Below are 137,636 nucleotides of genomic sequence, written 5' to 3'. Positions count from 1 at the left end.
TCAATTATTTCAGTTGAAATGTCCACATTTTTTGTTTTCTCCAGGGCACTAGTGGTTTCTCTCCTGATGTGGGTAAACTTTTGCTATTTACGCACAAACAAAAGCTTTTCTTTGATAGGTTTCCCACCGGCTCTTTGAAATAAAACAATTACTGCACTCTTTGTGCAATAATTGTCAATCATCCACATGAAATTGATAAGCTTTAAATGGACACAATAATAGCTCAAATTGTTTTACAATGGAACAGCTAAGCAGGATGATTTGCTTTTGCTGACATGCCCGCGGCTTTACCAGCTCCAAATAATACCATAGGTTAATGCATAAATAAGCAAATCAAATCCATGCGTTACCCCAATTCAATTCATTTAATTCCTCTTTAATAAAGAAGCGGTCCCACCCCCCTGTCCCTGCCATTTACCTCGGATTTGTGCGATGAATGCTATAAATGTAAATCAATCTAGATGAGAAAGAATCCCATTGAAAGAGCAGAGAAATTTCATCTGGGAAAAGGAGACAAACGAAGGAGGGGCCCGCTCATAAAAAGCAGCTGTTTCACAGTAATCTTTTTTCGTGCCCTGTCACTCACCTTGCCTTTTCACTATCTCTGCTGCTCAAAAAAAAAAAAAAAAAAAACTCTCTTCTATTGTATTTAGTTGCCACATCTTCTTTCCCATTACATCGCCATAGTCCATATTCGTCCAGAGAAAGAGAGAGCACCACTTGCGCTTTTTTTTTTTTTTTTCGGACAATCCCCTTGTAGTTGCTGGAGTGAAAAGACGAGTGCATGGATGTCAAATTGCCCTCAAAACACCATGAAAGATTGATTTGCAGCACTTTTCAGGGCCCTGACATTACTTGGAGGGGATCTGAATAGGAAACCTGTGAGCCGGGGATGGAATAAAGATGTCCTCTCTGCTGGAAAAGAAGCAAAACTGCCCATTTAGCCCCAGTCCATCAAGCCCGAAAAATAGGCAAGAGAGGAAAGAACACAGAGCACTGTGACTATGGAGAAGAAAGAGCCGTATATACTCATCTAAACGTTGCCACAATGCCGAGGGGGCTCCGAACAACAATGAATATTAAACCGCTTACCTCAACAAGGGCTTGAAAAAGTGAACCACGTCAAAACAGCTTTGCATTTTTTGCATGTGAACAATGATGCAAGAAAAAAAAATCCACTTCGACCTTGTTTCCATTCTTGTTATTCCCGCGCTAACTCCTCACAAAAAAATGAATATTACCAGCGCATGAATACGAAATGCCTGAGAAAAAAATGGGCGAGCAACTCCCAGAGGCGAGGAGCCACTTCTGCGACCCGAAAACTTCTCACTTAAACTCACAGCGACGTTTTTAACAGTTTCTGCCTGCTCTTACAGTCTGGCCTCCTGTTGCTTTATTTTTTTCTCTCTTACGCACTCTGGATCATGCGTAATTTTAGACAAGAAAACAACTCTGTTAAATCACATTCAGATGGAATAGACCACAGTTCACAGCCTAGTCATGAGGTTATAATAATAATACAATTTGTAGCGTTGTAGCGTTTTACGCATCCACTTTCTATTTCTATCTTTAAAATGTGTTTATTTATTGTTACTTTGGAGAATCAGCAAGAATCTGTAGCTTCGCACAGTAAAGTTACGTTAATACCCTGAGAAGTGCAGGTAATCAAGTTTTGGCCGCTCTCTCTCTCTCTCTCTCTCTCTCTCTCTCTCTCTCTCTCTCTCTCTCTCTCTCTCTCTCTCTCTCTCTCCCTCCCCTCTCTCCCTCCCTCCCTCCCTCCTGTGAGTCTTACTGTCTGCTGGTGCGTCGCGGTGCAGCAGGCAGGTCCACATGGTGAGGGGTGTGTCATTAATAAGTAATTAGACAGGGGTCACACTGGCCACTTCTATAAAAAGAGACAGCCAGCAGCAGCAGCGCAGCTTTACGCACGGTCTGGGAGCAGAGCGACGGACTGAGGCGCAGCTCAGACTGTCCACTTCTTTTTCTTCGCTCTTCTCGCAGCTTCATCGCTCTTAATCATTTCAGGGTTTGTTTTATTTTCCCCGACGATATGGGCTCCGTGCTACCCGCTGACGCATTGGCTCTCAAGTCTGGATTTAAGTGTCCCAGTCGCTCGCTGTCGGACGTGATCACCTCAGACATCCTGCACAGTTTCCTGTACGGCAGGTGGAGGAACGTGCTGGGCGAACACCTGACGGAGGAGCGACAGAGCGGCAGCCCCAAGACCGCCTTCACCGCCGAGGTGCTGGCTCAGTCCTTCGCTGGAGGTAAGCTGGTCTGCTGATCACTTCGGGACTTTTTTTATTTGCTTTTAGCTTTGACTGTTTGGAAGTTTGGCACAGTCTTATTTTGTAGCTGTTTCCTTAAGCTTAACGTGTCTAAAGTGCAACTTTAAGCCAATAAAATCAAGACTTGATTGCGTTTTAATAAAAATGGCGCATAGAGCAGATTATATGGAGTTTATTTCTTATAAATATGTGGCCCAGAAATCCAGGATGAAATGTTTCATTTTTCCAGTGACAGCTACAGTTTCAGCATTTTCGAGAAAAGCCAAGAAGATAAAAGGCCTTTCTCAAACGTTTTCTTTCCCAAAGGTTCTCTCTGTCACATGTTTTCCGTATTTCCCCTCATTTCTGCTGCTTTTATTTCGACCCATTTAACGCATTAACCCGTTCAGAGCTTCGAGACCTCGCGTTTAGCGGCTTGTTAGGCGTGTAACTGCCTCTGATTGAAAGACGCAGGGCATTAAATTCATTTGGTTAACTTTGTGCTTGACCTGGGAAAGTTTCCACTTAAGAGAGAGAGAAAGGTTTCCTTTCTTTGAGATGTCCCGGGTTTTTATCCCGTATTCATCAATCTCCGGACAGTCTCTTTTCCTCTCTTGGCAGCTATGGGGCTCCTGAGCTTTTCTCTTTCTCTCCTCTTAAAAGATTTGCTGTTCCTCGCATAATGCACCGTGAAGGCTAAATCTAATGCTATTCATTGCATGTCAACCATCTAATCGCCTTTCCATTTTTTTGTTGCAGAAATTCCTGAGTCTTTTAAACAAGCCCTCGTTTCATTCAGCGCAAATTTATTGCTACAAAGTTCTTAAAAGGATAATGAATTTGGAATTAGCCGTTTCTTTTCCAGTAAACTTTAATGAATATCACATCTGAAGCATGACAAATTGCTGGACCCTGGGCAATAAAGGGCCATTTAACACTTATATGGCCGAGCCTTTTTTTCTTTTTTTTTGCAGCCACGAATTAAAAAAAAAAAATCTTTGATTTTGACATTAAAGAAGCGCACGACTTTTTGTTCTTTTTTTTTTCTCTTACTGATGCGGATGAAAACTCTTTCCACGGGGGTTTCTCTGCGCAACAAAACGTTCAATTCAGCCAGTTAATCGAATTAAACGGAGGATAATGTGTAGCTTAATATTTCGTGACTAAAATAATCAGTTTTTGGTTTCAGGACTTCTGTCTTTGGCAGCCACTCGCGCTGCTCTGAAAGACTTTGACCACAAAATTTCGATTCTCTGCTTCATCTGAATTCACGTGGAGTTTTTCACATTTAACATTCATTTTTTTAAAATCAATCTGGAGACTTGGATTTTATTTTAGTCTCCACTTGCCAAGCTCACATTTCTTCCTTGTGTTTGCAGAGGTGCAGAAGCTGTCCAGCCTGGTGCTGCCCAGTGAAGTTATCATCGCCCAGAGCTCGATCCCTGGAGAAGGTCTGGGCATCTTTTCAAAGACCTGGATCAAAGCAGGAACCGAGATGGGCCCTTTCACAGGGAGAGTCCTGTCCCCTGAACACGTGGATCTGCTCAAGAATAACAACCTGATGTGGGAGGTGAGTCCAGACCCAAATTCTTCTGCTGCAGTCTAGTCTTCATTTACTCCTACAGGCTCCAGCAAAGGCCCGTGTGTTGGTACTATCCAGACGCATAGACTTCTCTAGTTTACCTAATGTGGTTTTCCTTGCTGTGTGCGCTCAGGTGTTCAATGAAGACGGGACGGTGCGTTATTTCATCGATGCCAGTCAGGAGGATCAGCGCAGCTGGATGACTTATATAAAGTGCGCCCGGAATGAGCAGGAGCAAAACCTGGAGGTGGTGCAGATCGGCAGCAGCATCTTCTACAAGGCCGTGGAGGTGAGGATTTCATTCTGGAGGCACAAAAAATGTAAATTTCCTTTTAAACAGCGCCGCCTGTTGACCAGATCACCAATCATGCGCGTAACAACAGTTTCCTTCTGGTTCCTCTCTCAGACCATCCCACCAGACCAGGAGCTTCTTGTCTGGTATGGAAACACCCACAACACATTCCTGGGAATCCCTGGAGTCCCTGGAACAGATGAAGAGCACCAGAAGAAAAGTAGGAATGGTGAGGAAGTTTACGGAAAGCAGCTGGCGGTTATTTAATTCAGTGTAGGATTTATTGAAATAGTGTCATAATACAGGCCTACTCATCTGGGATGCTTGAGACAAACGTACACTAAGAAAGTTTTAACTCGTGTCCCTCCTTCTTTTTACCAGATGACTCCCACTCCTGTGACGGACCTGCCTCGTGTTCGCCCTCCTCCTCCTCATCCTCCTCATCCACCACCGCCGGTCGCATGCGCTGCGTCATCTGCCACCGCGGATTCAACTCCCGCAGCAACCTGCGCTCCCACATGCGCATCCACACCCTGGACAAGCCATTCGTCTGCCGCTTCTGCAACCGCCGCTTCAGCCAGTCGTCCACGCTCCGCAACCACGTCCGCCTGCACACCGGCGAGCGGCCCTACAAGTGCCACGTCTGTCAGAGCGCGTACTCCCAGCTGGCGGGCTTGAGGGCGCACCAGAAGAGCGCAAGACACAAACCGGTGACGTCCGGCGCCGACGTGCCCTCCCAAGTGTCCCCGCCTCCCCCACAGATTACGACCATGCCTCACCAGCACCAGATGCCCCTGGTGCACCACATCCCCACCATGGTGCTATGATGACAGAAACAGAGACAGTTGCGCAGAAAGAACAACGTTGCACTTTAGATTAGAGCTGTAGTGGAGAAATAAAGGGAGCTCCTGCATGAGGAGGCCCCTCAGTGGGTTGGTATGATAGTAAAGCATCTCACAAAGACATTTAAATCTGTTGCCTTGTTTGCATAGGCTATTGCTTTTTTCATTGGTTATGTGATCAAACCTCCAGCAGAAGAATGTTTTTATATCTTTTATTTTGGAAGCTGAAATATACTGAAACATCACCTCTGTTCCAAGACCTCCAGTGTGTAATCTTAGGAACTGAAAAAGTGTCATATATCAATAGAAAGACAGATGTTTTCTACTTTTAAATCAAGTTGATTTTACATCACATCCTCACCAGCTCAGGTGAAAATACCTTCAGTCAGATTTGTACCGTCAGTACAAACTCAGCAGCGTCAGGCCACCAGTGTATGTCAGCTCCACACTGTCAACTCAAATTGTCACTTTATCCTTGTAAAGACTATACACTTTGCATATTTGTGTAATTGTAAAATTGTACTGTATCCTACTGTACATGTGAATGTAAATACACTCATGCTTTCTTCTATTCTAAATAAATGATATGATGTGATCTATTACATAGAGTTTCATTTAAAGTATTAGGGGTCGGAGTGAAAGCATGTTCATTTCCTGCTCTTGTGAATTAGATTTGTAGAAGTCTGCTTTTGTTAAAAGATATTATTCATTATAACTTTTAGAGTAAAAAACAGACCAGAGAGCAGACTTAGCTTCATGTTCATGTCTTTGTTATTTTTAATCACTTCATCTAGTCTAGTTTACTTAACTGTGGCTTTAACCAGAAAGAAAAAATCTGAAAATTTGTTGTTCAAATAGAAGATACTGAATTTGAAGTGACATAGGAAAACCTGTCACTTAAAGACTTAAGTTTTACTAACACATAATGACATTACTTATAACTTAATGGCTTGTTTTTGTTAGTGCAGTCAGTGCTGAGAATATTATATTGAAGATGCTTTTACAGTCTTTATAAAACATTCATTTATCATCCATTATATCCATATATCTTTCTGTCTGTTTGGTTCAGTGTCATTGGGCCTTGTGAGTTCAGAAGGATTTTACCCCTGGCCACTCCAGTCTCCAGGTTGGAGACTGTGAATGTGTTTGTCTGTCTCTGTGTTAGCGCTGCTCATGAATTGATTATTGAACTGGTCTACTAGACCAGAGAGGTCCATAAGGCTTGAAGCTAGAATCTCTGTTTTAAGTGACCATTAATACTTCCCATTGATAAGTCAAATTAGCACAAACAGATGTAAAACAACCACAAAGAGATGCAAAACTAATACCAAATGACCAATGACAGAACTAAAAGAGCCAGTGGTTAATGGTTTGACAGTGGACTGGGAACTTGTTCAGGACGTGACTATATTAAGGTGAATCCTACCTCTGTAAATGACTTATTTCTCTCATGTTATTTCTGACTTGATTTACTCAGGTGATTTGCTCTTGCAGTTCTGCTTTCTTCCACATGATGACGACAGATACTGAGGAGTCTCACAAGAGAAACCTAAAAACTCCTGGGGTATTCTTATAAGAGCAGTTGGATGACACAGTTTATAAAGTGATCTTAACAATTTTTTATTTATCCTATGTCACCTCTGAGTTACTGCTGCACTTCTCAGACGTCAGACATTATCCAACAAGGAGTTTTCAGATAAGTCATCATTATAACAAATGCAGAGCAACACAGACTGACATGTTGCATGTACATCAGCTTCATAAAAGATCAGGTGGAGTGATGGGGGCTTCTCCTCTGTCCATCCTGCTGGGTGGTGGTTCATCACTACAGACTGTCCACACCTTCTGTCCTGCACAGTGAAGAAAACAAGGCATTTGAGCTATAAAAACTACACTCATTATTTCAATATCATATTATTTAACACAGCAGGGAGCACCTTTATTTTGTCATCCTGTCACTGTCATGTCTCTTTTCAAAGAACCACAGCAAGAAACTACCCAGCTAGCCACATTGCGCAGTGCTGAAAGAAAGCAGACAGAGATTCTCCTTTCACCTGTGTTTTATATCAGCCAACCTCCTGCCAAGTCTGCTGTGGCAGGTAACCTGATTCCACCCCTATCAGGTTTAACACCTTCTGTTTTACACACAATCTTGCATCATTAAAATGAGTGAAACAAATATTATAATATATACAGTATATATATATATATGTGTCACAGCTCAAAATATATGTCACTGCTCAACAATCTGCTTACTGCAAAACTGTCTGCTCACGTGTTACAAATGTGAATATATGTGTAAACATGCTTTAGTACTTACCAGAGAATATTAGTCACAGCATAGTTATACTTTTGAAAGATTTAGTCTTGAAGCTCATAGTTCATAGCTCTGCTGTTCCTATAGGTGACCTTAAACTGCAAGGTACTGACAGTGTTTTTCAGTCCCAGAGGCTCCGGTAGTCTCCTTCACTGACTGATACTCACTGCAGTGTTAGTGAACTGAGAGCTGAACTGGAAGGATAATATTACTATATGTACAATTTCCATTGCATGCTTTTTTTATGGGCATCAGAAAGAGTGATCCAAATAAGATGTTGTTATTGATCGTAGTCTATAACTTGAGTGTATATATTAATCAAAGGGTATTTTTAATACAGATTTTTTTTTTTGGTTTATTTTTTTTAAATAATCCTTTGCTTTAATTTATAAATATAAATTATTTTTTTTACTGTGAAAATCCCAAGTCACGTCCTTTTGACCATTTTCATTTAAATCCAACTCTACTCATCGAAAACTTTGACTAAAATTTAAAAACTAATTGTCATCTACATACAGGTTGCACCAAAACAATAAGGCGTTTTTCGATGACAAAATTAAATCTTTTATTCTTTCGGTCTTCCTGCCTACATGGATTATGTTGCTATGCTTTTAACTGGTAACAAAATATTTTATGACTTTTATTTTGCGATGCTTTACAGCTGCAGACAGTGAATCGATTGAGTTGGTCTCGCTGTGATGAGAATGACTCTCTGACATCTGTTAGTAGGGTCTCGGGGAGTGTTGTCATTTTTCTGCCGCTAGCCTTTAGTGCTAGCTAGTCGTTTAATTTTCTCTTCAACATACTTCGATCCAGCAGGTGGGTTACAGTCCGTGTCAGCAGCTTTATACCGGGCCACGCTGATGAGCACATGCGAGAAGGGCACACATTTATAAAAGTGGCTGCTTGTCGCGAAAATGAAATGCGGTTAGACGTCTTTAAAAGTTGACAACAAACGTCAGCTAGCAGTTAGCTGACAAGTTAACAAGTTAGCTAGCTTAGTTAGCATAGCTGCAAACTAAGCTCTTCTCGACGAGCAAAGACATAAAAACCACCGCTTGTCATGGGGTCTTTAGCCTGTTGATATGATAATATTCAGTAGGGTGCTTAAACACTTGGCTTTAAGTTTATAGACACTTCCTTGTCAGTTTTACGCTCAGCTGCAAATATTTCCTTGTTAGGTCATCAACACGACGACTTTGCTTCAGCGAAGAAGAGCTGCGTTCATGTGCTGATTCATAATTTGTACAGAGTGCAGTTGTTCTACGTGTGTTTTTGGTGTTATGTAAGCTTGTGTTATATTTAGGTGGAGGAAAATCACATTAACACAACTCTGTTCCAGCAGCGGCTCTGCTGAACTGATAATATCTGTGAAGACAAAAGATGAATGTGATACAGACTTTTAGTTCAACATGATAATGTTTATAATAGCGTGATGTGACAGCAGGGGGGCTGAAAAATGTGCACCCACACCCAGCTGTCAGTCTATAATTAGTCCCCTTGTTTAGGTGAAGCCTCAGGTTATTGATGGATGCACAGATTCAATTTATTTTACTTGTATAGTGTCAAATCACAATACAGCCATCTCAAGGCACTTTACAGAAACAAAAACCCAACAAATCCCTTATGAGCAAGGACCTGGTGACAGTGGAGAGAAAAACTCCCTTTAACGGAAGAAACCTCCAGAGAAAAGAACTATAAACAACAGAAAAACACTGTGCAGGTTGAGAGGGGGGGGATCCAGAAACAATATAACATGGTGACTGATTTCATCTCCTTTTTTCCAAGTAATACATTTGTTCAGCTAAAGCATATCATTGTTGTATGGCCAGTGTTCCTCTCTACATGTGATGTGTTTTCACAGGGACAGATAAAATGAATAGTTTAGTACCAATGTAACATCTGAAATGAAATAACTCATTGATGTTTCCACTTTAATACATTACTTTGTGTTGTGTTTACATCTGTATATCAAGGTGACGCAGAACTTGGAATAAAATTATTTTAATTACCGAAAAGCTACATGAGGGGAAGCTGTGTGTGAAGGGATTTAATTGGCGTTTATACAACATTGCACCCATAGTGTTTGTGTTACACAGGATGTTAGGATGGAGTGTGACCAAGTTCTGCCGGACAGCCTGGTGTTGGAGATCTTCCTGCGTCTGCCCCATGATGCTGTGCTGAGAGCTGGTCTGACCTGCCGACAGTGGTTGGCTGTGTCCAGAGATGAGTTCCTGTGGAAGGAGCTGTTCTACAACTACTACTGCATCCCCCGCTCTGTACCCCGACACCCAGGTGAACAATTATAAACATACCATTCATATGTGTATTCAAAGTCACTTTCCACAATTATTCATCACAAAAGGGCACTTTGTCCATAGATGTGTAGGCCAGTTCCAGCTTTAAATAACTTGTGATTTACTTTTGTGCAGCGGCTGTGTCATGGTACCGGGAGTTCAAGCGTCTCTTTGACTGTATCCCCTGTGTGGAGGTTCAGACGCTGAGAGAGCACAGCGACCAAGTCCTCCATCTGGCTTTCTCTCACAGGGGTCACAGGTTCTCTTCTTGCTCCAAAGACTGTACTGTCAAGGTAACAGTTAAAGTATTACTGTGGATACTTTCATCCTGGATCTTTTTTTTAGTTTCTGCCAACATGACATCCCTTAAAGTGTAACCACCAGCAGCTGTCATTCTCCCTATTGTTCATATTGTCTACTCATTTATTTCCAAATATGTCTCCTGCTTCCTTCTACGCAGCTCTGGGACACAGAACGGCCAGATGGTAATATTTCATTGGTGCACAGCTCCAGCATGCGACAGTTCAACTGGGGCTACACACAGTTCTCCCAGTTCAATGCTGACGACAGCCTGCTGCTTGTATCTGGTGTTTACCTGGGCCCACAGCATTCCTCTTCTGGAGAAATCGCTGTCATCAGTCTGGGTAGGTACCAAGAAAAGATTACTCAGCAGTTATGCCATCATTTCCTGATGATCTTAGAGAAGATAGTCACTTTCTAGTTTTCACACTAATCCTCATACAAACAGAAGGTTTTGGCGTCTTGTTTGATGTTACAATATCCTAAAAACATAGCAATGTCTTAATTTGTTTATTACATATGTACAAACTAAACTTGTCTTTTTTTTACATGAAAAACACAGTATAGACTGGTCTAACGCAATTTAACAGAAAGCAGAACCATCGGTAGTAAATGAACATTACAGCTCTGTTTTATACCATATATTAATGTACCTGCTGTGATCTTCCTCGCTTTCGCCTTCACAGAAAATTACACACTTTTATCACGTGTGAGGAACAAGCCTTATGATGTGTTTGGCTGCTGGCTGAATGAGACCCACCTGATTTCTGGGAACCTGCACTGGATCGGCAACATGACGTCCTGCTCTGTGCTCTGGCTCAATAAAGCCTTCCAGGTGAGACCCAGTGCAGCTTGTCAGACATGTCATCAAAACAGTCAAAAATGTCTTTGCGGCTTCTAAAATTGTCCTTTTCTCTGACAGGATATTGAATCTGAGAACGTCAATGTGGTCAAGCGCCTTTTCAAGATCCAGAACATCAATGCTAGCACGATCCGCACAGTGATGGTGGCCCACTGCCGTCGTCATGACAACCCAGACTTACTACTAGACTATGAGGCTCAGTCTCAGGCTAAAAGGCAAATAGGGCAGCAGCAACAACAGCAGCACAGTCCCCTCCTCTTTGATCTGGGAACCTCTGGCAGTGAGGATGAAGACGAGGAAGAGGAGGTGGTGGAGGAGTTTCACAAGGAAGCAAGGTGTCATGGCTTCTCCACTGTCCGCCTTCCCCAGCCCACCCTCTCTGGTCTGGATCATGTTATACAGGTGAGCTCGATGTAACATCCATGTTGATCAATTTTTTCTAAAATAATGTTCTTCATTCTGCATGTTCTTGTTCATCCTTTAGAGTCGTAAAAAGGTAGGACCCAGGGAGCTGGAGATTGAGACCCAGGTGGCCCAAATGATGGGTCGAGCTCACACCAAAGCCCCTGACTCCAGCCTCATCGAGCCATCTGCGAGCGGGGAAGGAGAGGACAAGACTTATTTGCTCTTCACCACTGGCAGCCTTACATATTCCCCTCACCAGATAGGTACGATTGTTTCTTTTTGCACTTATGATGCACACATATAATGCAACAAATCTAAGAAAGCTTGTGTAAGAAAACGACGCACATAGTGTCAGACATCTCTTTTCATATGGTAGCTTGTCTTCCCTTACAGGCATTAAGCGGATTAAGCCCGACCAGATGACAACCTGTGGTCCTGTCCTTGGAGAAGAGCGGAGTTCAGACGAATTTTTTGATTCTCTGGACCATGTAATTGATATCCATGGACACATCATTGGTATGGGCCTTTCTCCAGACCACAGGTGAGTCAACAAATATTAAATTCAGTAAGCTTTATATAATATGCCCAGTGGTTTCCAAACGTTTTCTGATGAGCTCTGCTTTTTCAGAAGAGCATTTTATAATTATTTTCTTTGTTGCATAGGCAGGCTGGACCTCAGCGTCGTTCCATTTGTGAATGAAAAATCAACATAAACCTACTGTATGTCACTCGAGGTTCCTATTGTACTAAAAAGTAGCTGCTAAAAAAAGTCCCCTTAAACAGTGTTTCAAGAACATTGTTCTCAGTTCCTGCGGTTCCTACACAAAAAAATGGGAACTGAACCCAAAGGTTCTAAGAAAGCCTTATGTTATTAGTGGTCAAGCATACCTTGCGTATCCTCTGAAATAGCTCTGTGTCATTCTCACTGTCTAAATAAATGAGGAACAGCCATGTGCTGAGTAGGAAATTGTACGATGTGACTGTTCTGGGAAAAGGACCTTGTACACTGATCATTTATTTGTCATCAAAATGTCACAAGAAAACAGGGCTTAAATAAAAGATGTTGCACTTTCAGATCCAAAAAAATCTGCCACTGGATTAGTGCAAGCATATATTTGATCTGTGTTGCCTTACAACACCATATGTCAACACTGTAAATTAGAAATGCCTTTAAATCTTTAATTTCTTCTCATCTCATGGATTAGATATCTTTATGTGAATAGTCGGGCTTGGCCAGCTGGATGTGTGATTTCTGACCCCATGTCTCCGCCTCCCATTGCTGAGGAGATTGACCTCCATGTCATTGATCTGAAGAGTCTGAGGGAGGAAAGGAGAAGTCTTCGCGCTCATCGAGCCTTCACACCTAACGATGAGTGCTTCTTTATCTTCCTTGATGTCAGCAGAGACTTTGTTGCTAGGTGAGTGACCGGATGTAGACTCTTCCAAAAATAATTTGTCTGAGATGTAACTTTCACATGCAGCTTTCACTTTTCGTTTGCTTGTACAGTGCCATTAAGTGGCAAATATGAAAAGGGAAGTGATACAGAAATAGTAGCCACATATCTGTTTCCATACTGTGTGAATAGAAGCAATGTATTGCTCCTGTTTTACATACACTATGTTAGCTGTTATTTTTAGCACCTGAGAACTTCGGCTGTTGGGATGTTTCATGAAGTTTAAAATATTATTTAAATGTGTAGTTTGTGTAAGTGACAGAAGCTGCCAGCTGCACTAGCCGACACATTGCACAGTACACTTCTGCAGATTTTCCACCAGCCTGTAGAAATTAGTCTATTACAAAGGTACCTTGATTATTAGCAAAACTCTTCTATTCCCTTTTGTTATTACAGCAGAAAGTTATATACAAATTCGGTCCCTTCTTACTGAATGTTTTACATCTGTTTAAGCAGGTTATGTTGCACTTTGTTCCTGCTGAGTGCTGTTGTTGTTTTCATTATTCTGTTCTGCTGCTCTTTTGTATATGTTGTTTATAATCCAGATTGCCTGATCATGGTAAAAACCTATTGGACATGCAAGTACACAATCACATCGTTTAGCTTTCATTCAATTACCGTATTGCTGTTGCTTTATTATTTTATAAGCCTTGCATCATGAAAACAAATAGCTCTTTTAATGGCTTCAGAGAAGGTGATGTTTAGAGCTGAAATGAAGAGCTTTTGGAGTGTGTCACACCAGTCAAGCAGTTTGAGGACATCAAGAAAATGATAACTGGAGTGATTGATAATGAAAATAATCCAGTGTAACTCCAGTAATGACAGACAGAAGCAATCTGGAAATGATTTCATTGTGAAGGCTCTACTGACTTCTCCCTCCACTCCCTTACCTGCAGTGGAGCAGAGGACAAGCACGGCTACATCTGGGACCGTCATTACAACATCTGTCTGGCACGTCTGGCACATGATGATGTGGTGAACTCCGTGGCGTTCAGCCCCGCTGACCAGGAACTGCTGCTGTCAGCCAGCGATGACTCTACAATTAAGGTTTGGCGTTCACCGCGCATGGTCCGTTTAGCGCAGGCCCCCGCCCGGCCACCGAGGCCCCGCAACCTCCTGTCGTCCTGGCTGACCCGTAACAGGAACTCATCTGCCAGTTGTGTCAGTGGAAAGCCATGAGACATGTTGCAAAACACTTCACGGGAGAGGGAGAGGAAAGTTTGAATTCTTTCCTTTGTGGTGTGCATATATATATATATACACTCCACGTATATGTACAGTGTGGTTACAGTCAGTGGTTTTACTTGAGCTCACGGTGTTGTGACCCACAGCAGTGCTTGCTGTCTTCAGTTGACAGGAGATGACATGTGATGCGAGACACAAGGGAGCGCTGTTGCACAAGCAAACGGCAGAAATCGTCATAGACTGTTGTCACGGATAGAAATAATGTAAAGCTGACACCTAAATGCAGGCGTCCAAACAAGTTCCCCAACACATGGTTTTTGTCTGTTTTTATCTCTAAGACTGTGTTTGAGTAGGTCAGACACAGGACTCCTGGACCTGAGCTGTAAATGTATGAAAACATACTGCAGAGGTGCCACTTTTTGATCATGGTTGTCATAACCTGCTCATCAGGGGCAAAGTGCTGTAACAAAACAATTTCACATTTTCTTCATTAATGGCTGTATCTTGATGTCTTGAGTCTAAATACTGTATAAACTCTATTTTCAAATAACTATAACCCACAAAGGGATGGAGACATTTAAACATAATTACTTTAGTCTGCCTTGGTTTTAATGAAGACCCATCCAATTGTTGTTGTGCCCCAGAAATGATAGGGCAGAAATGATGACCTGAATGATATACTATTAAACATAGAATTATTGAGTAATTTAATGTAGATTTGTTGAGGAACAGTTAGAATGAAGCATGACTGAAACATGACTGTCTGTCTAATTGTTATTGGTCCTACATTGTTAAGAAATGTACGCCTTAGCCAACACCTTGATTCATTAGTAGTACAAACCTGCACCCTTTAATTTGGTCAAAAGGCTCCATGACACATCAGGATGAGTTTCAGAAATTGATGTCTCCTTGACTTTTTTTCATTAAAAAATGTATTTTCATTCATCATAATTACATGTGACAAAAGATTTGTTTTGTTTCCAAGAATTATTTCACTTCTTTCCCCAATTCCCAAAATAGACTATGGGATATGTGGCTATATGAACAATTTAGAGCCCTTCTGAATACACCTACAGCTAATCACAGGTATCTTGGGTCATATTTGTGCAGTGCTATCCAATTAGCCCTGTGTTTGGTACCACCAGTTCAAAATGAAATTCGACTTAACACATCACATATAAACCACCCTGCGCAACATTTGCGTTTTAGACACACCACTGAATAAACAATGTTATATTACTTATTTATGTACTTTATATCCCCTTAAGGATAGATGCTAGAGGGAGATAATTAAATTTCAATACACACAATGCCACCAAATATTTATTAATTTAAGCATAATATGTAGAGTGCACTTTAAAAGAACTAAAGGTTGTTTTGGCTAACGTTTAAAATCAAAAATTTGCAACTTAAAAGTCTTGAAGTGTTTGAGGTTATCCCTTGACTTCCCATCACTCTTGTAGTCCTCTGCAGGGTCCTTCACTTTCATTGTTCTCTCGAACAACAAAACAAAAAGTAACACATAATCTGTGAACCTTGTGACTTTTCCGCTTGCTGTTTGTCCAGTACAAGGTTCAGGTACTTTACCTGCTAAATATTGTGCTTCCTTGAAGATTCCCCACTGTAGGAGGTTTTCTGTCACCCTGTAACTGTGACTGTGGGTTGTCTCAACAACTTCATCATCGTTGCACATGTTTTACAAGTTTCCAGAGACATCTCCATAAGTTTAACGGTTCGGCAGCCGCCTCTGCAACAGTATTTTCCATGTTTAGAAATATGTGTAATAAATTATGAACTTTCTCCTTGGTCTCTTTGACAACTTTAACTGTAGTGCTATCCTTTAACTATTTTCTAACATACCCTCCCCCACCCTTAAATAAAAAGCATGTCCTGAAAAGCCAGAAGTCTGAATATGTGTCAGATTAATATTCTTTTCTGCTATAAAAGTTTAGCTCTTGTATGCAGATTTGCATCACAGGTTGCATGCAAGAGCTTTCTTGTTACTTAGGTAAACTGCAAACATTAGCTGCTAATACGTCATTCAGCCTACTTTTAACAATGCCAGTTTCCCCTCAGTGTAAGCAAATATGGGCTAAAAAAAAAACAGGGCAGGATCACATTTGTGTAAAACACCTATTTTACAGTCATGCTAACAGCTTTGTACTTAGACATATATGTGCTTTGAGCTCTGTGGTAATGCTAACATGGCAACATGCTCACAAGGAAGTTACTGTTAACTGTTGTAATTTGTTAGCGTGCTAATATTTGCTAATTCTAAACACAAAGCACAGCTTAGGATGATGGGAATGTCATTAATGTTACTCTAGATTCATAGGTACTAGCCATAAACCAATGTAGGGCTGCAACTAGTGATTATATTGCTAGACGATTAGATGAAGGTTGTTGGTTCGAGCCCCGGTTGACCTGTGGCTTTATGGTGAGGAACTTACATGGTAGTCTGGCCCATTATCACAATCTAAATAAATGAGGAATGGCCATGTGCTGAGAGAAAATGTCACAAGAGAACACGGTGTTAAAAAAAAAAAAAAATGAAATGCGATGTTATAAAATAAGCTCAAATGTTTAAACCCGATTGCTTCTGGGCCTATATAAGTTTAGGTTGCTATGGTGTGCCATAATGACATCCGTTTCTACTACAACATACTACTGCAAAACAGCAGGGGTTTACTGGTGTACTTCACCTAACCCCAAAAAAATTTTGGTTAACACCTAAAAGGTGACAGTGCTCACAATATTGCAGTCATTTCACGGTTTTCAAAATGGCGTCAGAATCTGGTTTTAGATGGAAAGTTGGGGTTTCTTTTTCTTGAAAAATATTCTGTGTGGTGATAATTCGGTGTTGACATCTTCCTGTACAGTTACAGTTGGAAATGAAATTGTAATGAAATCATTAAAGTCTGCTGGTACTTTTAAAAGCATATTTTGCCCTCAACACTATTGTCTAGCCATGGTCTAGTGTTAAGATTAGTCCTTTTAGAAAAACATTTACAATGTAATTTAAACTACTAGAGGTCTATGGCAAAAACATTGGCTCCTACACTTTCCATTACACAACCAGTAGACCCTCCCTGTCTGGTAAATGCCCAGACCTTTAATTCAAATCTGTGGTTACATTTACTCATTTTAAACACCCTTCAGATCCACAGACATAACACACCTGTTACAAGATGCAATCAGCAGACTTCCCCCTTTTTTAAATATATTACTTTGTTAAAATGACACCAGCCAACATAGAGGAAAGAGGAAAGAAAAGGCACATAATGACCACATACATAGCAATAGTCTAACAGGAAGAAACAAAACATGCCAAAAACTGGGTTAACAAACGGCCTTTGTGTGATTTATTTCAGCACCTTTCTGAGCAGAGGAGCTTCGTGAGCAGAGTTGCTATTTACATGTCTCCTGTTTTGGTACCAGAGGTCAAAAAGAAATATTAGCTGCCACAGGACTATACAATTCGTCTGCAGTATTACACGGAAAGGTTTTCACATTCACATGTGAATTTAAGAACATAAGATAATTCAATAATTACCTGAAATAAAAGTAGAACTGTCAGGATGCTTTTTACCCAAGCCTGAACAAATAAAAAAACCAGAATGTGAACGTTCAAAAGAAAAAGTGGCTGACCTAGAAAACTTACAAATACCTGCAATTTTCTAGTCACCAAACCTTCACTGAAAAATGGAGGATACCTGCTTCTGTTGTGCTTGAAGAATCATATAAAAGATGAACGAATTATCAAAGTAATTGATTACATTTCTATAAATTACCAGTCGGCTACTATTCTCAGCTCTATTCAGAAGTGAACAAGCAGCTGCTGTGTTCCTTCACAACAGACATATCGAATGTTTCTAAATAGCAGTGAACACAGCACTACATGGTGAATAAACACAAATCACTGTGTATTAACCTTTTGACAAAATATTGCAAACCTTTATTAGTTATGATGAAAATGCACACAAGTTTCACAACTTTTCAAATTTTGTAGGCACATAATGTCAGAACTGCATATTAACTGTGCTATTTTTGAGCTACATTTAAGAGTGTATTTCAGAAGGAAAATAGAATGATTTCTAAACATATATATGTATAATAATCAAGAATACCCTTTGTAAGTTCGCTTACATGTGTTACCAACTCATTTGGCAAAACATGTTTGATGCTGAGTAACTGGTTATTCACACAATATTGATGTCTTTCTACAGTGGTTAAACACACTAAATATATGCAGTTTAAGCATCCTTATTACTTTTAAATAAAGATTCTACTTGAATGTGACTTTTGTAAAAGATCATTCTTGATAGACTGTGCTACACAGCTGACCTACTTAGCTACACAAGGTTACCCTGGATTACTATATATATTGTTATTATATATAATTAATTTAATATAGACATTTTTTATAACAGCTATATTTATAATAACCTATAAGATTTACTTTGAATACTAGCAGGGTCACATTAAGGTGACAGCCCTTGGTCATAAAACAGCTATTATACCCAGTGGCTCTTTAAATATTTCTCCTTAAAGCTGGCTAGCAACTTGTTAAGACTCATGATTTAGATTTAGTATGTGATCACCATAATGTGTATTGCACACACTTCACCTTAATGTGACACCTTTCCAAAAACATATTAGTCTTAATGTATAGTATCATTATATCTGACATAAGTCATATTTTGTAATATATTATATACTTTTGTATAAATTCTCCTGATATATATTGTCAATATTATTTATTATGTTTGTTTTCTTAAGTGTAGCTTCCACAGTCTACACCCTATAAGCCAGTGAGGTCTACAATGGCCTTAATGAAAATTGTATCCTCTCTCAGATAAGGGCTCTTTCCGGCTAGTTTGGCCAGTGGACAGAAGAGCGGGCAGCCACTGGCGATGTTCATCTCACTGATCGGCTTCTGGAAAGAGGTGGAGGTGACATCGGGGCGAAAAGCATCAATAATGTGCTCCCTGTTGTTCTGATCCAAGAGCATTAGAGTCACCTGGGTAAAGAAAAGATGAGAACACCAGCTCTTTCATGCCACTTTCTGGGGAAGATATGGATTTAAATGAGCGTAAGGTTATGTGCAAATTACCTACCTTTTGACTGAAAGGCCATTTGAGCAGAGCATCACACTTTCCCCTCATGATGACAAAGAACAGTGAAAGGTGTGTTCCTCGACCCGTCCCATCGCCATTCAAATACAGCCTCAAACACATTTTGTAGCCGTATTTGCTGGAGTAAAACGCTATGAGGAAGGAAAGTCCAGGATGTAAACAGAGCCTAATCACAGTGTCATATGATAATAGGAATAATATGCACGAGGGTGTAGTTTATTGGAAGTTCCCTCTTCTACATGCCAAGAGTTAAGATCATAAATACCACATGGTTACTTACTAACTCATTGAAATACAAGATTAGCCCTTCAGCTAGGACAGGATGTATGTGGGTGTACAGAAGATCTTTGATAAGTATAAATATATCATCTGTCTCACCTGGTGAGAACATTGCAGGTGTTCGACCGGCTACAGCATCCTGCCTGCGGCGTGAGAAGTCGTAAATTTTCCACACAAATATCCCATCATAAGTGCAGAACTGGAGCTCTCGCACCAGCTGTTCGGTCTCAGACAGCTGCAAGTCTCTCATAGTCAGCGTCCTCTCTAGCTGTCGGACTTTATTAGACAGATTTTCAATCTTTTCTTGGTCTAAACGGTGTTGATGTGAAAAAGCCTCTAATGTAACTGAGCTACGCTCCACTTCCCGGTTCAGGACACACACAATGTTTTCTAAAGCGCTGACCTGTGGAGAACCAGCAACAAATACATTTGGATCCTCATTCAACGCCAATAAACAACACTGGTTAACAAAGAGGATTAAACGGACTGAGACTTACCTTTTTATCAAGGTCCACAGATTGTGAGGAGGCTGCAGCTCCCAAAGCTCCCTCCCCAGGAGCTCTGTACAGGCCCAGACCACAGTCCTCCTGCCACTCCCCAGGACCAGAAGCCTCTTCACGTGTACGAGCCACAGACAGCACCATTGGCAGCAGAAGACGCAAGTGTTCCACGGTGCTGCTATGCTCATGGTCGTTGAGCTTCCCGTTCTCTATCTAAAAATTACAATCAAGGTTATTTAGCTACTTGCATTTTGTTCTGGAAATGTATTGAATTGAATCAATAATCATACATACTACAGATTTACACCCCACTTCGCTGAATGGGCAGGCACTCTTTGACTTGGCGCAGGTCTTGATGTGGTCATTGAACTGCAGGTTGAATAGATAAAAGAAATTTTAATGGACCAGCTTCAAACAATGCATCAATTCAAACTGAAAAATTAAAGTGACGCAAGGATTCTCATTCAGAAAGAAACTAAACAGTCCCGAAATTTTCAGTTTAAGGCTCTATTTCCTAAAACCTCAATTAGAAAGAAGGCTTCCACTTTTCAGCTGAAGAATGTGGATCTCAGCCATACAGTCATGGCTGATTTTAGTAGTAACCCTTCTTAGGATTTCTACTTTACATTTGTAACTTCTATGTAAAATTGTGTAACAACAGTCTATTCAGTCTGTAACTCAAACCTTTTCTCTTGGGATCTTCTTCTTGCCACAGTCTTTACATTGTAAGGGAAACTTCACACAGATCTCGTCATGGGCCTGAAATAAGTATAAGACATTTATTGTACGTCCACATAACCAGCAGATGACTCTTTGTAGGAATGCTCTGTCTCTAACCTTGATTTCTTTAAAGTTGAAGGTCACTTTGCAGTATTTGCAGTTGAGTGTTCTTGCCTCACATTCTCTCTCATTATGTCGGTCCTTCTCTCTACGAAGGATCGAGTTTTGGCAGGCCTCGCACTGTATGCGTTCAAACTCACAGCGACCTTCGTGGTCAGCCTAAAAATGAAGGACCAGGTTATTATTATCACCATATAGAAGTCAGTGCTGCTCATTTTAAGTATACAAAAACAAGGCGCAAATACAAACAAGTATAGAACATTGAACATATAAACTCAAAACTGCTGAGAGGTAGTGTACATGTTTTGCACCATCTGGGTACTTAGAGCCTGTAACACTGTTTTATTTGCAGACTCATTCTATTGTTCTTGTACAAAAGAGGTGTGAGGTTGCCAGATTTTCTGAAAATATCACAGTTTATCCTAAAGTATGTACTTAATTTATTCTAAATGTAAAGCGCTAATCAGGTCCCGCAACCAAGCTTTAGAGTTGGGTATGACCTTTGAAGTTAATTATTTTTGACCACATTCCTACAGTTTGTCCTTCTCGTGCAGGATAGGTGGGTCTGGTATTCATTAACTTTCATAAAGTAGCTGACTGTTGGGTTTTATGATGCTGCAAGTTATTTCAGTGCACATAGTGTAATCTGCATGACAGGTGATCAAGACAGCTCATATAAAAACTGTAGACCATTTGTCAGTTTTTATAAAAAGATGCTCCACCCTTGTCAAATCCAATTAAACTGAGATGACAAGCACACCCATACATGTAAGCAACTATGGCTTTACTCTCGGCTTAAAACAAGGTGTGTGTGTGTTTTAATGCAAACAATTTATTACCTCCAACTCATAAAAAAGCATTAAGAAACCTAAAAACCCATTAACGATAATAACACAGTACACAGCTTAATTAAATGATATGACGTTATTATGACTCCATAATCATCGATCTAATTATGTTTTTTTCCATCTAGCCCCATTAGGAACTTAATATTTAATTATTTGTACTGTATGGTTGTTTAAACAAAATATATTAAGAGCCTTTTTCTAACATTTTAACCTTAAAACAAACACAAAAGAAACAAAACAAAAAAAATTGCCTTTGGGAGATCTGGAAATAAAAGAACAAAAATACAAGAAGCACAGAAATAAAGAATGGAAGTACAACGACAAATGAAAAAAGGGCTATTTAATTCAAATCTGTGAAATGTTTCGATAATCTTATTTAATAAAAACATTAAAATAACATCTTTTTAAAAAAATAGCGGGAACTGAAAGGGGTGGAGCGCGATAATGGGATGGACTTCACCAACCAAGAAGTCAATCCCTTTCACAATGAATAGAAACAGCATGGCGAAGCCACAGAGCCGGAACTACAGGTAGGTTAGCATGTTTTTCGCTTTGACTGCTCCATTTTAAGACACACTGTTATGGAAAACCTTAAACCGAATAAGCGAACTAAATGTGAATCATCTTTAACAAATTATCTGTCAGATCCCTGTCCTTATCACACCACTCAGACAACACGTGTAGCATCTTCCAGCTCTGGAAGAAGCAGGTTTTGGGTGTGTAGGCTAACTAATCTCCATACTGGTCTTTCCAGACAACGGTGACTAAGACAGTAACCCACAAATCTTCTCAGACACATGGGTGTGTAATCACTTCTTGAGCGCAGCAATAAAATACATCACACAATGACTCTTCGGCCATGGAAAACAAGCACATGTTGTGAAGCTTCTTCGGCAAGCTAACGACTCAAAGCCACATTTGCAGCACATGCAAAATAATATCCTGTATCAGCCTAGTGTTCTCATTTGAAAACTGCCACATCATTTTAACATTTCCTCTGTAAACCCTAACCTAGACAAGATCACCAGTTATGGTTAAGTAAAACCACAGCCATACACTACAAACATCCTGCTGTTATAGCAAGCATAAAAAATACAAATACACCCTAGAGTAAAATATTTACAGAACAAAACTATAAACAAATAACACTGCCGAACACACCCCGCTTCTTTTGTCAATGGTTTTTTGCAGTTGAATATCTAAACCCATTGCTGTTTCATGGCTTAAAGATTCTGTAGATTCTTTTTGTGGTGTAGTCTCATTTAACCCACTGAGCTATTCTCACAATGCTTTTTATGTCCTGGTACTTTCCCACTGAGATGTTGATAAGTGAGCTGGATTGATGGTACTTTCCAGGCTGCAATGTTAACTTTCACTTCCTGTTTTCTCTGCAGCCGTGCTGATGTATAATCAGACGTATTTCAAGCAGAAAGGTGACTGTGTGACAAACTACCGCATTTAAAAATACTGACAATATTGATGTAGGTGTGGTAAACAAGCTAAATTACATTTGTACATTTACAATAGGGCATGCAGAGACAAATACTCAAACAGAAAGCAGTGACAACACCCATGCAAGAAGAAAAAGTTGAACTTCATGATTCACCTCATACTCTTTAATTGAGCCTGTCCAATTGCAGCTCTGGTTCAAACATCTGGCTGGCAGACTCGCTATTTCTCGACCTGCTGCATTGTCTGGAAATGCCTAGTTGGAGAACAAAGCACAAAAAGATCAGTGAATTCACACGGCCACTAATTATACCAACAAAAACAGAAAACAGTAGCTTTCTTTGTGTAAGACTGTGGGGAAGGAAATCCCCACTGCACTGTTGTCATAGTTTTTCCTTTAAAGGGATGAATGATACACTGGCTACAAGGAAGATGTCTCATTAAATAAGAATGTTGGTTGAAAACTGCATATTTATTACCTTACCTCATTACTATTGAGAATGGAAATAGGTTCCTCATATATTTCCTCTTGGCGGCAGGCTTCACAAGGCTTTGGGCCAGAACTAATAAACAAAACAGTGTGACTTCATCGTGAAAAACAGCCAGGTGGCACTAAACAGTCAGCAACAATTTCCTGCTGATCCATTACTCAATCAGCTACTGACCAGTATTGATCAGAGCTCAAGAATGACTCAATCATAAATGTATGTTGCTGCAACTGGAGAAAGTGTGAAAAATATCTTAGCTTTTGCAGGTTGAGATTGAGGACAAATGAAAAAAGTAATACACAAATCACAAAAAAAAACCCAACAAAAAGGACATGTAGTGAAAGTGAAATCGCCCTTCAGAACACCCACTTCATCACAAAAAATAAAGTTAGCAAAAAATAAAGTTTATATAATTTACACGGCACAGGTACTTCTTGGTTTCAAATGATTCACGTGTGAGAACATAATTGTTGTTGCTTTTTGTTGTGGTGTGAATGTTAGCAAAAAAAAGCTTCATGTATAGCTGTTTATAATAAAATTTTCCAGGAACATTCAACATTTTCTGTCACCTTATCCTCCTTATCTAATGATACAGTCAAAATATCATTAGACATAAGGTGATACACCATGTATTTACTAATGAATTCACAATGCCATCGTGCATCAGTGAACAACCAGTGAGTTAGTGATAGGAAAAGAAAATGGAAACCTTTAAAGTAAGTCAGAATCATCATCCTAAGTCACATCCTTGTGATTCACTCACATCAGTATTAGAGTCCAGTCATGTAGGGGATGAGTCGGCCTAAAATAATCTTGGGTGCAAAAAAAAAAAAACTCCCCAGAGGCAAGCAGAGATAAGAATACAGGATGTGCCAAAGCATGTCCGGTAAGAGGGGAAGCATTAGGAAGGGAAGGGGTTTGTATTTCACACGGATGTAGGTGGTCTGAAGACCTCCAGTCTACCTGGTGAGCTGCTTGAAGCAGTGTACACAGAAGCGATGGCCACACTGAGCCTGGACAGGCCTCCTCAGGACCTGGAGACATTGCTGACATTTGTATTTATTTTCCATGGGCACTGACAGCACACTGAGGGGGATTCCTGGTAAAGAGTTCGGACAGTCCACCAAAGAGATTCGGGCCATTCTTCTCCATCAATCTGGTGCTAAATCCTGTGAATAAACACCATACATGCCAGCCATTAAGCATTTGTCCAAGAGAACCAGAAAGCTCATAAATCACAATGATGTATCCTCTAACTAATTACCGAACATGGCAAACAGGTTTACTCTTAACTCTGACATACCATTAACTACTTACTGGTATGTTATGATATTTGGGCATGCCCACTAAATCCCATTTTTATAATGTAGTATGTAATTTTAGCTCCACCAATGGCTGTTCTAGTACTAGCATTTCTTAATTTTTTTTTTATGTGAATGTACTTTGTGCACAGTGTTGTAATGTCCTGGCTTTACTTTCGAAAACTCTTGCCTTATGATGACACTTAGTATAGTGCGTTTCATTACTGACACTGTGAATTAATGCACATTTAGAAATGCTAGAGATTACAAAAATGTTCTAGACACTTGCTATATCTCAGTTGTATCCGACTATGCGATATGAAAGGTCAACCTCTATATTATGTTTGCACGCATGTGCATTTCAAATCTGGATTCCAGTTTGTACGCAAAATTTACTGAGTGACTTTAATAATTGTGCTGGTGCTGCCATCTTGTGGTTAATGACTGTTCTAGCCACAACATATAAATGGTCAAACATTCATGATGCATCACAGATGTGTGTGGTCACGATATTTATGTCTCATTTGTGCATCTGCGCTTTACATAAAAAGCGACATTTTACAGTCACAATGCTTATGATTTTAACATTTTGTCCACCAGTGCCATCTGGTGGAAGCATCAGGACTGACGCTGCGGAAAATTTAAGGGGGTCACTAATAATTTTTTCCTACGTCCAAGGTGAAATTTGTGCACTGTGCAAGGAGTTTGCAGTTTTGTTGCTTTTGTAATGCTAAGTGCTCAGTAGAACTCGTATATCAACTCTTTTAGGGTAAAAGAACATTGTCGTGCTCACCTTTACGAGTTGATAAGGACAGAAGGTTTCACAACTGGTGCAAAAGTTAACTGTTGTCTGTTGAACTATGGACTAACTAGTACAGGACTGTCAGCAATAACAGGACTTTCCACCTGTGTCAGCTTGGTATTTAGATGTTCTGAACAACTATATGACGTGGGAAGGAGTGCCTTAAAAGTATCAGTTAACTGAAGTTAGGTTTTATGATTAGCTCAAAGTTATCTATATGGCTGTATAAGTGTCATACTAACTGAAATAGGTTCACCAACGTTAACAAGTTAAATATTTCTAACATAAAAAGGTGACTCATCAACACAGTAAGTTTCTGTTTCCATCTGTTTATTTCCAACTACAGAGTTTGAACTCTGTTTTGGCAATAAATAAATATACCGCCAGAGTGTCCTGCATATGGCATACTAGCAGTTGTGGTAGAAATACCTCTAATTTCCAGAAGCAATCTGCACCTTTGCCAAACAAAACCAAAAAACTTTTCTGTGTGAATGTTTATTTTGTGAGTAACATATTTATTACTGAAAAATCCCTTGTGGGTAAAATTGAGTGGGGGGTGTTTTTTCCATAAACACTGTAAGCTTTAAAAAAGCCATTTACCCATCAATTAAAATTTAAAAGTAATGACTTCCTGCTTTGGTGAACTCTTCCTTTAAATTAATTTAAGCCCTTTAAGAGAAAAAGGAAATCTCCTGAAACTACTCCATTTGAAGTATGATTGCAAGTGGTTGTTAGACCAAAACTTAAAAAGACAAATGAAACAGGGAAAATACAGTGTAAAGACTGAAATCCACAAAGCAGCAGACGACCCCTGAGTTTCATTTTCATTCTGCTCTTTACTGGAAGAGTTCAAATCTAAATGTCATGACCAAAAGACTAATAACTAAAGACACTTGACAAATTTCTCATGCTTATCATGAGACTTGAATTGTCCCTAGTGATGACCAATAATGCATTACCAGTTATTAGCAGTAAGAGAAACCATTCAAGCTACAGACAATGTAACCTTTCACATAATATTCTTGTTGCTTCCTGGATATGTTCTATTTTATGAAATAAACATTGATAGGCTCCAGCAGATCCCAGTGACCATGGTCACCATAAGCAGGTGATGGGTGGATGAATGTGCTTAAATAATAAATAAATTTAAAATATAAATAAATTATATTTGTAAAATAATTAAAACATCTACAAATAATTATGAAATTATAATTTATGAGTATGTTTCCACACCTTAATTTTCAGTCCCATTACATGGAGTGGCAAGGATGGTTAGCTTACTTTTCTACAATAATAATAACAAATTATTCTGTTACTACATAATTTCTTCACACTCTCAAGAGGCGGGAAACTACAAAGACATTTGTCTTCTAAGAAAAAACCCAAGGTTGCTTTTCAATGAAAATCCTTTTCCTGGTAACATTATACTTTGGTTATCTGACAGAGCATCACATTCAAATTGGAGCATGACTAACATTTGCACACTGGTAGAAGTCAGCCTGGTTATTTCACAGTCCCTTCATAAGTTTTGTCCAACTTTTCCAAAACAAAAGCCTTATGACCTTTTGAGCTGAATGAAAACCAGTCCTGCTGTGACCAAAAGGACAAAACCAAGCTGATGTTTATGTATCCATGAAAACCTTAAGGGCGTAGCAAATAAGTTAGTAAGCCAGTACAAACAATGATTAAATCATGTAACCTGGTTGTTCATGTTGACGCCATATGCTGCTTGTTTCTACCAACTCTGACAGAGATAAAAACCTTTGTACGTTGTGGAAATGACAAAAAGAAGAAGTGAAGCCACAGCAACTTGGCCCAAACATGATAAAACCCTGTAAGATTGAACTGTAATGAAAAAAAAAAAGCTTCAGCTCTTTAACTGTAACCCACATGACTCCTGGACTACAGCTGGATTTTAGTTCATGTACCTGGAGGGAAACAACACGACTAACTACATTCTTAAATAAAATACTTAAAAAAAAAAAATTTACCAAGGTCTAGTAATACGTCAAATCTAGTAGGAAATAGTTAAACTCAAAACACCTTCTCTGCTGACCACCACCCCCTGCTCTCCCTGTGCTTCCTATCGGTCCGCCATGTTCTTGCTTAATATTTGCCTTTTACTCACTGAATCTCTCTCTCTCTGTCTGCCCGTCACTCACTGCACCGAAACCAAGCCTGAATATCTACTCACCGAGCTTGCACAGCGACTCTCCTCGACTTATAACGCCACGCCACCCTAACACAGTATTTAGGCAGAGCAGGGAAATACGTCAGCAGGGTGCGTATAAATACGGGTTATCTCCCGGAGGACTGCTCATTCTAGCGGAGTCAACAGCCCAGGCATATTCTCATGGGCTCTTTAACTTTATTCTTACTTTGCTTTATTCTATTACAGCCAAGTAACTTCTGCTTTTACTACTTTAACTCGTTTTTGTATTTGTGCTACTGGTTAAAAACAAGCGACGAGGTAGTTTGAGTATTTATTTTTCCTTTTACGTAGCTGTTAATTGGTTTGTGTAGTTGCGTAGTTACGCGATTTTACGCAGCTCGTTGACGTTAGGTAGTGTTTGTTTATTACTATGTGTTTAGCGAATTGACCTCAACTGGCAAGTGACGCCCGCTCAGCTGACTAACCTTAGCGTCTCGGTTGTCGCTGGCGGCAGAAAAACGAAACTCAGTCCACTATTTTGTGGGAGATGCAGCCCAATCTTAAGTAGGCAATGTTTACGATCTTGCTGCATGCGCTTATGAGTCACTTCTTCCTTACCGTGACTGTGCAGTGCACTGCGTTAAACTGACTGACCCCGCCCTTCTAAGAGGGCTGCCCAGGCGCGTATAGCTAGTGTACCATCCATGTACGCATGCGCATTAGCGTTTACGATGTTGCTGCACGTTGGCAAACTCCAGAGGTTAAATCAGCGGCGCTGCGACTTGATCGCCAAAGGTACGAGTCTCATTGCGAGCAGCCTGCGATATTCAGTGAAGCGAAAAGCTGTCACCGCTTTTTGATAAATCGCACTGTGTTAGCTGTTAATGTGAGAGGTAATGGATTTCAAAGCTTAGCTTGAAAAAGCACACAGAGGCTCCGCAGCACACTCACTGGTCACTCACTGTTAGTGGTGGATGAATGAATTATTTTAATTTCACCTACATATATGTTTAGCTCAAAGTATTTTAGTATAACAGAAATAAATTAGCGCTATATTAGCTATAGAAGCTCATCTTGCCACGTAGCGATACATTTCACATTCAGATGGCCCCTAGATATTTAAGCTTTAGTAAATAGCATTTGCTGTTACTGATTTACTTCTATAGAATTTGTCAGCTTTCTGCTCAGATTTAACGCAGTTCAGGAAGAAAAAACACCAATAATAATGCAGCTCATTGTCACATTGCGTCAATCCAGTAACCTTAGTATAAATGTCTCTATTGTTACTGCACCTTTGTCTCAGTAGTGGTTGTCCAGCAGCTGAGCAGGAGCAGCAGTGTGTTTACTCACAGCTGCTATGATGGACTGTACCCTGGACACATTCCCACCACCCCCATCCAGAAAGCCCTGCTGGCTGTGGGGTCAGGTGTGGCTGCACTACAGAACCCCTACAGACATGGTGAGACTTGCACGTCCTCTGCATCGGTTTCCAGTAGCATCCCCTGTTACTGTTTGTGCAGTCCTTTTGTTCATCTCCCTTTCTTACTTTTTATTGGCAATGTCCATGGAACATTCTGTAGCTGAATGGTTAACATGCATTCATGTAACGACATCGATCCAACTCTGGCTGAAGGACTTTCTTGTATGTCAAACCTCCTTCTCCCAAACCAAGACTGTATCCCTATAAAAGGGAAAAATTATCTTAAAATGGAATCACCTCTTCCAAATTTTGGAAATTCATTAAAGGGGATTATTTATACATAAGTAAAGCTATACTTTCGTAAGTTAATATTTTTAAAAAGTCTTACTTTTGTTTCCTTCTGGTCTATCAGCCTTATTAGCAGATTGTGAGTTAAAGTTATGAAAAGCTTCATAAATGTTCCCAGAGGCTCAGTTCAATAACACTGCTGTCCAGCTTCTTCCGCCCTTGACAGGTAGACCTGTTGTTTGGTTTTGAAACTGATTAGCTGTGAGAATTAATTATTTAATTATTAATTTCTCTTTGGCCATGAATTCAAACCAAATGCTAAACCTTATAATACTAGTTTTTGCTTTCATGACCCAGGCAGGAACTTGGTGGTCTCATTATTGTTTCACTGCTGAAACCACAGTCAGCAATTCTGCAACTGATTATTACAGCGTATCAACAGGTTTGTGAAGTTTGAAATAATGTTTTTAGTTTGTCAGTACAATGATACCAGCAGGGACTGTACCCAAAGTTCTTTTCTCATTTACTGTTTTGAGTATTGTTACTCATTCTTAAGCTTTTATTCTCTGGAGATCACCATCACATGCTTCAAAAAAGTCTTGGAAACAGAAACGAGAATAAAAACAAAGAGAGGCCCTACTATAGCGTGTCAGTTACCCCGAAACTCTCATGGAGGAAGAGAGCACCAACACCTGTCATTTGACATTTAGCTTAGAGGATGCAGGTGTCTTTAAGTTAAGAGCTGCTTCTGGCTCCAAGTGCTTAAATATCAAATTATTTCCATAAATACTGGATTCTATATTTATCTATGACTGTTTGATAGGAAAGGTATAAGGATATAAGGGGTACTGTGGTGTACTGCTTTAATTCCCCTTCATTTAGGCAAACTGCACAGGTATGAGAAGCATTAAGACAAAATATTTTATTTTGAGGAAATCAACTGTTAGTTCCACAAAAATCCCCTGTGCACTTTACAGACATGGTTGCAGTGCTTGGAGAGACAACAGGACGTCTCGCGTTGATAAATCTCAGGGACAGGATGAGAAATGACCCTGAAGGCTACACTGTCCTAACGTGAGGCATTGTGGCATTATTTGGTAACCCTGATTTCGACGCTTTAAAATACAATTTTCTTTACTGAAGATGAATTTTGATTTTTGCCTTGCTTGTTAACGGTTATTGCAGAGAGCGTCCCAGGATCAGGCTGTCTACACTCGATCTGACCAAGCTGGCTTCACTGCCTGATGGCTCTTTTGGGAGAGAATACCTCCGTTTTCTGGAGGACAATGTCAGTGTTCAGTGATGTGTTGTAAACACTTCCTTTACATTTCCTAACACCAATTTCATCAAGTTAACACATTTGGTGAAGTTTTCCAGCCTTTGCGTCTTCCATATTCACCTATATACTTACAGTTTGCTTGCAAATTTTTCCCACAGCGTGTGACCCCTGATACGAGGGCAGATGTGAAGTTCGTGGACAATGAGGAGCTAGCTTATGTTATGCAGCGATACAGAGAGGTCCATGATTTGCTGCATACCTTACTGGGCATGCCCACCAACATGTTGGGTGAGTTGTCATCAGAAAATGCTACCTACCTAATCAGCATCTACGAAGGCAGACCGAATTATTTATAGGAAAAACCAAGCGAAGCATGTTTAATCTTGTCATTGATGATATGGTTAAATCTCATTCAGAAATGTGAACAAGGCAGACACCTTAAGTTGAAAGGTGCAGCTGGAGTCATACATTTGACTACTGAGAGGAATATTAAATTCTCCCTAGAGTTTTGTTTCTCTCCCACGCTTTCCTGTCCAGCTGTCTTTACAAATTTCTTGTTTTTCAAAGCCCTTGCAGTTACAATCTATGCTTTTCTCTTTCACTGGTGGCTTACTAGTGAATTGATTCACAACAATGCTAAAAAAAAAAGGAAGATTTTTTTCAATAGGCTCATTGTAAAGTAGGTTTTGATACACTGTTCTAAACGTCTCGTTCTTTCTTTTCCTTTCTACCTAAATAATTTGCAAATGTTTCTCTTTTTGTCTGTTTCTCTCATCCTGCTGCTTTTAGGCGAAGTGGCAGTAAAATGGTTTGAAGCCGCCCAGACGGGGCTTCCCATGTGTGCTCTTGGAGCTGTATTGGGGCCACTTAAACTAAACGCAAGGTACAATACCTGTGTGTTTCACCACAGCGTATACTTTGAACTACAGCGCAATACTAGACCAGAAAGATGTTTAGTAAGCTCTGTTTCAGCATGATAAGGTCTTGATTTGAGTGACTCACTAAGAACCTCTGTGAACACTGTTCTTATAGGGTTGGGTTACATTTGAACAATATAATGTATGAAACAAAAACTATTCAGCAAACAAGTTTTGCTGAAGCATGTACAAGCATGTTGGGAGCTGCACTGCATGTCACTATTCTCTTAAGGTATTGATCAATTATTCAACTACCGGTAGTTGATTCTGCCCTACTTTACCCCTACTATATTTCCTGAGGTTTGGCCTCCCACTCTTTCATGCAACTGAGGAGTAAAAAGCATTAAGTTACCCTTATTACCTTTATTAGTCCCACAAATGGGGAAATTCTATTACCACCCAAAGTGCACACACACAGCATTACTCCAACTCTTTACCAGCATTTTTCTTTTATATCAGCACACACATTGTGGCATTCACACTATTTCTTTGTCCTGCTCCAACATTTGCAGATAGCAAAGGACCTACCAAACCAAAGTCAGTCAAAAGAAATGGTAAAAGCTGTGCGAGAACAAGTTAGAAAATGATTTACTACAAAGTCTAGTTTTATGACCATTTCCCATCAAATCTCAGCTCTGTGTGGGCATAAGAGGAAATTCATTCACAGCTGTGTATCATTGCATCTGTTATGATGAAAACATGCTTATAAACCATGTCTTTATCTGTAAATCTATTCCTCCTCATTCAATAACTTCACTTCCCTGTGTTTTTTGGGGAAGTGGTCTGTGGCCCATCCAGAGGAAATGACACTGGTTAATCTTGGCATGTTTCCTCTTCATTGTTCTGTCATGCTCAAAATTTCCTTTCTTGTATCATCTTCTAGCCGTTTACAGAAACTGTTCACTGCCTTGGGCCCCTGGGCTGTTCAGAACGGCCGAAAGGCCCGCTGTGTCCTCAGTATCTTTTACGAGAAACGATGGGAACAGAGTCTTGAAGACATCCGGCAAGAGCTCAACATCGATCCACCACCTCTAATACTTAGTGCGTCCAATAAAAGGAGCACCTGAGAAAAGAGTGAAATGAGATAAGGGGTTCAGGTATAACCAGCAAAAAGACTTTCAGTATTGGACAAACCAGAAATATTGTATGTGAAGTGTGATACTGTGGATTTTTTTTTTTTTGAGCTGCTTAGGAAATGGAGAAGTTTCACACTTTGCAAACTTTGGCGTTTCCCTGCATAAGTCCTAAATTTGTCTGCCTAGGTGTTAAGTCATCCTTTACTTTGAAATGTGAATCATTTAGGCAGCAGGTCTGGTTCTAAAGTCTTGTTCACAAGGACAAAAATAAACCAAAAAAAAAAACAAAACTGAATTGCAGCTGTTATTACCTATATACTGATCTAACCAGCTTTGAAAAGTAGTATTTATATTGGACTGTTATTTTATTTTATGCCAAAATTTTGCCAGATGTTAGATATTTTTGTGACCAGTTTTCTAATTTAATACAGTTTCATGTGCACCTGTAGATATACTAACACCAAAGAGTGGGAAGATGTCAATGCAGCTGCTTCTGTTATCTGACTCACTTAACAAAAACTGCACTATGCACATTATGCTTCTCCTTTTTTATAATACATATGTACATATTGGGTGCATTGGCCAGAGTATGAGCTGAACAAATTTACCCTTTAATTTCTGTAGTTATGAGCAGTGTGCTGATTGAAATAGGTTGGGTTTTTCAATAGATTTCAGAGCTCAGAACACATGGAGAGTCACGTTTGCTGAACATTTGCGTTAAATGGTTTATGTCACCACATTTTTTTTTTTTGATCCATTGCACAAACCTAACACTTAATTGTGCATGTTGCTTTGTCGACACGATGTTCAAATGAGGGTATAAAAGCCTTTTGTCGATAGTGGTAAATCTGAGGGACATTTTATTGCCGTCTATGAAATTCATCAATTTTTTGGCAACTTGTGGTGAAGCGTTTGGTTTCACATTCCTTATCTTGTATTATTACTCAACCAAGCCTTTTCCAGGGAGTGTTGTAACAGTCTGTGTTGAAATAGGTTTTCAGAATGAGTAGACTGTTTGACTGTTACAAAACTTAGTGATGATTCTACATCCAGGGATATCCACTTTCTAACCATCAGTTTTTTTTTTTAATACCATGGTAATTTGTCAACGCACCAGCACAACTCATCTTTGTGCTCTGTTGCCTTGTCATGTGCGTTTCAGTTATTTGTATGTTTTTATTCATCAAGCTGGTCCAGACAAACAACACATGACTACAGGGTTTTTCTGCAGGGCTACAGTGTACTTTCATTAGCGCCACAAACAGTACCTTATTAGGATATAAAAACACTGATCACAAGTGAGGTCACTACTTAGTTAACTACTTGATAAAATTTAAATTTGTGTGAAAAGTGTGTGATGGAGACATTTTCATTGAAAACATTAACAGATAGAATATGTGGGCTTAAATGGAGGGTTTGTTGGTGTGTTCTAGTTGGTACCTGTAGCTGTCCGTGGTCCTGGAGAAGCATTTTCACTTTTCACTTATTTACTTTACTGATTTGACATGACTTGTCATGAAACTACTGAATGAGTCATGTTTGAGACACTGGTCTCTCAGCCTTAATTTGACATTGCTGCCCTCCTGTGGTTCTCCGCACAAACTGTTCTTACTTAGTTACATAATGATGTCTTATGCTATTGTGTAAAAGGACAAAATTTTTTATATACAATTTTATCATAAGAGTTTATCAAAAGATAAAATTATAAAATAATTTTGCCAGATGGCAGTGCTGGATCAACTAGTATCATGAAAATGATCATTTAGAAAAAACAATCTAAAAGAGTAAATACACAGCTCAAACTAATCATCCAATCATATTTAACACAAACTGTGGTCATAAAAATATAATCAGTGTCAGTCAAAACAGCACAACTACTATATATGTTCAAAAGGTAACAACATTAAACACATTATTTAAAACAGAAATAATTAGCAGCTATCACAGCAAATAATAAATACAAATAGAATAATCTGATGTTGTGTGTACAGTTTTCATCATCACACAGATGGATGATCTTAAACTGCTGATCATATTTATATTAGAGAAAAAGTCTTCACATATTTTTGGTCATTATGTTTTCTGCAGTGTGTCAGTGCAGAATGGTGATACTGCGGTTGGCCACGGCACACGCTGGCAGCAGCGGAGCACTGAAGTGTTGCGTGACAGAGTACAGCACGGTGTTTGAGTCCAGCTCGTAAAACAAGAGTGTCTGACTGGGCAGGTCCAGCAGGAGGCCGATCCGCTGGGGTCTCTTCACCACATGCAGTGGTACCCTCTTCCCTGCGTGACAGAAGGAGTAGTCCCCATCATAGTGAGACAGCACCCAGGAGTGATTGTTGTAGCCCAACCGAGCCTCGTTCCCAGAGCCTTTGCGCTCCAAAGAGGCATAGCAGACCCCGACCTTAAAGGCTCCACTATGGCCTACATCTACCACCCAGCTGTGAGTGCCAGAGGACATAGACAATGAACCCAGTGCGTTGGGCCAACAGTCAAATCGAGCTGGGTTGTAGGGAGGGGACTGGCGGGCTTTTTTGTGGAGGAAGGTCAAGGTGCAGAAGTCATCAGACAGGGAGAGGAGAGGGCTTACTGTTTTCTCATCAAACTTCAAATGAGATGATCCATAAGCTGTGTGAAGAAGAAAAACATTGGGTTGGATTTCCCACATTGCTGCATTACTAAACTTTATATTTTGAGTTCTATGATAATCCTTCAACGAAATGTTTTGACTGTAATTTTATAGATTTCTCCCCACTACCCACAAGGATATCAATGTGCCAGGTCAGCCACAGAGCTTGTATTCTTAAAATAACTGCCACCTTTATCAAGCTTGCACACCATCCAGATTTCCACAAGAGACCACTGATTTTGTGCCAGTCCCCTATAGTTTCTCTTGGGTGTGATTTCACTCCATTTCTCCAATGTTTAACTCCATTAGGCCCCACACTGTTCCATTACTGCTGCTTCCAACTCTGAAGCTCATTTTGCTAATAATACTGATTAAGCTGAAAGCTTGGCCTTTCTCTTTGAAGCATCCTCGCTCCTGCTGCATCTGTCATGCTTTCATAAAGCTAGGATGATTTACATTCGGATGAAAACCTACTAACCTTTTGGCCCGAGCAATACTGCAGTGGCCCACAGTCCTCTCAGCAGCTTGCTGTCATTGCAGCCTGAGTTCAGGTTGAGTTGGTCGGTGTCACAGGGCTCCCCGACGCCCTCTGCCTCCTCCACCCTGACACAAACGCACATAAACATAAGGAAGACAAGAAAATGTACCTTTCTGTTTTGACCTGAACACGAGAATATTCACAAGCATATCATATGATAAAAGGTTACCTTTCAGCAATGTCCTGGACATTAGTCTGAATGATGAGAAAAGAACAACAAATTACTCTTCTGGGCCTTAACATAGCTGAGTCAATTATAAATATTATCAGGATACAGATATTTCAGCAGAAATTGTTCTTCAGAAATCCCCCACCCCGCAGATATCCCCGTCTCTCACCACCAACTGTGCGTCTGGAGTGTGTGTGAGCGTGTGCACCAAACGGGAGCGTGTTTGCGACAGGTTGTTCAAAGCCTGGCTCCAGTGGGCCCTCTGTGTGAGGAGACACTGCTCCACCCGCTCCTCCTCTCGCTGCACCTCCTCCAGGAGACGCTGCTCCTCCTCCTCCAAGGCTTCACGTACTGCGCTGACCTGAGCCAGCACATGCTCCCTCGCCCTGCTCGCTGCTGCCTGAAAAATCAGGTGCAAAGGAATAGATTACTAAAGGGCTTGTGCTGCAGGAGGAACACAATTTGAGCCCAACTGCATAATTAATGAACACACTGTCATCATGACTCTAATCAGCAGGTTCAGTTTAATTTTTTCTAAATTAGTTATAGGCCTTTTTCATAAAAGTCATTTTAGCACATTAGAGAAGGAAAACATCAGGTGTTAAAAATACAATGTGTGATGGCTGAATTCATTTCTACTAGTTTATTGTCACACTGTTATGACTTACTGGGACAGTTGAATAGAATAAGGCCATTGTTAATGTCATCACTAACACCTCTGCTGTTTCTACCACAACAAGCCAAAGCTGTAAAAAGAACTTTTACCACACATTAAAAGAAATTTTAAAAATGAATTGATGTATTGTAGAGAGGTCTCAGGACGGCTGCTGACTACACCTAAGAAGTTTTACCTTTAATCACCTCCTGCACTTTGTTTTTTACTAACCAGATCTGCCTTTAGCCCTAAGTGAGAACCTGTAATTACCTTCTTCCCTCCAGGGATTAAAACACAATGGCCCTTTAAGCAAGACGATCAGAGAGCATGACTTTTTACACTTCTGACTGCCCATGTCTGACTGCAAAAGTTACAAAGACTCACTCATAAGACCTCTAACCAACTACATGTAAAGTTTGTTTTATTTTGTTAAAGAAACATGTAATGGTTTGGTGATTTGATTCCTGCTTAGGTACGTATTAGCTGTTTTCAATCTGCAATGAGTTCGTAGGTTATTTGAGGTCTGATTTGTTCTGTTCCCCAAGAAAACTACACATGCATGACCTGAATGAACCTCTGACCACTGGATACCCATTATGCTGAGAGAGGTTAATAAATACTGGAGCTCTGCAGCCTTTCCTTCGCTGCATTGGTGCTTTAATTGACTGAATCAGCACAGGGAATCTTTATTTCAAGATAGACTTAAATTAGATTCTTTTTTTCTCCACATCATAAGTGACTTCTTATCACTACATGCTATTAGAATTGATGGGTTGTAACATGTGACTTTTTTTATAAAGATGAGGCAGGTGGTGACACAACACACTGTAGTTGTGAAACTGATGTGTGTATTAGTATTGAGGGTATGGGATTATCTAATGTGAGTCTCAGTGGGTGGTGAACAGATGTATTTCGTACCTGCAGCTTTTGCTCTTTGGCTGTCAGAGTCTGGTCGATAAACCTCTCAATCCTCAGCGCCTGCAGCTGCATTTTCTCACACACGTCCACCAGTTGGTTCTAGTTTAAAATAAATTTTAAAAAAAGCACACACATCAAATCATGAACATCATCAGCTGGAGACGCAACAAGAAAATCTTGTCTATTCAAATACCACGCAGAGGAATCAGCTAGAAGAAACACAAAAAGTGGCACGCCCGAGAAAGATTAACTACACAACATGTTACATGTTCAAATATGTGAGCACAAGTTACGCTATCAGTCAGTCCTTGTGGTCTCCTCTGTGTAGTGAACTAGCTGTAACACAAGAAGCTGCATTTACTAATGTTTAACATCCAAAATCTTCCAAAAAGAAAGTTAGGAGAGAGAGGTAGTTTCTGAGTGATGTACAAACCTGTTTAACAGTGAGCTGCAGAGCAAATAAACTTACAGGTATCACCTCTGACATGAACAGAAAGTAGCTGTTCTAGTTTAACCCCTGCAGGAAAGAAAGCAGCAGGGTATATTTGTGATTACCACAAATATCATGGCACCACTTACCCGGACTGTGGTGACTCTGGTGGCCAGAGGGGTGACGGCGTGTCCGTGGCAGGAGCCCACGGTGGAGCACTGGGAGCAGATGAGTTTCTGCTCTGTTCCGCAGAACCAGTCCAGCTCTGACTCGTGCTCCGAACACAGATCACGTTTACCGGAGAAGATCCCGGATTCGGTGTCGGACGTGGCCGCGGTCGGAGAGGTGGCTGCGCAGCGCGAGGAGCTCGACATCGCGGTGTCCCCCGCCTGTCTCCCACCGCTGTCGCTCAACAAGGAGAAAATAGGCTGCTCACTATACAGCCCCCTGATCTTCTCAGGGTCGGAGGTCTCCTCGGGCTCACCCGAAGGAGAAGGACACACTAAATCGCACGTCGTGAGCTCCTCGGTCATGGTACAATAAGGCAACAGGTGCACCGGCGGAGCTGGAATCGCACCTATACAGCGCTGTGACACAGGTGTAACAGGTGAGCGGAACACGGAAGTAAGACGAACTACAGAGGTCAGGAAAAAAAAAGGGTTTCTGCTCTGCTGGTTTTCAGTTGTTTGGTCTGGGCGTCAGCTTGTAACAGACAAAAATCCCAAGTTTCATGTTTCTCCCTGACTCCCTGGTTTTATTTATTTATTTACTCTCTGATTTAAAGTGAAGCTTTGTCTAAAGTAACTGCACTTATTATAATTACTTATTACTTATAACAAGTTTTTACTTCCAAGTAAAAATGAACTTAATTTTTGATCAGATACCCCACCTATGACAGGTATATTATATTATAACTTCCCAACAGTAGTATAAATATGGTAGTTTGTACATGGATCAGTAATAACATTGGTTCTACTTATTCAATGCGTCAAAAATGCTACATTTAAAGATTTATACTCCTTTTCTTATACTGAGGGGCTAAGAAAAGTAAATGATAAGAATTTGGCTAAATCATTGTTATTACAGCATCGTGATTCTACTGAAGGTTTATTAACAATGTTCATTTTTCATCCAGCTATAAAAGCAGTATATTTCTGAAAGATATATGTTCATTAGAGGTTTAAGGTTGAGGTTGAAGCATAATTACATTTTCCAGGGTGGATAGGTGTGATAGAAACTCTGTTTCATCACAGGAGTTTGCCAAAAGGATCTGAGGTGCAGCCACGCCTCACAGACAGGTGTGTTTAGCAACAGTGAACAACACCCACTGTGGATTCCAGAAAGTAACCTCTAAGAAAACAACATGTGCATCATGAAGAATGGTCTGTTATTTTAAATGCACAGGCCTGTTAATTGAAAATGTCTGTGCAGTCTGTTGTAATCTGGACATGTCCTAAGAATGATGTTTTAAACATACAAAAATAACTGATTGACCTAATAATAATGGTAAATTAGTTAAAGTATTTACACTGTGATAATGTCAAACAGAACTAAAAATAGTTTGTTGTGAATGGTGACTTGAAAACATATTTATATTTGTTAGGTTTATGATATTTGTTAGGTTTATGATGTAAGAAAGATACAGGAATCCTAGTCTTCTAGAAAATCTAAGGGCGATCGTGTGTTATAGATGATAAATAAATTTCTGTTCTTTTTGTGCTTCTTTGTCATTGAAAGTTTCAAAATTAATACTTAACACATTTGTGTCTGTTTAAAATTATGCAATAAAAGTAGAAACATAATTTGATGTTTAAGTCACAAAACCATAGATCAGGATAGATGGTCTAATGGTGCTAGATGGTAATTTTTTGTTTCTAATTATTCTTTTTCTGAAGTCCTTTTAAACACAGCATCACAATTTGCACTCAAAACTGTTTTCTAAACCATTTTTTAACCAAGGTCTCTGTTGCTGAGGATGGTTTTTGTAATACACCTCCTAATCTCCAGAGGGCGCTCAGTCACTTATTGGCTGAACAGATCTGCTGGGATTGCAAGTCAAGGTGGCAGGTAATCACATGACAGAGATCAGATCCTGAAGATTATTTAGATTGATTAATTAATGCACATTAGCTGCTTGTTACATTTCAGAGGCAGATATTGAAGTAAAATTCTCATTTAAATAACAGTTTTAGGCCCAAAGAGATGAAAAATATAAATTGAATGTCACAGATTTTGATGATTTATTTATAATTAAAAGTGAAAAGTCAACTTTTCCCAGTTTAGCTTTGAAAAGAAAACAATTATTTGAATAATTAAGGAAATATTCAGCAGATTAACTGCTAATCAGTTTTAGTTGCAGCCCTTAAGCACCACCTTGCAGCGCTCAGTCACAAACATTATCAGTCTAATAATCAAACTAATCCTGTCCAACAGAATCAGGTATCTGTCATAAGGATGTTTTTTACTTTAGATATAGAAATTTAAAAATACACCTGTAGCTACAAGTATTTAAGTACAGTTTTAATGCAAGACTTTTACTTCTAAAGGAGTATTTTTTACGTTGTTGGTGCTTTTACTAATGTCAGTGATTTGAGCGGTTGTTTCAGCAGTGACAGCTTTGAGCTTTTGAGTGTAAATGATAAACGTAGACCTTTTTTGATGCCTGAGTTTCTTCAACACCCCGGATTTCTTTGTGTTTCTGCGGCAACCTCAGTGCAGTGTGGTGTTACTGGTGTAGATGCTTTACATACTCAGCCTTGCATCAAACCTAGTTTCGCAGCAAACGTCACGAAGCATGACATCACACGCTACTGAAACAGTGGCCGTAATCCCACCCAGCCATCAAATATTTCGCGCGAAAATGGCTGGAAGTGGTCACGAGAATGCCGTGACGTTACAGCTAAAGAGGCGGGATTTAGAAATAACGGGTTTTCGATTGGACGGACTCATCGGACGCCCTGTGTTGAAGAGTGTGACGTTAAGTTTGATTGGACAGTGATATTAGTGGCACGTCCGGTCCCGCCCCCGGCAGCTCGCCTGGCTTTCCTGCGCCAGCAGCGGTGTGTCACCGACACTGGGCTGCTGCCGGAGAGACCCGGAGTCAGGGCGCATACCCAGTCGCTTCATCCATACTGGGATCGCAGGGGGGCTGAGCGGCTGCCTCGGAGGCTTTTTAAACTGAATACCGTTTAATTTGGATCCTGCGACTCTCTCTGACGCCACCGCCCGTCCTCCTGATGTCGGACTTCAAGCTCGGGATCGTACGGCTCGGCCGTGTGGCCGGGAAGGTGAGCTGGATCCCGTCGCTGCCATGTGCGGCCGGGGGAGGGCCCGCGGGGATCACAAAAGCTGCTGGAAAAAACTAATTTAGCGCTTATGAGCCGCTGCTGGCAAAGCACTTTAGTGATTGTCAAGCCTTCGTCAGTGCGGGAGTAGTTAAGTGTTACCGATTTTAGCCCCGTTTGAGCGGATTAGAAACGCCGGCCGTGCCGAGCCAGACTGGTTTTCTGTATCTCCACCGCCAGTCTCGCTAGGAAGCTAACGCTAACTAGCATTTAGCGGGTCACGTTAGCTGCTGGTCCGCGTTAAAGGGTGAAGCGGCGCCGCAAATGTAAACACGACTCCGTTTGTCATTAGGGGAGTCGGGTGGAGCCGAAATAGAAAAGAGGTTTGTTTTTGTCTTCGACGGCTGGTCACACCGAGTTAACGGTCGGTGGCTCAACTAGCATGCCGTGCTAGTAGCCGTGTTATTCGGATCACACGGCGAGCTGTCTGCTAATGAGGAAGCCATCGCCGTGCTCCATCAACCGATTCTTTTGTGCAACGTGACAAAGCACCGGCAACACAGGACGTTGCTCAACAACCGTGTCTGAAAGCTGCCACCCTGTGTGTGTGTTTTTTGGGGACGTGTTTACTCAGTTCTCCCCCCCCCCCCCCCCCCCCACACACACACACACTCAGAGATGTGACGTTCAACTATATACGCTGGTGAAACATGCTCCACGCTGCTACTGTCACAAGACGCACTGGGCTCACACACGGTGCAGTCTGAGCTGTGGCGGATCCGCTGGCCACCTGCTGAGTGACAGCTCCAGGCAGCAGCAGACACACACATACACACACACACACACCCACTCACTCACTCACTCACATGACGTTAGGATGTGCACTCGGGTCTGATGGCATGTCTCCATCTTTTTAGTGCGTCGGCAAAACCTCAGTGTAGTGTGGGGTTACTGTGTCAGGTGTATTTGTTAGTTACACCTATAGACGGAAAACTCATGAAGCTGCTCAGTGATATTTTTTATAAATGTGTTGTTGTGTAATTTCTGGGATTCCATACAGTTCAAATAGGTGAAGCTTATTTTTCTGTTGCAGATGTCATATGTTGACAAATTCCCTAATTTGAACATACCCTCAGCTGCTTATCATTTGTGGCTGTTGTGGCCTCTGTAAACACACCACCTTTATTAAATAGTTATATTCTAAATGTCATTTTGCAGTCGGAGATGGCTGGTTAAATATTTGTCCTGTTGGTTGGTACCTCGAATGTCTGTAGGTGGCTGTGCATCCTCCACTGGAAAACCTAACTTTTCCTAAACAATGGGCTTAATTGGCGTTTTCTTTAAATGATCATTTATTTAATCACTAATTTGAGTATAACTTTTTTTTTCTTCGTCTGTTTTCTCATTTCAGACAAAATACACTCTGATTGATGAGCAAGACATACCACTTGTGGAAAACTATGCCTTTGAGGTAAGTGATGAGGATTCAAGTGAAAGTTGTTTATTTTATATATATATATATACACACACACACATACTTTGGTGGTACTAACACCTAACACACATTATGTTCTTTTATTTCTAGGCACGAATGGAGGTGGATGCAGATGGTAATGGAGCTAAGATCTTTGCCTATGCTTTTGACATTGGTAAAGGCCGCTGGGCGGGAAGGCCGTTGCATGAGCTGCTCTGGTAAGTTATTTGTTCATCATATCACATAACTGCCCCCCCCCCTCCCCTTACTGGGATCATATAGGGTCCAGGAGTATATTGGAAAGTACCATTATTGTGGAAGTGTAGTCAAGGGATGAGATGAATGCTGACTTTATAGCAGTCATTAAAACATTAAAGATGCTGCTGCATATCTTTAGGTGCATATCAAACTCACCAAATAAGGTGCAAACCAATGCATGCTAGGACTCTATATCAATGCACGCCTATACCTTCCAGAATAACTCTGTTTTAGGCATCTGTAATGCTTGATATCGGTTCTGTGTCTTACAAAAGCATAGGTAGGCGAGGTAAGCTTCTTAAATAAACATCAGCACTCGCAGTCAGCCAGTCTTGCTAGCCAGCTACAATGTTGAGTAATGTTAAATATTTTAATGATCTGGAAACATGACTTTGCACAGGGAGAAGCATAAAGGAGGTATTGCTCCCAGTTTTCAAGTCATTCACATCAACTCTGTGACAGTGGACAATCGGCTGGACAACCTTCAACTGGTACCTGTGGGCTGGAGCCCCAAGCCAGAGGAGATTTCTAGCAAGCAGAGGTGAGGCTGCAGCTACATCAGTACTAGTGAACTACTAAGGTTTTTCAGGAAATGAAAACTGGTGTTAATGGGTAAGGGAGGTGGCAACCTGGACTATTGTATCACAATTTATGTTTCTTATAGCTTATACTTAATTGTTTGTAACATGTCTAATGTTTTGTCTTGTGTTCACTCTCTTGTTCAGAGAGCAGTCTCTGTATTGGTTGGCCATCCAGCAGGTGCCAGCGGACCCTGTGGAGGAGCAGTATCTGGAGCTGAGCCGCACACGCTACTACAACGCTAACGGGGAGCTGGTGGAAGAGGAGGAGTGCTCCTGCACCTACTACGAGTGTCACTATCCTCCTTGCTCACTCATTGAGAGGAGGGTATGTACTGTGCATGGGCAGTCCTTTCTAACTTGAATGATTTTTAAGTAGGATTTTAATTCATTAAAGACTTTGGTGAGCAGTAGCTTCTCTTCTGTTTTTGCACATTTTCTGTTTTATACGTAATTTAATTGTTGGTCTGAATAATTTGTGAACCCACTGCAATTATCAAAAAATGCTACCTAGGTTCACTAGGTCGCAGCACACAGCCAAATATGAACATGTTTTTGTGTTGTTACAGCTGCGGGAGTTCAACATCTGCGGTCGCTGCCAGGTGGCTCGCTACTGTGGTACCCAGTGTCAGCAGAGAGACTGGCCTGCCCACAAGAAGCAGTGTCGCGAGCGCAAGCGGGTGCTGGCCCTGGAGTCGGAGCCCGAACGGTGATCTGCCCTTATTACCTGGGAGGGGGTGAGGGAGAATGGGGTGGGGGGCAGGGTTGGACTTGTGGGAGTGGAGTGGGGGTGAAATGCAAAATGGGGACAACTGCTGACAAGAAACTAACAAAGGACCATGTTGGTTGCTTGTTTGAGGAATTCAGTCGGGGAAATGGAAAGAATACAGCAAAAAGACATCAGCCACTTCCCAAAACTGTTAATCTCCATAGCTTGCTTTTCATGTGGATGACAGAAAGGTATTAGTAGGTTTTTGTTTTTTTCTTTTTGTTTTACTCGAGGAGGGAGACCCTCGAGCTCTACCTGCTGCTATGGTTTTGTATGTGAGGGTGAACTGGACAAGCTTCTTTGGACCACAGTCCTAATACAGGCAGTTGTTGTCATCCACTTTTGTTCGTCCACCCAGCTACCGGGTGTGGTGACATCTGTGCAAGCGAGGGACCCAGGGGCTACAGTACCTGTCATTGGGGCAGGTACATTTGGGACATGGACCTTTTCACTGTATTGCTCCCTTTCTGACCTCTCTGGTGCACACAGCTGCCGTCTCCATGGTCATCGACACCTTTGCCACCTCCCTGTCTGTCGTACTCCACGCGCAGCCGAACATGCCATGCATCAAATAGATTTCACTGATTGAATCACACTACCAGTATTGAGTGTGAGCGTGTGTATGTGCGTGTGTATGCTTGTGTGTGTCTGTGTGTGTATATGTGCTGCCAGTTTGTGCTGAAGGACATTGAAATGGTCAACATGGGTTAGGGGCTGGGCTAATGTATTTCTTCTCTTCCCAAAGGGGCCATATTACGCACTATTTAAATTTCATTTTTAATTATCAGAGTTAAAAGTATTTCACTGTTCACTGAAAATGTTCACTGTTATAGTAGCTGCCAAATAAAGGCTTTAATTTTTTTTTTTTCTAGACGTTTTCTTGACCCATGTTTTTTTTTTTTTGTTTTGTTTTGTTTTGTTTGTTTTTTTTTAAAGTTTGCTTAGACTTCTTTCAAAGGTACAAAGTTGTTTCATCCAAAGTACCTGGATTTATAACAAATTTTAAAAGTCAGAATTTTCAAACCCCTCAATTTACTGTTTAAAACAGTAGTGCTGGTGTTAGCTGGCACTTTGGTTGACCGTTATCTTTAGTTGACAATTTGAGAACGTTTTTGTGACCACAAGGTAATTGTCTAATGTTCAAGACGAAATATATGTCAAAGTTCTCCAGCGATTTATAGGGAAAGAAAATGGAAGAAATCTTAACCAAAGTGTACCTGTGTTCTCTGGTTCGACACTCCTCTATCAAATCATAGAAATCCCTCCAGTCAGTCTGACTTTGCTGGTGTTTAACAAACATGTCTTCACAATGGGACTTTAACATCTGTAGGTTTATTGTTTGTGTGTGTGAGAGTTTGCTCTTAAGGGATACTTTTTTTTTTTTTTTTTTTTTTTTTTTGTCTTGCAGAAATTCTATTAGCGGAGCTATATTTATTTAAAACATTTTGATTGTGAAATGTGTTTTTGTCCTGGTGATATTTGAAGGCAAACATGAAAAGTGGACAATATGGGACCTTTTATATCACTGTTTTTTGGGACGGGAAGGGGGACTGAAGTTCATCCCCGTTACGTGTATGTTGTATGTTTTTGTTCCTTAATGATCCTGAGTAAAAGAATGACTGAGTCCTCCTTGCTGTTGCCCTTCCCGGTTTTCCACGAAAACACTGCACACTGTTACTGTCACTAAAATCTTCCACATGAGAGGCGTGAGAAACTTGAATCCCCCCCAATGTTTTATTTTTTAAGAGCGGTTTTATGACCTGAACCATTTCCTGTTTTTGTCTTCTAAGATGCAGCAGTCCAAGAGAAATGTTCTGTGTCAGGTTAATCCTCAATCCTCCTGCCTTCCTTGTATTACCTACAATGCACACCTGCTTAATGTGTTCAGGAATCCAGACACTTAACAAGCATGTAGTTCACAGTTGTACATGCCACTTGTTGATTGTTCCTTTTGTATGTGTGAACAGGTTTTCAACACTGCACTAAAGTTCGTCTCCCGTGTTAGCGCATTTGTCATAGGTGGGTTGAAGGCAGGGGTGTGATTTGGACAGAGTGAACTGATTGTGTCTGAAATCGTTTTGTAAGACTATAAACATTAATCACCTAGAAATAAAGAGCTACAATATGTCAATGGAAGAACAGTTGGGGATATCTGACAGTTGCTTTTCCAATGTAAAATGATAATTAAAAAAAAAAAAAAGAACCTCACTTGTCGGAGTTTGCTCGTGATGTTGTTAAAACAAGAGTCCTGACAAATGTGTTACGGGTAGTGTTATCAAATTTATTTAGGCTATGTTGGCTTCAAGGATGTTTTTTTTTTTTTTTGTGTGTGTGTATGAATGGAAGGCAGGGGGCCTCGTGCTGCTCAGGTAGAAAAGCTATATAAGCAGAATAGATTTTGCATAAGCAAGTACTAGGACTGTGCTGGTCTGGTCAGCCTCAGAATAGGCAACAGTTCACATACCCTTAGGACTAACAGACCTTTGACACAGCAGAAGTTTCAGCATGTCATAGCAAGAAAAGCCCAGATGTAATTGATGGCCCTAAAAATGACTGCATTCCTTTCATATGAGCTAGTTACAGGGTACTGGGATCGTGCACACTTGTTTACTGTGGAGTCTTACTAGGACACTAATGGGGCTGGGCCATTAATTCAATTTTTACTTGTGCTTTTACTTGAGTAAAGATGTCTGCTATTAAAAAGTTGTGTTCTTGGCTTATATGTAATTCAGTTTAGTCACAGAACACCATGTGGATGCTACTTAATAGTAATAAAAGTCAGCTTTAATTAATACCTTTTACCAGATAAGAATTTAATTATGTAGGTATTGAAGGATTTGAACATGATTATGTTTTGGTCTTTTGAAAACTGGATATTTTTGCTCCCATTTATACCACATTAAGCACACTGCTCAGTCAGATTCCCCTCTATCACGACTAGCTCTTATTTAATGGCCCACAACAATGTCCAACATCCAGCTGGTGGCCTGGGCTTCACTGCTCGCAGAGCTGGTATTATTATTGACTGATCATACTATATTGGTGTCTTGTGGAATTCTTAACAGATGGCTGAGTGGGATCTTCTTGCATTTCCAGTGTAGTGGTAGTCCTAACCACTGGAACAGTTTATTTGTTGTCTGGTTAGTGTGTATGTATAAAAATACCCCATTCGGTTTACAAAATCCAAAAAACAAAGTGCAAATCTGAATCAGATTTCTCAGGAATGTTGATACCATGATGGAGCTATGTAGGTTGAGTTTGTGCTCAAGGTCTGACTGAACACTGGAATATGGACCGTGTGTGTGTGTGTGTGTGTGTGTGTGTGTGTGTGTGTGTGTAGCAGCATTGCCTGCATGATGGACAAATATTAAATATTTCTCTCTTATTACAGTTTTATCCAGTTTATTACTTTTATCTCCAATGTCTATCCATCCTGTCTCCCTCCTATCTAACAAGTAACAGATGTGCATTTGCTCTGCTATGGAGGTCTGGTAACTTTATCCTCTGTGTTGTTACTTCTGTCCCAGTGCTAGCTGGATTCTCTCCATCTGTCTTTTCTTCTTCTTCACGCACATCTGTTCTTCAGCAGAACACCTCCACCTTCTTCCAAGATAGCTGTGGGGCCAAGGTTCAGCATTTAGGTCACAGTGGTCAGTGGGCTGTGCTGTCATAGTGGGCCTCCAGTCTGCCATTGGCAAGTAACAGGCAAAGACTGCTTAACAACCTGCTTTCATCAGGTCTCCTTTTAACTGGGCCCTGATGTCTTAACATTCATTTTGAAATATACTTAATTAGTGGTAAACCCAGACAGGATAATACTGGCAGTGGAAAATGAAAATTGCTCTCCATCCTGTTGTTACTGTGTAATTCATAACAATGTAGTCCTAGTTGAATTATTCCCATGGTTGGAAGAAAGATGTTGTTCCCTTTTCCTGTCTGAATTTCCTGATGTTCCTTCTGAAAATATCAGTAAAAGCTTCAATGATCAAAGAAAAACATGTAAACATAATAAAACTAAAAAAAGAGGGAAAACATTCTAATTTCCTCTTTTGGATTTGTTGATCTAAATTAATAACACACTACAAAATTCACAAAAGCTCTCAATACATTGACCTTGATTTACCAACTCCCTCATTGCATTTATTTATTGTGTTTGGGGTTTTGTTTTCTTTGTGTTTATTGATGGTGAGTTGCAGTGCCACCTCCTCTCCATCAGAGGTCACCAGTGATGTATTGAAACGACTGTTCCTCCCTCTGTTTTTGTCTTTCTTGCTCTGCAGTACGGAAGTTTTGTTACAGCAGTGTTATGTATGAAGCAAATTTCATTTTGATATAGGACTTTAACCTCCTGCTTCACAACAGCAGCCTAAATGGTGAATCTCGGTCTCACCAGAGTGGATGATGCTCTGGCAGCAAAACACCCGGTGGGGTTTTTGTCTTTACATTTCAACTTATATCTGTAATCTGCTGATCTCTGAAGGGCTTTGTCACCTTTGCAATGTACTGGAAACTGTCACACACTGCTTAACAGGATCCAACACACTGTTTTTTAAATTTATCTTCTCATTTTGTCTTTCAGGGCTTAGAGAGTTATGCTGCCTGTCAGTCTCAGGCCTTCATGAAGGGGACTGGGAGCTTTGTACTTGGTGAGTTTACTTAACCAGTGTCCAAGTAATTAAAGTCTATTGTCATTTAGCTTTGTATTATCATCATGGAAATATTGGATATTTGAAAATAAAACAAGAAAATATTTTCTATTTTTGTACTTTCTGTGTTTCTATATCAGACCGCAAACCAAAAATAAAAACAGTGAAACCACAGAAGAAAGATTGTTTTGACCATTGCACACCACAGGAGGGAGCTGTTATTCAGCAACTGTTCCTGGTATCAAGACCAGATCATTTTCATCACAGCTCAACCTGAGCTCACCACATGGTGGTGATGATTGTAATCTCCAATCTGATGATCCTCAAGAGTGTGATCTGTAATATTACATATATAAATAGGTTTGCATATTTCCAGTATTGGAGTTTTATGAACATTAGGAAATAGAAATGTAAGTTTTTTCATACCAACAATGCCATTAGTGGTTATTGTTTCAAGTTAAAATCACTCCTAATTTTTCTTGAGCCAGAGTAGAGCTAGTTTTTGCAGTACCAGAGTTGGACTCCTATTTTAGTTATTTCAGTTCAACCTGAAGCTTTTGGAAGACCTAAATAATTTGCCACCCTTTCCTACTTTAAGAACCTCTTTGCCGCTGACTTTTTTTTTTTTTTTTTTTTGTAGTTACAGAAACTCAACCCTCTGTTCAAAGAAAAGCATAATGACATTGTTTGTACAGTCTCCTTTTTAAAATGCAAACCCAGAACCATTTTCATTAAAAAAACAAACAAACAAAAAAACACTGCACTGAAACAAATGACGTGGGATGAAAATAAGTCCTGTGGATATTGAAAGATTATCTAGAAGTTTGAATGGTCACCCTGGCTGCTGGATGTGTCATTGAGATGACCATTCAAGATTTAATGAAACATTAATGTGCAAGATGTGCTGTGCACTATATTTCCAGGTGTTGTGGGGTTTTTTGCCATTCAGAAAGCTTTGCAGAGGAAGCTTCCTTATCCTCTTCAGTGGAACCTGCTTATTTCAATAGGTGAGAAATACATAGACTTTAAATAAGTGCTAAAATGTGTCAGTGGTGTCTGTCTGTAACCTCCCTTCTCTCCTCTTCCAGTGGCGGCATCAGTGGGCAGTTATGCAGTAACTCGCTGGGAAACACAGAAATGCTCAGACCTCTGGCTGCTACTAGAAACAGGCAAAGTCCAGGACAGATCATCACCACAAGGTGCTTACTGCATGTGGCTGCACACCTGCTTACCTTTCCTTCATGGGTCAAACTGTAAAAATGCTAAAATATGGACTTTCTATGGTAGTAACAGACATTTTATAGTTTGTGAAACAATGTATAAGGAAACTATATATATATATATATTTGTTCTGGTCTCATTTTCTCATTGATCTGTGTGCGCTCTGAGCTTAAAACTGAAGCAGTTTGCAGAGCTGTTATGCTTTATGTTGACTGTCCTCTGTGTTTCTTTCAGCAAATACACCAGAGGAATCAAAAGGACCTGGGAAGACAAAATATGGTGATGTGATGGAGTGAACTTAATTGCAAATAAACATATTTATCTACAGTATGCAATATGCACAGCTATACTTTTTCAGAAAATGTACAGGTACAAATGTATAGGTGTTCTGATCATTGCATTACTTGATTTCTTCAATATACTACATAAATGAAGTCTTGTTTTTCTATTTCAGCTGCATAACAGCATTAACGTGTGGTCAGGAGATCAGGAATTAGTTTGGGTTTTAAGGAGGAATCAGATGTTAAGCCTGTGATCTGGTATTATTCTTTGGATGTGTTGTTTGACATGCAACAGAATTAACACTGCACTGCTAAAACCAGACACTAGTTGTTTCTGAAATTGTTGGTTGGTCTTTTGACCAAAACATTCATTGTTTCTCACTGTATAACCTCTAGCACGTGGATTAAATGTATATTTTTGGCATCTGAGGAGCTTCTTTGCTCGCTTTGTGATGTGCGGTGAGTTCTTCTGTGAATGGGAGTAGTCGTCATCCATCTCACCCATTACAACAGAAAATATTTCAAACATATACAGTCCATATATTTCCCGTCCTTGCAGACTTGGAGGCAGAGAGATTGCACCAGCATATGAATAATATATTATATATATTAATATATTAACTGAATAAATATATGCACAGTATGAGCATAGAAATGTATTTCCATAGACATATACAATATCCAGTCACATATTGTATGTGAGATTGAGAGAAATAGTGCTGATCCTGCTTTAACAAGTACCCAGATTCCCAGAAAAGTATTGCCTCTTTGAACATCTGCCATCCATGTAAAAAAAAAAAATGACTGGAGACCTTTACCGATCACGGGTGTCATCAGTTGTATGTGGTTTCAGCTTGTTGAATATTAAATGGAAGCCACAATCCTTAAACAGCTCTGACCACTTGATCTTTATTCTCACCCATATCTATAACTACTGCCAGTGGTGGCTGCTTTAAATGCATCTAAATGGAATCTTTCTTTTTTTAAGTTTTGAATCAGTGTTGCACTTAATGTAGACGCTGTCAATACAGAATCATTAAACATGTCCATAGAAGAATGACATGATTGTGATTAATTTCAGTTTTTCTAAATCACACTGTTACTTTGAGTAGCTGAACCAGCATGTACAATAAGATGTGAGTAACATAAATTCTGCACCCTGCAGTACAGGATGTTGAAACAATAGAATCTTTCAAACATACTTTTAACACCTTGAGTGAATGAAGCGACCAAAGTCCAGTCCTTTGATTCATGAAGAACAAGCCAAAGAAATTCTAAGAGCATGGGAAACATGTTTACAGTGTTTGTAAAAGAAAAAATGTCTGGATTGGCAATCCTTAAGATATGTGAACAATGGAAGATTATGGCTTTGGTTTAATATTTCTTTTTCCTTTCCATTTCTGTGCAGCCTGAATCCACCCCCACTCCTGCATCGTCTAGCTCTCATCCTCCCACTGACTGTAATTCAAATTTGATTTAACACCTCCAAGATTTGAAGGTTTTGAAGTCTCTTTCTGTGTCTCTCTCAGGCTTTATGAATTGAATAAGCTCTCAAATCCTTTGTCACATGCACAGTGATATTGCTGAGGGAAAAGACTTGGAGGAACAGAGCGCAAACAGGAGATAATGAGGGAAAAGACAGAATGTGTGCGTGTGTGTCTAAGTATGTTACAGGAGAAAATTGACTGGATAGCAGAGCTGATGCTGTGTAGATGTCCTAAACAAACAGCAGTGTGGAATGGCCCTTTAGCATGTTTGGCAGCCGCTGGCATGGTTTATAAAGCCTACTGTCTGTGTGTGTGTGTGGTATGTGCTGCAGCAGCAGTCCATGTGCGTGATAACATGAGGAAGCTAGATGAGGGGGGCAGGAGAGAGTGCTCAGTTGTCTGACCCTGTGAGTCGAGCCATCACACTGAGCCGAGCTGCAACTGGACAGTGTGTGTGTGTCCCTCTCTCCTCTTTCTTTCACTTTCTGTCTTTCTTTGGTTATATAACAATCAATCCTGAAATGCTCAAAGCCCCAAAAGACCCCAAACAAACACAGTTCCCAGCATTTTTGCAGCTCAAAGCTGACAAACCAAACCAAACCAATCCTGGACTTAATCTATAAGCAGCAACTGTATTATTGGGTAATAGAACATCTGATCTGTTGGACGCTCTCTCTATAGCCTAGAGTCATAATCACTTCCCACAAATGAATGTGTTAACAAGAACAACTGGTGTGTGCTTCTATGAGAGAAATGGGAAATACATTCATTTGCTCTAAGGGGATTTATTGATTCCCTGTACAGTGTGCAGGATGTGAACAGTGTTGTTAGATATTGTAGGGAAAATATGTGATTCAGTAGCTGGTCTAACAGGAAAAATAACCAAACAGTACATGTTAGACAGGCAAATAACAGGGAGTCCTTTGTGACAGTGTGACAAGATCTTCATCATTAATCACTCCTAAAGTTTTTACTGGTGATGAAGGGATGCGGGTTCAAGTCTGGGCAGGTCAGAGATTAACGTTTGTGCAGGAACCCAGAGTTTCTCAGTGTGAGTCATCGCTGGAGAAGCACTGAAAACGTCACTGAGTAACAGAAATTGTTGCGATGTGTTGAGACTTTGTGAAAGTTGGATTTAAGGACATGCTGAGGAGTAAGTTTAGTCTTTCAGCCTGATTAGGGAAAAGTGTTGATAGAAGTCACGCAATATCGTAATATGAACACACACACACACACACATATATATATATATTCATATATATATATTAATGGACAGTACTTTCAAATACGTAGGCACATACTGTTATTTGGAGACTAATGCCATGTAATAAATTCAAAACTGTTTGGCTTCTTTCTGATTTTTTTATATTGCATTGATATGTAAAAAAAAACATGGTTTATAAGCTTCACAATGATTTTTCTTTATTGTTGTTACACTTTAAACATTACAGCAAGTAAAATCTATTTGAATGTGCTCAACAGCACCTGATTATTGTTTAAAGACAGACTTGTGTACCTGTCATTGAAGGACAGTGTAAAACGTTGAGGTTGCACAAAAGGAGGTTGTGTGTTCGGGGCTGTAAGCTGATAGTTAGCCCAGCTCTGTGCAGTGAGGTCGGTGTGTATAATAATATCCAGGCTTTATGAATAACGTCCCAGGATGAACAACAACAAAAGCACAACTCAAACTGGAGCCTACCTCGCGCCTGCACCAATCAGCGCCGAGCTCGCGCACACCGCGGCCAATGGCTGCTCCCGGGACGCTCGTGCACAGCCGTTTGAAGGGCGGTCCTGGACAGAAAAAGAAAGTGCGGACCTCGGAGCTGCGGGGTTTCGGTGCGGGGAAGCTCTCCAAATGGTCAAACACGCGAAAATGTCCGGAGAAAAAAGCCTTACAGAGATATGTATTTGTTGTTAGTGTGTTTTAGTTTTCCGTGTGTTCAGCGGTGTGTTTATGTAAAGTTTGTCAACGTGTGCTGGCGTGTTTTTGATCGATTAATCAGCGGAGATCATCAATAACTGTTACCTCCATGGCTTTGATAGCGACTGACCAGGGCTGCAAAATGAACGGGACGTCGGTGATTTACGGCAGAGTTGGGCAAAGGAAAGAAGTGTGTCCCGGCAAGGCGGAGGGCTTTAAACTGGCCAAAGTGCAGCCCAAAGAGACGGAGTATTCAACAGATGGCCTGCCCAAAGCGTTCCTCCACAGCCTGAGGACCCTGTTTGACATTTTGGATGATGGTGGACGGGGGTACGTCCACATCTCGGAGATAGAGAGCCGCTGGCAAGGCGCAGACACCCGGGACCTGCCCGGTGGGGTGTTGGGCTGCCTCAGGAGGGTCACGCCGCCGCATGGCTGCCTCACTTTTGAGCGGTTCGTAGCGGGTCTGCGGTACTCAATGCTCAACCCGGAGAACAGCCCCCACTTCAAGGCCCAGGCTGCCCTGCACCCACAGCAGAATCAGAAGCAGCCGCAGAAACCCGCTCCGTTGTCCACATGCAGCGTCGGGACACGGGTTGAGAACAAGGTGCGTCCGCTGGGACCGAGCAACGTGACCAACACCCAGCCGCACCGTGCGTCCTCTCTGCAGAGCCGGGCCAGACCCGAGGAGGGGGCTGGGTACCCAGCGTGTGGACCGGCGCGGTACGGCGCGGGCTTCGAGAGACCCGGGCGGAGTTTGGAGCGGATCCCGGTCGCTCCGGAAGGCGGGTGTTACAGGACCGGTCCAAGCCATGCCACCAAACCAGCACAACCCCAGCAGAGCCGGGTGAGGTCCATTGAGTCGCTTGCTCTGGAGTCAGCAGGACCAAGTAAGTGCACTTCAGTATGTATATCCCCTTTTTGAATTTGGTATTCAATTAGGCCTAAATTATTATTTTTTTGTTTGTTGATTATTTTTCTGTATTAATGTTTATTCTATAAAATGTCAGGAGATAGTGAAAAATACCCATCACAACTTCCCAAAGCCCTAGATTTTAAGTTTTATTTTAAGTTTTTTTTTCCTGAGAAGTCAAAGACATTAATTTACAATAATGTAAAACCAGAAGCACCACATCATATGAGCCTGAACCAGCAGCAGTTGTTTTGACACTTAAATGATTAGAATATTTATCATATATTTTTTTTGTAGATTGAATAAATTTCATCACTTCAATCTGGACACTAAATAAATGTGGATGAGGATGTGTCAGAAATAAAGTTATCACTGAATACCTACCTGTACACCAAAGAGCCTGAAGTCTAAAGTTATTTGATTGCATGCATACCTGAGTAAATATGCAGTCTTGCCAGCTTTCATCTTATAATTTAATTGAATGGCGTGATCCATACATGATGTCTGCTGGGGTTGTGTGTTAGTTTGTCGTCCAGAGGGAGTTTAACAGAGACCAGAATTGTCACATTAAAAGGGAATAAACTAACCCTGTTAAAGGGCTTCTGCTCCAAGGATGTGTTCTTAGTTGAATAATTGCTGTTGTTAACCCCAGGTCAGGTCATACAGTCCATAAACTTAACCATGCTGAGGTTCCTTCCAGAGAGTACTGAGTCACTCCTGCCACTCCTTTCTGACTGATGATCAGTTGTGTCCATGTTCGTGTCTTCAGTTTTCCACTGGTCTGCTGGATGTAGGCTAGGTTGGAGGAACTGCTGCAGCGAAATTCCCAGTTTGCCAGCTCATTATTTTGTTCAACTCGCTGTTGTTTTGTCTTTCCATCACAATCACACGAGCCTTTTCACATGCTCTCTCTTTCTCTCTCTTACATGCACACACATATACACACACACACATACACATACTGAACTAGAGTCTGCCTGGGTTTGCCTGGTCTCTGTACAGCCAGCCTGTCTGGAGCTATAAGAGTGACTCTCCCTCTTTAGCCCTCAGGGATCTCACTCTTACACCACTTGGACTAAGGGCAGTGTTAGTTTTTATACAGTAAATAAACAGATACACTATACTGTATAAATCCGTGCATCCATGTTTCAAGAGCTTCTCTTAACAGATGTTGTAGAAGAATATTAATGGCCATTGTTTTGAAATGTGATGGCCAGTAATCATATATAGATGTATCGTGTCTGTATATTTCTGGCCAAGTAATATAGACAGCAGAGTCTGTGCTGTAATCTCACACATGCAGCCAAACCCTCCTGGATTAGGCCAGATTACATCAGAAAGGCCAGGACCCACTGAATCGCTGAACCAGTGAAATCCTCCCCAGCACCCTGGACATCACCACAAATTACTCACACTCACCGACTCTCACATTCCTCTCTTGTTTGTGGAAAGTTCAAGAGGTGCGGTATGCATTTCCAGCTAAAACTTTCACAATGATAATGTACAACAGTAGATACCAGGGAAATGATACAATAATACCACAGAAGAACTGCCACTGTGATGCCTTGCATAATACCAGCATGTATATACAAACTCCACATGCAAAAGTAAAGCAGAGATTTAAGGAGAAGCAGGCAGAAAAAATGTCATCTTACGAAAAGCTGAAAATTTGTTCTTGGATGCAACTGTTGACAAAATAAACTAACCATAAGGTCCATTTCATAATTGTCCTGGAACTTTTAGAGAATATCACGTCTTAATCAGCAAATAAAGTTTGCTCAAAGATGTTCAAATTTAATTTTTCATAGTTTGAAACTCCACCACCTGTTTTAATTAAAGTGAACAAAATTGTCAAACTTAATATTCAGTAAATAACAATCAGCAGAAAAACTCCCTCATTTCTTATCTATGCAGTAAGTCATGCTGCGATGTTGGTACCAGAAACATTTACAGAAGACAGCTCCCTCCTGTGGTGTGCACTAGCAAACCAAACGCAGGTCAAATTAATGTGCTTTTTTGCAGTTTTATTGGTCTCATTGTCTACAGGCATCAGTAAAACTGAATCTATTTTTTTAAGAGATCAGGGATTGATTGAAACACATGACTGGATGAATGAAAAGTCAAAAGTATTTTAACATTTTTTAGCTGATATATTTCTTTATTATTATTTTTTAAATACCTATTATTGTTGCTGATTGACTTTGCAGTACCTTTGTGTCACTGGTGAGTCAGAAATTTCAGATTCAACTTGGCTTCAATGCCAAGAGTGGCAGTCTCATGCATGTGTTGTTACATGCCTACTGTAAAAACAAGAATTTACCTCTGTTGTAACTGTTCAAGTTGTGCATAGTGGTTAGAAGTATGTTGTGTTTTTAATAGTATAAATTATTAGTAAGTCAGATTTTCAAGCCAAAATATGACTGCAGAATAGATTCTACACTAGTGTTGTGTTGCAACTTATTAAAATGTGTATGTTTCACATTTGTTTAGGTGTTGTGAAATCAGGTTTACCAAGATCTCAGAGCGAATCAGCAACAGGATTTACTGGAGGCTCAAAACGACACGGGCGGAGTCGAGAGGAGCAGAGGCGGCACACCATATCAAATGGAGTGGATTATGGAGTGGTGGGTGCACACACCCACATACACATTCAGTCTCTACCAAGGCTATAGTCTTTCTTGTTTCTGTATGTCAGTGATGTTTACACAAATGCAGTTTTCCATTAATAACCAGTTATTTAACAAACCAGGCTCTGGGTTGATATTAGTGATGCTTGGGTCTGCTGTGGATTCACCCAAATCACCCTAGTTTTTATTACCTCACATGTTTTTTAAAAACCTGGAGATCTGCCTCAACTGGTTGCATTGAGTGGATACAGGATAGAGAAAAGAACAACAACAATAAACAACAAATAAACACTGTGCAGGTTGGTAGAGGTGGAGAGGTGGAGAGAGACAGAGACAGAGGGAGGGAGAGGGGGAGAGGGAGAGGGAGAGGGAGGGAGAGAGAGAGAGAGAGATGGTTTTGGTTTTGGTTTTGGTTTTAACACATTGCAGAAAAGTAAGTACCTGACCATGAAAAGGTCAAAAACTAGAAAAAAACGTTTTTCTAGTCCAGGCTCTTCTTCTCTGCAATTTCTATTGGCCTCCACATTTCCCTCCCATCCCCTCTGGCCCCTGCCTCCCCGCTCACTCTGCTCCTCCCACCTCCAATGCAGAGCTCATGCCCCCTCTCACTCTGTCTCATCCCCTTCCTCACCATTTCTCATTCTCTCTGGCTCGCCTCTTCTCCCTCTTTCTCTCTGTTTGTGTCGCCATCTCTGTCTCTTTTCCTCTTGGCCTCTGTGTCTGGAGAGGCTGACCGACCGGCTCCCCTCCTTCTCCCTCCCTGCCCCTCTCCTCCTCCTACCCCTCCCCTGTGTCCCTCCCACCCAGGCCGACTTGGCCCGCCGCTGCCCTGATGGTAGTGAGCCGGGTCGGGCCCAGGGGCCTGGTAGAGATAGAGGATTCTCTCGACCAGCCTGGCTCAGCCTGGACGGCTGTGTGGGCTGCCTACACTACCGTCTTCATCCCCCTCAGCAGTAGCCTCTACAGCAGCAAGGCCCTGCACTTTTTTCTCTGGGTGAGTAGGATGGGAGGGAGAGAAGGATGCAGACGGAGGGAGAGATTTTTATAGAGGACAGTGAAATTAAAACAGTTTTGTAATGAATGTGTTGAACAGGATACAAAAAACTACTTATCTGTGCATCATTTGAAGTCATTTCTAAAACACAAATATTCAATGGTTCCATTTTGTTTAGATTTTGCAGCTTTTTTCAGTATTTTTGAATGACATACTGTTCTACCATTGTTACTGAGCATTATTTGACTATAAAATTCAGTGACTACATGATTAATGATAAATTGAACTAATCATAAAAATAATCAAATTCTAATTGTGGACAAATGTGTCTTTAGCTACGCCAATTGTTTTTGTATGTGCTTTGTTGTCATTCAGCCAAGTGAGAGCACACAAACATACATGCACAGACTTTTCCATAATCTTTTATCCATTTGCTGTTCTGCTTCCTCCCTGTGTTTTTATCTTCTCTGCTCCCTTCGTTTTTTTTTTTCTCATTTTCCATCTGCACATTCATGAAGCCTGACTCTGGCACGGATCCCACCTCCTCCTCCCCTAAACCCCTCTTCCTCACTTTCTCAGTGTGCACTCTCTTTTTGCAGACACAGATTGAATTTGGTCTAATAAATCCCTCGACCTCTTAGTTTACTTTTGTGACATGCATCCTGGCATATGAGCGATGATCAGTGGAATGTACTGAGCTACACGGGGACAGAGCAATGGATGGGTGGACAGAATGATGACACACCAGGTGGCTGAATGCCAGCAGTGAGGCCTGGACTGTGGCAATGTGATGCATGGACAGCCTGGTCAGCACAACACATTGCAGCCTTGCTGGGGTGCACACTCACACATCTCTCCCTCTTTCACTTTCATACACACACACACACACACACACACACACACACTGGGGTGGCCATAGTCGAAGTGGGTCTGCTGTTTACCCCATTCTTAGGTTGCTGTTCGGTTGCCATGACGCTGGGGTGATTGCTCCTCTAAACATTGTTCAGGATGGGAGAGAGTCCGACACAATTGGTATGCCACCATTGTCTAGGCCAGCACAAAAGTGTTTGCTGCCGATGGCCTTGTGAAAACATGTGTGTTTGTCTACCACACAGACTGCTGGGAGCCGAAATCAATGATTACATTTAATCTTGGCAGTGAGCTGAAAGTTCTTAGTGACAGCATGGAAAATATATAAATTAAAATGTTTTTTTTCCATGGATGCATGTGAAATTTGGTTTGTTGTCTGGTTTTGATCAAAATTTTCTCCTTTACTCTTCCACCCTTCCACCCCTTCCTGTCCCCCCTTTTCACTCTTTCACAACATACGCTCCTTTTTAACTTTCACCTCACACAGTTGAAGCAAATGAAAGAGCTGGAGCAGGAGAAAGACTCCCTGCTGGCGGGCCTGGAAGTGGTGGAGCGGGCCCGAGAATGGTACCAAAGCCAAATCCACAATGTCACAGAGCGACAGCGGCAGGTCGGCCAGAGCTCCCTCTGCACGGTCAGTTCATCCACTAGATTTTACTGTGTATATACTGTATTTACTGATATTAAAATGCTATCAGTGCAGGCTGTCACTCTGAAACAGGTTTTTAGGCAAGTGCTAACGGAACAGGCAGATGAGGCAAGCTAAGAGGAAAGTGAACATACTCAGCAGACTAAAGAGCCTTGACGTTTTCAGCTTGGGTCATGTAGCTTTTCTTGCTTTACGCACTTTAAAAAAGCCTCTGTAAGCACTATTTAGATTTGAATCAATATTACTGGGGGATAAAATTCCCAGTGGTCTGACCAATACAGGATTTTTAAGACCTATAGGGATTCCGATTCTTGATGATTTAAAAATCCAATATGCTGATATATTGGCCAAAATTCTTTTTTTTCCGTTGATACAAAGCATAAATGAGGATTTCCCTTAACATTTATTTGTGTCATTTTATCCTCATGAAGACAACATGACATAATGCAGTTTGAAATTAAAGCTCTTTTATTAATATTGAACAGTTTCTGTACAGTATTTAAATGACACTGAAGTAGTGTTATTGAAAGGTTCACCTTTTCTCTCTCCATTTCTTTTGTCATTTCTCAGCTGTTATAAATCCCAGTACTGATTTATCTGCAAATAGCTCATATCAGCCAATTATATAAGCATGCTAATTTATCGGTTGGGCTCAATCTGTTTTCACAAAAAAGTTAACATTGACTTGACCAGACAAAGGATAATTAGCTCTTACTGGGTAAAAACAGTGACCATTGGTAACATTAAAATCACCTCCCCTAAAGAAATAAATCCCCTTTACCGAAGCATTTGCTTGTAAAGTTGTTGTTCCTCCTCGTCATGACATTTCTCAGACCTTTAACTGCTTTCTTCAATTTACACTTTTTGTCTTTGTGTTCGTTCTTCCCAGGATTTCTTCACAGAAACCAGTCAGAGTCGCATGAATGTTCTCATTCCCAAACTGCAAGAAGTCAACCGCTGCCTTCATGAGCTTATTTCCAGCACTGGGATGGTGAGTGATAACAGCTCATAGACATTATATAACATTAACCTAAGATTTAAGTTCAAGCATATGTGAATACAATCTCAATATATATCTGGACAGTGGATTTAACGTTTTTATTATTTTAAGTAAAACTCACAATGGCTCACAATGATAATATGTTTGCACTGGATTGGAAAAACTCCTGCAGAGCTGTACTAACACAAACTGGACATTCAGGAAAGAGATTAAACCACAGGAGCGATTTGAGAAGTTTATTTAGAATGTTTTGTTCCATTTAGCATCTGGTGTAACTAATGTAACTCCAAGCCATCTTTGAAGAAGCTCTAACTTTTGTAACACCTCCCTTCTACAGGTGGTAAATGTTTACTACTTTAAAAACTCTGTGGGTGAACATCAACTATTGATCTTATATGCTCAGAATAAGGTTTATTTTTGACTTGACCTCTGTGATATACTGGGTACCTGTTTCAGGGTGGTGTCCGCATGTTATAAATCCATCAGAAAGTACAATTACATTACAAAATAACAAAAAATTGAATTGAATTACATTGGATTTTTTTTCTTTCCCCTCAACTGTTATTGGGGAAGCCAAAATTACAAAATCAAAATGTGGACATTGTTTAGTCCTACACAAAACATGCCCTCAGATGCCACAGGAAGAAAATGTGTGTGACTTAAAGCTGAATACAGGCATTCATTTTCAAAATATCATTCAGGGAAGAGCCTGTCTGGACCTGAAATATATAAAACATGTTGTGGGATCTGGGTAAATCCCTCATGTACTGTAAGTCACAGCATGTCAAAACAACAACAAAACATAATATGTAACAGTGCTGTGTATCTGGGATGAATTTTTCCTTTAACACAGTTTTTTGTTTATTTCCCAGCAGTCATTTCCCTCCAGCAGCACTCAGACTGCAGCGCTTTCTGCAAACTCCCAGCCTCCAGTTCCAGCTCCCCCACAAGCCATCCAGAGACTGAAGGACCAGAACCGCCTTCTCACACAGGTTGAACACAGTCTGCAAACTTCCACTAGACAGAAAGTCACTGTAGCCTTTAAGCCACTCACTTCATTTCTTTTCCTTCTTTTTGATTAAGGAGGTGACGGAGAAGAGTGAGCGAATCGCCCAGCTGGAGCAGGAAAAGTCAGCCTTGATAAAACAGCTTTTTGAGGCTCGAGCCCGCTGTGTGCAAGACACCAGCACTTTGGATTCCACCTTCATCTGAAAACATTCACACTCCACCCAAAACCAGAACATCATCATGTTTCAGTTAGGAAGCATTGCGACGTACTGTCGACATATCTGCGCTGCTCTGGAGCAAACCTTTACAAGACTGAAGATGACCCTTTGTTTACCTATTTGAGTGCTCATGGCAGTGACACACCCACCACCTTCAGCTGTGACCACTCCACTCTAAGCCCAACCATGCACTACCTAGAAATGAACACTCTAAGGAATATCAGACCCGAATGACTTGACCTGAGAGCTGAGAGGCTCTGCTGCTGTGTTGTTTCATTCTACATAAACACTCCCACTCTGTCTGAAACACTATCAAGAAACAGGTCAGGTCTCATGAGATCCCATCACTCCATTCTTTGCAGGATTACAGTGTCCACAAATTCTCAACTCTCTTATGTTTTATTTTTAAATTCTGCTGCTCGGCTGCACAGGCAAGTTAGTGGTCCAAAACAGGAACTGGACAATGGAAGGGGAGGGGTTCCTGTTGGAATAAAATGCCATATTCTTACGGTTTAATATGAAAACAAATCGGCTGCAACTGCTGCTGCTGTGACCAGTTAGTTACATTAAAAAAAACTATTAAGGTTGGTATTTTTTATCTAAATCATGACATGACATGATACACTTTGCCCTTATCTTTCAGTATTTACTTTTAATGTAAAGTAATAATAATGTTTACCTGGCATTTCTTTCTGGATTATAGAGTTTTTAGTTTAAAACACAGGAAAGGCTGAAAAGAGAAAACCATTTTACTGTATATAAAATTACAATGTTAAATGGTAGGACATTTAATGATTTTTGAGATGTTTTGTTAAAGATTGAAAAAAGGGATGGTGAAACAAGCCGATGAGATGTCGAGGTAAAGACTAAAGACAGAAGTTTGGAAGTTTACAGAAGTAGGAGAGCTGAGGAGGAGAAAAGGCAGTAGATGGTGAATGTTTCAGGACATCTGATGTCAGAAAGGAAAAAAAAAATCACTTAAGCTATCATGTGCTACAACTCTTTATGTCTTTACAGTCTGCATGGTCACATTATACATAATATTCTTTTCAGAAGAGATTTTAAACTGTAAAAACATGTGGCCATTCCCAAGTTTACATGAGAATTGTTTAGTGAGTTGGTGGCGGTAGATAAAAAAAAAAAAAAAAAAAAAAAAAAAAAGTAGTTCATAATGGATCTTTATGGTACTGTTGGGATGTGTGCACAGAATGTATATTGTTGATGTCTGTTTCCTACTTGTTTGATTGCACGGTTTCTTGCTGCTCCAACTACATAATGCGTGAGTGAGACTCTTCGTTCTTTCTACTCTGAGTACTCAAATTTCTGATGAAATGCATAAAAGTAAATCTGACCAAACGATGCTGCCTTTTCTGCTTTGCAGTATTTTTCTCCCTCAGGTCTGAGTAGCTCTGATTTGTTTTAAAGGGGGGCTCAATTTGGAAAACTGGCCAATGAATTATGGACGGGAGCAGTTGACTCCTCAGCTATGAATAATAACCAAATCGTTTTGCTTCCTTATTTCACTCTCACAGCCACTAGTTTGTACTTTCTGTTTCCTTGTTGACTGATGCATTTCATTCAAGCTGTAAAGCACCATACGAAGAATGTGCTTTATATAAGAAAATTATTATCTATAGAGGAATATCAGTGGCAGTGTAAATGCTTATTATACACATTTTCACAGGACAGATTTAATTTAAAAAATAGCTGTGTTTTAAAGAAGGCTTAATGTTTTGTGAGCCTGCACAAGGAAAAGCAGCTGTGTCCCCCACAGTGTGTGTGTAGAATTTAGTAAACCTGTGAGAATCCTCTACCGTACAGGAGAGAGATGCCTTTCCTGCGAACCTGACACCAGTACAAACAGGTTCAGAGACAGACATACATGAAGGCAAACAAACGTGGGTCAAGTTTCAACAGATGACCCACAGCAAACAACACACTGTGACATTGCAAATGAGACATAAGATGTAATGAAGAAGTGATGAATGAGATAAACGGGCCTCTGTGATAACATTTAACAATGTTTTAGTCTTTTAGAATGAGTACTTGATTTTACTGTTAAAGGTCAGGGGTCACCTAGGGTCATTTTGAAACACTCAAAAACAACTCAGATGTCTTGAACAACCTAGTGTAACTAAATGAATGCTCTAATTCTGAACAAAGGGTATGTAGATTTCAGTATATACACAGGTCCTTGTTCTGCATGGGAGTACAAATCCACCGACAGACATCACACCTCGAAACATGTCAGCCTCACGTAACATGTTACACACTGTTACACTGAATTGAATCAGAAGTGATTTTCTGGACTGTTGCATCACTTGTTTACTGCTAATTTTCCGTCAGGCACCATTGGATTGTTGCATCATTGCCAATCAGTGTGAATGGATAACTTGTCACAACATGTCCTCTATACAAACCTGTTTTATATTTCAGTATTTCTTCCCCAACCTACTTTCATATCACTTAATTGATTATTCTCAACCTTCTTTTGTTGTTTATTTAATAAGTTCATTTTTAAGGTGTGATGAATGTGCAGGGGCCAAACAAGCCATCATGGCATCCAGGAGGATTTTCAGCTTCCACACCCTTGTCTCGATGGCATGATTGGATGATCAGACAACAGAATCCCTGAAGTGCTGGTTCATCTTCCAAAAGATTATTTTCATTTTGAGGTGAGGGCTCAGTATTTGCTCACACTTGGACAGTTCAGGATTCACAAGCATCAGACGGAGAGTGTCTTCGCTAGTGACTTCAGGAAGTTGCTGCAGTATCCTGCCCAACAGGTGAGTTATTTTGCATAAACTGTTAACTCTTGACCTCACCGTTTAAAGTGAAACAATTTAAAAAGCAATTTTACAAGTGTACATAAACGTGCTGTACAGGTACAGCACTGGTCATCAGTCTTGGTGCCATAATATTGTGGCACCATAGACTTTACTAGTTTACATATGCAGGAGACAAAGTTCCAGTTATAGTCAAGCTGCACATTTACATATCACCTTTAGATACAGAGATAGCAAAAAATTTTGTTTGCTGACGTGGTGGAATCATATACATTTAGGGAAATTCCTGTAAGCCTTTTAATAAAGCTACATTTAATACATTACCATATTGTGTGGCTCACATGTAGCTACATGGGCGTCACACGTAGCTAAATGGGCGTCTGAGAAGGAAATGGTTTGACTGCGCAGTTATCTGAGGGTAAAGGAGATCACTTCATTAAAAAGCAGTAGAAGTCAAGAGGAAGTTGTCAAAGGTAAGAAGCTTCATTTAGTGCAAAAAAAAAATGCGTAGTCAAAAATGATGTTATTGGAAGTGTGAGGTTCCTGATAATGTAGTTTAATTTGTAGGACAAAAAATAAGACTTTTTTTACTCAGACTTCACACACCAGATGAAGCTGTTGATGCACAGACTAAAACGTATCACAATATCATGTTAGCCTTATTTTTTGATACAATGCATTAGTTATATATCATTTAATGCTTTTCTATGAAATCAAAGCTCATATTTTTACTATTGTAATGTTACTTAGGTCTTTGAATGTGTTTTGTATCATGAATAGAACATTTTTTGCTGTGGGTATTTGGGGGAAGTAATGGCAGAATGATGACAGGGTGATATCTGACACCTCAATTACAGTCCAGTCTGACACACTAATTTGTATAGTATATACATATGTACAACTTCCAGTGAACTTATGTGAGTATCTCCATATTAACATTTATGGCACAAAAAAAACAGACTTTTTTCAATTTACTTGAAAAATGTCTGAAATTACTGATTATCAAAATAGCTGAAAATTATATAAATCCTGATTTTTCTGATCAGTGGACAAAATCATTTAAGCACTCTTATCCATAGTGTATATAATGTACCAAAGAGTTTCAACACAAAGTCTCCATCAACACAACCACTGCCTGTGCATTACCATTTTAATGTAAGCACTATTTCCTATTTGTTTATTGTCTGAAATAACTGAACCAGGTCTGTGTTTATCTAGCTTGTTCATCTGGCAGATCTCTGTTTTATGGCTGACGTCCTTTGATAAACATCACTCTGTGATCTGACCATCATGGACGTGTTATACATCAACTCCTCTACGCTCTTCATCACTCACAGGCCCATCAACAACACTGGTGCGGAGATGACAGTGTACGAACAGTGTAAAAAGATGCCTGCTGTTCTCATTTGGTACCTGAGCCTGCAATTTATTAACATGTTCATGGGAATCCCGGCCAACCTCATGGTGCTGTGGCTCACCTACAAGAACAGGGCAGATTCTTCCACATCAGATATTTTCATTCTTCATCTGGCTGTCTTAGATGTACTCTTCTGTCTCATCCCACCTCTGGAGCTGGTCAACATCGTCTTCCTCACAACCAGCAGCACCTGGTACGTCCTGCGTTTCTTCTATGGCATTAAAGACTCCTCACCACTCTTCCTCTCGTGCATCTGCCTGGACCGGTACGTAGCTGTGGTCCATCCCATCATCTTCACAGAGCTCAAGGACCGCCAGCACAGAGCAGTCCTGGCCATGCTGGTCTGGCTGATCACTCTGGCCTATGCTACTGCTAAATGTGTAGGGACGATTGTTAACTTTGAGAAAGTCTTCACAGTAATGATCCTCACTGCATTCACCTTCATGGTCTACTGCAACATTACCATTCTCTGGGTGCTGAGGCAGTCTGGGCCCAGCAGAGACGAGATGCACCCTGTAAAGAAAAGAGCCTTCAAGATTGTCCTCATCATTCTGGCCATTATTGTGTTCAACTACTTCCCACCTGTCGCTCTGTTCCCCTTCCAGGACTATTTCTCACATGATGTGTTTCATTGCTATATTCACTATATTGCTTTTGGTTTGATGGACTTCAGCAGCAGCATTCAGCCTATGCTCTACCTGTCCAAGGAAAAGCTGCTACTGAGCCTCAGATGTTGTAAGACCAGCACAACCCACAACCAATAGGGACCCATGCAAGTCTGCTTTTTTATAAGCTCTCACATGTATATACTAATGTAGTGATATACACAAGAATACAGTGGGTACGGAAAGTATTCAGACCCCTTTAAATTTTTCATTCTTTGTGTCATTGCAGCCATTTGCCAAAATCAAAAAAGTTCATTTTATTTCTCATTAATGTACACTCAGCGCCCCATCTTGACAGAAAAAAACAGAAATGTAGAAATTTTTGCAAATTTTTTAAAAAAGAAAAACTGAAATATCACATTGGTCATAAGTATTCAGACCCTTTGCAGTGACACTCATATTTAACTCACATGCTGTCCATTTCTTCTGATCCTCCTTGAGATGGTTCTGCTCCTTCATTGGAGTCCAGCTGTGTTTAATTAAACTGATTGGACTTGATTAGGAAAGGCACACACCTGTCTATATAAGACCTTACAGCTCACAGTGCATGTCAGAGCAAATGAGAATCGTGAGGTCGAAGGAACTGCTCAAGAGCTCAGAGACAGAATTGTGGCAAGACACAGATCTGGCCAAGGTTACAAAAGAATTTCTGCAGCACTCAAGGTTCCTAAGAGCACAGTGGCCTCCATAATCCTCAAATGGAAAAAGTTTGGGACGACCAGAACTCTTCCTAGACCTGGCCATCCAGCCAAACTGAGCAATTGTGGGAGAAGAGCCTTGGTGAGAGAGATAAAGAAGAACCCAAAGATCACTGTGGCTGAGCTCCAGAGATGCAGGAGGGAGATGGGAGAAAGTTCCACAGAGTCAACTATCACTGCAGCCCTCCACCAGTCGGGGCTTTATGGCAGAGTGGCCCGACGGAAGCCTCTCCTCAGTGCAAGACACATGAAAGCCTGCATAGAGTTTGCCAAAAAACACATGAAGGACTCCCGGACTATGAGAAATAAGATTGTCTGGTCTGATGAGACCAAGATTGAACTTTTTGGCGTTAATTCTAAGCGGTATGTGTGGAGAAAACCAGGCACTGCTCATCACCTGCCCAATACAATCCCTACAGTGAAATATGGTGGTGGGAGCATCATGTTGTGGGGGTGTTTTTCAGCTGCAGGGACAGGACGACTGGTTGCAATTGAAGGAAAGATGTATGTGGCCAAGTACAGAGATATCCTGGAAGAAAACCTCTTCCAGAGTGCTCAGGACCTCAGACTGGGCCGAAGGTTCACCTTTCAACAGGACAATGACCCTAAGCACACAGCTAAAATAACAAAGGAGTGGCTTCGGAACAACTCTGTGACCGTTCTTGACTGGCCCAGCCAGAGCCCTGACCTAAACCCATTTGAGCATCTCTGGAGAGACCTGAAAATGGCTGTCCACCAACGTTCACCATCCAACCTGACAGAACTGGAGAGGATCTGCAAGGAAGAATGGCAGAGGATCCCCAAATCCAGGTGTGAAAAACTTGTTGCATCATTCCCAAGAAGACTCATGGCTGTACTAGCTCAAAAGGGTGCTTCTAATCATTACGGAGCACAGAGTCTGAATACTTATGACCATGTGATATTTCAGTTTTTCTTTTTTTAAAAATTTGCAAAAATTTCTACATTTGTTTTTTTTTCTGTCAAGATGGGGTGCTGAGTGTACATTAATGAGAAATAAAATGAACTTTTTTGATTTTGGCAAATGGCTGCAATGACACAAAGAGTGAAAAATTTAAATGGGTCTGAATACTTTCCGTACCCACTGTAAGTACCCAGATACTGTAAAATGTTAAAGCTGTAGTGTGTAGCGATTCCTGTGGTGTGGGTTCACCTAAAGGGAGCTTGTTGCTCTGTTGTGTTTCATTGTAACTCAGGTGGTGTGTAGTGATGCCAGTCTGGGTTGTGTTTGTTCATATGTCGAGGTACTAGTGCTCAAATAAAAAATTACTAATTACTTCTAATAGTGGAAATAGCTGACACCATCGTCTGTGGATAATTCAGAGTAAAAAGGAATTTTCATTTTTATTAATGCATTTTTTTTACCATTGCACTGAGGAAATATCAGACAAAAAGATAATATTTATTGGTTTGCCAAGTTTGAGGCTGTTTTTTTTTTGTTTTTAGTTTTCTTGACTTAATCTGTATAAACAGGCATATATATAAATATATAAAGAACTTCCTGCACATTCCCTTGATTTCAAATAAAAATATACCTATAAAGGGAAAATCAGACAAACATGTTTTGGATAATGTTTTTCTTTAATTTAGCCACTAATCACACAAAACTAAATCACAATAAATTCAGAGTAGCAAACAATCAGTTTAATATACATTGCTATGCAGGTATATCAACCAGTTGCCACGAGAAACATTAGCCCTATTATGGTAAAGATGGGAATTTGCTCCTGGTTGTGTCAGTCATTTATAAATGAGCAGCCTAAAAAAAGCCTCTTCTAAAACCTTGACATTCTTTGACATCTGGTGATATTAGCAGTAACATTATTACACAAATACATTCTTGTCAGTTCAGTGGATCAAACTGCTGACTGTATAGATAAAGCTATATACAGCATTGTTAATGAATAACATGTCTAACTCTCTAGCGACCAAGTGTATGAACCAATCAGCACTGACTTTAACTTCACTGACAGGTGAAGTGAATAACACTGATTATCTCGTTACAATGACACCTGTCAAGGGGCGGGATATAGACATGAACAGGTAGTCTTTGAAGCTCGTGTGCTAGAAGTAGGAAAATAGCCAAGCATAAGGATCTGTGTGACTTTAAAAAGGTCCAAAGTGTGATGGATAGAGGACTGGACCAGAACATCTTCAAAACAGCAGGTCTTGTGGGGTTTTCCTGGTCTACAATGCTCCCTATCTACAAAAGCAGTCCAAGGAAGGACAACAGGTCAACCAGGGACCAGATCACTGATCTTCATGGGACATAAAGGTTAGCCTGTTTGGTTTGATCCCAGATATCAGAGCTCAACTTTGTGTTTTGGCAGCATAAGGAGGACCGCCACAATATAAATCAGGTTAAATTAACTGTGAAACTGATGAGTGTAAATGTGTGTAGAAGCACCTCTAAAACAACTATACTGAAGAAATGTATATTTTCTTCACAGTGATATCAAAAACACAGACCAGCTACAGGACAAAAACCTGGACCAGTGATTCAGTGTCTTACTCAAAGATACTTCAGCAGGGTGGATGAAATCATGAGCACACTCTGCTAAATTGACAGAGACACTATTCAGTAGTTCTTGATTTCCTATAAAGCATTTCAAAAACATCTCGGTAACATACAGCACGTTTAAAAGTACAACAACCATGTCCTTTGAGGGCTGCATGTTTCTGTGAGAGAGAAATCTACTAGCAGCTTATTAGTCAAGATGCTGAATAACACAGTACAGAATAAAATATTTGGACCAACTAAATCATAGAAAAGATTAGACAACGTTGTATTGCACTGTAACACAAATATTGCATACAGTTTAAGTTTACTGTTTAAGTTTATTCTTGACATAACAAAAATGATCTTAAGGTCCATGTTCTAGCTTTTTCTAGAGCTTTCAACCACAACACACAACCTTAAAAGTACTGCAGGGACATGTGTTGCTTGGGGCCTAGTGTATAAGCCACCAGAGCGACAAGTCCAGTTGGAATAATAGATCGAAAGATGGAAATTCTTTTGAGACAATAAAGCACTGCATAATGGTTTGTAATATGCACAGACAAATTTGGAAACTCAGTTATTAGAGCAGGAGATTTTAGATTTTGCTGTGACTTTTGTGAGGTAAACTGTAGAAGTTACACAGTAATCTACTGGAAATGTGTTTTCATGTATTTGACTGACCAATGTTGCACCTTATTTGATAATGTCACAGCGGTGATACTGCTGAGTTCAAAGTTCTTTGTGCTCTGCCCATGTGATGCTTTCCTGGAGCCCCCAGCACGGACATGAGCTCTTTATTCAAATGAATTATTTTTTTTTGTTTTGTTTCCCCCCACCCCCCCCACAAAGGCCTATTGGCGGTATGAACTGGATTTTGATTTTATGCTAACTTGTGGCATGTCATACATCACTCATTTATATTATCCAGCTCCAACATGTTTCTAATTTCTATCAGTGTCTGATTGTGTCTTAGGGGCTGGACATTGGGTAGGGTTTGTTTCAGCCTCGCTGGTGCTTCCTTCGCTCTGAGTCTTCTCCTCCTTGGCTGCGTGCACCTTCAGGTGCTTTTTTAGGGAGGACTGGTCTGTGTAGGTCTTTCCACACTGGCTGCAGAGGTAGACTTTCTCTTTGGTGTGGACCAGCTCGTGTCTCTTCAGGTGGCCTGACCTGCTGAAGCTCTTGCTGCAGTAGGAGCAGGTGTACTGCTTCTCTCCCGTGTGAATCCTCTGGTGTAGTTTAAGGCTGCTGGCCACCGTGAACTTCTTGCCACACTCGTTGCAGCTGTAGGGCCGTTCTCCTGTGTGCATCCGCATGTGTATGGTGAGGTGGCCCGCCTGGCTGAAGGTCTTCTTACACAGCTCACAGCTGTAGGGCCTCTCTCCAGTGTGAATCCTATAATGTGTTTTGAGGTCACCCAAGCCGTTGAACCTTTTCCCACACTGAGCGCAGCAGTATGGCTTCTCACCGGTGTGGATCCTCTCATGTATACGTAGGTTTCCTGCATTGCTGAATGTTTTCCCACACTCCTTGCAGCTGTAAGGCCTCTCCCCAGTGTGAGTCCGCAAGTGGACTTTCAGCTGGTTGTGCTCGTTGAAGCGTTTCCCACAGTGTGAGCAGGAATACGGCTTCTCTCCGGTGTGGATACGTTTGTGTATCCTGAGCTGACTGGGATGGGCGTACGTTTTACTGCAGATGTTACAGCTGTAGGGTCTTTCCCCTGTGTGCGTACGCTTGTGGGATTTGAGAAGATCAGCCCGACCAAAGCGTTTCCCACAGTAGGTGCAGCTGTGGGCCTTGTCAGCGCTGTGAGTCTTCATGTGGATGTTGAGCGAGGTTGCTTGGCTAAATGTTTTTGGACAGGTGGGACAGCGCAAGAAATTGTCATGAGTCTCCAATAACTCATCTGCAGGGACAGCAAGTGAATCATTTTCCTTTAGTGTTTCTACTTCTGGCTCCACAACCTGTCTACTTGTTCCCTCAGGATCTATGTCAGATTCAGGGTAATAACTTAATTTGTGCTTCAGTTCCTGTTTAGAGAAACTACCATCACCATATGGCAACATCCCATTCTGCTCCTCCTCATCCTCCTCTGTCTTAATGAACTGGCCATCCTGCATGTAGCTGTCAGATACAATGGTGACTTTAACTTCACTGTCGCTGCCTCCAGAAGTGTGTCCAGGGCCTGAAGATGGCAGCAGAGGTGTATATGCATCATGACTGTCACAACTCAAGTCTGTGCTCTCATTTTTTATTGGCCTCATTGTGAGATTAAGAAGGGACGACGGACGAGAGAGGTCAATGGCGCCGCTTTCGTCCAGGCCAGACTCTGATTTTACAGAAATCAAGTTCTGTGCAGACCCAGCTACCTGCGACGTGTTCGCAAATGGTTGTTCTGCTGTATGATTGGTCTGCAGGACAAATGAAGCGGAGGATACGCTCTCTCTCTTGTCTTTATGTTTCCTCCTGCAGCTCTTCTTGTCACTGCTGCATATGGACATCTTTAACACGCCTTTGGTGGAGCTGATGGGACAACTGTTCCAGTCTGAAGTCGAAAACTTTTCTGTGGCATCGCGTTCATCTGTTAAAAATTCAAGGCCAAAATAATTAACAGTGCATCGATGACCACATTACGGAAAAGTACATGCAACCCTTTAAGAACATTTTACAGACTTGCCTGCACAACATACTAATGTCTGTACCTCACCATCATTAGTCTGGGCAGGATACTGTAATAAGATTACTGTAATAAAGTATTACATAATAATCACAAGCCTGTTTACCATCTTATAAACACAGTTCATGACTTTAAAAAATGGTTGGAGGTTGTAATAAATGGATCTACTAATGGTTGCACAGCTGCACAGGCGTGTTTTGAGTGAAGGCATGCATGCTTCTGTTTTGTTATTCCTACCTTTTGTTTACGTCTAGATAAACACAGTCACAGTTTGCTGACATTGCGGGACAAGTTAGAACAAAAGGTCTGTGGCTGCATGAAGCTACACGCTGTCGTAATAAACACAGTTATTTATTTAATTTATAAAGAGCAGACATTTACACAGCTCTAACCTCTGGCAGCTGATTCCGTGCTCTTTCGCGCAAAGAGCAGCCGCTTCAGGCCCTCGTTTTCAGACTCGATCCTCTGTATCGTGCCCTGGTACTCGGTCAGGGTCCGGTCCACTGAGTCCATGATGTCGCTCACTGTCGCTTTAAAGATCTCATTGAGAGAAGACTCCAGGAGGATTTTCAGATCGCTCGATTTGGCCATGTTGGACGAAACTGTTGCGGACGAAGGCACCTCAGCAGATGGCCACTACGGGCTTCAAAGTACCTGGAGGAAAAGTGGGCGTGTGCAGCTCCTGCTACCGTGTGCGGAACAAACAAAGCAGTACCGTGACGACGAGGAGACGCTGAGTTTGCTTCGCTGCAGCGCCTCTAGCGGCGTGGCGTGCAATTACATGAGACTGGGCCTAGTAGAGACTTTTGCACCGTGATAAATGGTATTTAAATAAGAAAAGCTGCCAAACTGCAGTACTACTAGTATCTCTACTACAACCACCAGTTATCAAGTACAAGGATGCTCACAGTTCAGACAGTAACAGTTAAACAATGTTAGTAAACACTACCAAACTTTTGTGTAGCTTTAGGGTTGTTCTAATATATAAAGGTAAATATCTGTCATCTGTGTGACTGTATGAGTCATTATGTTTGAAACGATGGCTGTAGTAGACACAGGCCGTCCTTTGTGTCACTATCAAAACAAGTCCATATATTCCATGTCAGCAGCCAAACATCTAAATCCTCCTCTAGATGTCCACTATAGAACTAAACCTGTCAGTGTCAGCCAAAATGTCATTTCTTCACACACATGTGTGTGTATATTGGCAAACTGTTTCTATATAGATGCAACTTTTATTACTTGGTACTTTTCAGTTGTACACAGCTGCACATTTGGTTTCTCACAGTGTGTAACTGTTAAAATTGCACAGTATATGTGTGTGTGTGTGTATATATATATGTATATATATCCTGATTCTGTTGAGCCACATTCAGTCACAAAATTAAATGGAAAATGAGTCAAATTAAATAATAGAGAAAGTCGAATGTCTTGTTTCAGTTCAGCCATGAAACAGTCTTGTGTGTAAACATGGCTCTGTGCTCACAGCCACACAGTAAAGCCATACACTGTTAGAAAAACATGCAGCTAGGGGCTGAATCTGGACACCTTCTGGTTTAACTACATGGTTCCTGGTGGTGTTTGCTGGAATGAAGCTGAGCCACTCCCTCACCTGACAGGTATGTATGCTTATATTCCTGCGGGGCAGTGGGTGTAGGCAAAGGCCTTTCAGGTGTCTCTGAGCTCCTGAGTCATCTGCCAATCACAGTCTGATTTCTTTCTTCTTCTTTGTTGCCTTCCTCTCAACCATATCTGAAGAGAGGCGAGCAGGACGGAGGGAGACGGAAGTCTGGTCTTGATCCACCCAAAAGGGAGAGGAAGCATGAATACGAAGAAGGACCCAGTCCAGAGTGGGGCTTGTGATTTGCATGCACCACAGACTGAGAGGCTTCCAGGCTGAAAGAGAGCAAATGTAAGGCTTGTTTGTTGTGTGCAGCAGGTTCCAACAAATTAACTGAGGGGTATTTGTATACTTGGGTGTATGCATGAGAGTGTGGTTTAATGTCTGTGAAGGCACAGCACTTTGACAACGCTGTAAACCCAGTATAGCACAGTGGTGTGTCTTTCCCTCCCACATGATTTGACTTAAAACCTCACACGCCGACAGATCATATGATGTTGCTTTAAAGAGCCTGCAGGGGGTAAGTCACGCTTCACAGCTGAAAAGATTCACCCTAATGAGATTTTGTTAGTTCCATGAGATTTGATAATGTTCACATTTGTCTGTGGCGTGTTTTCTTTTGGTCTAGAATGAAATCCTAGGCAGTGTTTACTTTGTGTGGACAAATTCTGTTATACATCCACACATTTTAAATAATTTCACAACTTTCACTTTACCCCGAGTGGGTGTGTTCCTCTTTATTTTTTCCTCCACAGAATGGTTTTTTGTTTTTTATTTTTTATTTGTACTTCTCCTCAAGCCTGTTGTGCTGTTTAAACTTTCATTGTGTTGCAACCAACTTCTCTTGGTCATTTCCACTTAGGACAGAGAGCAGTTTGAGTAATATTCAATTTGACAGAAAGTATGTTTTAATTTACTGAGAAGTTACTTGTATTCTTTTATGAATTAAAAAAAAAAAAAAGCTTCATTCAGGAAATCTCTACAGCTTTTCATTACCAGTGTTGCTGCCAAAGATAACATCAATGAGGATTAACAATGTTATCACATGAAACACAGCATGAAGCATTTTGAATATTTTATCAGAGGATCATGAGATTAGTCAGTGGTGCATAATGGTAGATCTGGTCCAAATCATTTTGAAATTCACTGTCTCCAAATTGAAAACCTCATGAGATATTTTTGCAATTAAAAATTTTTAATGCATGAAGTTTCAGTAGCTTTGTTCCAAATGCACGAATCATTAAAAGATGATCATCTATGTTAATCTCATCATTTTGTGCATGTTGCACCCTGACAGGAACTGAAAAGTGAGCACCCACACAGGAAATGTGGGCTAGGTTTGTCCCGGATGTTGGTTGTATGACGTGAATAGAATAATGAAGACATGCACAGAGGTGTAGAAAAAAAACTGCGACACAGGGAAGAAGAGATATCGAATCTAAGATTAAAGTTGGGAGAATAAGCTATGATCAGTCCAAACATAGGTTGTGTGTTGTGTTGTGTTGCTGGGATAGATACTCCTGGTTTGTGTTGATAACATGCAGCAACTACAAGTTTGGACCCTTCATTAAGAAGGCTTTATCCATCAGCCAGGGTCACAGTGTGGCATGGTGATAAAATGATAAACACAGGATGCAGACAGTTAAACCACTCACCAGAAACAACCCCTCAACTCCACCCTTTCCCTCTCTTCTTAATCCAGATGATACACCTCTTTCTCTCGCTCTCTCTCTCTTTCTGTCTCTTGCTCACTTGCTTAGCTGATTTTCTGTGCCTGTGGTCAGGAAGTAGAAATGTGCTCTTCTGATATTTCACTTAAGGTCTGTTGCACTGCATGTCAGCAATGTCATGCCACTGAGAAGTGAGCAGGATGGGCTAAAAACAGACAAATATCTATGAAACTGGATTGTGATGACACAGAAGTGGTGAGTGTTTGCTGCAACTATGGCTTGAAAATTATGCACTTTGTTTTTGGTCCAAATGACATATGTGATTTCATTTACAGATGAATTGAAATTGATTTTTTTTTTTTTTTTAATGTGATTTACAAGTAGTTTGTGAAGAATCAACTTAACAGGATCCTTTAGGGTTTTCAAGTCAGACAAAAGTTGAGGGAATCTACTTGTTTCTTAAGAGGTTGTGTGGTTAAATATTTTTGAACATTTTTTGTTTTCCTTTTGTCACAGTTCTTTAAATGGCAGCCGTCAAGGTTGTATCATGCTTCAGGATGTCCCAGTATGAAGCCTCACAAAATGAACTTTTATACAGCTGAAGACGACCTTGTGTAGCAAGTTGACATTTACAGCTACATCTTCCTCCAAAACTGTATAAAGCCAGACAACGGCTCTGACTGAGAGACACCAATGGAGGACAAAAACTTCTTTTCTCCAGATATTTCAAACTCAAACCTTGAGCAGCTTCAACCAGGCTCACTGACCTCCATAGACCACACGTACATCAATGGGGAACAGGAGACAGACCTGCAGTTAAACCAGGCACATGGGACAGATCAACTAAATGTCTCCCTAAAGGCAGGTCAAGACACTCCTGAGGAGGCAGAACAGTGGGAACAAATTATATGGCCGGTACGCCCTATGACTTGCACTGGTGCTCCACTTTCCTTTGCCACAGTGCAGTGGGACGTGCCTGACCCCCCTGCAGAGACGCCTTCATTCATGAATGACAGCAGCTTGGCCAATGAGCTGGACTCTGATGACATGACGTGTCTAGACACCACTTCCCCATCATTTCACCCGTCTGAAGATGTTAATGCTGAGCTTTTCATGCAGGAGGAGGGAGGGGAACAAGATTCAGAGATTCTGAACTCAGATCTACAGTGGACAGGAAATGTCTATGAGGTATGTACTATATAAAGAGAGAGGTAACAAGGTGTGATATTGTCATGCTGCCATTATTTATAACCTATTATCAATTTATTTATTTTTGAATACTGTTTTAGAAAGTTTCCTGACTTAATTTTTTCACTTCAAGGAACATCTCAATTTTTTCCTCACCGCCTCACCCTCTGTTAGACATTTAGGTTACTGTTAAAAGCAGAGCTGAGGTGGGTGGAATGGAATGAATATAATTTTGGTCAGATGAGACTCGGAGAATAGTTCGCTACTAATGATCCCCACTGGCAATCGCAAGTTTTTCTCGCACAATTCATTTTCATGTTCGGTAATCTGTGTTGCAATTTTCAGCCATGTGATGTAGCAGTGCAAGAGCTGCCAACACAGGAAGAGGAACATTCAACAGCTGAACTGTTAAACAGTAATAATGGTATGTATTAGTCAAAGCAATACCTTTTAAATTAGGTGTGAACTGAGTGTTTTTTCATTTGTTCTCACTTTGAGAATGCTATTTTTTTTTTTTTTTTCTTTTTTTGGTTTCTGGAGTTGAGTTGGTGCAGTGTAATGGCCTACTTATTTTATTTAAAGACCAGTTCTGTCTAACTACAAAACCTGATGTCTGCAAACTCTTCCAGGAATCCCACTGAGGACAGACTCAGAAGAAGAGGAGGAGCACTCAGAAACATCAGATCCTGGTGAAACTGTGGATATAATTAGCACTGTTGCGGAAACTGAAGTTGTGGACAAGGTGGACAGTTTTGTAGATTTAGAAGTTGAAGAGGAACAGGAGGTGCTTGTCATTTTGATGACTGGACAGGGAAACTTGGAGGCAGAGCAAACTTCATCAAATGGTGTCGAAATTGAAGAAGAGAACAAGGAGGAAGGAGGAACAGTACAGGAGGAACAGTGTGTGACAAATGTGTCCTGTTCTGAAGAAAGTGAAGAGACAAATACCAGTTACCTGATTGATGTGTGAGTATCATGAACTTAAAAAAAGGGGAACAGAAAATGTCTTAACTTTAAATACTTTTTGTACTTTCATTTCAGTGTAAGTAGTACATTGTGTATTTCATCCCCTCTTATAGGGAGGTTCCTGCTGAGCCACTACAAACTGAAAATACCGGACTAACTATAAATCCAGATAAGCTAATTGATTTGAAACAGTCAGAGCTTCAAGAAAAAAGTCTGCACCCGGGAACTGAAGAGGACATCGAGATATTAGAGTGGCTGCATGAAGATCCCACAGGTCAGATTGAAGAGCTAGAAATGTGTAAAGATGTAGATCAAAACGTAGACCCTGACCAGTCAGAGGCTTTGGAAGACAATGGAGATGCATTGATACACCAAGCTGAAAATGCAGTGTGTGCTGAAAGTTCACAAGAGATACTAGAGCCGACTGAAAAACTAGAGGAGACAAGTTTGGAGCAACAAGATTTGGACCGAAGAACTTCTAAGGCCAGAGAACCTTCACCACATCCAGACCCTTCTGAGTCCAAGCAGCTTGATATGACTGAAGAATCAGAACAGCTCCAAGCAGAGTTGCCACATCAAACACAGCAGCAACACTTTGAGGACCAGTTAGACGAGTCACCGCATCTGCATCAGTCACCACAGATGGAAATGAGAGAAGATCCAACCCAGTGTGAAAGTGCAGACCAGATGGTCGAGTCTGCTCAAACAAAGCAGACAGTTTGTGTTGAAGAACCTGAAATTGCAGAGCAGCAGGAACAGAAGGAGCCAACAGAGCAGAATGAGCAGTCGCCACAAATGACCAGCGATTTTCAGGCTGATATGTCGGATCAGGCTGAAAGGGAAGGATGTGTTGAGGATGGAGATGTGCAGACAGTTGTGGCAAGTGGAGAACAACCCAAACCTCCTGAGACAGCTGTGCCTCATATGAATGGAGGTGAGGTGGACAAACAGATGGCCCGCCGCCTCGCTGAAAAGCTGTATAAGCTGGACGGGATCCAACGTGTAAATGTGGTGAAGCACTTAGACAAAGAGTAAGCATGCACATGTATTTTTGAATTTTTGGTTCCTTTATTTATAACTGAAGGGCAATGTGTTACACATTTAAACCCACAACAGACCAGTGGAGCTGCAAAAGGGTTTCTGGGAGATAATTGTATATTGATGTAATGTCAGTGAATTAATGGCAAGTATGCCTGGCTAACATGGGCTAACAACAAGTTAACAAGATGGACACTGGACAAGTGTCAGTAATGTAACAAGTTTAGGAAAAGGTGAAGTGATGAATAACATTGACACTGAGTAACAGATTGAAAAACTACAATGCACTACAGTGTGATTACCACACTCTGTCCTCTTTATGATGTTATATTTTAGTCCAAGTGTTGTCTTTATGAACAGGTATTTTGGATATAGAACGATAAAATGGATTATGACATTATTCTTTTGTTTTCCCCCTTCAATCTGTTTAGTAACAACTTCAGTCATACGGTTGGAGAGGAATACCTCAAATTTTTTGACTTTGCTGGGCAAACTCTGGATCATGCCCTGAGGTGAGAATATTACATGAGCAGTGGACTTTTAAAACACAAATTCATAAAACAGTTTAGTAATCTTTTTGTCATTTCGGTTTCTGTGTCTCAGGTCTTTTCTGAAAGTGGTGATATTGATAGGAGAGACCCAGGAGAGGGAGCGTGTCCTGCAGCATTTTTCCTGCCGCTTCCATGAGTGCAACCCTGAGGCCTTCTCTTCTTCAGGTCCTCTTAGTCACTGTTTAATTGCTATTTCTGTTTTATGCAACACAGCAGCAACCAGTCAACATGTGACACACATGTGCCATTATCATTGTTTTTTTATATCCTCAGGTGCTGTGCTGGCCCTGACATGTGCTTTGATGCTTCTCAACACTGACTTACATGGACAGGTGGGAAACATTTCTGGCTATAATGTTTCTCTAAACATTGTAAATTTAGTTTTTGATGTGGCACTGGCTTACCAGCTGTGATCTCTATCACATGTTGTATGTATGTTCACAGCATGTAGGAAAAACCATGTCGTCTTCTAAATTCGTGTTCAACCTGGAAGGGATGAATGAGGGTGAAAACTTCAGCAAGGATCTCTTGAAAGTAATGCTTTTGCTGAAGTTTTCAGAAAAGATATTTTTATTGAAATAAGTCATTTGTTTTGATGAAAATATTAACTTTTCCTTCTCCATCTACATTTTAGAGTCTTTATAATTCCATTAAAAGTGAGCCGCTGGAGTGGGCTGTGTAAGTGGACTGTTCTCTCCCACCCTGATTTTTATTATTTTTTTTTTCCTTGATTGTTTTCCCCGACATATCCTAATCTATCCTAGTCTAATCTCACAATCTTCAAATGTGTGTTGAAGTGATGAGGAGGAGTTGAAGAGCTCTGTGTTGCCGGAGGAAGATGCAGGAGACGATGCAGTGCTGCGCTCAAAAGCCAACCCCTTCCTGGATGTTCCTCATGACAAAAAGGCCTCAGTGATCAAAGAGGGATTCCTCCAAAGAAAGCTCCACGCCGACATCGACGGCAAACGCAGTAAGTTATCACTTTATGGAAAAATAAAAGAATTAACATAATCATCCTATAAACATTTGATCCTATTAGTATTTTTAAATCCATGAAAAAAAATTGTTTACCTTTGCTATAAACATGCATTATCATGTTTGTGTTGCAGCTCCATGGGGGAAAAGAAGCTGGAAGACTTTCTATGGAGTGCTAAAAGGAATGGTCCTATACTTACAGAAGGTCAGTGACTCAGCTTCTGTTTCTATATGTAAATATAACTTTGCGTCATCTATAATTATTAATACAGTTTCACCTCTTGTTTGTGTGTGTCAGGATGACAGTAGGAGGGATCAGCAGACTAATGAGGAGGTGGTGAGTGTCCATCACTCCCTGGCCGAGCCGGCAGCCAGTTACACCAAGAAGCCGCACGTTTTCCGTTTGCAGACTGCTGATTGGAGGGTTTTCCTCTTTCAGGCCTCGTAAGTCCCAGCCGGCAGGAATCTCTTAAGCACAGTCCGACTCCAACAGCCAGTGTTAAAGCACAGTTTTCTTTTCCTCTCAGATCCAAAGTGGAGATGAAGTCATGGATCAGCCGTATCAACTTGGTTTCGGCTCTTCACTCCTCGCCTCCGTTCCCTGCTGCTGTCGGCTCTCAGAGGAAGTTCTTCAGGCCGATCCTCCCCGCCTCTCAGTCTGCTCACACTTTGGTACACACTCCTGTGGAGGCTTTAATTTCTTCAGAAGTTATTTTTCCTTTTTGTTTTACTGAGTCATACTTAGGTTATGCCTCATATGATTTTCATGTGTCATGCTGCCATACAATGTTAAAATGCTATGTCACACCATTAACTTCTATGAACTGATAAAGAAATACTTGTTCATGGTACAGCTTTTTTAACACAAGGCAAGACGTACCAAATTATCACCATAATATATACAGGTTTACATTTTAATTTTGTAATATCACTAATTTCCATTTTCCTTGTCTTAATATCACTTTTTTAAAACCAATCCCTTTACTCCCAGTAAAGTGAGAACTGGTGATGTTTGTTGAACAGTGATTGCAAAACTTACTCCCTGGTGTCTGTTGCATAATAATGTCCAGCTGAATTTGTTAACTTTAGCCTCCATAAGACACTGATCACACCAAGAAAGGCAGTGACAGCAAAAGGGCTGAGTGTATTGAATTGAACTAAAGCAAAATGGAGTTTCATTTTACCTTTTAAAGGTGTTGTGTGTTAAATTTAGTGGCATCTAGTGGTGAAGATGCAGATTGCAAACCCCACCCCTCCCTTTTCAAGCGTACGGGAGCCTACAGTGTCATCAAGTAGCAATATGTCAAGCGATGAGGTTACTTTAGATAGCTTTATGTTTAGAAATTTAATGATGTTAAGCTATTTAGTATGTAATACTATATGTCTTGTTTCTTTTCATCTTTGTAGAAATTTATATCAAAGCGAATTCAAACCTATTTTATTCCAGGAGTTGAGCCAGATTGCAGAATAGTGTTAGGAGGGTACACATTTTTAAATCCATTTGCAGTCAGAGATCCTCTAGTCTACTCAGCTACTTCTGTATAAAAATACAAAACTCCTTCTCAAGGGCTAGTGGTTGATTTGTCTGCTCTGGGCTGCTGTACAAACAACGTGGTGCAACACAAAAGGAGACTTACTCCCATAGTCATTGTATCTGATTGGGCAGGGGAGTGGCCCTTGAAGACCAGATTCCTCCTCCCCCCATTCGAAGCTTTATAAAACAAACAAACAAACAAAAAAAAAGACATAGTAAATCTTGTTTTCAGATGATAACACACAAATGAAAACATAATTATGAATACTTTGTCTAATAATAGATTCCACTCACTCTTACACACTACAGATTAAATTATGTCATATTTTATACACTTATGTCTTATGTCATCATGATTTGTGTAAAATGTATTTGGATGAAACTTTTTCTGTTCCTCTGTTATACTTCCTGTGCAGGAACGCCAGCTGCAGTCTCATACAGGAATGCTGGAGTCTTTCAAGGCAGACCTATTATACCTGCAGCAAAACCTGCCAGAAGGCAAAAAAGCCAAAGCCAAGGAGCTAGAGGAGCATCGTGTCAGAGCAGAGTACCTGCAACACGAGGTAGAGGAGCTGTTGCATGCGTTAGTGTGTGTATATGATTGTAAAAAGACCCATAAGTGACTCTGTCTCTTGATAAAACCCTGCAGATGTCTCGCTATGAGATCTACATCCAGGTACTGGAGGGCTGGAAGAAAGTGGAGGAGACGAGCAACGGCACATTGAGTACCACAGGCCTGACCCTGTTTGATAAACTCTTGTGTGAAGATTCTCTGGAGGAGGAGGTCTATGTGGATGGTCTGAAAAAGTCCCACTCCAGTCCTTCTCTGGAGCTGGAGACAGCTCCTCCGACGGTGGTCAAAGTAAGACGCAATATCTCTGAAAGACGCACATATCGTAGGACCATCATTCCTCGGTGGAACAAAGAGGCCTGAAAGCTCTTTTACTCAATGATATTACTGGGATAGGTGCCATTGAAAATGAAGATTTGTATCTTTCTGCTGCAAACTGACAGAACTTTTTTATATTTGTGGAAGAACTGAGCAGATAAGCAGAAAAACATATCAGAGATCTGCCTTAGCATGTTCTTATTTCTTGGAGTTTTTCCTAAGTTTAAAAAAAAAAAAATTATCTTGTGCACTTTTACAAAAATAACCCCCTCTGTCAGGACAGAGGTGATAACCTGATTCATTTATTGAATGACTCAATTTGTCTGGACCTAATTTATTTTTTCTTTAAAGAAATTTGTAAATTTAAAATTAGTTCAGAAAGTATTTCAAAAATTGGTTTCATTTGCAAAAAAATTCAAATGCAAACCACAAGAGGGTGCTGTAGTACAGGGCAACTCTGAGTCAATGCAGAGGGATAGGATGTGTTGCCCGTTTTAAACTTAAAAAAAAAAATCAAATTGCACTTTTTTAAAAAAAAAAAATCACCCATATGTTGCTTTGTTGGCATAAATGTGACTTACATGTTTTGATCATATGAAGGGTAAATCTGTTTTTTGTTTTCTCTGTTTAGGGAAAAATAAAGTGTTATCTTTCAATATTAACTTTACAATTTAAGATGTTATCATTTTTGTTTAGGTATATGTGTTTTATTTGTCTTTAAATTTAGATACGGCAAATAGGTTAAATATTTTTTTTGCCACACATAGATTTAGTGAGCTGTAATATCAGATACTATCACGTTTCTTTTTACAACAGGCTGAGACGCTAAAACAACGCAGCAGCAAGAATATCTGCTAAAATAGGCTCTGACTTAATTTTTTAAATTTTTAGCAATAAGTATATACCATAAGAGAAAAATGTATGTATACAAATGGTTTTAGATATTTTCTTATATTTTTTTTTTTTTTTTTTTTTTTTAATTCAAAAACCGAATCCTAAAGCGTTCAGATCCTGTGGTCAAGTGTTTCCTATTTGCTTTCATTTGTTTTAACATGTTTAGGAAATGGATGTAGTCCACTTTTGGCCAATTTAATTCATAGTACACCATTTACAATTCATGATAGGACTCGAAATATTCTAGAGAAAGTACAGTATCAGTGCCTGACACCATCACAAAAATATATAGTCGCAAAAATCTTTAAGTTTTGTAGTAAATACAGCAAAAAATGGGAGAAGATTAAAGGGGGGGTTGACAATATGAACTGGATATCCATAATTAAGCAACCTTCAAATACACACATTCTTCTCACGGGAATGTGATGTGACAATAGGAAATGCATTGAAGAGCACAGACAATACAGGCAGAGACATACTGTCCTGTCCTGTCGTCCACACTGGGTCAATCCGCTGGATAAGGGAGTAATTGTTAGACCTGAAGCTGCTTGTTTTTCTTCAGGTTGTTTTCTCCTGGACAGACAGACATCAGGAAAAACTCTGGAGCTTCTGACTGATCAACTGTGATGCTTGTGAACGTGATAATGCTCAACTTGTTGTCCTCTGAATGGAAGCAGTCTTCATTCATTCACAGGAAAAACAACAGTTCATTAAGATAAAGTCAGATTCTGCAGATGAGGGTGACAGATGGTCCACATGAGTGACGGGGCCCAGGGCCATCCCAGCACCTTAAGAGGGCAGGCCCAGCAAGCTGAAATGAGGCGCCGTGTTGACTAACCTACATCCAATGAATGTGACAAAACATTACAGTGAGGGGCAGCTATTAGCAGCTCTTGTTTCAGATCAAATTGAATTTTTAGTAGTGTTACACTTTGGGCCACAGTCTGTGTTGAAGGTGGCTGTTGGTGCTGACATCATGGAAGAGCTCTTGACCAAAAGCTCTTCTCACATGGCCTGTGGACCATGACTTCAGCGGTGGTGGTGGCCTTGTTTGGAGTGCCATCCTTTGCCTCTTCTCTTTACAACAATAATGAACGGCTTGAGCAGCAGGGGCTGCATTAGCTGCTGGGTTCAGAGGGCATCCTTCCCAAGGAATTTGCCTGTTTTTGTTCCATCTGCGCCACCCTATTCTCAAGCTTTGTGAGACTCAGTCAGGCCTGGGTGGGTAATTAAAAAGGCAAGAGCTCAAGTTGTGATCATTAGGGGCTTGTCCAGCGTGGGCTTAAAAAAAGAACCCTACAAGTAGGGTCACTTCTGCCCCTTTTTCCTCTTCCTCCTCCCCCTCACACACAATGTTGCTTTGAACATTGGTTAACATCCACATGGGCTCTGAAATGCTCAGTAAACATAAACCACCAACACCAGCAAACACTGCCAATAACCATAAACTGTACTGTAGACACTCACTTTCATCCCTGGGATTTTTTTGCTGCCCTCAATTCTTCTCCCGACGCACATTCTCCATCTGCTGCTGAAGCCTCTCACGCTCTACTTGTTACTTTTTATCTCTTATCCACACTAACACTTGATTTGTCCCACTCTGGCTGTTGGGGAAAAAAAACATGTCTCCCTTCTCTTTCTCTTGCTGTTGACTGCAGCTCTTGCGATGTGGGTCTTTCCATCCAGGGTCCTTGAAGTCTCTCTGTGGTCCTTTCAGGAGTTTTGTTTTTCCACTCAGACTCCGTTCGCCACTTTCACTGAGACATTAACTCCACTTCTACTCTCTCCTGCTCTTATCCAGGGTCCACTTGTACCACTTCTGTGCCCCACTGACTGCAAAGAGTCCAACACTGTATATTCAGTGTCCATATGAGTGTCATTTTTCTTTTCCCTGAAAGTGATTTTTTTTTTTTCGATTTCAAAGAAATATGAGGCACTAAAGAAAACGATCTTATCTGCCTTTTTTCTCCGTCTGTCGTCATTAGTGCAGCTTTTCTCATAGCCAGATTCAAAGACATTTTCATTTTATTTATTTTATTTATCTAGTCCAAACATGAATCACTCCTTAGATTTCATCATAGCTGATCTTTTATGTCCCTTTTACAAATGTTGGCTTTTGTAACATAGGACTCTGCTATTGAAAGATTTAAGCCAAGTGCCCTCCTTTAGGGCATTTCAACGCATGACCTCTTTTTGCCCTCTCCTCTTCCACACACACTCCTGCCTCTGACAACACTTACAGGACACAAACTGGCCTTTTAAAATGCAGGACAAACATGTTGGACAGGGAACGTTGGCGCTCCATGAGTCGATGTGACGCAGAGTAAGAATGTTTGTGAACTAATCTCCTCCATCTTATCTCAGTTCATCTTTCAGCTCCTACAGGGATCAGTTTTATTCCGATATCAAATTCAAATCTCTGAATATTCACTAAATAATAATTCAATCTGCTCTGTGCAAGTCGAGGATAAATCAGTCGAAATGTGTATGTGATGTTGAATGAGCTTTTTGTCAGCTATGTGTTTGACTCCCCTGGCCTGTGCAGGTCAGCCCTCTCCCTCGGGGCACTACCTGATACCTGGCAGATTTTATCCACCTTGGCGTGTATGTGTAGTGCTCAAAGTGTGTGTGCTGTGTGTGCTTTGAAAGGTGTGTTTTTCTTGATGTCTCCCAGTCAATAGTAGCTTCCTGCCTTCAGGCCTTGTGTGTGGTTATATAGGCCAATGTGACACAGGGCTCCTCCTGTTCCTACACAGAAACACCCTCTGTTTGACCACTTTGTCTGTTTGACTGCTGCATTTGTTCCAGGTGCATTATGGTTAAAGGTGGAGGAGATTAGATAGCGTCTTGAAATTTGAGGCAGTTGCTGTCATTTGAAGTCTGCTCAGGTGTTCTCAGGCCTTGATAACAAGGTGTCTTATACCCACATTTGAATGGTGACATCCGTTGGTCAGTCTGTAATAGTTAAATCTTTGGTCCAAACCGATTAACATTAAATTTAGCACAGAGTGTTTTGGTGCACAGATGATGAATCCTGACAAAATTCTTGAGCCCTTGACTTTTCATCTCGTGGCAACATGAGGAGGTTGATACTTGTGGTTTTTGGTGAAAATGTCTTGATAAACATATAAAACTATTCCCATGACAAGGTCCAGTGTAGTTTCATCCAGTTGCTTTCTAAAAATTTCTGCAGGTCAGAGTTCGACTTGTCCAAGTTATTGGTTTGTGCCTGAATACCTGCAAACTAATAACTCCCCTCAGCCTCAGGCTCTAGACTACATTCTGTTTAATCACAATCAGCAAATGTTAACATGCTAATACACTAAAATTAGTGAGTATTGTAGAGTATACCCACTTATTGTTTATGCTGGAGTTGTCACTGTAAGCATGTTAGCATACTGAGGGTTTGGCGTTAGAGTTATGGGGTAGTGGTATGAATCTATCTCAATGACTCTTCCCGTTTTTTCTGTTCAGCGGTGTGGTTTATAGTAGAAAGCCAAATGGATTCCTGAGTTGTCTGTCACCCCTGTTCCAAAATTAGGATTTGAATCATAATTTCAATCAAGCAACAAAAAATAAAGATTGAGGACTTCTTAGTTTAGGTTTTTTTTGTTAAAGTTAGAGTAAGAGATCAAATTCTGCCAGCTGTGTTAACACTGGTCAAGATTAGTTGAATTCAGATTAGAGAAGACAGTTGAGATTAGGCATCAGGATGGAGGTTAGGGAGAGGTACTAGTAAAGGTTAATTTATCTGAAGGGGGCAGAAGAATCTGTCTGGTTAATGTTGGGGAAAGTTGCTGGGCCAGGTCAGTTGAACTGAGATGAGAGTGGCTCAAGTTAGGGATTGAGTAGTTAAGGTGAGGGTTAGAGTTAGGGGAGGTAGTTCTATCTTTGTTGTGTTATAAGTGCATGAGGCCAAAGAACAGCTGGTTGTCACACTGGCAGTAAAGTCAACACAGGAGAATGAGACGTTAAAGAGCTCCAAAATATTTGAGAGATTCAAAGAGAAGGATGGTTCAATATAAAATCACTGCAGAGGCTTCAGGCTGAATCAGCCATGATGGGTTTACTCACACAATCTGGGTTCTCTCTCAGGCCATGACACAGTACTGCTGCCATTCACAGTTTAAAACAACAGCGTGTTCTGCAGCTCATTTGGACAGACAAATTCTGTCAGCCTACATAATATGTATTTGCCAGGCTGAATTGGTTGGCCAGTGTCTCAGGCCCAGAGATAAGTGGAGAACTTTCCAGATGACTGGCGCCGGACAATCCCAACCCGTCATCCCACTGATTGCCACACACTTCTCTGTTGCCTTTTTGGCAGCAGTTTCTCCACGGGTCCCCATTCTGTCTTTGAGTGTCCCCATAATGTTAATGGGACACATGCCTTTCCCTCCAACACAGGCAGTGTTATATCAAACAAACACAGAGATAGACATTCTTACTTTGCCTCTCCCTCACACACACACACACACACACACACACACACACACACGGACACAGTGTTAGTATGGCTCTGTGTTAAATGTAGTAAGTCCCTGTCGCCCAGTCCTGCCAGCTTTGTCTGCCCTCAGCTGTTCCAGCCCGGTGCCTGTATTGTGCTGCCGGGCTCATTACCAGAAGCACTGTGGCCCAAAAGCTTCTTGCTAATAGGCCCAGAGAGAGACAGAAAAGAGTTATTTCTTCTGTGCCTTGTGCGTGGCAGTATAATGTTCTGTTTTTTACTCTTTTGGCAGTGACACTGTTAATGTTTAACATTTGCTGCTGTTATTTCTCTGGCAGGCTATCAGCTGGCTGAGGAATCTGAACTTTGGTTCAGTCAAAAGGTTTGCCTCGTCCCTGTGAGGCACATCCACTTGAAAGCTCCTCTGTATGTATAAATGTATATGGATGTATGTGTTTCTGCATGCCTGAGCAGGGGAAGTGGAAAGAATGAATGTCCAGCCAGTTGATGGGCTGTCTGGAGTGGGCCATGCCACTTGGACAACAATGGGATGAAGTGCAGCCATTGTTTAAAGTTTACAGGGCGGTATATGGTGTGCACAGTGGTGCCGCTGCAGGAGAGAGATACAAAGGGAGGGGTGTAAGGAGATGAGTCAGGAAAATGGTGAAATGTGAGCCGAGTGAAGGCTTGGAGAGACAGAGAGAAAGAGAAGTGCATGATGTAAACAGAAAGATGTCAGGGCTGCTCTTCATCAGCAGTCGGATACCACTCTGACTGAGCTGCCTTTGAGGAATTTACACGATTGTCTTAGAAGTCAGATAAAAGCTTTCATGCAGTCTGATTCAAACATTATGTAATTAGGCGTGAGGGCTTCTTTAATGATGCATCAGGCCATGAACGACACAGAAGTTTGTGAACTGAAAATTACTGCAGAGATTACAGTGGTCCAGTGATACTAAACAGCAGCCTCAAGGAAATAGGATAAACCCTAAAACAGAACCTGAGTCAAGTTCAAGAACAAATTTCTGTACTACAAAATATTCAAAGGTTTCCTGAAAAACTAACAAAAGGTATAAAAAAGTGCAAAAGCTATAGAACAAAAATGTTTATGTTGCTGAATATGGATACCAAATATGTCAACACAGAAAAATAAACAAATGTCTGATTTAAAGCAGGTAGCCAGGTGAAGTGAATAGACAGGCTAATTTAACAAATAGGCCCTAAATAATAACCTGGTCATAAAGAAAAATGATATATTTAATCTACCTAGATGTTAAATCGACTTGAACTACATTATCTACATATATTTTTACATAAATAAATAGGCTAATGTGATCTTTATTTAGAAGAAAATAAAGAGGGAAGATCATGCATTAAGACCAAAAGCTCCTGAAAACAAGCTGATATTTTGTATCTACAATAATATTTACTATATCTTTAAAAGTTTTTAATTTACTTGTCATTAGTTTGACTTTAGTCGGTGTACGGTTTGACTACACTGGCTCGTTTCTGAATAAATTATCTATATCTATAGTTTCACGTGCTGTAGGTGTGGTTCAGGGAGCGCGCGGCCTCCCGCGCCGTGGCACCAGGTGGGCCGCGGCACCGCCGAACCGTGGCCTCGTTAACGCGCTGCAATAATGAGGCTGCAAAGAGGGACGAAATAATTGCAAATAAAACTACATGATGCAGAAAATAAAAAAAGAAATTAAACAGATGCGCGTGTTTTCAGGATCATTGCTTTCGTCCTTTTAAAATGCTGAGTTGCAAAAAATATTCTGCGGCCGACTACTAGTAGACTCCTTGGTACAAAACAATAATAAAATAATATATATTATATAATAATAAAAACAGACGTGGCAAACTAGTTATGTTAGGAAATAAAATTTCAGCAGCCTGTTGTGAGAAGTTGTGTTTTTTAAAACACAAAAATATCAGTACTGTAATACATAGCTGCAATCTTTATTTACAAAATAAAATGTATTTTTATATTTTGCTTGTTAAAATTGCTCAGAAATAACAAAAACAGTGAAAGCAGTAATACATTTGTCATGCTTTAATTAAAATACTTTTTTTTTTTTAGAAATTCATTATTTACATCTGCAATAATATTAACAGTATAAGAAAAAATAGTCACAATTCGTACCAAACATCAGAACATCAGCATGACAACCAACTAAATTTATTTGAAGCAAAACAAATGGATTTCAAGCCTTGTTGGTTTCTGTGGCCAAACTGCCACCCCCTCCCTCATCTGTTATTCTCCGAGTACCACTGCTTCACTTCCCCATAAGTGATTCATCATTTACAGTATGTACATATTGCTGGACAGATACATTAATTGTCTTTGAGGGGCATTTTGTTGTGACTGTGATTTCATGTTACCCTTTAATCTAGTTTCACTACAGGAAAGCTCTTAAGTTCTGAATTTACAGTGGAAAAAAACTACAAAATTTATTAGCAAGCAGACACAGATCAAGAAAAGGAATTCATTTGTGATGATAGGACAGGATTCACAATTTAAAAGAAAAGTATTGTAAACAAAAGCAGGCATATAGTATAAGGAAGTTGCATATCCCTAGTCCCTGGATGAGTGGAGTCAAGTTGCAGATGTGCGAAAAAGAAAGTCTTTGGCCACAAACAGCATTAAAGAGCTCTACTGAAAATATCCACCATGATGTGAGACATCAGGCCGCATCTCTGCAAACAGGCCTTGTTCAGTGTCAGCAATGTGTAAACGTGCATGAGTTCCCCTGGGCAATGGTATCAGTACTGACAAAATAAATAACATAGAGGGAGGTGCGGTGGACCATGAGAGGATGTAAAGGAAGTGTTGCTGGTTCATCAGCAGAACCTGAAGTCCACATCCAGTTTTGACTTTCCTGCCTTTGTCGCCAACCACATGGGTCAGCTGATGTAAAGCTCTCGCTCTGGGATGAGTTGGGTCCATCAGCGGACTAGAGGTGGTCGTAGGCAGCAGCAGACGGTGGAGCTGTGCGGGAGGCCGAGCTGTAGTAATAGGGTGAACCTGTAGGGGGAGACACATATGGAGACTTTCAGCACTGGAAAGTGAATCAGATTTTCTTTGTCCACTTTCTCCCAAGTTTTTCCTCAGAGAGATGAGCTGAAAATCTGAGCAGCTTGGACTGTTTGTGTTTTGCCTTATTTTACATTATTTTGTCTGACTTTTGAAGAGCGTTCCAGACAGAACAGAACTTGTCTGGTTAAATAAAGGTTAATAAAACTAAAATAAAGTCATGTGCAGCACAGAGCTCAAAGTAATGTGACTAACAGGGGGAAAAAACAACATTGTAGGACGTGACAAAGACACAATATTTCCTTGCAGTCATTCATTTAAATTCTAGTCATAGCGGTTGTGAATCATAGGGTCGGTAGAAGTCAGTTCCTCAGTTTATTCATAATGTGTATGAGTTTTTAAGCTTATACTATTTAAACCATTTCAACATCTAAGTAATTTATCTTTTACTGTGAAGGTGACGTTCAATATTTTTTATTAAAACTAAATATACTCAGAGATAAGGTAGTAAACAAACAAAGCAGCACACACACACACTTTCAGCGTTGTCGGTGTGTCTTCACTCACCCAGTATGCTGGAGTTGGTGAACCTCCATGCTTCACTGTAGGAGGTGTAGGGTGAATGGCTGTAGGACTGCCCAGTGTAATCTGCACCTGCTGGAAGAAAGAAACAAACTTCGTCAAACACTCGCATCCTGACAAAACAACAAAGACAACAGTTCGAGGCAAAGCTAAGATGTCGCTAAGAGCGCTGTGAGGTTTGGTCAGTTGTTTTTGTTCCAGCATCTGCTCAGCCTTCGCTCATAATTCACCAACAGTTAGTGCAGCCTGTAAACCATTAATCTGTGTGCAGGTGGATGGCTGAGGGTAAAATCCCTTGGCCCAGTGGTGCGTGCATGCAGCTCTAGCCTCTGTGCCCTCTTTCTCCAGCACTCGGCCCCTCGCATCATTCAGCTTCTGCCCTCTGAACCCCCCCCCATCCTACACTTCCTGCTTTCTGGCACCCATCTTTCTTTCTTTTCTTTTCTCCCTCTCTCTCTCTCCCTCTCTCTCTCTCTCTCTTTTTTAAACATTCCAATATCTAATTGGTAATTATGTTGGCTGGAATGAATCCCTGAGCACCCCACCTCCTCCTCCTCCTCCTGTCCTAAGCCCCCCTCCTTTCACTCAGTAATTGTGTATCAACGCTTCCTCACAGCGAGCCCACCAGAAAAATAATAAATCAGACCCTCTCATTTCGCGCTTCGGAGGGCAGACTTCAAATAAAAGAGGCACATCACACACACACACACACACACACACAGGCACACACTCTCTCTCTCTCTCCTCTAGTCATATGCAGGCATCTTGATACATACACACATGGAGACCCACACGTTTCATGTGCATGTACACACACACACGCACGCCACAAAGACTTCCTCCTATTCGTTCATAGCCAGACTTTACGCCCCCTACGCCCATCACTGCATCTCCCTCCCGGGCCCCCTGGTTCCCATGGCGATGTGTGGTCAGAGATGTCTGGTTATTTGTGTGTATGTGTGTGTGGGCAACAGGGCGGAACCCCCAGCCTGGTCCTTGTACCCCCTGGGCCCATGTGCACCCACGCACACATACACACAACACAGTTCACCACCGTGGTAAGGCTACTCATTAACCGAGCCTGTATCCCTGTTAATCTACAATCTTGCATTTCTGCCTTTCCTTTATTTACTCTTTCACTACCTGCCATTTTCTCTCTACTTGTTTGCCTCATTCAGTCCCTTTAGTTTTGTAATTCTTTGGTCACATATGGGCCCCTTACCTGCTACCATGCCCGTGATGGCAGAGGAGGAGTATCCTGTCTGGGCAGGGGACGTGATGTGAGGTGGGTAGCCTGGCAGTGTGGAGCTCACCATGTCACGCCCTGAAAACACACACACCTTTAACACCAAGACGTTCAGGTAACTATTTTACATTTGTGACAGCTATGAGATTCAGATTAATCAGATTAATCTATAATACTTCTTAGTTTTGTTTGTTGTTTTAAGGAAGGATGCAAAAAACATTGTAGGTTTTAGTTTCTTGGATGCTCAGCTTCCTTTTGCCTTATATGATAGTAAAGTGAGCATTTAAAACATATTTATACAGAACAAGCATTTTAACGAGTCAGTTTGGATGTAGAATTGATATAGGACAAATACTTTTTTCATGATGTGATTATGAACATGCAGGAGATGAATACCTGCATTACCTGATATGATAGGCTGACTGCTGAACTGCCCATAAACTGGTGCATGATGGGAGAATGAGTTGAAGGCATTGGCGAAATGGTTGGAGCTGCTGCAGCTGCTGCTGACAGAAACAGGTTTCTGCAGCGCCTGCAGCTCCATGAATGCCAGGTTGGATGTTGTCATGTTTGGGGAGGAGCTCGTGCTGGTCACGTCAGGGGACATTTCCTGTTTTAGACACAGCGACAGGGGCTGTAGGGGCTCTGAGGTGGGTACAGCCAGTGTGCATCAGTGTGGCAGGTGGGTGAGAAAATGAAAACAAATGGTGAATTTGAGTACAAAACAAAAAAGTGAGTGGTGCATCAATGTGCACAATCTGAATGATGCTGATGGTTAGAGTCATCATGATGATGGCAGGGGTCAAAGAGTCTGTAACATTAAGAGTCTCACCAGTCACCATAGTGTAGCTCTGGTGTGCTGTCAGATTCCGTCCAATGGCAGAGGATGTTGAGAGGCTGGTTTTGGCCTCGTCTAGGCTGCCATTGATGAGGGACAGTGGGTACAAAGTCTGGGAATGACAGACAGGGATTACTTAACCAATTGGAGGAAAGTGGAAGGAGCAAATGTGCAGGTGTGCAAGCTGATAAAGGAAATAAGACCAAGGACAATTATTATATTTACTTTGGAGATGTATTTCAATACTGATTCCTCATAAATGCTTCCAGAGAAGTTTATCGCTGTAATTTGAAAATTAGTTGTTTGCTACATGCTGCTACCTGCTCTGTCTTGCTGCTGGAGGCTGAGCTGAAGGAGTCCGATGGGTAGTGGTGACGATCAAACCCGCAGTCCAGATGTTGCGTGGCTGTGGAAAAGTGATCCACTCTCATCTGTTTCCTGGGGACACCTCCGCTGCCCTGAGAGTCCACACTGTGCCGACAGCTCTCCTGGTCACCTGAGAGACACCGAGGAGGACAGAGGAAGAAGATGATGTGATGTGTGTGGTGAAACTGGTGAAACACATTACAACATTAACCTGGAAAAAAAATGCTGAATGTAAGTTTGTGTTGTTACTCCAAAACTAAAAGAAAATTGCTTTAAAGCCACATTTGGATTTGTCTGCTCTGTCTTGGTCAAAGGGAATAGTAACAGACTCTTCAGGTGTTCACAGTTATACACATCTGATAGATTTGCTTCCATGCACCACAACAATCCAAGCTTGCACTGATGTAGTTTGTCGTTTGTTCCGTCTAATTCTTACTGTCATCATGGGTCCTCTTGCCCTCGCCGCTGGGCTGGGGGATACCCAACAAGCCACTGATGGAGTAGGTGGAGCCCAAAGAGTCCGACTGTGGAGACTCAGGGGGGGTGACTGCCGAACTGGGGACTGAGAGAGACGGAGAAAAAAATTATAACAAAAATTATACTGTACATCTCAGTGGTGCTGTTACCACAAGGCTTAATCCAACAGAACAGTGGGTTCACACTTTAACCTTAATGCTTGGCGATAGCACAGCCTTCTTTATGCATGTGTTCGTAAATGTTTAAACTTACTTAAGGTTTGTCCTGGACTCAGGCCTTTTCCATCCAGAGAAAGATTAAACGGCTGTTGTACCTTTGTTCGAATTATTCTGAAACGAAAAGAAATAATTCAACATTTAACATTCTCTTTAAATATGTATTTAACTGGGAATGATGTTGGTTTCATAATCCCAGTGCTGTAGTCATTCTCACTCATCCACCACTGACATGATTTCATTCATAATTCAGTTTCTCACCTGTTAATGGAGCTCACGCTGGGCACCGTGTCGCTGTCGCACACTCCCTCTGCCAGCAGTCGGTCTCTGATTTCCCAGGCGAACATGGTGGGATTCTGCCTCTTGTATTCTGCGATCTTCTCCACAACCTTTGGGGTGGCCACCTTGGGTTTGGAGCCCCCAATCACACCAGGCTTTATGCTGCCTGTCTCATAGTAGCTGAAGAAATTGAGGGTGTAAAGGAGTTTCACTTTTAAATAAAGGAAGTCAAAGATTTCCATCATTACTTTAGTCTTAAGAGACCAAAGGGTCCCTTTATGAGGAAATAAATTGTCAGTGCTGAAAGAACATTAACAGGCTCATTACTGGTAACAGGAATGTGAGTGAGGTGCTCGCTGGTGGACTTACCGTCCCAGGATCTTGCTGACACAGCCGTGACTGACTCGAAGCTGCCTGGAGATGTCACAGGGCCGAACCCCCTGGTGGGCCATGTCCACAATGCGTTGCCGGATCACCTCCGGAAGTGGACGGCCATTAACAAACATTCCACCTAGTTGGTTAAGACCCCCATGACCTGGGGGAGGAGGCGGGATGAACACTCATAAATGTCAAGGAACCTGAGACTTGAGACAGGCCAACATTGCCATACTGCAATTAGAAAAGGTAAACACACCTGGACACACACACACACACACACACACACACACACATATACATATACATATGCGTGTGTGTGTGTATGTATACCCATGTTAAAAATAATATATATTATATTTCAGTTTTTTCAAACAGGTATTTTTGTGTTTTCCTGAAAAGTCTGTTTGAATCTTTCATGAACTCTTGAAGCTCATACTGATGAGACAGGAACTGTTTAACACTGAGGAGGAAAACAGTGAAAAGGAACAAACTTCTAATTCAATGAACAAACAAGGTTGTAAATTACAGGAAATATTGTGATGAGGTTTTACATCTAGCATGTACTTGTCAGCATACATTAGATGTGAATCTCACTTAAAAAGCATTATACAGCAGCCTATATATTATTTTGCTTTGTTGTGCCACTATCGAACAGCAAAGCTCACACTTTTAAACTGATGACTTTGATTACTTGGAGGCCAATTAGCTTGTTATAAATAATACCTAAAGGCTTATTGTCACGATTCTCATTTATATGCCACTAATTTGTTGTGCTGTTTGAACCATCAGTCTCAGGTGGCTACACTGAAGGTGACTGGTTGCTATTTTGTGCTCACAGATTCTAAGGAAACACCTCATTTAGTAAACAAAAGTAATTTTGATTGTTTGAAAGCACTTTAATGGCCTACATAACACATAAAGCTGTTGAGCTCAAATGAATTTAAACAATTGGAAACAGGCTCAGTAGCTCATGTATTTTGCATTATCTGTCTGCCATCTGTCTTTTTATGAGTTTTCATCTCTTTATTACATTAGTCATCCTTTCTCAAGAATACAGGAAAATGATGATACATTACTCTTTACTCTGCAGTGTAATACCATTACATTTTTAGACGCATCACTATCTTTAATTCAATTTTAATGCTTAAAGCAGATTTGATACATTTTGTATGGATCTATGCCATTAATACACACGATGAACATATTGGGAGATCATTATATTAATGCACAATAATAATAATCGACACTGTGAATATATTTGATCTTAATTAAAACTAAATTATCAGAAATAAGTTTTCTTCGGTAAACGGCCACAGACGACGCGCTCGCTGCAGCTGTACCGGCAGCCTCACTATCGTCTCTACAGGCTGCACGGTGGTGACTCTGCAAGAACGCCATTGCTTTTAATTTAACCCATTGAGTCACTTCTTTCTCTCAGCCTTTTCCCAGCTTTCATTTCCACATCAAACAGCGGCCGGACAGGGCTCAGGGAGGGAGGGAGGGATGGACGGAGAGGGAAGGAGGGAGGGAGGCAAGGAGGGAGGGCGGCCTCTATTAACGCTGCCAGCGGAGTGTGGAAAAAAATCTCCCCGCCAAGCTTCATCAACCTGCAGGATATTAAAGCGGAGCAGCCCCGGGGGGGATGAGCGCGCAGGCACCGCGGGCACACCAGCATGAACTCACAGCGACAAAACTTAGATAGATAGATAGATAGATGGATGGATAGATAGATAGATAGATAGATAGATGAAGTGGTTCTGATCAAGGACTGCTCTAAATTTACATCTGACAGCCTTAAGTGTCATCCAATTACCTTCTCCAATATCCTGCACAGCAACCAGAGGAAAACAACAATTCACCCTTTCACTAATGGCGACAAGACATCTCTCTGCACGCAGCTGTCCATTCCCCAGTATAGATTTGCAGTGGTTCACTTGTGACTCACCTAGCTATTAACCAGTTATTCAACTATACAGGCAAGTCTTGCTCATAACCAGTGCAACTTTCGAACATCCCATAGTTTCCAGAGACCAAGTATGTCAGATCAGATTTGGTTTGAAGGGTATAAATTGATCCACAGTGCATCTAAATTAAAGATGCTGGAGCTGCATTGAATATGGGCACATGAGAACCAGTGTTTCTTAGGCTGATGTACAAAATGTGTCAGTAATAATAATCATTTCTCCTGTGAAGACACATTTCATATTATTATACACTAGTCTCCACTTATTTGCACCCAAAGGATGAGTTATTAAGAACAATAATAAACACTTGTATCTGCTTACACTTATATTATAAGGTGTTATTCATTGTATGTTTATGTGCTGCCTATAATTTCTAAATAGGAGGATTTTTAAAAGAGCTGTCAATAATATTTTTCCAACCTTCAGGCTACAGGGGAAAGCCCAGGGAAAAAGGATGATGTTAATGGGTTATTAATATGAAGACACATCATAGTTCTCATCCTGTTATTGTCCAACAGCAGAAGAAGCACAGGCGTCTTAGAGGAGACATCCAGCTCGTGCTATGTATTTACCTCTTCCAGTGTTGTTGGACATATCCCTGAGCTCTTGGATCTTGCTTCACCAGCTGAACGTGACTTTCTCCTCCACACACAGTCCTACTTAAAGTGTTTTAACTCCCCGTTCTGCCTCGTCTGGCATGAGTGTGCTCCGGAGTGCACCGCCGATCACACGCTGCAGGAGGACAGGGGTTTGTGAAACAGACTGTTTGTGATGAACATACAGAACAAATACTCTGCTGGTGTTCATGGTGGCACTCCATGTGCCTACTCAAATCATTACAGGGAGGTGCAGCGTATTGTTTCTATTTATCGGTGAGATGTGGACAGCAGAAGACTTATTTTTAGGCCATTTAACTTTCAGACTATATAAAAAATGCCTATTTAATCTTTATTAGTTTAAAAATAATATGATTTAATTATCATTTGTAAAACATGAGAGATTTTTTGTTTCCCCTTGAGCCAACCCAGATGACTGCCTGTGTTATACATTAAATTTCCCTTCATTAACCGCTTTGTAATTAGGTTTGACTGGCCCCATTAATCACCTAATAATTATCAGAACCAGTATTGTTCATTATTTTAGCTCTTGAATAGAAAAACAGGAGTTTTCCTGTTATGATGCAGGTGATTTAAGTTGAAAAAGTAAAGTAATCCTGGGAGACCAAGGACAAGGAATCATTCCTCAGGACTGCGTTTATTATTATTGATTCATTTACTGATCAAACAAAATTCCTGATAACCTAAACTTAAATTTAATCAAATAAAATGAGAGAAATCACCAGAAAGCATCAACTAAATACTAAGGACTTTTATTAGAGATCAGTGGCTACTCCATCCCTAATTTGTTGAACAGATTCACCAAGAAAAAGAAACAACACTGAATAAAGAGATTTGACAATTTTTTTTTTTTTAGGATTTTAACTGTGAACTAAATTATGCAAAATCTGTTGGAAATGTAGTGGCTGGAAGTTGTTATTGCCCATATGCGAGCCTTGTTTACAGGCTCCATCTGCTCAGCTGCTGCTGTACACGTCTCCACTCCGCACAGTGAACTGTGTGTTTCAAAGCAGGATGACTTCCAGCTCCACGAAGAGCAAAACATTCTGGGATTTATTATTAAAAGAAGACAGTGACTTCATTATGCAGAGACTCATAGGTAGGGAATACTGTAATATTTACATCAAGGACAATTATTAGAATAATTTATTATATTTTGGATGAAAAGGTCACACAGGACGTAAGTGGGAAAGAATCAAGTTTATGCAAAAAAGTTATTACAGCTACTCTTAATTTTAATCTGGGAAATGTGGCTGGTGTTGACATGTCCTGCAGGGTGGCACTTCAAAATGAACCAAATAATTAGCACTGTCACAATGAGCTGATGATTGACAGCATAGGTTATGGTGTAGTGCTTGATCCGAACCAGATTTATTTTGGTTTGTCATTACCATTTACACTGTAATAAGATTACACATCCAGCCTACTGTGCATTGCCAGAGTCAACTAAAGGTTTGTGTTTAGATGTTTATATGCGGGATAAATTTGGCACTGTTACATTTAGTTAAAAGCACATTTGAAAGTAATTAAATTTAATTGAAACTTTGTTTTTAAATGTGATTTAAAAAAAAAAAAAAAATCCATTATGATTCTTTACAGGTTGTAATAATAAAAAAAAACTCCCAAAACCTAAATATTTAATATTTGACTCCAATTTTGTTACCTTTACATATAATACAAAAATAAAAACTGATAGGCAATCATATAGTTTAATAAAAAACACATTTTAATATGTGAGGAAAAATATGTTACTCCATAATTGGCAGCAACAAAAATGTAGTAAAATTGTCTGATTATTCCAGTAACAATAATAGTATTCTCTGAATTATTAAATCTGAGTTTTTACACAAACAATTGAAATAAAAAACTGTGATTTTAAAATATACTTCTGTTGCCCTCCTTTTTAATGCCACTAATTTACAAACCTTTCCCTTTTAACTTTTAACTTTCTCTTATAAATTTCCCCTGTTCATAGGCTGTAGGTTAATTAACATGAATTTTAGAAAAATGACTGTTCAAGAGTTTGGCACTTGGCTTCCATGTCTTGCAGATTTTTAAATATATTTTTTTTTTCGCCAGGTAACAGATGATGTTTACAGTGCAGCTCGTCTTGTCTGCAGCTTTAATATGATTATATTTCCTGCTTTTTTGTTTTCTATTTGACAGATCAGGCAGTTTCAGTTTTATTCTAAATCTAAACTGAGCTGTTTCATTTTTATTCAAAGTCACAGTTAACACCCATTTCTTCTCCCCGTTTAACCACATCACGTGAAAGGAAATAAAAGTGTAATACATCAAAACAATAGAATATCAACTTTTGTGTCTAAGGACTATATTTAAAGCTACAGCAGATAAGATGAAAATATTACAGTCTATATTTATTATTTATCTACAAGCTCAGATTCCCTTCTGAAAATTCAATCTAGATGAGTTTTCTCCTGTTCTTCAACAAACTTTTGGCTCATCTGGACCTGACTCGCATCCAATTACAATTAACTGCCCTTATTGTTAATTATGCTTCATATTCAGCCTAAAAAAACACTCCCTCGCTTTTCTTGTTGGGTCTTTTTGGATCATTTAAGTGTCCTCTGTTGCAGCTCCCTGTGCGCATCACTAAGACTGCTCCCGATATTCAGACATCACATACACGCAACCAGATTTCCGTGAGCAATTTCAGCAAGAGCTTACCTGTTTGCGTCGGAGCTCAAAAATCACAATGTCCCCCAGCAGATGCTCCTGGTTAGTATCCAAATGATGGGACTCTGGTGGTGTGACGCGGTGTGTGTCCTCCCTGTTTGTGTTGTGTTGCGTGTGTGCAGCTAAAAACCGAGCCAGGTTTTATCCAACCGGGTCTGCGCAGCGGACGGAGCCCTGCACCCATTGGACGATGAAGCTGAGGGGTGGGGAGGAAGGAGGGGGGTGTGGTTTTATTGGAGAAGAGAAACTCCCTGAAAAAAAAAAAAAAAAAACAAAAAAAAGACAGGATGACTGACCCCGTGATTTGATGGCGTTACCGCACGGAAATACTTGTCAAGAAGTCGGTTTGTTTCCCATTCGTCTGTTCGTCTCCAGCCGCAGCCCCGCTGTGATGAGGCTGTGTTGTGCAGAGCTTGATTTGCTGCGATCCGTCACAGTTTCTCCCTGACAGGTGAGGCGCACTCACACCTGACTGAGGGATAACCCGGAAACTTAGCACGGGAGGTGATTCACCGAGCCAAAACACATTTCAGAAGTTTGTACTGAATAGTCGTGGTGCAAATACATCCAGATCAAATCAAATCACAGGAAAGTCTCGGTCCAAACTTTTTTTGCCATAATCATTTTGCTGTAAATACATTGGATCTAGGAAACAATGTAGGTAAAATATATAACAAAGAAGGCCCAACTAAATCTCAGGTGAGGTGTCCACAGAACTGACTGAATGATACTGAAATAGTGCAGCTTAAATTAATGACATAAAATCACGTTTATGGACTTTTTCCCATAGGTCACCTCGCCCTGCTTCTAAAAGACCAGCTGAGATCAAAGTAGATGGTGAATTTTCTCTCTGTCAAATATGATCAAATAAAACCAGGTTTAAAAACTGTCAGGAGGGTATAAGAATAGAGGGTAAAAATCGCCTGAGCCCTTAAGAAGCTGAAATTGCCATTTATCAACTTCAAAGTAAACACAGGCTATTTGATAAGGCTTGGACGAATATTTCTTTACTGTTGTATTTTATTTTATTTATTTATTTATTCATTTATTTGCATGGATGAAAACCACTTGAAGCTCGCAGGACGTGCGCTGAGTTGATTTGACTTTCTGCGCCCTGTGTAAAAACAGGCCCTGTATACGCACCAGGGTGTCAGGATCCCCCGCAGTTAAAACGCTGTTAATGTTGTTCTCACAGTCCTGTAAAACAAACACGGCCCCTCTAATGACAGTGATCCATGGCACCGGGTCTCTGACAAGACAAGCAGGTCCATCTCACCATGCTGACTTTATTTTATTTTTATCTAGAGACGCTGATTTACTTCTCCTGAGGGAAAATTAGACAACGTTGAAATAAATGTCTTGGTATAACGACAGACCTTCAAGAATTAATTAGACGATTTATATAAACCTATTCAGTTTCATGGCAGCATTACAGCAAGAAAATGTGCCCAAATTGTAGCAAAGGTAATTTCAGTCATTACCTCGTCAGTTTGTGATTGACGTCTTTCAGGTTTCCTCTCCAAAAACGCCGCTGCAGGACAATAGGACGAGTGTTTTTAAATAAATAAAACAGTCAAGAGACTAAAGAGAATCATAACAGTAGATGGAAGCAGACACAGGCCTGTGTAAAGTGACCAGAGCGCAGAGGACATGAGTGAATGCCTGGAGGGAGAAGTGTCAGAAGAGAGAGGGGTTACAGAAAGTTTAACAAGGGATTAAAACTCACAGATTCGTATCTATCGCGATGATAACCGTGAATTAAAATAGCGCTCAATTATATAGGTCCACTCGCCAAAGGGCAGAATTCATACACGCCCTAAATCCGGAACCTCAAAATGGATAAAGCCCGATGTTGACAAACTAGAAGGAATGATGTGGGGTCTGAAGCATCTCCGTGATTTCCTGAAGCTTCACATTAACCACCAAACACTCTTCTTTGGTTTTCATCTGAGCTGCGCTGGCAGGGTCATTTAGACTGCTTTAGGCTTAAGAGAGAGAAACTTTAAGATTTTTAATGCATCAATTTGCTGCTGACACCTGAACAACTGGAAGAAAGTGCTGATCACATGGTGGATTGACTGTAGTTTTCGGTTAAACCATGTGTGTTTTTAGAAATTAAATCCTGCTCCTCCCTTTTCTATTGTTGGATTACATGTTTTCATCCAGAAAATTGCCCAGTTGGGAAAATAATTTTTTAAAGGGTGTCCTAGAGAAGAAAAATGGTGCATTATAATCTATGTTTAATTCTCATTTGTTTAATCAAAACCCTACATCTCTTCAGATAATGCATTTTTCAACATCCCACTGGGTAAAACAGGAAAAACTGTTCTGAAAAACACACTTTGGCAGATTTTTTCACTCCTTGACTTTTTGGCCCATTTTCAGTTTTCATTTCTGCGAATCTGTGAGTCTCATATTGGCTATAAATCCTGCTGCATTTGGCTTAAACTGTACAAATTAAATAAATGAATCTAGGTTATTTTAGTTGAATGAACAGGGACACATTCTCAGTTTAGGTCACTTCCTTTGGGATCTGCTTGAGCCATAGACGTTAAAGACTAAAAGTGAGGAATAGATATATTCAGAAAAAGTCCTATGATGGTTTTAAGATATGCGTTTCTCTTTTTCTCCGGGTGTGTCCTGTTTAAGGGAGTATCTCCGGATTTACTTCCCCGAGCAAAGTTTGTCTTCGCCAAATAGCTGCGTAACCTGCGGCGACAGGTGGCAACAAGAGGAGAGGGTAAAAGGTCAGGGCAAAACACTTCCGAGTGCAGCGATAAGAGGGAAATCTGCATAAATATTTTGCTGTTATAGTTTCTGGGATATTTTCTACTTAACCGGAGGTTAGGCTGCATAATGTCACACAGCGCAAACACAAGTGGAACGACTAGGCTTTCCAGATGTGCTCCAGTGGTTTCAGGTCATTTTAAATGGGGCGTTTTCATTTTAATCTGTATTTTAATTTCTGGAAAGGACGAGTTGCAGGGATACTATGCCAGAAACCTTACAAAACGTTAAATATAGACGTCAGACTAAAACATAACATGGCTAATAAAATAAAATAAGAAGTGCATAAGGAATATGAGCTAAATAAAGTCATTATAAACAAGGAAGGGCAGAATAGCGCGCACCTGGGAAAAGTGGAGGAATACGCGCTGAGATTTTATTGGAGACTAATTATAAACCGCATCACTCCACACCAAAGTCAATATTACAAAATGTTGATTTCATATACGTATATGTGCCCAGCCCCTTCCATAGTTTCGTCCCTCACTCAAACTCGATCTGAGGTGAGACTGACTCGGTGTGCGCGCTCCCGTACAGATGCATCACCTCGCCTGCTCGTCTGCGCGCTCCTTTGAAGATAAATGCTGCGCCCACTTAATGACAACTTTTATAAATCTAGGCCGTCGAGCGCACGTCTCTTTGTGGTCAGCGAGTCGAGATGAGCCAGATAATTAGGTCATAATAGCTGGAGAAACACCTCAGTATTGATGATCCCATTAGGGCAATGATTTTCCCAGTGCACAAGTGCTGAAACGAATAGTTTCTTGCCCAGTTCTTGATTAAGAGGGTTTCCCACAATGATATTTATCCATGGGCAGTGATTACATTTTTTTTTGCAACATATAATGAATAACAAGGAAAATCAGAATTTATGTCTTACGTGTTATTTTTTGGTTAAATATATTTTGCTAATCATAAGATTTAAGACCATGAAAATAAGTGACATATGGAGTTTTGGGAACAATTTGGCCACAAAGGTGCAAAGATCAGAATATATCTACAGTGTTGCCTGTTTTGCTGTATAGGAACCAGTCTTGTTTTGGTTTTGAGCCTGTCTGCCTTACTGTTACTGTCATGCTGCATGTGTTGCCAATAACTTTTCAGCCCCCCACCCACCAGCCCATCCTTTCATTGCCGCCCCTTTCTCCACAACCAGCCTTTACCATCTGTTTTGGTGCCCCTCCATTCTGTTCCTTCATCTTTTTCTCCTCATCTTCCTGTGTTTTGTCCACTGTCCACCCTCCCTCCAGCTTTGTCTGTCTTAGTCCAGCCCCATCCATTGTTCCCCCTATGCCTCCCATTTCCCTTTGGTGTTGCCCTCTGACCCCACACCCTGTCCTCCCCCTGTCCCTCCTGCTGACCCCCCACCCCTCCCTAAGGACCCCAAATCTTCTTCACTGCTCCTTCTTTAAGTTTTTTTTGGGGGGCTAATAACTGTTTCCAGCAAGCTCCACACAAAGTCCCAGCATGATTTCTATTGTGAAGCCTACAATGGCATACAGGCCTGTGAGTAGTGTTTAGTTGTGTTTACACACACATGCCCACGTGAAATTTGGACTGGTGGTCTGGTGTGAAGTCTTCTTGTGATTATTAGTTGTTTAGTCATAAATTTTTTATCTGCTCAGTTTTTCTATCTCTTGGCCTGCCACTGATGCTCATCCTCCCCTCATCTTCCCATAAACTTCCCCTAAAACAGAATTTTCAGAATTTGGCAAAATGTGCAGTCATTACCTTAAAATGATTTACATGAATGAGTTCAGTGGGGTGGTGGGGGTACAGGCACACACACACACATATGCACCCCCATTGACACACACTAGTAATTGCAGAAGACACTGAAGATCAGAGCGACTGGTGGACCTTGTCTTCATGCCTGTCAGTCAGAGGTGGTGTCCATGGAGATGGGCATCACAAAGATGGCAATTGGCTGAAATGTTGTGAGGGGTGTGGAGTTTAGTGTCCTAACAGGAACTCAGGTGCTCCACTTGCAAGTAGAGATATGCAGTAGAGTTAATCCTATGGATATGAAAGCACAACTATGTTACCAAGCAGAACGAGTCTCAGCGATGAAACCAAGGCTCTTTGTCTTGCGTTCTGGTTTAATGTCTTGTTTAAATTAATTTGCTAAAGTGGCTGAGAACAAGACATGTTTAGGGGTCAGCTCAACTAAATCACAGGACAAGTTATCTTTCTTACACCAGTTTGCCATATTGTCAGCTGATTTCTCGGCATAAATGGTTTTAAACAGTTTACAGTGAGGTCTTTTTCTGTTGTAATGATGTAATGATGACATTGTTTTTCTAAAGATAAATTGCTGCAGTTTTTCAAATATCAGTTTTATTGATCCAAGCATCACCAACCAAATTCCACCTATAAAGTGTAGAGGCTCATGGTCCCAGAAGATGAAGCCCTGACTGTTCTATTTTTTAGTAAAATTGCTCAACAGACTCCTAGACAGTGCAGATGTCCATGTAATGTGGTGCAGACAATATGCAACCCTGCTCCCCAGGATAATATGTAATATCTTTAGGTAACCCTTTAACTTTCATGTAGTGCCATCCCTGGCTCAAAATTCAACTTTGGTCTATGACCAGTTACTTGCAAATCTAATGACACTCAGCTGTAATTTGTCTTTAGCATAAAGAAGCAAATGTTAGTATGCAAACGTGCTAAACTGCTACAGTGAACATTACACATGCTAATATCAAAATATAAGTGTTATCATTGTGAGATGTTACACACAGCTGGGGGCTAATTTCTAATAACACAGTGACTAAGTACAGCCTTACAAAGATGCTACAGTGTCTGTAGACATGGGTGAAATTTTAACACCCAGAAAAGTCTCAGTTTGCAGTTTCCAACATCTAAAGAATGGTTCTCTTTCAGATTTACTCAATTTACATTTGCAATCATTACAATTGTGTATTTTACCCCAAATATTAATTTACAGTGGTTTGGTAAGTAAAAAATAAAACCTAAAATATTAAATGTGTTGAATAATAATGGAGGAACATTTAAGAATGCAATTTACCCTACAGCCCATATATTTTCACATGTGAATGTTACATTTATTAAACTGCTATCAGTGTTACAGACTTCAGAATATTTGGCTGTCTGTTGTTTAGCGACAGTAAAGTGGAAAGAAATGTTAACAGTGTAATGCTAACAGGCACTAAGAGATACAGAGTGTCTGCAGATTTACTGCTGTGATGTCCCACTGGTGCGTCATGTTTGATGATTATGGATAGCCCAGGGTAATAACAATGTAATTAGGCCTTTACTGTCGTGTAATTCTCCGCCAAGCACATTGTCAATATCTTGGTTGATGAGGTTGAAAGTGAGATTGAAATCCAGTGACCCGGGCCAGCCGTCGTAATAACGGCACACACATGTACATACACACATGCACAGACAGAGTGCTTGTAATGCTGCGTTGCTGCTGTGATATTTGCTTTTGTCCCAGTGTTGATCTAAGCTGACATTATGCTGCATGGCCCCGATCGCTGTTTGTCTGAGTGTTACATTTGTCATCTGTGGGAGGGCAAACGAGGGATCAGGAGGACTGGAGAGCAAAGTGAAAGAGGGAGGGACAGAGGGAAGAATGGCCAGGCAGGTGAAGGAGGGAGGAATACAGAGTGAATTTAGAGGGGGGGGGGGTATGTGCTCATCTCTTGTGTGTCAGTTGCAGATCTGCTGGTGCGGAAGCAGATCTTTTCCCTCAGTGACTCTATTAATTTACCTCATTTATCTTAACCACCTCCCCCTCCCCCCAGTAAATACTGGAGACCTCGGTCTGCGTGTGTGTATGCGTGTGCACGCGAACAACCATATGCATGTGCGTGTGTGTGTGTGTGTGAGATGGAAAAAAAACACAGCAGCTCCCTTTTCTATTCCCAGAGGACAAATCCGTGGCGGAAAAACTCATTTTCCTGCAAATAGTTTGTCAGCCAAGCTAGGAAAAGTGATAAATTATCACAGACGTTAGGTGAAGGAGGGTGACTGGAAGAAGAGGGAAGCCCTCTCTCTCTCTCATGCTCTCACCCACATATACACACGCCTTGCTCTTATCCTCACTCCAACAAACTACTCCTCCCTCTATTTCCTCCTATCATTTCTATTTACCTCTGATTTCTCTCTTCCTTCATCTTTGATTCCAGCTCTGATAACATCAGGGTGCATGAATTTCACGTGCAGACCCTCCAACAGATACACTCATATATATATATATATATATATATATATACAGTATATACAGCAAAGCAGGCTCATGCTCAGAAACATGCCGTACCCAGTGCAGGTTGGAATTGGGGAAAATGTGGTTGCCCCTACAACTCAAGTGTGACTTCCCCGTTCGAAATGATAAATTGATGGCCAGAAAAATGGATTTGTTTTCAACTAGTAACACATCAAAGAAATAATAATTCTGTGTGGGGGAGAGTGGCGGGATGATGAATGGGGTGGACAGCTGGATCACAACGGAGCAGTGGAGTGAGTGAGTGAGAGAAAGAGAGAGCAAGGAAGGAGTAGGATGTAAGAGAGCAACTGTAAAACAACACACAAACAAAACAGTGTCAGACAGCTGAAATGCCTTTCTACTGTATGTTTCTTAAAAGGCCAACTCGAGGCTGCAGGCCAGTCAGATTCCTCCACACCAAACTGAGAAAACCATCTCTTTTTAGAACCTGTATTGTCCTTGGGGTCATCATCATGCTGAAACAAGGAAGGACCTTCCCAAAATCGTGCCACAATATTGGAAGCACAATTTTGTCTAAAATACTGTATCATTATATACCATTAAGATTCCCATTAACTCGACAGGGATGTCAGCATGATTTTGGCTGTATTGATTATATTCACTGAGAAAATCAAGCACGCTTTTTCTGCTGTTAGCACTCGGGTGTTACATGATCCACTAGAAACCAGTGACATATTTACTTTTTCTTACTTGAAAGTCAACACTGCTGTATCTACTGTTCTGCTAACCTACTGTATGCTACGCTATCACTATAGTCATTTTTTACATTATAATTTAATTCTCTCAAATGTTAATATAGACCCTGAGTTTTGTGAATTTCCAAATAAACATACCGAAGACCGGTGGGCAATGAGTAATGACGGAAGGTAAGAGCAGAAGTCCAGCAGGTGTCCCTATGGTTGAGTGTGTCTGAAAATGATCTAGTTAACCCTAATGCGACATCATTATGGCATGCATTGCAGAATAAATAGATTTTTAAGAACCTCTCAATATAGTTTAGAGTACCTCTTATGTTGAGGGAGCACTAAATTATATTGAGCTTAGTTTGTAGAAAGTTTGTAAAATGAGGTGACTAGTTGACTTAAAAGCAAGTGTTCGCTGATGTTTATATGATCTTCAACATTCAGATTTATACCCAGTTAAATCTGTAGTAAACGGATATAAACGTAGCAGCAGAAAGACAACAGGTGAATTTCAGTTATATCTCTCTCTGGGATGTGTTTCCATAGTAACCTAAAAATCCTTTTTATTTATTTCTCTTGCAACTCATCCACAACTATAATACCCTAAACTCAGCTCCCTTCCCACTCAGGTAGTCATCTCCCTCAGGTAATAACCATTAGCATAAGCCCTGAAATCAAATCATCACCATAATCATCATCATCATCATCTCCTCACAGCAATCAGAGGTAGAAATAAGACAATGGCCAATATATGTATATGTATATTTATATATATATATATATATATATATATATATATATATATATATATATATATATATATATATGTATATTCACTCTATTCAGGCAGTTTTTTAGACTGGCACAGTGAACGGTGGATCATTAAATGTAAAAGTTGTCCTTCCCACTCGTTTGTCTTCCCTCCAGGTTTCTAAAAATTGTCCTGTACAATGTCTGTACCCAGTGTGTGTGTGTGTGTTTTCATCCTGCTCATTTTTTTCCCAGCCGTATCTTATTTTTGTTCTTTTTATCGCCCCCGTCCACACTCTCTTCTCTCCCTCTGTAGTGATTGATGGAGTTAGGCAGCAGAGCACAGAGCAACGTGTGGCCAACAGTCCAAGACAGCCTGCATCGGGGAAAAGGAGAGGCTGGAGTGGTGAGGAGAAGGAGGGTGGGGATTAAACCGAGAAAGGTAAAAAGGAGGGAAGGAAATAGGAAGGGAACAGGGAGTCGGAGAACGAGAGTGTGCGTGAAAGAGAGAAGGGGAGGGAGGAAGAGGGAGAGGAGTGTATGAGAGAGAGAGGGGAGCTCAGCTGAAAGCCACAGACTTAATTCTATGCATCATTAAGCAGTCTCACTCAATGCAACATCCCCTATACATCATCCACGCTCAGTAAACACAACAATGACATTACATTAGCAACTGCAAATGAATTTTCTTTTTAGAAGGAAATTGAGAATACTCTTTTTCTCTCCCTCTCTTTTACCCTCTCTGGTGCTCGCAAAGCTTGAGCAAAGGCCATAAAAGGCAGGGAGATATAAACAAAATAAAAACACAAACAATAATTCCCTTTCTCTCTCTGGCACACACTCTCACTTTGTCACACAGAACACTGGAGAGATTTGCGCGCAAGTACACACCTTCTCCTAAAATGTATTTATAATATGAAGCCAGCATCATAAACGTAACAATTTTATTCATATTGCTGCAGGAAATAAACATTATTTTTATTTAAAGACATGGTATCTATGGTACTTGGAAATACAGCAGTTGTATGTGTTGTTTACTGTAATAATGCTTAATTTGTTGTGAGTTTGTTAAAGTTTTTGAGCTTGTTACAGTAGCGGCTGAAAAATTTATATTTGGCCTAGTTATAACATCACTACATAGATATTTACAAATACTAAAATAGAAAAGGTTGCACCACAGATACTACTGTTCATGTAGATACTAGCTTGTACATGTTTACACTGTTAAGTATAACAGTTGCTTAGCTACCAAGCTATCATTAGCTTGCTAATATAATGTTGGTATCTGTTTAGCCTCATAATTTTCCTTGTAGAGGGATTTTTGACTGGACATTAGCAACTTTACACTACTGACGATATTCGCGTTACACTTTCTGGCTTTGCAGTATACCACCACTACAAGTGCAGAAAACATTAGGTCTGTTACTCATAATTCAATCTAATTGCAATACAAACAGAAGGTACAAGGCCATTGTTTACTTCTACTACCCCTAACAAATGATCTAATTGAGAACTGTTTGGCACTCAAACTAAGGCTAATAAGTGACAAAGGCCAAAATTAAAACATAATGGCCAATTGTGTGGGAATTACTGCAAAAACAAAAACAATAAAAACTTACAGCATAACAAGGCCAACAGCTGATAAATGAGCAAAAGCAGAATTAAAAAAAGTATGGATGACACATTTGCTCAGAGATTAGACTTAATGATGGTGTAAACTTACAAACAGGCCTACCACAAGTTAGAAACTGACGTTAGCTTAACAGTCACTCCAGACTACATAATGTATAACATAATGTATTTCTCCCTCTATGTATATAGAAACAAAACATATTAATGCATTTCTATAACATCTGTAAAGGATTGTTCTTTAAAACCCTTATTTTTAGTTGCTGTTACAGATTGTAATGATATAGACTTTCCATTTGCATAGCTCCTTATCCGTCAAATGACACTACATTTTTAGCAACTCTTTTAGCTGTAGTAATACACCAAATCTACACCAAAATCTTATACATACATTTTAGCTGCACTGTCTAAGAACATGTGAGCAAACTAAAGTCAAATGAATAATTATGTTTTTATTGCACAAATTATACCTTTTTCCCTAAACTAGTCAGGCTCTGAGGCCTGGGAAATCTATTAAGGCGATGCTATAGATCATCCCATTCACTGTGGCACGTATATAGATCGGTCGGGTCATTTGAGGAATATTGAATCGGTTACAGTAAAGTAAGCCCCTGGATTGAGTCAAATGTAAAAATCCATGCATGTGTGAGGAGCTGTCAGCATGTGCTGTAATGACGGATGGTACTGGGTCTCTCTTTCAGCGAGAGGTGGCAAAAAGTCAAATTATGAGTGCTGGGGAGGGACGAGAGAGTGTGTGTGTGGATGTTGGGGAGGGGGCAGAAACGAGAACTGGACCAGATCCGTCAAATGATAAGAGCAATCAGCCAATCTGTGAACATTTCACATTTCAGGACGATGGAAAGTGTTATTTCCTTGCAGTGAGGGTTGAAGTCGAGGGTCGCAGAGGGGTCAAGAGTATGACCTTTGACCTTGTGTTAGTGAAGTGTGAGACACCAGTCAGTCAGCTATTCATTCAGAGTTGTCACAGTTTCCTATGTTATTATCTGCTCATCATGATTGGTTTCCAATTGCAGTAAAAGAATTGTGGAAATAGCAACATAAGGCTCTGCACTGTGCTTGTTTTTCATGATACAAAATCCTCTTAATTCAGGTTTAGAAAAATATCACTGGAACTGGTACTGAAAAATAAGACAAATGAATCAATCCATCAAGGTAAAGATTTTTATCTAATTTATGCAGGGATATCTATGCAAGTAGTTCCAGTTAAATGTTTTTCTATTGAGCTGTTGTTCAGACAAATTTACAAGTTTGCTCCAACGTCAAAATGTTCTGAGACACCCATCACATGCTGTATCACCATGTTGTCCAAAACTGGCACAAAATTCTGAACTTCCAGGATTGATCAGTGGAGACTCATACAGTAGCCTGATTCAGGACTGACAACACCAGATTTCACTGTAGTACCACACATCCTGACACAGTCTCTCCCTCTCTGCTTTCTGTCTCAGAAACATCAAACAGAGCTTCGGACCCCCTACTAAGCCGACCCCTACGCTGACCCCATCCGTGCTCTGAGACCGACCCAGTCTGAGGTGTGAACTTCTGTCCCCCAGCTGATAGAGCCTTCCAATCATTTTTATAGTCCTTATCCCTTGCTGTTTATGACTCTGTAGTTTGATTATAGCAGAGGGGGCTTGGAGAGGTAACACACACACACACACACACATCAAAGGAGCTTTGAGAGGAATGTGGACATTTGTTGTTTGTTTTATTATCCAGTACCACCACTTATCTGCTTAATCATAAAGTATATGCCTGGGAATGAGGTAGGAGGGACACTGTGTTAGCCAAACAAACTATCCCCAACACTGTAATTGTGATGTGATTTTAGCAGCCTACAAGAAACAAGGGAGTTTTATGTGGAGCAGGAGCAGAAGGAAAGTTGACTTTAATATCAGTAAACCTAGCAAAAGATGGACTGTCACTGTTACTGTTAAGACACATCAGACCGAGCATCGTTAACACTACTTAGCATTATAACTTAAACTATACTTTCCCTTTTATGCCGGGTTGTATGGGGGTCTAAAAAAATGTTGTATAGATATAGTCAACACACTTTTGACAATATTATCATACATCAATACAATAGCACAAGTAACATGATACTGTAACCCATTTACATTTGAAACCTTCCATCCAATGAGACTTCATAAAGGCTTATCATCATCTGAGAGTTTGTTCTGGCTTCTACTTAGATATTTACCTGAGACAGATTTTGTGTGTCACCTCCCACTCTATATGTTCTGTTTTACATGTATAGAAGAGTGTTTTTGTTGAGAATTTCAGTACATTAGTTACCATCTGAGTGGAAACATTGATCCATCCCACAGGACTGTTGTAGCACCACCGTGACTGAACCATAGTTAGAGTGTGTGAGATACACGACACTTTAATTAAGTCACAGGATCTTTCTCTCCCCCATTTTTCTTTCTCCTGGCCCTGCAAGTCAGGCAGGCTCTCTGCCCTTCATTTCCCCTGTGTGGGAGGCTGGTGTGTTGGCCTGAGTAGCTGGGAAAGCCCCATGATTTATGGCCTTTTGCAGGCCTGACTGCCTCTCACCTCACTGATGATACAGCCAGAGGTAACAAGGACTGGTTGCTCCAATCCACTCTTCAATTTGGTAAATCCAGTTTTATTCATTTGGGATTTAAAGACACTTCACAGCTCTTGCCATGTGATTCACATGCTATTGGTAGATACAGTTGTGAAGATTTATCAGTGTACTTCTATGTGTAATTGGGTATATTTTTTACAGGCTGGATGATTATCACATGGATTAGATGTTAATGATTTAGCAATCCAAAGGGAGAGACGGAGCCTTTTATCGCCTGTCTCACATGGTAGATTTTCATTTCCTTATTCATTATTTTTTCACTTTTGATGTATGCTCCATAGAGCATTGTAAAAGTGTTGAATGCATTTGCACAAGCAAATTGAAATCTGCTTTAATCAAACAATGCCAATATTCTTTTTAGTATGTCCAAAAATCTACTGAGGCTTAATATTTACCTTGTGACTCTTTACCTCTGGCCAAGTGTCCTACACTGCTGTATCAACAATATTCAAATGTACTACATAGCAGAAAACACTATTGCATGAGACCTAAGCCCGCACTGACAGCTAAATCATTATAAGGTCCATTTTGAGGCTTTCTGCACTTGTTTCAGCCTCTATCGGAGGATCAGGCAGCTCTGACATATTAAAATCAGCCAACCTTACATGCAGAGAGAGACACACACATGCACACAGACCACTAGCAGCAGCAGGGCAGTAACTCAAGGCCAAAGGAGGAGGTTTATTTTTATCATGGGCAAAGGCGCCAAATCATGTTGGTATGAAGGGGACTATATAAATGCAAATTGTATTGGAGAGCTATTAGTCCTGGAAAAGGTTTGTATGTAAATGCTCTATAGGACCACATGGAGCATTCGGCCAGTTTGAATTACTGGAGTTTGTGGCAAATATGCTTCAAAAGACAAAATAGAAAAATAGGTAGAAATTGCATTTGCCTTGTGGTAAATCGTGGCGAACAAGGTGAGCAGTTGAGTAATTGAATGGCCAAGGTGTTTCTGTATAGTTTATCGTGTATGCAAGAGAGATGTATCGAGGTCTGTCTCGTGCATGTGCAGCCGTTTATGTTTTATGGTCATTTTGTGCTGTTTTTTTCTGCATTGGAGCAGAACACAGAATGAGATCTGCAGTAAAATTAAGTGTTTTTTTTCTGGTTTGAATTTTTCATCATTGTCTGTCCCTTATAAAAGTCAAAATTAATAAAATATTAGCCATTGGAAAAACAAATGAGCAAACTAGTTACAGTTGATTAATGTCTGCTTTGTGTATGGCCTTGAATCTGTTTGACATGTGAACAAATAAACTCTGCCGTTGGAAGTAAAGCACTGAGTGAATAAAAATTTGGTGATCATGATGAACAAATTAAATATGGCACATCACTAATGGAGAGTAGAGGATTTAATAATTGGGTGTTTGTGCTGTGAAGGACAACATTAGCGTGAGGCTGCCCTCTAGCTTTGACAAGTGAGACTCACAGGCTTGAAATGTATCAGCCATGAATCCTCCGCACAGTATTCAGTCAGTCAGTGTCTACATACCCTTGCACGTAACAAAACGTGTGCAGAAACAGAACTTTAAATAGAACAGTTTATATACAGTATATACATTATAAGATATACATATGCATACAGGTTTACAAAGTTAATGTGTAATTATTATATTGACATTTTCTATAGAAAAATCTTGCTAAATGAAGATCAAATGACAGACATGATATTCATTAATGTGTCACCTCCTTGTTCTTAAAAAAACAACTGGAGAGGTCAAATGTAAAGTGCAGCTGCAGTTCTTCACAGAGCTTTTGCTTGCTGAATTATTTCTTCCGAAACTTTATATTTCTGCAAACCCAGGTCATGCCATCCTGGAAGAAAAACAGAAAATGTGATTGTGAGAGTCACTGAGTTGAAACTGATCTGAGATTAAAAGTTTGTTTCAGAATGACTGTAAAGGCAACAGGTGCCACACTCCAGCCCATCATGTAGCCTCAAGCCACACTGGCATATTCATGTTGTCTGTTTATGGCCAATGTGTAGTGTATTTACTTGCACTCCCTCAGCAGTGAGTGCTGAGCAGGCCTGGACCTGCCACATGCGATCCCGAATAGTGTGCAGATTCAGACTTTCTGCGAGTTCAGAGGCTGGGGTGGCTGTCATCAGGTCCTGCTTGTTTGCAAAGATTAGAAGTGGCACAGCAGCAAGCTTCTCCTCCTCCAGCAATTCAGCCAGCTCCTGGAAAAACAGACACAGGGATAGGCAACACAGTAATCAAATGTTCCGGACAGCTGTCGGAAAACGGAATAATTGTTGTGACATTTGGCTTTAATTGCATCTAATATCATCAGAAAACATGGATCAACTGAGAATTTGAGTGTATATCCTGCAATTGGCAAACAATCAAAATGTTTTGAAGCCACTCAACAAATAATCAAACTAAAAATATTTTATCACGCTTATTCTTACCAAACTCGTCTCTTCGAACCGTTTTCTGTCTGAGCTGTCAATAACATAGATCTGCAAACATGACAGTCAGGAATAAACAAGTTGATCACAACATAGACAACATAATATATTGTGAGGACTGTTATCTGTGAATTTACTTATTTCTGTCAGCTAAAACAAGAATTTTAAGTACATCAATCAGAATTTACCAGAACATCTGTGTTCTCAAAATAGTTCCTCCAGTATGGACGGATCTTTCGTTGACCTCCAATGTCCCAAACATTCAATTTAAAGCCAGCTGACTGGATGCTCTTTATATTGAAGCCCTGTTAAATGACAGCATGGATCTTAATGCAATAATATTTGTAGCAGTTGAATTAACACCTGATTTGGAAATCTGTTTAGAAAGGAAAGTTGTACTTGTGTAGGGGTGATGTGGCTGATGTCTTCAGCTGCCAGCTGTTTGAGCAGAGTTGTCTTGCCAGCATTGTCCAAACCTAACAACAGTAAATGCACCTCGTGGTCTGGAGACTGCTTCAGCCTGCGAAGGATGGACAACAGGCCCTGCAGGTGGATCAGAGTACACATTAAAGGTGATGAGCATCAACAGGGAAACTTGCCGGTATTTTTTTTGTGTATTATTACAGTCATGGCTTTAGTTGTATCAGGTCAAGGCAAAAAAAAAAAAAACACAGTTGATCAGCACGTGTGCAGTGTGCACCAGTCTTCAGAGGTAAGCCTGGTGGCAGGAATTGGCAGACGAATGAGGCACAGCGTGTACACGAGGGTTAACACTCACCCTACAGCAAGAATCATCTAGAGCAGGAGGATTTAGCTGTTGGCTGCTTGCAGTGATATGTAGCAGGCCAAAAGCTCTAATCAGTCAGCCAAGATTAGACATGCACAGTTAGTAGCTTGTATCCAGAAGGTGTTTGGGAAGGCTTTGGCTATTTATGTTGCAGTGTGTTCCGTAATATTTTTACTGCATCCAAATTAGAATCAAATGATTCTCCGAATTTGCAAATTCTCGGTCAGTAGACAAATTCATAGACAGAGTAAAAATATCAGCACATTTCACTTTACATATATGTAAAAAAACCTAAAACTATTTTATTTCCCTTTTTTTTTTTTTTTAACTTTATAATTGTTTGAACAGTCATTTGCCTTCTGTGTCTCCTATAATGCACTTGTAACTCGAAGTATATAAATAAAATTAATGAAAAAAAGAATTGCTGAATTAAGACATTTACAAATTTTATAAGATATTGGCGTGGATGCATGGCACTGTTTGACAGAGACAACGTTCTAAAAAAACAAAAACAAAAAAGAACAAAACTAAAGCAGTAGGCTTTGTTATCTTTTCTAACCACATGTCCATTCACCGTCATCTAATGTTAGCCAGCTGTAGCTAACAGTATCCACTATCACAGCAGCAGCTATCTTTAGGAGCAAACACACTGTAAATTAAAACAAACTCTAACTCTGAAGCTGTCATATGTGTGAATTGTGATAACTCACCATATTTCCCTCAGGTGCCGGTGTTGTGGCCTCAGTTCAGGCTCAGTGGATTAACATCTCTCTCACTGACCATGCTTCCTTAGAGAACAGCTGTCAAGTTTTGTTGCCAGGGAAACCGTGACGTCAACGTAAACAACGTGACAGCTGGGCGTCAAAGTCAATGATACAGAAAAAAAATGGAGGTACAAAATGCCTGAAAATATTTGTCTGATTTCCTTACAAATACAAAAGTCTACTAAATGGCTCTTGCATTTGCTCTTAATTGCGAGGACAACAACATTTTAGTATGAATATGTAGATTAATTAATGTATTTAATATGAAAAGGTTCGTAAATTTACAAAGTAAATCTTCCTCATTCAATTCAAACCTGCGTTATCTGAAAGCCTGTTTTCACCCACGCACACGCAGCGCCCTCTGCAGTTCAGCACCAGGCTCCGCTTTATATTGCGGCCGCTGGTGTTTCCTAGTCGAGGAACAATAAAAACATGTTTGAGTGCGACATAGTGAACTGTTAATATCCACTTGCAGTCACCTCAACACGTCGTCGATTCGACTGACTGCTATATGGTTCCCGCTGTGTTTACGGCCGACGACCCAGAAAGATGCCGCAGAAAGCACTGGGATCCCTTGTAGGTCTTCTTTGCACCGGGACCAGTCTGGTGCAGGTAAGCCATCTCTAACGCTCGCTGGGTCGGCGGGCGGTTGTTGGCGAGGCCGCGGCTCCTGGGCTGGGTGAAGGCCGCCTGTCGATCCTTTTTGTCTCCTCCACAAAAGAAACTGGGCACGGTTCGTTACCATATGACGTCAGTTAGTCAAAGTTTTATTTGTATTTCGACAGTTTACTTTCTATAACAGTTTTTTTTCTCGGATGTGTTTTATTACAGCAGTTTTACTCTTTTACTCTTTTAATATTAGCTGTTTGCTAACTGGCAACCCGGCAATTTGACGTTTTATTCTTCGTTATTGATGTTAGCTAACCAGCCAAGGCGGGTAGCTTCAGTTCGTCCTGTTTGCTCTTTAGATAACTTTAGACTCGGTTTTGTAAATATAGTTGACAATAATACGAGCCCTCACAATGGTCACTTTAGTTACTGAGTTTGTGTATTTTTAATAACCTGACAAACGGACATTGCGTTAACTAGCTAGTTCATTCTTTTAATGCAAGTTCCCCTCAGTTGCTCACATAGATACCTGTTTTGGTGATTTTGTTTTGTGCACTGGTCTGATTCTTTGTGTGTTTAAGCTACTTGTAACGTTATAAATGCCGATTTAGCACAAAGATATCAAAATCCAGCAGGTGACACCGAAGTGACAAATGACAAAGGTTCAGTACGTCCTAGAAATGGGTCAATATCTCAAGAACGTGTTGTGCATTTCCTTGTTTATTAGTGGCGTCGAGTATTGACCTAGACATTTACTTTGTGTACCGCTTGTGTGTATTTAAGGGAAAGGAGTTCTGTTTTGGGGTAAACAATGAACAGTACCGCTGTGAGATGGGGTACTGCTGTGGAGAGACTGAGTGCTGCACATACTACTATGAGCTCTGGTGTAAGTACAATTGATTTATTTCGCCCCTCTTTTCCCCAACTCTTCGTTGAGATAAATCACATGCTTTACGTCTGTATGCCCTGCCTTTTATCTAATAAACTCTCAATTGGATAATGTCAGTTCTCAAGATTTTTGTTTCGTTTGTGTTCTTTCATTACTTGGACATTACTTTCACTGTTAAATTCTGTGAACTACTGCGCAAAAACTAAAAATAACTTGAGCCTTCAATTAAACATAGTTTTGTTCTTTAAATTCCAAGACTATCTTAGGGGAAGAAAACAAAGATTTGTGTTGATAAGTATTTCAGTTATACTTAATTTAATATTGTAACTTGTTACCTAACTTCTCATAATGAATCTACAGCCCTAGTACACTAGTTCAGTTGCCAGTTGCCTGATGATGATAAGGTTACATTTAGTCCATCCTCATAGGGTTCTGGTTGGTATGGACCCTTATCATCATGCTGAGCTGCTGCTGTGCCTACCGACACCGAAGGGTTAAAATGCGCCTGCAGCAAGAGCAACGTCAACGTGAGATCAGCCTTATGGCCTACCAGGGAGCCTCCAGCTCCTTCATTTCCCCTCCACCACTCAATCTAAGTGAGTAGTTTCTGTTTGCTGTGTAGACATTAAATATGTCTTTCGTTAGTTGTTATGCTGGCTTTATTTCAATTCTGTATTACTTTGCAATTCCATGTTGTGTGTTATCTTGCACCTTAAAATCTTGGACAGTTGTTTAGTTCAGTTGCACACTGCAGACACCTAAGATACCTGAACACTGATTGGGTCAGCTGTTCTCCCTGTGCCTGAATAAGTCGTAACCTTAGAATTTGAGGTGTTGATCCTCATCCCAGTCATACCAAGCTGCAGATTGCAAAAGTGTATATAAGAGATCATGATCTGATGTAGCCAGAAGTAGAGCAGACAGCAGAGATGCCACTGTGATGGCAGTTGCCAGTCTGGAAAGGCTGAAACTTGATATCCTGTCTGCCAATATCACAAACAGGAGGTTGGACAAGGTGACGCTCACAGTGAATGTGTTTGACTTAATGTCAGAAATGCAAACAGCTCTAACTGTGAGTGGACACACTGACAATGGTCACCCAGTCAACCTGTACTATTGTAGCTCTTCCTGCAGGACATCGCAGGAACAGTGTACTAAGCCATTTCCAAATACTTGTGATATGTTATTTAGCTTTATTAGTGACTGTCATCCAACGTCGTAAATTTAACCAGCAACGCTGACTTTAATTCCCAGTGTGTGCACTTATGTGTGGGGAGGGATAGATATAAGAAGGATGATCTTCATTACAACCTCAAAAATATCTATGCTATTTTAACTTGATGTTCTACTCGACAAGGATGTACATTTGTCATTATGGGGATGAGGGTTGGAAAGGTAAATTCTTTGTATTTGCCAACCTGTCAGGGTTCTGGAACGATTGCAAGCTTCCTGACTATGAAGAGGTGGTTGGTCATCCCCCAACGCCACCTCCTCCTTACTCTGAAAACCCTCCTGAAACAACACCATCACTCCCTCCACATTTGAGCCAGGCAGACATTGCTTCAGTGCCACAGCCACAGGCCCAAGCAGACCCAAGGGTAAACAGTCAGGCATCAGGCTCATCATCAGACCAGGGAGCAGTTTCTATGCCAATCCAAGCGCAATGTTTAGAAGAGGAGAATGCAGAGGCTCAGTTGATGGCAATGGAGGAGGATGAGGAGTTAGTCACTCGGCGTCGGCATGTAACCGGTGACTCAGGGATTGAGGTATGCATTTGCCAGATGGATGTAGATGAGGGCTCAGGCCTTGAGGAAGATATCAATGAGGAGCACCGGATGTGCAAAGTCACTGGAGGGGACTTCTGCTCCGGGCACCAGCAGCAGGCCTTCAGGGAGAAGGAGCACGAGTCTGAGCTGCCTAGCCAGACCGCCAGCACCAGCACTGGAGACCACATGGTGTGATCTACAGCGCCACTAACCAGCCAACAAGTGCAGCTTTCTGCGTCACGCCGGGTGATGACATATATGTTGCTATCATCATCACTACAGGGACTGTCTATGTTTTATTTTCTGAACTAATACATAGCCATGATGTTAAGATGATGATGTTAACTAATCCTTAAGGCTCCATATTAGAAAAGGTAATAACATTGTGTGGACAAATACCTGGCTTATTTTTTCTTTTTTTTTTTTTTTTTGCTTTACTTTTCCTTATCAAGGAAACTAGCAAACAAGTGTTGATGCTCTGTTTAGTGTTCATGTAGTTTTTTTTTTTTTTTTTTTTTTTCTGTGTTAAGCGTGAGAACATCAGCAATCACGGTTCTATTTCTGACTGAAAACAGAATTGACTGTTTCCCTTTCTCCTACCCTTTCCTTAAGCGCTGCTGTCATGTTTCTGTTTTGGTCTCACCACTCCCATTGGTCAGAACATTTCCGGCCATCTGACATTTTATCTCAGTGGTGTGGTCAGTTTAGTAGCATACCAACACGGTCAATGTGTTTTTTGTGTCCTCACTGTGACTAAGCGGGGGAGTCTGAAGCAAATGTCTTGAAATTTTAGGGTCATACTGGATGAATCAGTAAGAGTACACATTTCGTTTTTCCCCAGAAACCGTGTATGTGTGTGAGTTGGTATGTGTGCTGTGTTATCTAGGGCACAGCTGCATGGTGATGTCAGCTCTGAGGTCACGGCCACCAGCCTCTGGTGTGGAACTTCTCGCATCAGGAATGGGGACAGACTACAAACCCACAAATAGCTGTGGAGAGAGACAGGGAAGAATTAAGTTTTTTGTTTTGTACACCACCCCAGTCCTTTTCCCTGTTTGATATCCATGTTGTGGCCTCCACAGCTATGTGGCATGTGGATAAAAAGTGATCAGCTGTTTATGACTTATTGATTGTGTGAATGTGAGATTTCTGCTTTGATTTCTGAATGCATTAAAATTACATTAACAGCCAAGAAGGCTTTGCCAACATTTTTTTTAATCAATAAAAGGCCTTGTGGTGGCTCTATGTTAGGATGTTTTATTTACTGTGTTACGTTATGAGTGATGATGTTGCTCAGTAGATAGTTTGGATGTTTATAGCAAAGGAAGTACTTGGTTTTGTTATTTTCATTTTATAACCAGCTGTGCTTCAATACATGCCACAGGTGTTATCATTAATTGCTCCTGGTGGGGGCTGCCAGATATTGTACAAATTCAGTGGGTGTTTAAGTGCAGTAGGGAGAGGTTGAGTCTTGCGTATCTTTAAAGTGCTGTAGCATCTGGTATAAATACTTACTCAGCACTGATACAGAGTGAAAATTAAAAGCACTGGTGTTTTGCATGAGGCATGAATTTCTGTGTTTATGTTTGAGTTAATTAGCATTTTCTAGCAGTTTTGCTACTTGCTTTGCTCATCAGTTTGTCAAAATGATGATGGGCTACAGTGGCTGCACAATTCCATACCCAGATGTTGGGATAGATTGATGGGTTGAGGCTCAAGTTTAGATGCCCTGGATTTAGTCTAATTGTGTTGCTATGACTTTAAGCCATGCTATGCTACTGTGCTGTGCTGCTGTTAGCATGGCAGTGTGAGGGATTGGTGCTAGTATTTTGTGCTGGCAGCAGAGTCGTTTGAGCTGGATGCAGGTTCTGCTCTGCACCCTATAGTACAGCTGCAGAATCTATTCTGATGAAATGCATGCTCCTGTGTATTGCATGTTGCTTGCCCAATATACTGTACAATATGTATTTAAAGCGTAGTGGTCGAGTTCGGTGTTGTCAGATTTGAAAACCACAGCAAATCATATTTGTCACAAGATAAAAGTCTGTGCAAAACAAGTGGTAGTAACAGTAACATTTTCATAGAGATTTTTTTTTTTGGAACAATGTTTAGTTTTTTTTTTTTCTTTTCTTTTCTGCTCTGCTCAGTGACTCAGGTCAGTCATTTTTCTTCACACTAGCACACATGCTCCCAAAGTACTGCTCCTGATTGGCCTTTATCCTTGTTATGGTGTAAAACAACTGTGCAATATTAAATGCTCAAGATAAGTTCAAAAGGTAAAAATATCCTAAATGGTCTCTAGGAATGTTTAAACCTCCAGTTGTCACCTGTTGGATTCCAAAAATGTGTTGTGGCTTTTAATAAAATATAGCTATTAAGCATACATTTCCAGATGGTAAAGGGAGACTTGGTGCTAAATCTTCACGGTTTTTTTCAGGCATTAAAATTCATTGCCGTGTCTCCTCATTTGCAGCACTGATTGAACTCCAACAAGGAGACATTTAGGAAATTCTTGCCCTCTGAACGAGACAAAAGACTGGGTTTTACACAGAAATGTGTCGAATTTTAGGATCCATGTAGTTCAGGGACCGAAGATCTGTTCTGGTTGTGGTTTTGTGTTTCGTTTTTGGGTTCGCCTCTCTGGGTTAGAGCACTTAGTGCTGTAAATGTGAAAGCAATGCAAGAGTGCCAGTGCAACAAGCAGGCCAATAGGATAACAAAATAATGCACAGCTGACACATTTGGTTTCATGTTCTTTAAATAGGCCTACTCAAACATGTTGTTTGCCAGTTTTGCAGCAATAGAGAATGGTTTGCAGTCCTCGTATTGTGTAGTTGAGCAGTTGCTTAAGTATGAAGCCATACTAACCTGACAAAGGCCTTTTTAGGGGAGCTGTTACACTGTGAGCATGCACAGCCATTAGCAGAAATAATATGACATTTTTTGACCAACACACCTCCTGCTGCCTTGCTGCATCTTTATAGAGTACATTTCTTGATTACAGGGCTGCACAATAAAATACAGACTCTGTATGCAAAAAAGCAGGTGTGCTACTGCCTTAGTAGAGTAGATTTAGTGGATTTGTTCTGGATTTTTTTTTTTTTTTTTTTTTTTAATTGAATGGTGATAATTTGGTTTGTTCAATCATGATTGCTTTAGTGCTTTAGAGAAGAGGAGCAATTTTGTGTCAATAGAAAATAGTATCTGAGCTCGTTCTGAGATAGGGCGCTTGTATTGTGCGAAAAGGATGTGGTTCATAAACACTTTAAAGCCACAGGATTGAAACTGTCAAATGTTCTGTATCGTTTTACTCTTATTGGTTTTGTCAGAGAGCGATGGTTGTGTTGAATTAAAATACTGTTTGCGTAGTTAGTTGTAGCACTGATGGAATTTGTCAAGACTAGGTTTGTGCTCACTCTGTCCATGGATCTGGTCTTGATCAGTTGTGAAATTAAATCAAAAGCATGATTCTGTTTTCTATCATTTACTTGTGATTCATCCATATATTTATGTGGGATACGAATAAATTAAGCAAGAGACTGCTTTATAAACTTTCTGCTAAGATGCATTTTGCTTGTTTGTATAAATATGTAGACAAGACGACAGGAAGTGGGTGAGGGAATACTGAAGGATAGGGACCCTTCTGTGCATGAGCAAACTGGAGACCCATATTTTTCCTATTACCAAATAACTGCTATCTACTATGGCTCCGGGTTTGTGCATGTTTACTGAGAATAAGGGCTATAGCAGTCAGTTGTGGACAAACATCCATCCCTCCATCTCAGTTCTGTGTTTTTTTTATTTAAAGCCACAGTTTGCTGAAATTGACTGAACATGGCCAGGGTTTGGATTTGGATGTCCTTTAATGTTGTGTGGAGCTTATATTTCACAATAGCGGATTGTATATGATTTTCTTTTACGAGCTGTAACTTTGCCTTTTTGTCAACCTCAACAGAGGTGCATGATGCGACATCTCTCCACTACCCTGCCCAGTTCTTTCTTATGTAACCAGTTGTATGTTGTGACAGGGAGTTATTGCTTTGCTTTTTGTGTACCCTAACTCCACCCTCCACCAAGCTCTGTTTTGGTAACAGAAACTGTAGCCAACGGCATAGCTGTTTGTTTTCCTCAGCTGCACTGCACTGCGTGTGGACCCTTGGAAACAGGAGGGCACATCCACCCATGCAGAAAGTGTCAATCTACCAAAGTGTCCACTCTACATGGACCATCACTGTTTTTCACTTTGTGTTTCTGTTGTGATGGTGATCCGTTTGGTTTCCCACTCTCAGGGTTATCTCTAACAAGTAGTGCTAGAGTTTTAAATTAACACATTTTTACCCCCAAGTCTCATAAAACCAAAGCAGTTGTTTCATGAAAATTGTCTCCTCATTGTCACCTGATGTTTTTTCCGCATCACGCAGCTCTGTAGTGCATTGTACTTCACTTGACTGGGCTATGCAAAAACATAAACCTACTGTTATATGCTGCGACCCCATTCTCACTTAGTCTTTTGTCTGTGTGCACCAGTACAAGCAATATAACGGTGTACTACTTGCACTGCACTGTACTGTAATCTTCTTCGGTTGGTCTGTGTACTTGCTTTTGTTTAAGAAAACTTTTTAAAAAAAAAAATTGATTTGCAATGTTACTACAATTATGTGATGTATGTGTGTACAGTATGCATCAATGCCAGCTGAAGCTGAGGGGCTTTCAGTTAAAAAGTGATTCTAGTTTATATACTCTTTTTTTTTTTTTTTTTTTTTTTCTCTCTCTCTCTCTTTTTGGCTTTTTCCTGCCTGGCTCCTCAACCACTAACACTTACATTATTAGGTTGCATAAGTTGATGGTTACATAAAGTTGAATTTTTTTTTTTTTTTTTTTTTGATGAATTCTTATTTGATATATGACATTTGTATGTATTACTCTTTTCCATCCCTCATTTTTGTTGCACTAATTCATTGTGTTCGGTTTCTCAGTTTAAACAGCTTTTGCCATGTTCCATCTTCATAAATTTATTCAATATTTAACTATTGCCTTTTAATCCTCAGTTATTACAACACCATCAGTTTCGCAATTTTTATATATTATACATATGACAGACCTCAACATGGAACACAGTCAGCTTAGATCAAGATGCATTAGGCTGAGAATACAGGAATACATTGACGCCCTTCAGTATGAACTCTAGAAGAAAAATATCCGTTTTTATTGTGGTTATTGCTATTAAGCAACCTCTAAATTGTACTTTTTTTTTTCAACCATAGATAATTCCAAACAGTGTCTGGGTTGAGCCGGATTTTTGTGTGGATTTCTTTGTTTCTCATTTGGCAAAAAAAAAAAAAAAAAGATTGCAAAGGAAGCAGGCATCTAAAAACATACACCAGACTTATTGCATTGTTTCCCTAATAACTTCAGACTAGCCAAGATGAGTAAAGTGGAAAAAGAGGAAAACATTTTAGCACTGAGTAATAGATTTAAAAAAAAAAAAAAAAAAAAGATGCTTTGGTTTTGGTAATCCGTCTGCTGTGTACTCTTTGGGTCATCATTTGTATTTTATTTTTTTAATAAAAGAAATATTGGCACTGAACAGACTGTCTTTGCTATTCTTTTTATTTAAAATTGTCTGAAACCATCCATTTACAAGTAGCCTACGTCGGATACTGGAAAAAAGCTTCCTTGAGTATTCAAAGAAAAATGGTCCTCGGGTGCTTGAGACTGAAAATGAAGCCCAACATGTGACAAAGCACTGATATTAATGTAGAGGACAATCACACAAGTGTAAGAGGCACCTAACGAAATCAGACTAAACGATTATATGTCATGCAAAAATTGGAGTAACGCACAAGTTGTTGTTACTCAAAGATACTTTAAAAGTTGTGATCATGACCTTTCTTTCATACACTTTCTCATGATATATGTGAGCTTGTTTATCTGTTCCTCTTTGCTCCAGCTAGAAACAAATATTTCACTTATGTGTTCTTGCTCATAACACATCTTAACACCCATAAGTGGGGAAACATTTCCAGTGTAGTTCTTCTTTGGCTGAACTCAGTTTAGCTAATTTGATATTTTACATAAATTTAATACAAAACGTACAATTAATTTAAATGTAATCAAATTCAACTCAATTTATTTAACTCAATATAACACACAAAAAAACAAAAAGTAATGCAAGTATTCAATGTGCAAATAAGTATCAGAAATAGTGATAAATGAGTAGTCATTTAAATTGTCTTAAATATATAAATATGCTTAAAGTTGCTGTGAACTGTTCAATGCATCCTCATTTTGCTCATTACATAAAGGGAAATTAATATGGATAAAATATAAACATTTTTTAGAGTGAAGTTTAAATTAAATGTCCTTAAAACCAACATATCTTCACAATTAACACATGCACCAATGCAGCAAGGGTCAGATTTTCATACACTTTATACAAACACGTAAAAAGATGTAAAGAAAAAAACAGTGGTTTCCCAGACAACAGACAATAATAAATAACCTCAACAAATGTCACACACACTACAGCAACTACAGAATTTACTGTGTACTAATCATATACACTGGGTCCAAACAATTAAAACAAGTGACTGTTCTAGCAAACAACAGAAATGCATCTTTCTGTTAACTAGGAGCTACAGAAAAGATGACATCAGTGGCATTAGTGCTATTTGGTAAGCACTTTTTCATACTGAGGATGATCTACACATCAGATACTTTATATATATATATATATATATATATATATGTATATGTGTATATATATATATATATATATATTTCATTTCTCAAAGTCATAAAATCAACATCAGTGAAATACATTGTTTTTATAAATGAGGCGAAAGGTAAAAAATAAAGTGTAGCTGCTCATAAAAGTCATACAGAATACTGTACACTGCACGTCTGCTGTGTAACAAGTACAGAGGTGGAGATGGTAAGGCTGAGTTGGTGTGTGTCAGGCTGGGGCTGAGGACAAAGTGTAAAATAAAGTCATCCTACTGTACCAATGGCGAAATTACATAATGGCTTTTTGTAGCAGCTGATATATCTACTACATCTCCCATAAAAATAATGTCCTCAAGATTAAACAACCTACTGCACTCTAGTGGCCAACAGCAGTGCCTCACTTTTTTGCATTTGGGTCGGTTGACCACAGTAGTAATGAGAATCATTTTCCTTCTTTGCTTCCCTAGTAGAAGCGCTTGCGTCGGCTCTCAATCCAGTGGCTGTAGACCACGAGGCCAATGACGATGAGGAAGATAGAACCCAGCATGGTGAAGAGCACAGTGAAGAAAATAGCTATTCCACTCATCCCCTCTTCATTCTGGCCCACTGAAAGAGAGGCCAAAAATAAAGATTGGAAAGAATTGAAAGATTATGAAGATGATAAAAAAATAACCAGTAGAAGTAATGTAATTCAGCAATGTTTTGTGTGTGTGTTGTGTGTCTGTCTGTGTGTATTTGTCTTACTTCTGAGTAGGTCCATGTTATCTACACTCGGTATGGTTATTTCATCTTCCTGCTCCTTTTCCTTTTGACTCCGCAACACAGTCAGTTGGTAGAGTTTTAGAGAAATTATATCATGATTATCTATAAAGGAAGATTCATGAAATACAATTACATCTACAGGTAAGAGGAGAATACATCATATCATATGGAAGTTATTGAAGGGTTTCAGCCTTACAGTAAAGTAGTAGTATGATGGAGACTGCATTCAGTCAGCTTTGTGGATATTGAATTTGTTCTTAGCAAAGTTCAAAATCTCTGAATCGCTGCATAGGCCTCACATTTTATTAGAGACAAATGAATGTGCAAATGAAATGGCAGTGGAGTCTGATATCAGCCTGTGTTTGGGAATTAAGCAGTCAGGGGCCACTCTTGTTCATGATGAAACCTAATGTTAAGCTGACAGAGCTAAATTCTACTGTATTTATTATTCAGTCTGCAATTTGAACATTTCTTTAATTTAATCATATCTCTAAGTTTCAGCCATAGCACATCCTACAGTACATACACCACAAAGCTCAGTTTATCCCCCCTACATCGACGATACTAACAAAGCCAAGCAGAAGCTACAGCTGGTTTTAAATGTGTCATTTAAGCTTTAAATACTAAAATGGTGATTTTGAAAAAAAAAGAACTTTGAAACTAGGAAAAAAATCAATTAGACTGAACCTGAGGAAACTGTAGGTTCTATATTAAACAAGCTAAACAGGTAGACACTATTGCAAGCACCAGCTTTTTGGGATAGTGAAAGCTGTTTACCTGAGAGATCTCCAGTGATGGCTGTTGCTCCAAAATAATAGCCCTGAGGCAGCCGCACACCAGGTATGTCCAGGCAGTCCCTCCATTCATGTTGGCCGTCAATATCTATCATCACCTGAACAACAGAGGCAATCAGGAAGCTGCAGTGACTTCTAGGGGGGTCGCACATCTCGGCATGTGATTCTCAGTTCTGTTCGCAGTAAAAAACTGTGTGTGTTTCTCACCGTGAGCCGACGTCGGACATATCGGATGAACAGGAAGGTGTCATGTTTGAGGTTGCGCACCATGGCGTTGCAGCCGCCCAGCTCTGTGGGTCGACCATCACGCTCGTGGTCGTAGCTAATGCTGCCATTCCCCACCATAGCCAGAATGTATGGGAAGATCCTCTTTTGGTCACAGAGACAAAAGGAAACTAGATAAGTCCATTTGAATGTACTGTTAAAGCACTAGGAGGTGATGGTGACTTTCACTGAGAAGTAGGTTGCTTGCACTTTGTAGCTTTACATTTTCACAATGCAATTTCTGATGTATAAGACCATGCAAACAGAGGAACATCTGAACAACAACAACAGAACATCTTACGACGCTTTTGTCATTTACAGTAATGAATATTACCTCTCATGAAACTGAAACACAAAATATTAACGTATGCTTTTGCAATTACGTCATGGATGCTTTCAACAAGACTGCATTCATTTCTGTGAGTTAAAAATTCAATTTTACAAACTTTCTGTCTGTCACTTTTCTGGTATTTATATTAAAAGAAGACACTACCAGAATTTCCTTACTTTTAATGCTTAAGACCCAACAGCAAACACACAAGCAGCCATGCAGTTACTGAAAGCAAACACAGCACAGACATACTACAGGATGGTTTCAAAGATAGGGGTATGTTTTCAGCCAAGAGCCATGCATTAGGGTCACTGCAGGCTGTATAATGAGGGTTGACACAGTGTTGGGGTCAAAAGGCTGATTACCTGTGTACGTGGAGTGTATCTTTTCTTCTGTGCCTGTCTCCAAATGGTTGCACAAAAGAACACAAGTACAGCCCCTTTACGCAAATCTGCAAGCACGTGTCTGTTAACCCTGCTTTACTTTCACACAAGAGGTGAGATGTAAGCTACAGCAGCATACCTCTATGTGTTTCTCTTCATTGGGATAAGTGTCCACAAAAACACCCAAGCCAGTGAAGTTGTCCATATTTCCAAAAACAGGACCTGTAAGAGAATATAACATCAGAGCATATGTATATATAAAACTAGTTTCTCTGTGTGTAGGAAGTATGTTCAAGTTTACATTAGGTCCCATAGCTGTTACCTTTCTGCATGCGTTCCTTAGTGTACCAAATGGCCAGCCCGTCACCATTCAGGTTCTTCTTTCCTTGCCCGTGAATCTTAAAGTGCACCTGCATCTCCCAGTCTTCCAAATGGCAAGGCTAGAAACACAAACACATTTGTTGAAGCCACTGATGTACACAGTGTTTCTTCATAGAACAACATAAACATAAACATATGAGAGGATGAGGTTCTAAAATTTCACATTTCAGGTGGCAGGGGTCTTTAGGCAGACTCAACTCAACATTAAAAACCTGAAGACCTGACTAAACCTAAACCAGTCCTGTGTCGAAGGCTGGGTTCCCTTTGAACAGGGTTTGCTGCATCAGTCCATGCTGCAGTTGGAGTAAGGTGTCACAGAGATGGCAGGATGGGGTTAGGGCTGAGGATGAGTTGAGTCAATTATACAAATGAAACACATTTTAGTCCACTAAGATCAAAATGTAATAACCGTTAGTTGCAGCCCTGAACACTAATACTCATGAAGGTGGACAGTTACCAGTACATGTACAGTATATACTCACAAGGCGGCTCCATACTGCCCCCTGTCTGCTCTGCATGTCAGGTGTGAGCCGCACCTGTTCGGTGGTTACCATGGAATCCCCCATCAGCTCCCAGTGGGAGGAGCCTGAGGATCCCACACCTGAGCACACAAATAGTGGTTATCATGACAAAAGCTGACACAGCACAAAAAGCACAATACAGCTGAGTGAGTGTGGCAGCAAAACGCTCTGCTTTGTCATTGAACAAAAAAAAAACCAGACATAACAAAGATCATTATTTAAGCACAATGTAAGGTAACAATTATAACAGTTTAGAGCATATTGAATAACAGAAAAGGGGCTTGATTATATTGATCATATGCCTTGTTTGACTGTCACAGCGTTAAGTTTTATCTGGAGCATGAACATGCTCAGTAGATAAAGAAGAGCTGTCAAAGCGACGCTGTTTGTAAATATTCATTATATTTTAAGAACATATCCGTCCCTCGCCCATAAGCTCGTCCCCGTGTACAGTATAGCGGCGAGACAGTTACCTTGGTAGGGCTTGGACAGGGAATACTCCCGCTTCAGAAACTCCTCCATTCCGTGATCATCGTCAGCAAAACATCGGCTTGTGGTAAAAAGAATAAAAGCGAAAGTCCAGTATAATTTCCAAGGCAACATCTTCCCTCTGGACATTAAACTGAATAATGATCTGGGCTCCCCGTTATGATCGCGGCTGCTGGCGGCGGCCATCGTAGATCAAAACTCAACCCATCATTTCATCTGCTTCCTTTCCATTGGTCCGCTGTGTTACATGGCTCGTCACTATTGGACCGCTCGACTGTCAATCACAATGCACGGTTTTGATTGGGCACAATATTCGGTTGTTTTATATTATGTATTTAGTAAAACATAACCAATTAACGCATTACAAGTATGCAACTATAACAAAGCTATAAGGGTTACATTATGACATTTGAATAAGCTTAACCTTACTAATAACGCAGCTATTCTTTGGGAAGCCCATACACGGACCTTACTTGTGATGGCAGCTTTTCAGTACAAATTTCTGGAACATTCATGGTCTGCACTGATACTGAGTGGATCACCATGGTAGAATAAAATCAGCTGAAATGATTTGGTGTATTATACAATAACCCCGGTTTCCACTGTGTCAATTTGTTCATGGTAATTTGATTAAACACAACTTTATTACATTGAAACTAGATTTTGAAACAGGTTTGATTTGGGTCCAGATGTCTTGGTGATAAAATGGTCCATTGGAGAGGTGTCCTTTGTGAAGTCTTCTCATTTTTAGTTTTACTGCAGGTATGCCATAGATGAGCTGTGTAAAGTGGGGCTGCAGTAAGCGTTTAAAAAAAGCTAGTTTAACTTCAGTACACATACAAAATGTATGTGCCAGTATGTTGGCTTGAGCATATGTGGTGGTTCTTATACGAAATAAAAATATAATTCTACTTCTCTGCAAAAGACTCACAAATCTGTTTTTACAATATATTTATTCTTACATTATGGTAATAAACACTTCCCAGACATCACTGTTAAATGATTAAACTCAAGCAATAAAACGTAAGCGTGTTTATAAAATCCTAATTTGAATGATTGCCCACAAAGTACGGTGAGTGAGTGAGTGAGTGAGTGAGTGGTGTGTGTGTGTGTGTGTGTGTGTGTGTGTGTGTGTGTGTTATCGCAGAAATGTAAAAGAAATCCACCACATCAAGCATGGACCACACTAAAGTGGTAGTTTTTGCTGCCGCCTTGTGTCGAGTTGCATGCCGGGACGTGGCCGCAGCCAGTGTGACGTCGTGTTCGAGGCCACGCCCATTGTGCTCGTGTAGCAGCGTTAGAGCAGCATCTTGGGATGGGGAGAAGGAAGTAATGGATCCCGCTGGAGAAAAAACGAGCAAAACAGTGGACATTTACCGCGACACATGGGTCCGCTTCTTAGGTATGTGTTGTTAAATTGTCCGTGTGTGGGGGCTGAGTGTCGTGCGTTACTCCAACATGTTGTAACAGACACAGAAGAGACATGACCCTGGAGCTAGCTAACTTTAAATTAGCATAGCTAGCGAAGCACTCCTGTGAAAAGCTATTTATAGCAAACCTGACTGTTGAAGGACATAATGGACTAGCGTTATATCACTGTTTGTCCCTGGTATTCACTGTGTAACTAATACACTGGAGATGCCGTAGTTAAAACACTAGTTCAGCAAGTTGAGGAAGTGATTCAAATCCATCAGGAAACTGTCAGGATTATATGTTTGATACAACTTGCTAAGTGTCTGTTTTTGAGTGCTGTCCTTCAGTAATTGAAACATCGTAGTGGTTCATAAAAGGGCAGTGGTTACACTGATTATTACTGATTATTCATACTTCAACTGTTCAGCCTGTTCTCCTGGCGTACGTGTCTTAATCTCCGGTTTTTCCACAGCAATGACCAATTCATGTCATGTGAATTTGTCTCTGTCTGCTGCCATCTGTGATCCTGTCGGTGCAGTTCAATAGCTCTGTCTCCACAGTGAGGAGTGTGTAAGAACTTAACACTTAGCCTACTCTTTTTCTAGTGTCTGTGTGATTTTGGTGTGAATATGAGCCAGGTTTTTAAACGTTTGTCCCACTGTAATATCAGATTGTAGAACACTGTATACTCTTCATTTTTAGAAATTCAGATTCCTAATCATATCAATTATCGTATTGTATGTTTTGCTGAAACAGTTACTTACATGTAATGTACAGATTTTATTAAGAAAGAAGTTCTTGTACTGCATTTCCCAGAATTCTGTAGAAAGTCTTTCTCACATCTGTTTACTACTAGGCTATGTAAAAACCGGAATAGTGGGTATGGAACAAAGACTGAAATTAAACTGGAATGTGGCTTTACCAACAGAGCAGGCTGGAAAATCCAGAAACAATATTTTGTAAAATTTAGTTGTCGCTTTCAGCAGCCTGTCTTCATCCTAGGGAGCAAGTCAGGTATTCACTGACACATGCATTTTAAATATGCTGACCTAATGTCATACTGTGAGGAGGCACACCAGTTTGATGTGTGTAACCCTTTTTAGATCTAAGTGTTTTGGTGGAACAGGATGCTATTTGTAGCTGGGTCATATTATAGCAGAGACTGGATTCCCCAATGTCATTGTAGATGACTTTCTTTCAAGGTGATACACTTTTCAAGGTTAGTTTTAAGATCTGCTCTTGATAAAACAATGCAACAGACTTGACAAATTGTAACTTAGAAACTGCATATGGTTATTATGCAGACAGTTATCCCTGTGGTACTTCTTTGACTGTCACTCTTGTTCCTGAAACGCTGTCTCTCATCAGCTAAACCAGGGATGGGCTGGGCAAGGGCATAGTTCCGCTTGTTTTCCAACTATCTGCCCTGCCCACTGCTGACTACCTGAATTAGGTGTGTTTAGTCAGTCAGAAGCAGGAAGATACTATCTCAGATAAAGTTGGAGTGAGGGAAGAGAGAGTGAACTGATATCTTCCAGTTTCTGTTTGAATGAAAACACCTGATCAGCAGTGGGTAGGGCAGAGATAGGACAGTGGCCCTCGAGGAGCAGGGTGGCCCACCCCTGTTCTGTTTTTTATTCCTTATCACTACTGCTTCTCTTCCCTTCTGTGTCATGAGAAAACACTCTTAATAACACACCTTCATGCATTGCTGGGCACATATTTCATTATTAACAAAATGCCCTGAAGGAAGATAATCTAATCTGAACTCCCCTTGTTGTCATACTTGATTTTAAGAGTAGAGCTCTTATCATCTTGTGCTCCCAACTGCTCCAGCTCCAGTAGTTAACTTTACTTTTTATCATTGTTATGTTATTAAACCTTTTGCCAGCTTTTCTGTAAATATCAGTAATAATTTATGATCAACAATGACTTCTAGAATCATCTGTAACTCGCGTGTTATATTTTCTTTTTTTGTTATTTGAAGAGTATTGAAACAAAACATGTTACTTATGGTACCTAAACTCTTTTTCTTCACTGGGATGTTCAGTTTAATGCAAACAGAAAACAAAACGTTACACAAATTGAGATTTGAAATTCTGAGCACTTACTGCAACTGTGATTTTTTTTTTTTTTTTTTTTGTTCAGTTGCACAATTTTCTTCTGTCTTTCCCCTGAAACGTAAGTGACCTGAATGTGATATGTCCCTGTGGTTCCAGTCAGTGATACGTTTGGACTTTATAATTATCACTGGGACATTGCTCAGTGGCTGACAACAAAGAGTTTTGGAGTTTGGTGGGTTTGATATATTATTTTAGCTGCTGCTTTCAGAATTGGAAAAAAAGTCATGTGTTTGCTCTAAGATGCATTCACTGTCACTGCAGAAGTATGAATAAAACAAGAAATTGTTGAGCAATAACTATATATCAAAGTATGTTCATACCTCCATAAATAAATACAGGATTGTATTATTATATATTGTATTCAACATAATAGCACTTCCACTGATTGTTCCTTGTTTATTTAGCCAAAGATCATTACTGGGGAGATAATAAATTGTTACCATGTTGTGTTTCTTTGGCTGTAATATTATTGTTGTAACTGTAGTCTCAGTCTTGCCCGCAGTACCAGTGATAGAGTCAGCAGCAGAGTTTGACTCCATCATGCTCTGATGGTTCTGTTGTCACTGAACCAAAGATAATGCTCCCTGTGTGACAGGACTTAATTTTATCAGTGATTTACATGTACTGTGGCGTATGGCACAAGTGACTTCTTAATAAGTGATCAAGGACATTTAAGTCATTCCACCCTCCTGGAATGGATATTGCATAATTTTCTGAATGCTGCTCTGCATTTTCTCCTGGACGATGTCAGGCTTGAAGTTGAGATTTATTAGACTCTTAGCTCATACTTTTCAGTATCTACATTATTTATTTATTATGTTTTTGGAGGAGACTGAAAAGGATAAAGTCTTAGTCTATGTATATGTTTGTATGCCCGCAGGTTATGCCAATGAGGTTGGTGAGTCTTTTCGTGCTTTGGTGCCAGTGAGTTTAGTATGGGGCAGCTATGCTGTGGCCACTGCGTATGTTACTGCTGATGCTGTGGACAAAGGGAAGAAAGCAGCTGTGGTAAGACATTACCTTTTGTATGTGTTCTTGTCATTGACAATCATATTCGTCACATTTCCAGATAGGAAGAGAAATAAATAGGCCAGGATCATCTTGGATCAGTGGTTTCCAACTTTAGCATCTTAGCTCATAGAGGAACTTATAGCATATATTGGAGGCATCACATGACTATACAAAGATATGCATTGTGATTGAACTAGTTGAAACCAGCAGGTGTACACAGACACTTGCAAGTATTTGATTTGTTTTAAGGGGTCACCAAAAAGGTTGAAATCGCTGTCTTAGAAACTGAAGCTAAAACAAAAAACAAACTCTAAATAATAATGATAATGATAATAATAATAGTAATAATTATTATTATTGTTAGTAATAGTACTGGCATGATAGGTATGTTTTGAATGTCTTGAATTTAATATTTTATTAAACTGGGAATAGCTGGATTATTGTCCTTATTTCAGAGGACCTGATTGAAATTGTTGTTACTACCATAATTTCTGATCCTCCATCCATTCATCAAGGCCCATGGGGACAATCCAGGAAAGACAACACGGATAGCGGTGGCAGTGGTGGACACGTTTGTCTGGCAAGCCCTCGCCTCTGTGATCATCCCAGGCTTCACCATTAACCGTGTGTGTGCTGCTTCGCTCTACCTGCTGGGCAGAACCACCAAGTGGCCCCTGTCTGTCCGCAAGTGGACCACTACAGCTATTGGCCTGTCCACAATCCCCTTTATCATTACTCCTATAGACAGGTGGGCAAATGGTATTTGTGCTTCTCTATGTGTGAATGTGTCCTGTATGTGGATGATTAACTAGCTCATAATGTAAGATTTCATTTAAGGGGCTAGCCACTATTACAGAGTAGTGGAGAGCTGTACACTCAGTAGCCCTCTAAAGCAGAAGTGTTTCTGTCATCATCATCACCACAGTGTTTCCGCTCTGCACCCTTCAGGTCAGTGGATTTCCTGCTGGACTCGAGTCTTCGGAAGGTCTACAGTGAGGAAGAGAAGCATAAATAAGGCCATGCTTGGCAGTCTGCCCAGGATACAGACCAGTCCAGTCTATGTAGACCTGTGCAGATTATTCACCACTGTGAAGCTCGAAAGACATGTGAACAAGGGTTTCATGAAG

The 137,636-nt window shown here is 40.5% G+C and overlaps 16 protein-coding genes and 2 long non-coding RNA genes across 37 annotated transcripts in view; 11 read left to right on the top strand and 7 right to left on the bottom strand.

Moving 5' to 3' along the window:
* Positions 1-2,050: 2,050 nt before the first annotated feature.
* prdm12a (PR domain containing 12a) lies at positions 2,051-5,506 on the top strand. The gene is made up of 5 exons (XM_026297901.1): positions 2,051-2,267; positions 3,647-3,837; positions 3,983-4,138; positions 4,256-4,385; positions 4,508-5,506. Exons 1-5 carry the CDS (start codon positions 2,051-2,053, stop codon positions 4,966-4,968), a joined length of 1,155 nt encoding a protein of 384 aa, XP_026153686.1. The 3' UTR covers positions 4,969-5,506.
* LOC117152709 (uncharacterized) lies at positions 3,313-4,627 on the bottom strand. The gene is made up of 2 exons (XR_004463187.1): positions 4,520-4,627; positions 3,313-4,331 (listed from the first exon to the last, which is right to left on the bottom strand). It is a non-coding gene; the product is annotated as an uncharacterized LOC117152709 (long non-coding RNA).
* A 2,524-nt stretch (positions 5,507-8,030) lies between the features above and the next one.
* On the top strand, positions 8,031-14,771 carry fbxw5 (F-box and WD repeat domain containing 5). 2 transcript variants are annotated; one of them, XM_026297733.1, is made up of 10 exons: positions 8,031-8,119; positions 9,400-9,595; positions 9,733-9,890; positions 10,058-10,241; positions 10,584-10,732; positions 10,820-11,161; positions 11,244-11,427; positions 11,558-11,705; positions 12,370-12,582; positions 13,515-13,797. In XM_026297733.1, the coding sequence occupies exons 2-10, from the start codon at positions 9,409-9,411 to the stop codon at positions 13,795-13,797; spliced, it is 1,848 nt and encodes a 615-aa protein (XP_026153518.1). In that variant the 5' UTR covers positions 8,031-8,119; positions 9,400-9,408. The 2 variants fall into 2 exon arrangements, with proteins under 2 accessions (XP_026153518.1, XP_026153519.1); XM_026297734.1 differs by lacking the exon at positions 8,031-8,119 and having other exon boundaries at positions 9,409-9,595; positions 13,515-14,771.
* A 2,956-nt stretch (positions 14,772-17,727) lies between these two features.
* Positions 17,728-28,215, bottom strand: traf2b (Tnf receptor-associated factor 2b). 5 transcript variants are annotated; one of them, XM_026297739.2, is made up of 11 exons: positions 27,640-27,774; positions 24,306-24,511; positions 23,339-23,417; positions 23,012-23,110; positions 20,555-20,716; positions 20,402-20,476; positions 20,012-20,086; positions 19,715-19,930; positions 19,317-19,620; positions 18,921-19,069; positions 17,728-18,823 (listed from the first exon to the last, which is right to left on the bottom strand). In XM_026297739.2, the coding sequence occupies exons 2-11, from the start codon at positions 24,482-24,484 to the stop codon at positions 18,605-18,607; spliced, it is 1,557 nt and encodes a 518-aa protein (XP_026153524.1). In that variant the 5' UTR covers positions 24,485-24,511; positions 27,640-27,774; the 3' UTR covers positions 17,728-18,604. The 5 variants fall into 5 exon arrangements, with proteins under 5 accessions (XP_026153524.1, XP_026153523.1, XP_026153520.1 ...); XM_026297738.2 differs by lacking the exon at positions 27,640-27,774 and adding an exon at positions 28,083-28,215 and having other exon boundaries at positions 20,402-20,716; XM_026297735.2 differs by having other exon boundaries at positions 20,402-20,716.
* coq4 (coenzyme Q4 homolog (S. cerevisiae)) lies at positions 21,899-33,099 on the top strand. 10 transcript variants are annotated; one of them, XM_026297745.2, is made up of 8 exons: positions 21,899-21,935; positions 28,904-29,056; positions 29,663-29,747; positions 30,283-30,379; positions 30,491-30,593; positions 30,743-30,872; positions 31,374-31,467; positions 32,385-33,099. In XM_026297745.2, exons 2-8 carry the CDS (start codon positions 28,955-28,957, stop codon positions 32,566-32,568), a joined length of 795 nt encoding a protein of 264 aa, XP_026153530.1. In that variant the 5' UTR covers positions 21,899-21,935; positions 28,904-28,954; the 3' UTR covers positions 32,569-33,099. The 10 variants fall into 10 exon arrangements, with proteins under 10 accessions (XP_026153530.1, XP_026153533.1, XP_026153534.1 ...); XM_026297748.2 differs by having other exon boundaries at positions 21,916-21,935; positions 28,901-29,056; XM_026297749.2 differs by lacking the exon at positions 21,899-21,935 and adding an exon at positions 25,718-25,753.
* Positions 33,100-33,716: 617 nt separating this feature from the next.
* On the bottom strand, positions 33,717-38,515 carry bspry (B-box and SPRY domain containing). The gene is made up of 6 exons (XM_026297740.2): positions 38,066-38,515; positions 37,487-37,585; positions 36,083-36,313; positions 35,914-35,939; positions 35,685-35,809; positions 33,717-35,205 (listed from the first exon to the last, which is right to left on the bottom strand). Exons 1-6 carry the CDS (start codon positions 38,447-38,449, stop codon positions 34,670-34,672), a joined length of 1,401 nt encoding a protein of 466 aa, XP_026153525.1. The 5' UTR covers positions 38,450-38,515; the 3' UTR covers positions 33,717-34,669.
* A 2,454-nt stretch (positions 38,516-40,969) lies between these two features.
* On the top strand, positions 40,970-46,575 carry zmynd19 (zinc finger, MYND-type containing 19). Its single transcript, XM_026298430.1, has 6 exons — positions 40,970-41,203; positions 42,612-42,671; positions 42,786-42,892; positions 43,333-43,473; positions 43,658-43,838; positions 44,080-46,575. Exons 1-6 carry the CDS (start codon positions 41,153-41,155, stop codon positions 44,221-44,223), a joined length of 684 nt encoding a protein of 227 aa, XP_026154215.1. The 5' UTR covers positions 40,970-41,152; the 3' UTR covers positions 44,224-46,575.
* A 1,965-nt stretch (positions 46,576-48,540) lies between these two features.
* tmem141 (transmembrane protein 141) lies at positions 48,541-51,179 on the top strand. The gene is made up of 5 exons (XM_026297757.1): positions 48,541-48,703; positions 48,859-48,925; positions 49,849-49,932; positions 50,014-50,124; positions 50,381-51,179. Exons 1-5 carry the CDS (start codon positions 48,650-48,652, stop codon positions 50,440-50,442), a joined length of 378 nt encoding a protein of 125 aa, XP_026153542.1. The 5' UTR covers positions 48,541-48,649; the 3' UTR covers positions 50,443-51,179.
* Positions 51,180-53,710: 2,531 nt separating this feature from the next.
* Positions 53,711-63,460, top strand: sapcd2 (suppressor APC domain containing 2). 2 transcript variants are annotated; one of them, XM_026296608.1, is made up of 6 exons: positions 53,711-54,725; positions 57,239-57,372; positions 59,727-59,873; positions 60,778-60,879; positions 61,764-61,880; positions 61,972-63,460. In XM_026296608.1, exons 1-6 carry the CDS (start codon positions 53,945-53,947, stop codon positions 62,098-62,100), a joined length of 1,410 nt encoding a protein of 469 aa, XP_026152393.1. In that variant the 5' UTR covers positions 53,711-53,944; the 3' UTR covers positions 62,101-63,460. The 2 variants fall into 2 exon arrangements, with proteins under 2 accessions (XP_026152393.1, XP_026152392.1); XM_026296607.1 differs by having other exon boundaries at positions 61,761-61,880.
* Positions 63,461-65,306: 1,846 nt separating this feature from the next.
* Positions 65,307-69,126, top strand: hcar2 (hydroxycarboxylic acid receptor 2-). Its single transcript, XM_026297902.1, has 3 exons — positions 65,307-65,373; positions 66,119-67,150; positions 68,786-69,126. Exon 2 carries the CDS (start codon positions 66,191-66,193, stop codon positions 67,079-67,081), a length of 891 nt encoding a protein of 296 aa, XP_026153687.1. The 5' UTR covers positions 65,307-65,373; positions 66,119-66,190; the 3' UTR covers positions 67,082-67,150; positions 68,786-69,126.
* A 134-nt stretch (positions 69,127-69,260) lies between these two features.
* Positions 69,261-73,523, bottom strand: LOC113125055 (zinc finger protein 3). Its single transcript, XM_026298327.2, has 2 exons — positions 73,265-73,523; positions 69,261-72,776 (listed from the first exon to the last, which is right to left on the bottom strand). Exons 1-2 carry the CDS (start codon positions 73,461-73,463, stop codon positions 71,140-71,142), a joined length of 1,836 nt encoding a protein of 611 aa, XP_026154112.1. The 5' UTR covers positions 73,464-73,523; the 3' UTR covers positions 69,261-71,139.
* Positions 73,524-74,667: 1,144 nt separating this feature from the next.
* LOC113124639 (PH and SEC7 domain-containing protein 4) lies at positions 74,668-83,832 on the top strand. Of its 2 annotated transcripts, none has more exons than XM_026297669.1 (16): positions 74,668-74,784; positions 76,680-77,351; positions 77,697-77,775; positions 77,981-78,317; positions 78,431-79,348; positions 79,787-79,867; positions 79,959-80,071; positions 80,180-80,238; positions 80,351-80,440; positions 80,541-80,584; positions 80,704-80,876; positions 81,016-81,086; positions 81,180-81,325; positions 81,409-81,553; positions 82,832-82,978; positions 83,065-83,832. In XM_026297669.1, exons 2-16 carry the CDS (start codon positions 76,857-76,859, stop codon positions 83,347-83,349), a joined length of 3,183 nt encoding a protein of 1,060 aa, XP_026153454.1. In that variant the 5' UTR covers positions 74,668-74,784; positions 76,680-76,856; the 3' UTR covers positions 83,350-83,832. The 2 variants fall into 2 exon arrangements, with proteins under 2 accessions (XP_026153454.1, XP_026153453.1); XM_026297668.2 differs by lacking the exon at positions 74,668-74,784 and adding an exon at positions 76,217-76,418.
* A 6,854-nt stretch (positions 83,833-90,686) lies between these two features.
* On the bottom strand, positions 90,687-101,460 carry pax8 (paired box 8). 3 transcript variants are annotated; one of them, XM_026298211.1, is made up of 12 exons: positions 101,333-101,460; positions 98,600-98,759; positions 96,055-96,220; positions 95,668-95,865; positions 95,444-95,520; positions 95,151-95,276; positions 94,669-94,844; positions 94,343-94,460; positions 93,916-94,155; positions 93,487-93,588; positions 92,250-92,339; positions 90,687-91,673 (listed from the first exon to the last, which is right to left on the bottom strand). In XM_026298211.1, the coding sequence occupies exons 2-12, from the start codon at positions 98,619-98,621 to the stop codon at positions 91,603-91,605; spliced, it is 1,386 nt and encodes a 461-aa protein (XP_026153996.1). In that variant the 5' UTR covers positions 98,622-98,759; positions 101,333-101,460; the 3' UTR covers positions 90,687-91,602. The 3 variants fall into 3 exon arrangements, with proteins under 3 accessions (XP_026153996.1, XP_026153997.1, XP_026153998.1); XM_026298212.1 differs by having other exon boundaries at positions 96,055-96,196; XM_026298213.1 differs by lacking the exon at positions 98,600-98,759 and having other exon boundaries at positions 101,333-101,449.
* Positions 101,461-101,658: 198 nt separating this feature from the next.
* LOC113124191 (uncharacterized) lies at positions 101,659-115,026 on the top strand. Its single transcript, XR_003295006.1, has 3 exons — positions 101,659-101,792; positions 110,133-110,258; positions 112,915-115,026. It is a non-coding gene; the product is annotated as an uncharacterized LOC113124191 (long non-coding RNA).
* A 742-nt stretch (positions 115,027-115,768) lies between these two features.
* LOC113124189 (ADP-ribosylation factor-like protein 3) lies at positions 115,769-118,167 on the bottom strand. Its single transcript, XM_026296694.1, has 6 exons — positions 117,994-118,167; positions 116,896-117,039; positions 116,685-116,801; positions 116,497-116,547; positions 116,080-116,265; positions 115,769-115,898 (listed from the first exon to the last, which is right to left on the bottom strand). Exons 1-6 carry the CDS (start codon positions 117,994-117,996, stop codon positions 115,851-115,853), a joined length of 549 nt encoding a protein of 182 aa, XP_026152479.1. The 5' UTR covers positions 117,997-118,167; the 3' UTR covers positions 115,769-115,850.
* Positions 118,168-118,423: 256 nt separating this feature from the next.
* wbp1 (WW domain binding protein 1) lies at positions 118,424-124,389 on the top strand. Its single transcript, XM_026296693.1, has 4 exons — positions 118,424-118,659; positions 119,440-119,542; positions 119,974-120,141; positions 120,971-124,389. The coding sequence occupies exons 1-4, from the start codon at positions 118,597-118,599 to the stop codon at positions 121,504-121,506; spliced, it is 870 nt and encodes a 289-aa protein (XP_026152478.1). The 5' UTR covers positions 118,424-118,596; the 3' UTR covers positions 121,507-124,389.
* A 3,035-nt stretch (positions 124,390-127,424) lies between these two features.
* On the bottom strand, positions 127,425-132,148 carry lman2la (lectin, mannose-binding 2-like a). 2 transcript variants are annotated; one of them, XM_026296691.2, is made up of 9 exons: positions 131,947-132,148; positions 131,435-131,553; positions 130,894-131,011; positions 130,711-130,793; positions 130,554-130,586; positions 129,801-129,962; positions 129,577-129,691; positions 128,782-128,901; positions 127,425-128,643 (listed from the first exon to the last, which is right to left on the bottom strand). In XM_026296691.2, the coding sequence occupies exons 1-9, from the start codon at positions 132,146-132,148 to the stop codon at positions 128,501-128,503; spliced, it is 1,095 nt and encodes a 364-aa protein (XP_026152476.1). In that variant the 3' UTR covers positions 127,425-128,500. The 2 variants fall into 2 exon arrangements, with proteins under 2 accessions (XP_026152476.1, XP_026152477.1); XM_026296692.2 differs by lacking the exon at positions 130,554-130,586 and having other exon boundaries at positions 131,947-132,143.
* A 1,103-nt stretch (positions 132,149-133,251) lies between these two features.
* Positions 133,252-137,636, top strand: part of mtfp1 (mitochondrial fission process 1) — a 6,390-nt gene continuing 2,005 nt past the window's right edge. Inside the window, exons 1-4 of the mRNA XM_026296695.1 lie at positions 133,252-133,364; positions 136,379-136,506; positions 137,025-137,257; positions 137,458-137,636. The exon at positions 137,458-137,636 is cut by the window's right edge and continues 2,005 nt beyond it. Of these exons, the coding sequence (XP_026152480.1) occupies positions 133,295-133,364; positions 136,379-136,506; positions 137,025-137,257; positions 137,458-137,524 (498 nt within the window). The 5' untranslated portion in view covers positions 133,252-133,294 and the 3' untranslated portion in view covers positions 137,525-137,636. The remainder of the gene's footprint in view (positions 133,365-136,378; positions 136,507-137,024; positions 137,258-137,457) is intronic.

This window comes from Mastacembelus armatus, chromosome 12, assembly GCF_900324485.2.
Source record: "Mastacembelus armatus chromosome 12, fMasArm1.2, whole genome shotgun sequence".
In the NCBI taxonomy this organism is placed as follows: Eukaryota; Metazoa; Chordata; class Actinopteri; order Synbranchiformes; family Mastacembelidae; genus Mastacembelus; species Mastacembelus armatus.
Note: the sequence above shows the minus strand (reverse complement) of the source record. Positions and strands in the feature narration are given on the sequence as shown.

Bases quoted from the DNA above. Each gene is read 5' to 3' on its own strand.
- prdm12a (XM_026297901.1), top strand. From the start codon at position 2,051: ATGGGCTCCGTGCTACCCGCTGACGCATTGGCTCTCAAGTCTGGATTT. The intron at 3,838-3,982 runs GTGAGTCCAGAC...GTGTGCGCTCAG, and splicing joins ATAACAACCTGATGTGGGAG to GTGTTCAATGAAGACGGGAC. The intron at 4,386-4,507 runs GAAAGCAGCTGG...ACTCGTGTCCCT, and splicing joins GAATGGTGAGGAAGTTTACG to CCTTCTTTTTACCAGATGAC.
- fbxw5 (XM_026297734.1), top strand. From the start codon at position 9,409: ATGGAGTGTGACCAAGTTCTGCCGGACAGCCTGGTGTTGGAGATCTTC. The intron at 9,596-9,732 runs GTGAACAATTAT...ACTTTTGTGCAG, and splicing joins CTCTGTACCCCGACACCCAG to CGGCTGTGTCATGGTACCGG. The intron at 11,162-11,243 runs GTGAGCTCGATG...TTCATCCTTTAG, and splicing joins GTCTGGATCATGTTATACAG to AGTCGTAAAAAGGTAGGACC.
- traf2b (XM_026297738.2), bottom strand. From the start codon at position 24,484: ATGGCCCGAATCTCTTTGGTGGACTGTCCGAACTCTTTACCAGGAATC. The intron at 23,418-24,305 runs GTAGACTGGAGG...TTTGTTTATTAG, and splicing joins TGCTTCAAGCAGCTCACCAG to TTCTGGCCCAAAGCCTTGTG. The intron at 19,070-19,316 runs GTGAGACAGATG...CCTTCCTCATAG, and splicing joins ACCTGCAATGTTCTCACCAG to CGTTTTACTCCAGCAAATAC.
- coq4 (XM_026297742.2), top strand. From the start codon at position 28,302: ATGTACGCATGCGCATTAGCGTTTACGATGTTGCTGCACGTTGGCAAA. The intron at 29,057-30,282 runs GTGAGACTTGCA...TGCACTTTACAG, and splicing joins ACAGAACCCCTACAGACATG to ACATGGTTGCAGTGCTTGGA. The intron at 30,380-30,490 runs GTGAGGCATTGT...CGGTTATTGCAG, and splicing joins GAAGGCTACACTGTCCTAAC to AGAGCGTCCCAGGATCAGGC.
- bspry (XM_026297740.2), bottom strand. From the start codon at position 38,449: ATGACCGAGGAGCTCACGACGTGCGATTTAGTGTGTCCTTCTCCTTCG. The intron at 35,810-35,913 runs GTAACCTTTTAT...CGTTTGTGTCAG, and splicing joins GTCCAGGACATTGCTGAAAG to GGTGGAGGAGGCAGAGGGCG. The intron at 35,206-35,684 runs GTTAGTAGGTTT...TTCTTCACACAG, and splicing joins AGTATTGCTCGGGCCAAAAG to CTTATGGATCATCTCATTTG.
- zmynd19 (XM_026298430.1), top strand. From the start codon at position 41,153: ATGTCGGACTTCAAGCTCGGGATCGTACGGCTCGGCCGTGTGGCCGGG. The intron at 41,204-42,611 runs GTGAGCTGGATC...TTCTCATTTCAG, and splicing joins TCGGCCGTGTGGCCGGGAAG to ACAAAATACACTCTGATTGA. The intron at 42,672-42,785 runs GTAAGTGATGAG...TTTTATTTCTAG, and splicing joins TGGAAAACTATGCCTTTGAG to GCACGAATGGAGGTGGATGC.
- tmem141 (XM_026297757.1), top strand. From the start codon at position 48,650: ATGGTGAATCTCGGTCTCACCAGAGTGGATGATGCTCTGGCAGCAAAA. The intron at 49,933-50,013 runs GTGAGAAATACA...CTCCTCTTCCAG, and splicing joins GAACCTGCTTATTTCAATAG to TGGCGGCATCAGTGGGCAGT. The intron at 50,125-50,380 runs GTGCTTACTGCA...TGTTTCTTTCAG, and splicing joins GGACAGATCATCACCACAAG to CAAATACACCAGAGGAATCA.
- sapcd2 (XM_026296607.1), top strand. From the start codon at position 53,945: ATGGCTTTGATAGCGACTGACCAGGGCTGCAAAATGAACGGGACGTCG. The intron at 59,874-60,777 runs GTCAGTTCATCC...CGTTCTTCCCAG, and splicing joins GCCAGAGCTCCCTCTGCACG to GATTTCTTCACAGAAACCAG. The intron at 60,880-61,760 runs GTGAGTGATAAC...TTTATTTCCCAG, and splicing joins TTATTTCCAGCACTGGGATG to CAGTCATTTCCCTCCAGCAG.
- hcar2 (XM_026297902.1), top strand. From the start codon at position 66,191: ATGGACGTGTTATACATCAACTCCTCTACGCTCTTCATCACTCACAGG.
- LOC113125055 (XM_026298327.2), bottom strand. From the start codon at position 73,463: ATGGCCAAATCGAGCGATCTGAAAATCCTCCTGGAGTCTTCTCTCAAT. The intron at 72,777-73,264 runs GTTAGAGCTGTG...AATTTTTAACAG, and splicing joins CACGGAATCAGCTGCCAGAG to ATGAACGCGATGCCACAGAA.
- LOC113124639 (XM_026297669.1), top strand. From the start codon at position 76,857: ATGGAGGACAAAAACTTCTTTTCTCCAGATATTTCAAACTCAAACCTT. The intron at 79,349-79,786 runs GTAAGCATGCAC...CAATCTGTTTAG, and splicing joins GTGAAGCACTTAGACAAAGA to TAACAACTTCAGTCATACGG. The intron at 81,087-81,179 runs GTCAGTGACTCA...TGTGTGTGTCAG, and splicing joins TGGTCCTATACTTACAGAAG to GATGACAGTAGGAGGGATCA.
- pax8 (XM_026298211.1), bottom strand. From the start codon at position 98,621: ATGTCCAACAACACTGGAAGAG. The intron at 94,156-94,342 runs GTGAGACTCTTA...TACCCACCTCAG, and splicing joins GAGCTACACTATGGTGACTG to AGCCCCTACAGCCCCTGTCG. The intron at 92,340-93,486 runs GTAAGGGGCCCA...TCTTTCTTCCAG, and splicing joins CATCACGGGCATGGTAGCAG to CAGGTGCAGATTACACTGGG.
- LOC113124189 (XM_026296694.1), bottom strand. The intron at 116,548-116,684 runs GTAAATTCTGAT...TCATGTTTGCAG, and splicing joins TTGAGAACACAGATGTTCTG to ATCTATGTTATTGACAGCTC. The intron at 115,899-116,079 runs GTAAATACACTA...TTTTTCTTCCAG, and splicing joins TCACTGCTGAGGGAGTGCAA to GATGGCATGACCTGGGTTTG.
- wbp1 (XM_026296693.1), top strand. From the start codon at position 118,597: ATGCCGCAGAAAGCACTGGGATCCCTTGTAGGTCTTCTTTGCACCGGG. The intron at 118,660-119,439 runs GTAAGCCATCTC...TGTGTATTTAAG, and splicing joins CCGGGACCAGTCTGGTGCAG to GGAAAGGAGTTCTGTTTTGG. The intron at 120,142-120,970 runs GTGAGTAGTTTC...CCAACCTGTCAG, and splicing joins CCCTCCACCACTCAATCTAA to GGTTCTGGAACGATTGCAAG.
- lman2la (XM_026296691.2), bottom strand. From the start codon at position 132,148: ATGGCCGCCGCCAGCAGCCGCGATCATAACGGGGAGCCCAGATCATTA. The intron at 130,794-130,893 runs GTAACAGCTATG...ATTCTCTTACAG, and splicing joins TAAGGAACGCATGCAGAAAG to GTCCTGTTTTTGGAAATATG. The intron at 128,902-129,576 runs GTAAACAGCTTT...CTTCCTTTATAG, and splicing joins CATCACTGGAGATCTCTCAG to ATAATCATGATATAATTTCT.